Raw genomic sequence first — 144,179 nt, forward strand, 5'->3', positions numbered from 1 at the left:
TCATTATCTAACATTAAAATTAGGATGATTTTCTCAATACCATGAGATTACTGTGCTTCTGTCAACCTCTCATTCAACCTCAGCTAGAAATAAACACACTATAGCCAGAAATTATGATCACATGTATTCAGGCACATGAATAAATTAGAAAGCATCACAGAGCTCTACCCCTTAGAGTTTAGCTTATATAAAATAATATGAGGGGCGCCTGGGTGGCGCAGTTGGTTAAGCGTCCGACTTCAGCCAGGTCACGATCTCGCGGTCCGTGAGTTCGAGCCCCGCGTCAGGCTGTGGGCTGATGGCTCAGAGCCTGGAGCCTGTTTCCGATTCTGTGTCTCCCTCTCTCTCTGCCCATCCCCCGTTCATGCTCTGTCTCTCTCTGTCCCAAAAATAAATAAACGTTGAAAAAAAAATTTTTTTTAATAATATGAGTAATTAATAAAAATTATAGTATTAGATAATATTTACACTACATATCAGACAATGTGCTAAATGCTTTATATAGATTATTTCATGTATCTCTGAAAATAACCCTACGAAATAAATGCTGTTCTACACTAAGAGTTATTATGTAAATTTCCATCTAGGTATTGGGGGAGAGTATGACGCTCTCGCTGGTGTTATAAAACAATGGACAATTAGGATTTAAAAAATATATAAAAACCATTTACTTGAAATCCTATGTGATATGAGGACTGCAGCTTCTAAGGTTCAGAGTTAGTCCAAATTAATATTTGTTCAAATATAATATTCAAGCATGAGGAACTCATGGCCTCTGGTGGCACATGATACGATGTCAGATTGGTGTTGATTTCCTAAATTAATTATCTGGAGTGGGAGTGACATTTAGTCAAAAAACAAAACAAAACGAGAGAGAGAGAGAGAGAGAGAGAGAGAGAGAGAGAGAAACAGAAAAAAGAGGCAAAAGAAATATATATATATGTATATATATATATATATGTGTGTGTGTGTATGTATATATATATGAAAAATCACATTGAAAAGAAATTCTATCTCTATTTCCAGAAGAGTGATTTAAAGCCAATAAATGGATGTAGCTGTAGTTGTAGAGTCAATTCTTTAATGTCATAAAATAAAATAGGTCCTAAATTCTGGTCATAGAATCATGGGAGGATGGAAGAAAGGAAAAAAGGAAGAGAGGGAGGGAAGAAGGAAGGGAGAAAGGGAGAAAAGAAAGAAGGATGTGTGTGATGGAGCTTCTGCAATGACTCAATTCATTTAGATGTTGGGGGTCTATTTACCCGTTTTGTAAGGTAGAGATTTCTGTGGGATCCGTATGAAACGAAGGAATTTGTAGCATCTCTTAGAAATTAAGTATCTTAATATGTATTTACTCTAATGCTACTAAAAGCCTGGAGAATATTTTGTAGTCAAAGAAATTGTTTATTTTCCCCTCCAAATATCTAGGTAAGAAAAGCTCAAGGAAATTTTGTTAACAATAAGTACTAACATTTTAAGTAGTTAACATTTTAGTAACAGTAAGTACTAACATTCTTGTTTAGTTGGTGCGATGGAAGAAATTCTATACTTAAGTGAACTTTGAGAATAAGTAATATACAGTCAAGATTATATGTCACTTTCGTTGAATATTTCAGGATATATGTAAACACTAGATACTTAGTCTTTGACTTAGTTGCTGTTATTGTTATTGTCGTTTTAATGTTTTTCTGATGACTACATTGTCAGTTGAGTTGGGTATTGCTGTACTAATATTGTTTTCTAAGATAACTGACGAATAAAGCATAAACGTTGAGAGTTTACACTCTAAGAATGGATGTGTCCCAAGGTTAGATCAGAGAGAAACACTCTTATCAATTAAGAGCAAGACTGGGGAAGCCATTCAAAGGAGAAGTTTGTACAGAGGACAGGATTCATTTTCCAGACCAAATGCCAGATTGTTGTTCCAGTTTCAGGTAAAAATGTTGAAATGGTCAAAGAGCCCCTACTGTCTTGAAAAATTAACTATTTAAAAGTCCTATTATGATAGTCTAAATATTTTATGAAATTTTACTAACCTTAGGATGAAATATAGCTAGACGTTAGCCTCAGGCATATATAACTTTATAGGAAAAATGCAGAGTGCCAGCAATATCTTTGCAAGCTCATGCACATTCCTATTTATATGCATGCTTTAGAGTTCACAGAGAAGGAAAGCAATTTACCAAAACCCTGAGGTCACTCATAGGACACAATTTCCTCTTCCATGAGAGATTCTATATATAGATGAAAATATGAGCCAAGTAAGACGGTGGGAGGGTGGGGGTGGGGTGGGGTGGGGAGGGCTTTTTATTGTCTTGATTTTCCAATGTGTCAATAAAGAGGACTTGAATTTTGGGAAATAATTTTCTTAAAAAAGTAAAATCATTATTGCATCTTCCTCTTTGGAGGCGAACTTTGTATTTTTCACATTTCAGAATCTAAAGGTGTTGAGTTATTTTTCCTCCCAGCAGCCCTGCTGATAACAGCAGAAAAACAATGTGCTTAAAAGTCAAAATTTATACTCGCATCTTAGAAGGCCAAGATAGTAATAAGTTATGCAATATTCCCAAGATTGGACAGCCTTTCGAGTAAAAACGTCACCTAAAGTTCTGGATTTTGTCTTGTAATTCTCTTTTATGTATTTTGGGGTTGATTGATGGCTAAACACATAAAATGCTTTCGTATGTCATGGAAATTCTATAATCTGATCATAAGAGTGTTCGAGAAGGCAAAGAAAAAAAATACATGAAAAGGATAATGATCGTTCATCTTTGGACATAGAGGTCTATGTTTGCTTGTTAATGTAACACAAAATGTATGTATCAAATAGAGAAAAGCAGGTGGGAGAGGTGAGTTAATGCATCCAACAGCTGAGAATTGCCAAGGCATTTCTGAGATCATGTACTAACTCTCCCTGATAATGTGAGTTATAAATTACTCCCTGCACACCAAGTGGTCTCCTGCCATTAATTGTGTGGATTAATGATGCCCAAGAGAACTTTATGAGATGAGAAAGCGCTCGATTACTATGCTGTCCAATTTGCTAGGCCCTAGCCTCACATGGCTATCAGGACTAGAAATATGTTTTGTGTGACCGAGGAATTGAATTTTTCATCTTATCTAACTTTACTCACTTGGAGCTTTAATGTAAATAGACATATGTGGCTGTTGGCTCCCATTTTGTACAGCCCAGATTGGGCCACCAGACTGTTTCCTATAAATAAAAACATTGACATCAGAACCTCAGGGATTTTCCCCTTGAAAAACTCTCCCCCTGGTCAACCAAGGCTCCTTGGCAATTGCAGCATTTGTTTTCAGCAACCCAGGTAACCGTTGGTATCCCCACCTAGCAAGAGGATCATGAATTAGATACAAAAAGGGTAGTATTATTTTAAGCTATAGTGTAGGTCAATAGTTATCGTTGATCTGCAAGCCTTAAAAACATCCCAATATGTGATTCACTATTAAAATGAACAAATGGAAACTCTCCCTGTGTTCCAAGTACCAAGCACATATTTTGCAAGCTCACTTTTGTAATTATCTGCTCATAATTTGGAGAGTAAAATCAATTCTATTCAACCTACATTATTAGGGGGCTTATAGGATGCAAGGCTATGTGCTGATCATATGCAAAAGTGGAGTACAGAGTCCGTCCTCAAGGAATTTACAGTCTGTGTGGCCTAGCAGTCAAAGCAAAAATGTGAAGAGGCCAGTGGCCGAAAAAAGCAATAGCATCCTTATAAATGTGAAGGAATAGTTTCAGAAGAATGTCTGAGGCTAGTGCAGGAACAAATACAAAATCTTGATTGCCCAGAGCCAAGAGAAAATAGTAGAGTGAGGTTTTTAGAAGTCACACGTGCTGTATCTGACATCTGACTTTATTGTAATTTGATAATTTGAATTAAAAGTCAAATTATTTATGAGTGATTCAGAAAATAGTGTGTATATCCATGTGCTAAAGGTGTTCTATTCCCTAAGTCACATATTGGACAGATATTTGTTGGCATTAACAGGTACAGAAAAATGGCCAGATTCTGGTGTTAACACTAAACAGGCTCATTCAGGTAGTTACCCTCCTAATGCCACGTATGGAAGGCGCTATATGGCTACCATCAAGAATAAGCTAAAATATGGCGGTGCAGGGGTGCCTGGGTGGCGCAGTCGGTTAAGCGTCCGACTTCAGCCAGGTCACGATCTCGCGGTCCGTGAGTTCGAGCCCCGGGTCAGGCTCTGGGCTGATGGCTCAGAGCCTGGAGCCTGTTTCCGATTCTGTGTCTCCCTCTCTCTCTGCCCCTCCCCCGTTCATGCTCTGTCTCTCTCTGTCCCAAAAATAAGTAAACGTTGAAAAAAAAAATTTTTAAATATGGAGGTGCAGTCCTAGTTTATCAGCTGTACCTACCAAGTCTTTCTGGATGAGAAAGCTAGAGAGGGTGCAAGTTAAAATGTAGGAACTTAGCAACAATATTAATCCTACAGTATCTATTATTTACTGAATAATACTCTGCTGTCTAGTACTGTGCTAAAAATAAAAATATTCATAGTTTCAGTCAATCCTGAAGACAATTTTTTGAGGTCTATCTCTATCACAATCATGTCCAGTTTAGCGTTCATTAACTTGCCCTACTTAACATGGGCAAGTGCTTCCTTTTAAATGACAAAGTCTTTGGATCCCAAAACTTGTATTCTCAATTGAAATGTTATTGTTTCTCATACAAGGAAGGCATTAAGTTGAATCATATGAAATTGTCAAATGGGTGTTAACCTAAAAATAATGGGTTGGAGCGCCTGGGTGGCTCAGTCGGTTAAGCATCCGACTTTGGCTCGGGTCATGATCTCACGGTTTGTGAGTTCAAGCCCCGTGTCGGGCTCTGTGCTGACAGCTCAGAGCCTGGAGCCTGCTTCGGATTCTGTGTCTCCCTCTCTCTCTCTACCCCTCTTCAACTCGTGCTCAGTCTCTCTCTCTCTCTCTCTCTCTCTCTCTCTCTCTCTCTCAAAAGTAAATAAACATTAAAAAATAAAAATAAAAATAATGGAAATTTCATATGGTTTAAACTAATTAACAGCAGTCTCTCGGAGGACTAAGTGATGCCTTGAAAGGTTATCTGCACTCTAAGATAATTTATTATGGGTATCTCTGAGTTATTTAGCCCGTCTTACTTCCAGAATGAAATTTTCTTGGATGATAAAAATCTCAGGCTAGCCCAAGCAGGTTCTCACCTGGGATGAGATACTCTTAATTCAGCCAGGAACTCTTGGCATACTGGAAGGGTGTGGTCTCCTGGCTCAAATGGTAGTGGTGCTATTGTCCTATTATCAGGAATTTATTCTGGTTGATTTATCTTTTGTTGGTTTATTTCATTGTAATGTGAATGCATCCTAACTGTGGAACATGTGTCTCTACGACATTTTCAATGGACACTTCTGATGTGTAGTTATGGAGTAAAACTCTTGGCCGCCAAAAAAAAAAAAAAAGAAAAAGAAAAACGAAAAAAAAGAAAAAAAAAAAAAAGAAGAGAAAAGAAAAGAAAAGAAAAGAAAAAGAAAAAAAAAGGATTTTAGTTATTAGTAAGTTAACAAGTAAACAAGAGATTTCCAGGGGATAGATGGTGAGATTATTTTTCTTTTCTTCTTTGACTGCTTTGGTTTTGATAAGGCTGCTGATGAAATTAAATAATTTACTCCTTTATTTACCAAGGGGATGAGAGAGTCAGAAGGGCTGCCATATTGGTCACCCTGTTTCCACAAAGCTACAGTCTTATGGAAAAAATTACACTGAGAACGAAGTCAGAAGCTCTGGGTCACGCTGCTGTGTAGCTTATGGTAAAGCACTCAATTTTGGTGAAACTGAATCTCCTCAAAATTAAAACTCACAATATTAAAATTAAAATAGTAGTTACACGTCAGTACAGTTATGAGTCTCAATGCAAATGTATAATGAAGGCATTTGTAAATTCAGAGTACAATGTGATTACATTTGAGATCTTAACTGATGTCCATTCAGTATGTATAAGAAAATAGCATGTGTTCAATTTCTTTTTAGAATATACCATGCCGTGTTTTATTAAAGATTCAAGTGTGTTCCATTTTATCTTGAATTTACCCATTTTAAACTTGAATTGATCTGCTCGGGAAAGATATTAAAGAATATAAACTACTTAAGGTATGTTCCTAAATGTATGTTAATTTTATTAAGAAAAACAAAAACAAATCTTAATAGTAGGTACTTGTCTAACTTCCATGTTCTCATCTTCTGACCTGTTTGTGACTGAAATTCAATCTGTAATAGTCTGTGCATAAACCTTTCAGGAATACCATAGTTTCACACTTATGTTAGAAATGCCAGAGACTTCCAGGGTGCCTGGGTGGCTCAGTCCGTTGAGTTTCGGACTTGGGCTCAGGTCATGATCTCACGGTCAGTCCGTGGGTTCAAACCTCGGGTCCGGCTCTGTGCTGACAGCTGGGAGCGTGGAGCCTGCTTCAGATTCTGTGTCTCTCTCTCTCTCTGACCCTCCCCTGTTCATGCTCTGTCTCTCTCTGTCTCAAAGATAAATAAATGCTAAAAAAAGAAAAAAAAATTAAAAAAAAAAAAAAGAAATGCCAGAGAGTTCCTTCTCATGATACATTTCTTTAGAAATTATTTGTTGCATTATTTGTTGGTGTGGCTTAGAGAAATATGCTTTGAACTTTATTTTGTGTCACCCGAATTTCTGAGTAATATGCTGATGAAGAATGAGTAACAGCTCAATGCAGACTTTCAGTTCTGGCTGTAAATTAAATCAGTCTCTTGTACCTCAGTAAAGGACACCTCAAAATGTCTCCACCTTTTCTTATAATTATCTGAACAATCTACACATTCATAGACAACACACTTCAATAGGAAATTTCTTGTCTATTTCCAATCTCTCTTGTAAAAGAATGAGTCTATTTGGTTGTAGAAAGTCTGAGTCATCAAGAACATTAATTAGAATGCAAATTAATTGTAAGAACTACTGAATTGCAACCATCTTATTTTATATTAACATAGTTCACATTTAAAAGCTTATTCCTTCCAGAAGGTTGTCTTCATAGTACAAGCTTGTGTCATAGTTATTTATGTTATTTATTATTATTATTATTAGTTATTTATGTTTGCCTGTTTTCTCAAAAAGATCTGAAAGCCTTTGAAAATAGAGTGTATGTCTCAATTTAGAGCTTCAAATAGTGTGGGTTTAAATGAGATTGCTTAGAATTGATATTTCTGATTAAGAATTATGAACTAATCTCCCAACAGTTGGGATAATTATCTTTAAGTAAGTGGGCTTTCATTCAATTAAATATTTCCTTTTGCTATTAACAACAAAGGATAAAAAGTAATCTACTGAGAAAATATGTACTAATATTGGGAGAAGATGAACACATATACTGATATCTATATAATACTGTATTATATTATTTGCCAAGTAATGCTTCTTCCTCTGTTCTATAAAAATGACAGTTTAATTATGCTAAGTTGAAATAAAGAAGAGAGTAATGTTATCTGCAACTCTTAATTTCTATCTTCCGTCAATCCTTTAGACTTTCTTTGTCAATCTACTGTTCTCAGAGTATGGTCCTGGAACCCCTGTGGCTCTTTCAGTAGATCTAGGAGGACAAAACTGTGAGGGTTTTTCATAACGCTAAGATACAAAATAATAATAATAATGAAATTAATATTAAGACGATTTCTCTTTTCATCACTCTTATCCTTTTACAAGTGGATAGTGTTTTCCAGAGGTTATATGGCATGTGGTGATGAAATCACTTATAGCTGATAATGGCATGTATTATTTGACTATTTTTGTGTTTTAAAATTATCAAGAGGGTAAGGGGGCCTTTGGCAAAAAAGGTGTAAAAGCCTGCTGCTGTAGAAGAGAGTTCAACCCCCTGAAAAGTACTATAATAGGAGATTCGTAGAACTATGTTACTTGACATTTCCTTTTCCTTCCTACTTTTGAAGATGTAGGATCCTAGTCTTCTGAAATCATAGAAGGTATTTGCAAGAATGATGGTTTCATCTTTTTTTCTTCTTGGGGCAGCTATAACTGAGGGTGGCCAGATGATTTTAATTAAAACAGTAGACATGCTTGGTAAAAATTTGTCTCCCCAAAGCGAAATGCGTGTGCCAAGGGAAAATTATTTTCCTTATATTCAGCACACATTATAAGATTTTTAATTTCAACAGCTCATCTTTTGTTTCCAAAGAGATGAAAAACAAACCTTTCACCTTGCCAGCCCTCAACCAACAAAGTTGCATCATTTACCCCAGTCAATATTCTTTTAACCATAGATATGTCATACAGAATTGAAATAAAGTATTGAAACATTTGAAAAACAAATCTGGAGGGGCAGTTTATTTTCCACTATTTAAAATATGTTCCTTCAAGAGAAGAGAACATCATGTCCAAAGCACTGGCTCCCTCATGGTGAAAAATTGGAGGGCTCACTTTTTTTTTTCCATGGTGAAAATATCCAGATCTGAATTACTTCATCAAAGAAGTGCATCCCTTGCCGTTAGCCAAATTTGAGTGTTCCAAGTTTCATATCATGAATTTTTAACACACAAATCACTTCTTAAGAATATCTGAGCACTCCTGAGTACACTTTCAATCATTCTGAGTTATATCTATTGACTAATAAACAGGCATCATTTCTCTCTCCAAATTGGTTCCATTTTCCTTGATAATAATTTCACCAACCCAACCTACTTTTATGACTAAAGGTCAGAACCTAATTTCTCTTTATTCTATTGCTGTCAGTCTGCTTTCATTAAACATTTCATAAGTTCTCAGTCTCAGAAGTACCCTGAAGATATGCAATTAATGAGTATCTGTTAAAGGATATTGCTTCTTGAATTCTATTATTAATTCAACCAAATGGATGATGGTTGGCGTTATTACTGCCCTTCCCAGATTCCCTTTCCTGGCCTGGCCCCTGTGAGTGCTGGGAGTGGTTTGCAGTACACCTTGACTCCTTCAGAGAATTGCATTTTGGTGTTGTTCCCTGGCAGGTTACAATTGCCTTTACAAAAGGCCAATAGTGATATGATGGTAGAAAACCCCTGCTCCCTTGAAAAATTCATTGTGATTTACTAAAGTCCCACAGAAAATCAAGAATGGCTTACAAACAAGGCCAACTCACTCAGTTGGCCAGCTCACTGAGCACTTCTGCATAAAATTACAACATCAACAATGATATAATCAATTAATCAGCAGATGATTTCTTGAGCCCACATTGTGTGTCAGATAGCGTTAGGTGTTGGGGTAATAGTATGACAGAAAAAATCCCTGCCCTTGTGGTACCTAAATTCTAATGGATAAAATAGACAGAAACACAGAGGCACATCACACAAATGAAACAAATATTCATTGTGATGTGACAGGAAGGAACCTTAGAAAGGACCCACTTAATAATAGAAGGGGATTTGCTTTACAGGGGGTAGGCAGCAGTGACCTTACTGATAAGATGTCCTCCGAAAAAAAGGAAGGCAAAACTAAAAGTTAGCATAAAGCACCATTCAGTGTAGAGGGAAAACCAAAAAAGTGCCTGCAGTCCTGAGACAGAGCAAATCTGGCTGAAGCTGGTGGCTATCAGGTTAATGATGGACGAATACTTCTGGTCCAAGCTCTGAACAAACACATGCAGCGATTGTATCTTAGTGATGAGACTCTGAGAAAGAAGAAAGAAAGAAAGAAAGAAAGAAAGAAAGAAAGAAAGAAAGAAAGAAAGAAAGAGGAAGGAAGGAAGGAAAGAAGGAAGGAAGGAAGGAGGGAAGGAAGGAAGGAAGGAAGGAAGAAAGAAATGTGCTCAACCTGGCACAGACCACAGACCCACAGACCAGATTTCCTGGGACAAGAACAAACCGAAATCCACAGAAGAGAATCTTGACCAAACGTGTAAACTGTTCCCTTTACCAAACCCTATGGCATTACAGTAAGAAACAATAGCTACATGAAAAAATTCTTTAGCCTTTATATATGTGTTGATCTACCTATCTTGAGTTGGTTTCGTTATTTGCTTGTTTTTTTAATAGAATAGGGGGTCAATCTTTCTCAGATGTGCTTAGTCACGGTCATAAACTCCCCTTTGATGGGCACCTGGGTGGCTCTGTTGGTTGAGCATCTGACTTCGCCTCAAGTCACAATCTTGTTTTTCCTGAGTTCAAGCCCCACAAAGGGCTTGCTATTGTGAGCTCAGTGCTAACTTCTGATCCTCTGTCCCACTCTCTCTCTGCCCCTCCCCCCACCTCCACCCCCGTTCATGTTCTCATTCTCAATCTCTCTCTCTCTCCCTCTAAAAAAAAAAAAAAAAGCTCTCCTTTGATTTCCAAAGTTAAGAAATACATGCCCCTATGCAAAGAAATTGTATGAGGGCATGAAGGAACTAAACAAGTCTTACCAAATATCTACATTTCCATTTTTCATGCCTATAGGGGGCAAAACCAGGTGGTAGAATTTACTCCTTACAGGGTTTTCCCTGAAGCTTAATTCAGCCTTGGAGTATTAATTTTATTCACACACCTTTGGAACCACTGGCATTCATTTGCCATGTGTCAGTACAAAGGGCAGTCCCATGAACTGACAGAAGCTAACTGGACAGAAGTTAAACAAGCAGAAGTTAACTGGTATGCATATGGCTTTTTCTAAACTTCCCTAACAAAGAATCAAACTGATCAGTGATGCCTACAGTATGAACACAGAATATATTCAATAAATTTACTTTTTATGAAACATAATATAGAGTTGAGAAGCATACTAGGGAATTTCAACATAACTTCCAGATGGAGAAAGTATATTCAAATTCAGTCTTTAATGAATTCAGTCTCTAATTCTAATTGATATATCTAAAGTACCTCCATATAGTACCTTTGTTTGTATCTGTCATATTTGTGTGTGTGTGTGTGTGTGTGTGTGACAATAGTTAACAAGTGTTAGAAAGAAACCACAGGCCCAAGCCAAAATGGCATCATTGAAGGGAAGTCACCAAACCCAGGCTTAATACCTAATTTAATGGCGGTTTCAACTTGCCCCAGAAAGGTAGTCTTAACCAGTCAGTCAGGAAGTTTCTTATCAGCATTAGTGAGGTAATCTGTCCCAAGGGCCTTCTCCATTCCCCAAAGGAAGATGAGGTAATCTTCATAATGAGACCCCCTGCCCTTCCCAGTAAGGGAAGATGATCACGCCTTAAGCAATTCTTTCTTTTGCTCTTAACTCTCTTACTCCACCCTCCTTCCTATATAACCTACAAAACCTTCTATTTTTTAACCTCTGGAGCTCTCCTCTGCTTTTAAGATGAGATACTGCCTGATTCATAAATTGTTTAACAAAGCCAACTAGATCTTCATATTTGCTCAGTTGAGTTTTGTTTTTAACACAAGTGTCTACTTTTAACTGAAAATGCATAAGATAATATTTTCCTTACATTTTGTTCTCACACACTGATATTGAATACCTTGAAAATATTAATGCACCTTGCATTGGCATTATATTCAGTATTTTGAGTGAATTGATGATTTGTGTTTATTGATGGATTCATTAACCCCTCTCATTCTAAAAAAAAAAAAAAGAAAGAAAAGAAAAAAGAAAAAGTAAAGAAAGAAAGAAAAAATGAATTAAAGCAGTTTTCATGTACATTTTCCATTCTATGGCACTGTTTTCAGATAGGGCTTATTAGAGTCAAAAGATGAATCAGTGCTATTTATGTTGCTAACTTAGAATATTACTCAATGGTTATCCTGCTATTCTTTCTCACCTTCAAATTTAAAGAAATCCCAAAGGCAAAAATGACTGTTGAACAGCTCATGGCGTGCGAGTCTATGGAAACAATAGTTAATTTAGTCATTTATTCCATTTCGATTGTTGAGATACCAAAACAAACAGCAACAAAAAACTTAAAGTACCATAAAGTAACCTATTATACTAGCAACTTTACACTTCATGAATGTCAGAATATGGAGGAAGAAAGAAAAATAACTTAAATTAATTGAAGTGTTATCTCATATTCTAATCATCATATCTTCAGTGTTAGGGAACTTGGAAAGATTTTTATTTATACCAACTCACTCTTACTTACTCTGTTAATATTTTATTCTTAACTCCTGGTATTACTGAAGTTACATATGCATTAATCATAACTTTCTAAAGAATTATCCTGAAAAATTTTTTTTAATTTTTTTTTTATTTTTTTTTTCAACGTTTTTATTTATTTTGGGACAGAGAGAGACAGAGCATGAACAGGGGAGGGGCAGAGAGAGGGAGACACTGAATCAGAAACAGGCTCCAGGCTCCGAGCCATCAGCCCAGAGCCTGACGCGGGGCTCGAACTCACGGACCGCGAGATCGTGACCTGGCTGAAGTCCGACGCTTAACCGACTGCGCCACCCAGGCACCCCAATCCTGAAAATCTTTTAATTGACATAATTTTTAGACTTGAAGTTTATTTGACTGCTAATTTGCTGTAAATCTATAAATATCTTCAGTTACTCATAATACATCTTAAATTCTTACTGCTGTTATGTTTTTTATCCGTAGAGACACTAAAATACTGTAATTATCTGGATTGTTTGACCATGAGTTTCCATTCACTTATTAATCTACTGTGTATCAACGGGGAATCTGTACTTTCAAGCAGGAGAGAATGACTGATAAGACCTAGGGGGTACTTCCTTGGGAATAGTTACTTAAGCTCTGCATGTGGGAATACAGAACAAAAGAACACTGAAAACTGTAAGAGTAGGCTCTAGATTTAAAAATGGGACAAAGACTTTAATAGACATCTCACCAAAGAAGATATGTAAGCAAGTAAGCATATGAAAAGAGGCTCCACATCATATGTCATCGGGGAATTATAAATTAAAGCAACAGTAAGGTCCTACTATACGTCCGTTAGAAGAGCCAAAATCCTGATCACTGACATGACACCAAACGCTGGAGAGAATGTAGAGCAACAGGAACTTTTGTTCATGGCAGGTGGGAATGCAAAATGGAATAGCCACTCCGGAGACTGGCAGTTTTGTGTAAAACTAAAAATATTCTCACCACATGATCCAATTGCACCTGCTTGATGTTTACCCAAAGAAGTTGAACACATATGTCCATACGAGCCTGCACGTATGGATGTTTATAGAAACTTTATTCAAAATTTCCCAAACTCAGCAACAACCAACATGTCCTTCAGCAGGTGAATGGATAAACCGTATATATCCAGAAAATGAATTATTCAGACACACACGCACACACACATACACACACACACGAACTATGAAGCCATGAAAAGACATGGAAGAAACTTAAATGCATATTACTAGTTGAAATAAGCCACTCTGAGAAGGCTGCATCCTATAAGATGACAACTATAGGACTTCCTGCAAGAGGCAAAACTGTGGAGACAGTAAAATTATCAGCTAGGGGGATGAATAAGCAGAGTGCAGAGGAGTTTTAGGATGGTAAATAGGTTTTATTTTGATATATAGTAATGGATCCATGTCCTTATGTATTTGCAAAACCCATAAAATTTACAACACCGAGAGCAAACCCTAATGTAAACTGTACTTTGAAAGGTTGTGATGTGTCAGTGTAGGATGCTCGAGTTTGACAAATGTACCATTCTGGAGGGAGAGGCTGATGGCGGGGGAGTTTGTGCATGTGTGGTGGCAGGGAGTACATGGGACACCTCTACAGCTTCTTCTCAATTTTGCTGTTAACATAAAATTACTGTTAAAAAAAAAAAAGTCTTTTCTTAATTTTTTATTTTATTGTTTTAAATTTTTTTACAAATCCTTTTTTAAATGTTTATTTATTTATTTATTTTTTGAGAGAGAGACAGAGAGAGACAGAGAGCAAGCAGGGAAGGGGCAGAGAGAGAGGGAGACACAGAATCCGAAGCGGGCTCCAGGCTCTGCCAGCACAGAGCCCGATGCGGGGCTCGAACTCACAGACCGTGAGATCATAACCTGAGCTGTAGTCAGCCGCCCGACCGACTCAGCCACCCAGGCGCCCCAGTCTTTTTTTTTTTTTCTTAATAGACTCTTAAAAAAGAAGAGTCGACGGTAACAGAGAACGTGGTTGTCAACGAACACTCCAATTGCCCAGTGTCATTTTATAGTCCCCTTGAACGGAGTTATGGGACTGTTGCTGGCCAGTGAAATGTGAGTAAGAGTGACGTGTACCACATTGCGATGAAAATTTATACATGATTCTCTGTTTTCTTTCTTACTCCACTGAGGTTAGAGCAAGGCTGTATACTGAAGATGGTATAGTTATAAGATGATGAGATACACGATAGAAGTTACAGTGACGCCACGTGTTCAAGATGGTGGAGACTCCATCTCGCAGGACCTTATGTATTATGTAGCCTGAGTGACCTCTAACCCTCCCAGTAAACGTGGCACGAGTGAAACATCAACTTCCCCGGGGCCTGGGTGGCTCAGTCGGTTAAGCTTCCAACTTTGGCTCAGGTCATGATCTCATAGTTCGTGGGTTCCAGCCCCGCGTCGAGCTCTGTGCTGACAGCTCAGAGCCTGGAACCTGTTTCGGATTCTGTGTCTCCTCTCTCTCTGCCCCTCCCCCGCTCAAGCTCTCTCTGTCTCAGAAATAAATAAACATTTTTAAAAAATAAAAAACAAAACAAAACATCAACTTCTGCTTGATTAAGCCATTAATAGATGAAGAACTGTTTGTTACAAATACAGCTATTATCTCAGTTCTTTGAGATATGATTCAGTTTCATGGGTGATTATATAGGACGGCATGAAGTTGAACAAAAATCAAAATGGCTGCACTAATGCTTCAGCAAAACTGGATTTTAAAAGAAACGTTTTCTTCTCTTCTGCAAACCTCTCCTCCACCCTTCTTTGCCTTTTGTTTCAGGAACCGGTACCACCCTGAAAAGGACTAATGAGCCTGGCAGCACATACATAATTCCTGTGGAAACCAGCTAAATCCTGCATTTCCCTATAAAACGCCCCAGCCCCTTCCTCCAGGAAGCCTTGCAGTATTTTGAAGGTCATAACCTGCTGGCGCGTCCTTTGCCCGGCAAAGCAGTAAAGCTATTGTTCCTTCTTATCCCAAACTCCTGGCTTCGCTTGATATTTTGACTCCAAAGCACAGAGTTTGGTTTTTGACAATGTATAAATGTATATATTTAAAAATTATGAATTTATTTACTTATAATATGTAATATTTTGTCTATATAAATAGATAAAAAAAACATTAGGATTTACGAAAAGATATTCCTTCGTATTGATTTCAACTTCTAAAGAGCTTGACCATGTTAAATCAATTAGTAACATTTGAAGGACTCCATCTTCTGTCGTTCAGTGACGCTAAAGGCCTATTGGATTTATACAAATATTCTTCGTTTACATCAACACCACTAGCTTGAGACCTATCATTTAATGACGGGTCTTAGGAGAGAAATAGGCTTTCCCAGTAGCTGATCATATTTCAGTAGGAAATATTTAACCCATGGGATGTCTCAATTTTAAAATGCCCAATTTTAGTTTGAAGTGCCATTACTCACTAAAGTGGTTTTGGTTCCAAAGGGATATTTAATTAATTCCTTATTGAATGAAATGAAATGAAATAAAAATGCCAAACCTACCACCTGTCATCCTATCATTTTCATTTTATTCCTTAGAAATCTTGTTTAGTGAATTTTTTAGTGGAAGTTTTTTAGACTACACTAACATTTTTTAGTGTTGCATACACTTGAAGTTCCTTTGGTTAACATTCGGTCCGTCACATGTCCAGCTGGTATCTCAGCAGGAATTGTGAAAAATTTGCTATAATATAGGTCAAAATGTGTGGGCTAGACGGGAATAATAAACGCTGACGATATTTATAGAGCATGGGAAAGAGCTGCAAATACCAATGTCGACAAATTACAGAGTTGCCCCGGCTGATTCTTTAAGACAATGTAGCAGGCAATAGGCAATTCAGAGACAGGAAGAGACACAGCTTGGCTCAGGCAACATTTAAGGGAACCAAAAGCCGTAGGAAAAACAAAACATGTTTCTGTGAGAGAGAGAAAGAGTTTTTGCAACGAATTGGCTGATCTAATTGTGGGGGCTGGCGAGGCAAGTCTAACAGTTAGAAATCTGTAAGGCTGATCACCAGGAAAAGCAGGCTGAAACTCCCTGGGGCAAGTCTGTAAACTACTATCCACAGGCAGAATGTTTTCTGTCTCAAGAAAACCTCAGCTCTGCTCTTAGGGCCTTTCAAGTGATTGAGTCAGGCCTCCCTAAATTATCTAAACCAATCTGTCTTATTTAAAGCCAACTAATTATGGGGGTGCCTGGGTGGCTCAGTCCATTAAGCATCTGATTCTTGATGTTCAGGTCTCGGCTTAGGTCATGAGCCCATGGTTCCTGAAATGGAGCCCCACATCCTTCTCGGCCCTGACAGCACAGAGCTTGCTTGGGATTCTCTTTCTCCCTCTCTTTATGCCCCTCCCCCGCTTGCATGCTCTTTCTCTCTCTCAAAATAAATAAAAACTTAAAAAAAAAAGCCAACTAATTATGGACTTGAATCATATCTACAAAAAACCTTCCCAGAAACACCTTGATTAGTGTTTGATTGAATAACTGGCGACTGTAGCCTAGTTATACTGACCCATAAAAAAAGATCAGAATGCCCTGTTGAGGAAACCACATCCCACACAGAGGGGATCCACTGACCCACAGGGTACAACCCGGCCACATCGCACCAGGAAGGAGCAGACAAAGAGAAGAGTTGATACACCACTGGGGGGTAATGCAGTCCAAATACCAAAAAGAGATACAGTTGTTGCAACACAGGAGGGAAGAAAGATTACCTTTTGAACCCAAAGCATTCACCAGGGTATTTCTTGGTGCTTTTATTCCCAGCGCTGAATGTGACAATCAGAGCTGAGCAAATGCAAAGCAACTAAGGACTAAGAAGAACTTACACAGCCAACTCTTCAATGTTAAGGCTTTAGAACAGATTGTGACTGGTCTCTTCCTGGAAGCCTCCGGGATGGATTTGACTCAACGTAGCTTATTAGGTGGGTCAGAGTTGAAAATGGATGGATCTTGTAGGACACTTGTGTTTTACTATAGAGGCCTCTTGATTTGCAATGCTAAGAGTCTCTTTGTTTCTTTCCCAGGCTTCTCTGACAGGGTGAGGAGAATCTTCCCCGCACAGGTGCTTAAGCAAACCTAGATATTTGGGAGAGTTATCATCTCTTGGAGCTACTTTTTTTAAGGCTTTTTAGTGTTTATTTATTTTTGAGAGAGACAGAATGGGGGGGGGGTGCGCGGAAGAGAGACGGAGATAAAGAATCCAAAGCAGGCTCCAGGCTCTGAGCTGTCAGCACAGAGCAGGACATGGGGTTCGAACTCACGAACGGTGAGATCATGACCTGAGTCAAAGTTGGTTGCGTAACAACTGAGCCACCCAGGCACACCATCTTGGAGCTGTTCTTGACCAAAGAGGGATATAAACTGGTGGACAAAAGCTCCTCTTTTCTTTCACTCATGAAACAATTTGAACTTGTCAATGGATGGAATCCCATTTGCCTAAAATTATGATCAACTTTTATCTCATCTCCTATCTTACCTTTCCTCATCTTCCACCCCTGTCCTTTGGGATTTGGGCATAAAACAGGGAAGCAGGAAATGAGGTTAAACAATCTGACCACGTGCTAAACACTGATATGTTTTCTGTGGGAGAAACATTTTCATTGACTAAGGTACCATTTCTCTAGGAATGAAAGGCAAACATCTCATGAAAGACTTTTGTTTTTGATAGACTGTTTTTCAACTAGTTTACATGGGAGGGTCTACATTTGAACAATTTACCACAATTCACAAACAGTTAAGCACCGTTTATGTATTCTAAATCTTATTTGTAGGTAAAGATGGGACTACCTACTTTCTGGAATCAGGATCTGACGGGTTAGACATCTCACACAAGTTTGGCAACATTACAGCATGGAGATTTAATGAAACTTACCTCCATTTGCATGCACACAAATCACTACTCAAAACAAAACCTTTTTTTTTTTTTTGTCAGTCACTAGACATAATTTTTTTTTTTGCCTAAACAGAATATACTTAAAATCACAGCACAATCTTATAATAAGTTCTGTTGCTTTGAAGTCTGTTACCTAACAAAAAGCTTATTTTCCCTCTGTTTCAGAGAACAGCATTTTACTGCCAATGAGGAAAAAAAGAAAAGTTCAGGTATAATACAGCATTTTCTAAGATCACATTACTTCAGTATTTCTCAAAAATGTTATTTTTTCTGAAAAGTGAAAATTAGTTCAATATATTTGCTTTGACGTGTTCTGAAACTGCTTTGAAACCTATGCTATTTCAAGCATTTTCTAGAATAATGCCCAGTCATCTTCTTTTAGGATAATGCCTAGTCCATTTGGGACAGTTCATTTACCTACAAATGCTGCCTTGAAATTTTCTTCATCCATGGTATTATAAAGACAACTCAGGATATCTTGCACTTTTCTGAAGGACAAAAAACGTGAGGAGATTTCAGGTCATGTACTTTTATTGCTTCTTTTTCATCCGTCTGCCTCTCTCTTAGAAATTGGAGGCAAAGGCAGCCTGTAGAAAAAGGGGAAGCAGGCTGTAAGAACCATGAAATGGGGAAAAAAAAGATAGTGAACAATGAAATAATATTTTATAGGCTCTCTAATTTGGGAATTGTGTTCTTTTCTTGCAATTCATCCAACTGGATAAGATTTCTTTTAATGAGTCTAAACCCTGACATCTAGACCAGGGGTAAGCAGATAATTGTAGGATCTTCCTATTTCAGTAGAGGAAGGAAACTACTCAGCCAGATGGACGTCAATTGGGCCGGAATTCTTTCTGAAAAACTGCTCACCTCAAGTGGGAAGGAAAATGCAGCGGTTGCTAAGCTACTGATAGGCTTTGCCCTTCCGCCCCTTAATGGACAGTCACTGGGTCAAGGGACAAATGATGACGTTAAAGCTGGCTTTTCCTTGCTCATTGAATAGTAGCATAGGAAGTGGCTAAGGGTTTCCTCTAAATCAGCTATTACCCCTTGCTATTCCCTGACCTTCCCTCCTGGGGTGAAGGGTGGGGACACAGACAATTCCTAGGGTGACAGGAGCCTGGAGATACAAAGGTAAATTTACTCACTGCCAAATTTGCCAACATTAACGAGCTATTAGGATCAAAATTATATGAAAATCGTGATTCTTTTTTTTTTTTCAATTGTTAAAAGAGTTTGTAGTAAAAAAGGAGGGCTCATGCTTATCTGTGTAATTATTCCCAATGGCAAAGGATTATGAAGGTTTATCCTTGAGCTTTTGCTCAAATTTGAAACACCATCTCCCTTGGGATTAGAGTAACAAAGGTCAGCCTTAGAAATTAGCAGGCAGGCACTACCCCAAGGCACACGATAGGTAGCCTCCTAGGGTCAATTTCAATGCATGTGTTCTATATTGCTTATCTCTGGCACATCCCTATTCAATAGCATGTTACAGTGCTTAAACTAATGAAGGCATTGCCATCAAAGTTCTAGATTTTACCCTCACGGTTATTAGCCCTCAGGTTTTACTCTCAGGCTTCTGCAGCTGAGAAGTAGGAGACAGGTAAGAAGTCTTTTATGATTTGTGAGCACCTCCTGTGCGTATGCATAGTGCCAGGTGCCGGGCATACAGTGGGAGACAAAGGAGGCATATAACTGTTGCTAAAAGTGTTTGCAGTCACACAAAGATCGAAAGTGGACTCAGATGATTACCTCCGTGCTGATGCTATAATTGGGATTATATGGAATGAGATTGGGGGAAAGGTCATTTATTAAGGTACAGAAGGCATTGATTGCTGAGAAGGCTTGGAGCGTTACAACGGTAGGGGTGGAAACAGTGTTTCTACTTATTGTTTTTGTGACAGAACTGTCACTGACTAATTGTTTGCAATGGTGGAGACACTGTTATGGTGCCGCAGCTTTCTGTTTTGGAAAAATCACTTAAATGGTCATTATAATGCCATTTGCCACAAGACAAATATCTTTTTAAGTTCCCAAGAATGGGTGACGAGACGTTTTAAAGGACCAGACTTGATGCAGATTGATTAGTTTCCTATACTTTTTAGGCAGACTTTAAATGTTTCTGTTTAGGAATTTTCGAAGTTGTCTAAGTCTCGAGGAGTCATCTGGGACCAAACAGAGGGAGTTTCCTCTACTTTGTAATGTATAGCGATTGAAGCTTCTGAACATGAGTGGAGTAGTTCTGACCTAGACCAGGTAGAAGGGAAAACCAGTAAACCCACAGTGTCATCACACACACACACACACACACACACACACACACACACACGAAAGAATGAGAAAGAAACAGTGTTTTACTTCCAGTACCAATATATGAGTCAGAGTCAAATAGTTTGTTTTGGGCAGCAAATAGTGCTGATTTTAAAATCTCTCCTGACCCAGTCATTCTAGAACTGTGGGGTATATTTTGAGTGTACTATAGAGCAAAACAGAAACACCATTACTGATAAATTTAGTGATAATAGCTTTGTTTCCCATTTCTTTTGCTTCTAGGGGAAAGTGCATAGTTGCCTCTGGTTATACCCATCCCAACCATTCCCCACTCTTGTAATGCATCACATCATATCATGGGAAAATGTATACTAAGCACCTAGTACATACACACACACACACACACACACACACACACACACACACACATGCAAACACACCACTGTACCACAGATAACAGTGACAGATTCATTTTTTGTCCTTATATTGTAATAATAGAGTCAACAGTGGCCCACAGCTACTAATTATGTGATAAAAAGTCAATCATTGTTAAATGTTCTGAAGAACATTTCTGAAGAAATACAAATCAGGAGGGGTATAAGGAGTGATGCGGCTATAAGTTAGGTTGATGGTCAGAAAGGTCTCTATGAGGAAGGGACATCTGAATAGAAAGCTGAATGAATAAAGCGGGGGCTGCTATAAGAATGTGTCAAGGAATCTTACACCAGGGAAAGGCATATTTAAGAAGCATGCAGTAATCCCACTAGAGTATAGTGAGCAGGGGCATGGTAGGTAGAAATGAGAACAGAGGGTGAGCCAGGGGTTATAGGCTTTGGAGAACTTTGTAAATGAATATGAGTGTTTTGGATTTTCTTCCTAATATTATGGGAGGCCAATGAAGGGTTCTATCCCTAAAGGTGGGATGATCTGGTTTGTATTTTAGGAGAACTCACTACTTTGTGGAGAATAAGTTCTAGAAGGACAAGAATTGAAGCTGAAACAAGAATCCCAATTGGAGGTCTATATCAGCGTCTTAGGTGACAAAGGATCTTAGTTCAGACTGGGATAATAACAGTGGAGACAGATAGCAGTGGTTGGATTCTGAACCTCTTCTGAAGACTGAGATCACAGGATTTTTGATAGAGTGCAGGCAAGGAGTACAAAAAGAGAAGAAAGTCAAGGTTAACTTCAAGTGTTTTGACATGACTAACTGGAAGTCAGTAGTGCCCTTTGCTGTGGTATAGAACTGTGATGGTTAACTTTATGCATCAATCTGACTGGGCATAGGTTACCCAGACATTTTAACCAACAATTATTCTGAGAGTGTATGTGAGGGTGTTTCTGAATGACATTAACATTTGAATTAGTAGACTACATAAAAAATATTTTTTTCCTCTAATCTGGGTAAATCTCAACCAATCAGCTTAAAGACCTGAGTAGAACAAACTGGCTCAATAAGAGAGAACTTCTGGGGTACCTGGGTGGCTCAGTCAGTAGAGCGTCTGACTTTTGGTTTTGGCTCAGGTCATAATCTCATGGTTTCATGGGTTCGAGCCCTGCTTCAGATTCCATGTTGCTGGTGTGGAGCCTGCTTGGGATTCTCTGTCTTTCCTCTCTCTCTCTCTGCCACTCCTCCACTCGTGCTGTCTCTGTCTCTCTCAAAATAAATAAATAAACTTAATTTATTTTTTTTTTAAGAAAAGAGAGAGAGAGAGAACTTCTCCTGCCTGTTTGGGCTGGTACGTCAGTCTTCTTCTGCCTTTGGAACTCTAACTGAAAAATTGGCTCATCTTGGGTCTTAACTCGCCATCTTAAGACTTTACATCATCTTTTGGGATGAACACTGGGTGTTGTATGGAAACCCATTTGACAATAAACTTCATATATTGAAAAAAAATACTTTACATCATCAATTTACACCACCAGCTCCCTTGGTTCTCAGGCCTTCCAACTCAGACTAGAACTACACTATTGGCTGACTTGGGTCTGTAGCTTGCCACCTATAAGCCTTAGAACCTCTAGCCAGCATAATCATATGAGATAATTCCTATAAGATCTATCCATCTATCTATCTATCACCTATCTGTCTATCTATCTATCTATCTATCTATCTATCTATATAATCTATCTATCAATCATCTATCTATCTTATTGTTATCTTTCTCTAAAGAATCCAGATTAATACAGAAACCCTGGGAAAAAAACAAGATTTTGTTTGTTTTTCTTCTGAGCTTTCTCTTTGGTGGTGTGCCAAGAATGAAGAATTTTATTTGAGACAAAGATTAAAATGATTATTACATACCCAAACAGAATTATATCGAGGGCATGGGCCCTAATCATCTACAGATTATGGGAGAGAAGGCAGGTGGAAAAATACATGTGGAATTTATCAATGTAAAGACTCTTAAAGAATGAGAACTTGGTGATTTCTTCCGAAACGTGCTTAACTCTGTCCAAATTTACTGATTGGAAAAGCAAGAGAAGGATTAAGAATTGACCATGGAATTTGGTAGCTTTGATCTCACTCATGACCATGAACATAATAGTTAAAGAAAGCTAGATGCCAAAACCTACATGGAACAAGGTCAAAAGAGAAGAGGAGAGAAAGGGAAGACAGGAAATGTGCATTTTGTTATTTTTGCTGAGAAGTTACACTATCAAGGACGGGGACAGAAGTGGGGTGGTAGGGGAGACAAATGGGACACGAGGTAGCTTTTTCATTTAAATTTACTATTTAAAGAAGATCGAAAATATTGTAGCATGTTTGTCTGCTAATTGAATGATAAGAGAAAATTGCTGGCTGAGGAGAGATGAGAAAAAAATGCAAGCACAAATTATGAATGTAAAGCCAGATGGCAGGGAATCCCATGCATTTTTAGAAGAGGGATCTCAAGAAAGAGGAAAGGAAGTAGGCCTACTGAAACAAGTAAAGCTGAGGCACACTGAGAAAGCTAGGGGCCGGAGTTGTCTTTCGCTGAAGCTGTTACTTCTATTATACCTGCTTTAGTTTGTGATACAGAAGTTGTTGGATTTTCAGTTTTGCTAGGCTGCAGGTCACTGGTCTCTTAGTTCATTTTTGCCTCAGGTTGTAGGTAGAGAATATCTTCCGTATCCGAACCATATTTCCTGTTACTTCTGTCTATAGTGTACTCGAGCTTGTGTTCATCTGTCCATGGGACTTTGTGGAAAATGGCCAAAGGCATCTAAAACACAGCGATATTTTCAATATTTACTTATCAGCGCTCCTAACGTTACTGGTTGGTGGACATCTGCACTGCCTCCCAAGGACGGGGAACCACAGTGCCATCGATTTTTTAAATCAACTGTTCACCGATTTTATAGGACCGTTTTCTCTGGCATAGCAAGGCCAACGGCCTACAGCATCCGCATGCCCCTTGCCTTTCATTTAAGCCATTACTGTAGTGACCACAATCTGGGGTAATGCAGGTTCCCAAGTGGCTCTTGAACCCCTGCCTTTGATGTATCAGGAAGCGTGCTATAAAAATCAGGCCAAGGGGCATACTTTCCAACGTTCACTTCATATGTAGCCATGGAGATTGAAGAATACAAAGAAAACTCTCTATAACCAGTACTAGTTTTCTAGGGCTGCTGTCACAAAGTCTGACAAACTGGGTGAACTTAAAATAACAAATTTATTGCCTACAGTTCTGAAGTCTCGAAGTCTGAAATCAAGGTGTTGGCAAGGCCGTGTTCCCTCTGAAACCCATAAAAGAATTTTTCCTCACTTCTCTTTTAGCTTCTGGTGGCTTGGTAGCAATCTTGGCCATTCCTTTGCTCACAAGCGCATCACTCCAATCCTCTGTCTCCATAGGACATGCTCCTTTTGTATGCGTCTGCGTCTCTTTCTTTTCCTCTGGTGTTCCTTATCAAGGACACCAGTCTGTTGGACTCTGGGCCCACTCTACCCCAGCATGACCTCATCTGCAATGATTCTATTTCAAAAGAATCATATAAGTGGGAGTTATAACTTCAATATGTATAGTCTGGGGGGAAAACAATTCAATCCATAACAGAACATAACCTCGGCTTGCCCAAGTCTGCAGCCAGGTCAGAAGTGGCCTCGATTTGTGCCCAGCTGCACTGGATGGTTACTGTGGCTCAGTGTAAACACCCATGTTTGGACTCTACCCTTTTCTCAACAAGAAGTTCATTTTGGTGATCCAGGTCTGACTTCCTCTTTGTTATTGGTTTTGTGTCACAAGAGGGGACTTGGAAATAACTTGTATTTTAGGTTTCAGGCTACTGGCCATGAACAACCAATCTAATCCTGATTCCACTTGACATCTCTGTGAAGTGCTAGAATTCACTCTGGTTGAGTGGTTCCATAGAACTTGTGAGTGGCCTCCCAGGGAGGATGAAGTACATGTTTTGTAATTGAAAGGAAGGGTATAATGAGCTTATGGGGTAGCCAAAAAAAAAGGTGGAAGATGGCAGGCAAAGTCACCCCCAATCGATGTTCTCATTTCTCTGATGATGATACACTCTACTCTTAACTTGGCCTTGGATGACACACAGTAAAGGCCAAAATTTCCTGAGTTCCCTTACAGCTAAGTTACGGGCAGTTGAATATAAGCAGAATTGATGTGTGTAATTTTAGTACCATATCCACCATTTCCTTTTTTCCTACTTAGCCCATGCTGTTGCTTGGAACGTCGGCTTGATCTTGAGCTGTGTTGGATTATACATGGCAAGAGCATCACCATGTAGTTTAAGCAAGGAAGCAAACAAACAGAAAATAATACATCCAGGAGGGATGTACCTCCAGGACACCACGATAGAGGCATGAGATATAGCACAGAACTGCTAGATTTCTAAGTTTTAGCAGGAACTCTGTGCATCAATCACAGAATGAAAATTAAATAAGAACAAGGCTCGAATGGGCTTAGCACACATTTAAATCTCTTGTCCCTGACACAACAGTAGCTAGTACCGATTCTTTGGAATCAATAAACATCTTTAGAGTCCTTAGACTTTTTGAGGCCAAGGAAAAAATTAGCCTGTTTCTTGAGATTAGCAGGGTTGAAGTTGTAATGTATTTTAAATATTAGAAACTATTACTTAATTGTGTATAGGAATTTGGTAAAACAAGGCCAAACAATGACATCATTTGTATCGAGACTCTGTACCTAATTTTGGAGGTAAAGTTATAGTTGCTTTTTAGGGTGTAAAAAAAAAACAGTCAATATTAGGTTCCTGATTGATTTAAAACAAGAAAATACTTCTAAGTATTATTAATTGTGCTCGTGGAGAGCAATGGACAGCCAAAATCAACCAAGAAAATTGGAGAAAAGGTGATAATAGGACTATGGACAAGTTAAGTCTAGGATGTCCTTAAGAGACATGGAAGAGAAATAACTGGAAACAATGTGGGTGTTAAGAAGGTTATATAGCAGCAAAGCATGAGAGAGGAGGTGTAACTTCTGAGGGCCACCTTACATAAGAGGGTCAGAGGCTCTCCAGTCGTGGATATGCTCTATGGAAATGTCATTTAGAGCTATTACAGTCAGACTTAGACTAGGTAAAGAGAAAAATAAAAAGCTTTCTTAAGATACTTATGTGATCAATTTGATTTCATCTATTGACCTTAGCTCATCAGAGGCCACTGCTTTGAGAGGAAGTGGTACAGGATGGGCCATAATTACCATCACTCCATTAGTCTCATTTCATACGACGTATTCTGTAAGGGAACCCAGGTGCATTTATATCACTATTAAATGATGTATCTGATGCAGAGATAGGATTTTAAGTCTTATCTGTAAGGCACATTCATTTTAAGTGAATTATACATTTCTTTGTTGAACTCTTCTTTTAAACCTCAAGGTGGATTTCTAATGGTCACCTGGAAAATGACAGAGAAAGACTCAGAGCTGTCGTGGGTCTGTGTTGTCTGCCTTTCAGAAGATAGAGCCAGAGTTCAGATTCTAGTGAGACCTATGTGTTTTTCTCTAGGCATTTCAGTGGCAGTTGATTTATTGAATCTGTATCATTATAATAAAACATTTTTAGATCTACATTTGTATTCCATTTCAGCTGAAAACATCTACTACTTCTGTTTTTTTTTCTTTTTTAATTACCAAGTGACTACATTTACCAATTTGATAATTGTGCAACGGCACACATGAGATGTTTACGATGGTTCAGGAACTATGCTTTAGAACTGTAATCAACAATACAATAGAATTATTCAAATGACTGTATTAAGCAGATGATATCACTAGTCCATTATACACATGACAAAATTACATAGCAGAGAGCTGAGATTTACCTAGCTTAAATCCATCAACACAATCCTGTGTTCAGTTTTAAAGTTTAGTAAAAGCAGAAACATTTCTCAACCAACCAAGAGACATGTAACTTGCAAAAAAATTTCACCTGCACAGTTTAAGCATCGGACTGAGGATTATGGACAAAGATTAAATAACATGTAAGTTCCATAGCTCATTATTAGAATTATAGGTCATTTCAGGTACTTCAAATTTATTCAGCTTTACACTGAAGCGTTTGTTTACAAATAATATTTCTCATGTTTGAAATTCTAAAATGTGGCAAATATAGGACCTATGTTACTTTACTTGAACTCGTGGTTGCCTTTGGAAGATAGACTAGAATAAAGATATTCTTGCCCCAAAGTCTAAAAAAAATTATTCTGAGAAGATTCTAACTAAAAAGAAAATCATCAAATACCACCAGCACCTCCCGAAAAAGGGCTAGAAATCCTGTCACTATTTAAAGGCATCTACATTCACAGAATATTGTCATTTATTTATTCAACCAAACTTTAATTCAACCAACTTCTATTGAATACCCACTAAGCACTTGGTTCAGTGCTAGACCGTAGAATTATACTGTAATTATAAATTTTTATGAATAACATAAGAAAAATTGTGATACTCAAAGGCATATTGATACAATGCAGTGAATGGCATTAGCTTAGAAGACCTAGGAAATACTCTAAATATACCCTGACAATCATGTTTCCCATCTCTCTCTCTCCCTGAATACTTAAGAAGGTGCATATGCAAGAATAGTAGCAAATGAGACAATGTTAATTGCGTCATGAAGAATGTGCCATGTAAAACTGTTCTAGAAATCAGATTGCAGCATATGACTTAGGCCCAAGAGCACAGTAGTGCCTCTTTCCTTCCCTGTTTAGAGTCATAATGCTACCATTTGCAATCTCCCAAGAATGTAGTGTGGAGCTTGGAAGTGAGGTAAAAGGAGATGGCTCTCTCCAGAGGTAGGTGCTTGCTTAGACCCCAACCATGTGTCCCGGGGTCTGAACACAGCATCAGAATCTCTACCCCGGAGAAGGAGGGCTGGGAAAGCAAAGAGGAGAGGAGAAGGTGTCTCCAGGCTGAGAGTGTTCTTCTAACACCCTGTGAGAGCCAATGGAAAGGAAAACCTGAGGTAGCCCGGCTGGAAGGGAGGGTGCAGGTGACAGCTGGTAGAAGTTATAGGAAGAAGTGACTGATATAAATTGAGTTTTTGAGGTAAAAGTAAGCTATAAAAAGCACTTATGAGTTGAGAGAAGGCAAGTGGAAGGCAAAGGGGGAATTAATTCTCCCTGAAAAGTATGTGTTCTCAAGGTAAAACAGAAGAGGTACTGGGACAGACAATAAACAATTTTATACTGTAGCTAGTGAGTTTTCTGCATCTGGTAGTTTTGCACTACAAATTTAAGAATTTAAGAACATGAATTTGAGAACATGAGTAGCGTGAGTCAAATTACTTTTATTATATTCCATTTTATATCTGCATGAGTATTTATTCCAAAACCATTTCTCCATATGAAATTATTTTTAAAGTAATTTCAATTTATAATAAAGAAATTGCTTCCAGAACTTTATTAGTATCAACCAAAGATGCCATTTTCTACCTTGATTTTTCAACTATCCAGCGTGATGATGAAATTATTTACATTAGAAATTCCAAATGAGTTCGGCTAGGTCACATTTCAAATACACTTTTGTAAAAAAAAGAATGTATATCATCATGGAAAATACTCAAACACATTTCTTTCCTTTGCTCCTTTCCACTTTTCTTTTTTTTTTTTCCCCTGCTTTTACCCATTCATCTTTCAAACCAGTATTTCTGAACATCTACGTAAATCAAATTGGGAAGCCCTTGCAACAGACAAAAATCCCCGACCTCGGCATTTACAGAGCTATGAAAGGTACAGGAAATTAGGAGTTAAACAAACAAACCAGGTCAGTATGGAATGTGATGAGAAATACGGAGGCGATAAAAGAAGGAAACAGGATAGCAGGTGCCTGGGGGAAGAAGGGCACTGTGGGAAACTGGACCAGACAAGCTGCCATAGTAGATGATATTTAAATTGAGACAAAGGGAATATAAAGAACGTAATCATGCAGACTTCCAGGGAAAGAAAGTCCCAGGTGGAGGGAACAGCAGTTGCACAGGTCCTAAGGCAGAGGTGTTAGCGCATTAGAGTTAAACAAATAAACAGGAAACCTGGTAAGGCTGAGGTCCTGGATCAAGGGAGGATAGGGAGAAAGTGATTCACAGAAGTGGGGAAATGCACCGTCGTGCTGGTTCTGGAAACCATGCTAAGGAGTGTGGGATTTCTGCAAAACGTGATCGGGTGTCACTGCAATGTTCTGAACTTTAGAGGTATGTGATATGAAATACATTTTCACAACAATATTCCACCTGCTGCGCTGGCAGAGGGGAAGGAATCAAATCGTGCAAGGCATTTTGGAACACGTCGCGGGATCCAGGTCTAGCGTGCTGTTCACTCTGACTGTGGCGAGAACAGAGAAAGTGGTGAGACTTGCCCAAGTCTGAGATATTTCGAAGGCGGTTCAAATGGAATATGCTGATGGTTCAGATGTGTGGAGTTAGGGACAGATGGAATATAATTTTGTGGCTTACACTAGTAAATAGTGTAGGTTTTCACTGAGATGGGAAAGAATGAGAGTCAGCAGGTTTGGGAAGGGAAAGAAAGTGTTGTCTTTTAAGCATGTTAAGTTTAAAATATGAGACAGACATATAAGCGCACCTCTAAAATATACAGATGAATATATGACTTCGGGAGTTGTTAGACTGACGTTGGAAACTTGGTAATCTTAAAGCCATGAAACTATAGAATTAGCTAGGGGGGGCTTTTATTTATCTTTTATTGTTTAAGTTTATTTATTTATTTTTGAGAGACAGAATGAACAGGGGAAGGACAGAGAGGGAGGGAGAGAGAGAGGAAGAGAGACAGAAGGAGAGACAGAATCCTAAGCAGACTCCTCACTGTCAGTGCAGAGCCCGAAGCAGGGCTTGATCTCATTGTGACCTGAGCCAAAATCAAGAGTCTGATGTTTAACCGACTGAGCCACCCAGGCACCCGGGGAAGAACTTTTAAAGAGAAAATACAAATAGCCTGGTTCTGTGCTCTATGGCTTTCCATCTTTCAAGGCTCGGAAAAGGGAGAAGAATCTTGCAAAGGAACTTGGGAAAGAAAAGCAAGTGAGGTAGATGGAAAAGCAGCAGGCTGAGATTTTTTGAAAGCCAAAGGCAAGAAGTTTTCAAGAAGTGATGCGTGATGACAAATACTCTTGAGAAGTGGAACGCAACGAGGAATAGGAGCTTTGGGTTTGACAGAATTAAAGTTTTTGACAATAACGTTTCCAGCGGCAGAGTAGAAATGAAATCTTACGGGAACCTCACAGAAAATGGAAGAGGGGGCAGTTAAATATTGCTGATTTCTTTTGGAGATTTTTGCTATAATGATGGGCAGAAAAATGGGGTTGTAGCTGGAGAGAAATCAAGGGACCAAGAGAATGTCCATTTTGTTTGTTCCTTGTATGTTTTTTTTTGGGGGGGGGCAGGAGGGTTCTTGTTTCTTTTCTTGGTTTCTTATTTTTATTCTTGTTTCTTTTCTTGGTTTCTTATTTTTATTTATTTTTAAGTTTTTTTTAACGTTTATTTATTTTTGAGACAGAGAGAGACAGAGCATGAACGGGGGAGGGGCAGAAAGAGAGGGAGACACAGAATCGGAAGCAGGCTCCAGGCTCTGAGCCGTCAGCCCAGAGCCCGACGCGGGGCTTGAACTCGTGGACCGCGAGATCGTGACCTGAGCTGAAGTTGGACGCTCAACCGACTGAGCCACCCAGGCACCTCTTATTTTTAAGTTTTTTATTTTGAGAAAGAGATGGGGGGAGGGGAGAGAGAGAGAGAGAGAGAGAGAGAGAGAGAGAATGAATCCCAAGCAGGCTCCAAGCTGTCTGCGCAGAGCCCAAGACGTGTCTCAAACTCAGGAACTGTGAGATCATGACCTGAACCAAAGTCAAGAGTCAGATACTTAACCAACTGAGACACCCAGGCACCCTGATTGTTTTTATTTTTAATATGGGTGAAAGTGAGAACTGTCTGTACGGTGCTAGAAAGAAATCGTTTGATGTAAGAAAGAACTTGACATTGCTGGGGAAGGGACGAGATCATTGCAAGAGTAAAGTTCTTGAGTAGGTAAAGGGAAGGAGACAAGAGAACAAGGGGAGGGGGAAGTTGGCCAGAGATTGGAACAGGAAAGTCTCTTATATTTAGAAGGAGGAAAGGCAACGATCGTGGGAACAGAAGTGTACAGGTAATCAAAGTTGGCAGCCTGGTTCTCAAAGATGTGGACAGAGAAACCATAGCTGCTCCCCAGAGGAAAAGAATGAAGGAGAGGTAGAGATGGAAAGAGTAGTTTGCGGATTCCCTGCTGCCATGGTTGCTGATTCTGGTCTCTTCCTGAGCCCCAGCTGCACCCAGGTCCCTGGGTGGCACCCCAGTCTTTCATGCCATGTTCCCTTTTGTGGTGAAGCAAGCTATAGGGAATGTCTGTTGCTTGCAAAAAAAAAAAAAAAAAAAGTCGTAATGGATACAAATGGAAACTGCACTCTCTATTCTGTGGATCTGATTCTTGGGAATCCAAGTTCTTCACCTTGCTGCAAGACCCCCGGGATGGGCCTCCAAGCGACCCCGCAAAGGGGGGCACACACAACTGTATTTCTAAGTTTCCTTCTTTAGAGTGGTTACTTGACATTATTTCCTATAACTTGTCCAGCACTGATTTATTTTAGAGTACAAGCGTTAAAATCATGTGAGTTGGTGTTGCATACAAGCCAATTCTCTTTAAGGCTGTATTTTATTTCATTTGACTTGCCTCCATTTTTTTAGAAGTGCATACTGACCTAATTATAGAAATATGACTAGTGGTGGCGATGGCAATTCAGCAAGCCTATAGTTCTTAAGACTGTTCAGTGATCCTAAGAATTTCCTTTCATTTCTAATCACACCAGTGAGATTTTCTTGGCCTTGAATCTGTGAGAACTGGGTAAAATTTGGGCCACCGTAATGTCAGCTCAATACATTTTTGTAAATCGTTAAGTTCCTTGAAATCCTTCCACGTGAGAGCAAAGAGGCTCTGTTTGGCACAAACAATGCAACGTGAATGAATATGGAGGAAGTTTGTGATACACGCACGAAACTAAATGGATTTTTTTTTTTTTCCTCTTTAAGAGGAAAGAACAGTAAAATCAGGTAATGTGACTGCTAGCTGATTTACTGGTGGAAAGCTGCTTTGAGTCAGTCTGCTCTGGTGTATCTGTCCTTGCTTTGTGTTCCTGGCCAGTTTTCACTGAGAAAGGGACACTGTTTACTTTGTCCACATACTTGCTTCCCCAGAGAACAGTCTCCAATTCGACTAACTGGCAGGCCTTAAAAAAAAGTGCTTTGGGGCTAGAATCCTGATGACAAAGGAAATCTCAACTCCTATCTGGACCCTAAATACACAGCCATGAGGTTAGCACTGGTGACTATTTTTGGCAAGTAATTTGTTATATCTGCCTGGAAAAATGATGGATGTGGAAAGTAAGGGGAAATGAAAGGTCATGTGTAACAAGTTTAAAAAATAGGATTTTTCCCCCCCTCTCCCAAGGGTTCTGGGAGAGGATCAAAGATCTCCTTTTGGAGGTAGGCCACATGATGCGATTCAACTTAAGGCTTGGAGAGCGCACCTGACCTTACCTTTGAGAACGTGGTTTGTATTCGAATCCAAATCCTCATATTAACCAATATTGGTCCCATTTCTAATTCTAAGGGTTTCTTCAGTTTACAGTCTGTTCATTGAAACCTTCTTCGGAAGAATGGCGATGAGTAAGGAATTGATTGAAAGATCATAAATGTCAGCTCAAATTAATAGGTTTTATTAAGATATCTTATTATTGTACTAATAAATGTGTTTTATCACCTGTATTTTCTGACCATGGCAAAATTAACCTAAGCCAAGTTGTCTATTCACCGTCTTTGGGCAAATAATCTGGAACTCCAGCAATCAGAGACAGGGGCTTTTTTCCTCTACCACCATAATGCCAATACCAGGTTATAGGTTGCGGTGAGCAGCTTGGGCCACATCATATTGAAATATTTTAAAGAAAATTATAACACGGATACCACAACACTGACAAACCGTAGGCTCTCAATGGATATTCGTCGAATGAATAAATGGAAAGAAACACAAATTGGTAGAAGGCATAAACGTCCTGTACAGAACTCCCTAATGATTCTTAAAATAATACATTTAAGGGGCGCCTAGGTGGCTCAGTCGGTTGAGGGTCCGACTTCGGCTCAGGTCACGATCTCGCGGTCTGTGGGTTCGAGCCCCGCGTCGGGCTCTGGGCTGATGGCTCAGAGCCTGGAGCCTGTTTCCGATTCTGTGTCTCCCTCTCTCTCTGCCCCTCCCCCGTTCGTGCTCTGTCTCTCTCTGTCTCAAAAATAAATAAAAAACGTTAAAAAAAAATAATAATACATTTAAGGGCAAATAGAATCTGCCTTTATTTGTGGGATTTGGTACATATAACTCAATTCTATGGTGTACACACATATTATCTGCAGTTTCCTTATAAAGGTATTATGACGTACAAAATAGTGAGTGGAAAAAGAATAAATAAAGATGGCTCTGTGATAAGAAATTTAAATGTGACTATATTATATACAACATCCTTATGTGTAATAAGTATACATATAATACTGTATAATATAATAAACTGCAACATAATATATAATAAATTATAATATAATAAGCTCTAAAAATATGTATATGTACATGTATACATACATATACTTATTTTGTTTGGGATTAATATTAACTTCATACGTAATGACCAAAGGCAATTATGGCTAGTTCCCTGAGTTACAAATAAATAAATGAAAAGAGGAAATAAAATGAAAGAATGGACATTTTGGAAAACCCAGCGAGTGATTTGGAAGATTAAATTTCAGGTATACCTCACAACACAAAGTCATAATACAAAGATAAAGAAACGAATATCATAAGTAAATGATAAGAACAGGAAATTTCTAACAGCCTTCATGTGGAAATAGTTGGAGATTCAGGGAAAGCAAAATAAACAAAGGAATAAAAATTAATAATCAAATATACAACTTATGAAGAATTTCCTGAATGGAATGAAGACAGACCTGGGATTTTAGAACCAAAGAACTCATGGGGCCAGAAACAAGGAAGGAAAAAGACGAGCATTTTTAGGTAGCCTAGTAACGTTTTTGATCTCCGGGGATTAAGAAGGTATTTTCAGGTTTTGGGGCAGTTTACTTAACAGCTTATTTCATAAGGAAAATTAGATTTTACAAAAGGTTCTTGTTCCACCAAAGTACAAGCTAACATTCAGTGTCGGAACATCTGCAGTGTTTCAACAGACCACGGCTGCAATCCCCAAATTGTTCACAGATAAATACAACAGAAACAAGTAATTGCTGAGCATATTATTTGCAAAGGTAACCAAAGAACATTAGAGCACCTTAAAGATTTTAAAATCAAGAAATATGCGGTGTAGAAGCAGCAGTCATTGGTTGTATGTATGTATAAGTAAATATATATGAATAATAAAGTGATTATAAATTACAAAACAAGTAAGAACATTCTTAGTACTTAAACACGAGAATGGGAGGAAGGAATAGTTATAGCTTAATCATCACCTACAAATAAAATCCTGAGTTAGTTTAGCAATTATTGAGAATGATTATTGAGATTGACGAAAGACAAAGGGATAGAAAATTATGGTTTATCTTATAATACTGGTGGAGAAATAATAAATATGACTTAAGAATGTAAAAACTGGTGAATATGCATCCCAAGTGACTGCTGGAAGGGGTGGAACTTAAAAGTTTTATTGGGGCACCTGGTTGATTGAGCATCCAACTCTTGATTTCCACTCAAGTCACCATCCCAGGGTCTTGACCAGACCCGTGCTGGGCTGAGCATGGAGCCTGCTTGAGATTCTCTTCCTCTCTCTCTCTCTCTCTCTCTCTCTCTCTCTCTCTCTCATTCTGCACCTCTGCCCTTTTGCCCCTCTCCCCTGCTCGCATGTGTGGTCTCTCTCTCACTCTAAAATGAAATAATATAAATAAAATAAAAGTCTCAACATCAGTGACAAAGGACAAAAGAGACATAAAAATATCCTGGGACATCAAAATATGAAAAGAATAATTCAGGAAACATTTTCAGCCTTAATGTGAATGTGTTGGAGTCTACCGTTCTAAGAAATCTCAAATTGGGCTTTAAAAACTCCACTTAAGGGGGGCCTGGGCGGCTCAGTTGGTTAAGCATCCAACTCTTGATTTCGGCTCAGGTCATGATCTCACATGATTTCAAGCCCCGAGTTGGGCTCTGTGCTGGCAGTGCAGAGCCTGCTTAGGAATCTCCCTCTCTCCTCTCTCTCTCTGCCCCCTCCCTTGTTCACACTTTCTCTCTCAAAAGAAACAAATAAAAAGCTTTAAAAAAAAAATGCACTTAGAAAATCTCTAAGAAAGAGAATAGAAGAATATTAAAGCAACTGACATTTGAAGACAGCCATAGTTTTAAAACGCAAATGTAAATGCAAAAGTAAGAGGCAGAGCAACATTATATATCTAAGAAAATAGAAGTTAGGCCAAAAGCTTTACATGAAACTATTATGATATGTAGAAACCAGATAGAAGAAATAATGAGTATAAGAAACAAAGAGTTGGGGCGCCTGGGTGGCTCAGTCGGTTGAGTGTCCGACTTCAGCTCAGGTCTTGATCTCGTGGTTTGTGAGTTCGAGCCCCACGTCAGGCTCTGTGCTGACGGCTCAGAGCCTGGAACCTCCTTTGGATTCTGTGTCTCCCTCTCTCTCCGCCCCTCCTCTGCTCCCATGCTGTCTTTCACTCTCAAAAATAAATAAAGATTAAAAAATAATTAAAAAAAACAAAGAGTTGGACAGCACAGTTTAGAAATATCTCAAACAAACGTAAAGTTTAAGAAGTGAGAGTTTTAGAAGTTCTATCTCATGAATTCAGGATGGTGACAGAATTGCGACAGTCCTCTTTGATATCAATAGTTGAATTTGATATTGTCTGAGTATAATATAGTCAAACTAAAAGGTGACAGCAAAGTATGGGAGTCAAAATGATCGAGATAAATAGGACTCATGGAGGATTGATGGATGGATGAATAGATACATGGATGGGTGGACAGATGGATAGTTAAACAGATAGTTACTCCATTTGTTTTGAAAACAACACAGTCTTCCGATAACGCATGGGTTAAAGATAAAATCACTACTAAAACACTATCACCAAAAAAAATGATTTAGAAATGAATATATTACATCACAAAAACTATATACTATGTCCCAGATAGTTTATTAAGATAAAATTAGTCTTCAGTATATTTATAAGAAGCAAACAAAATGAAAAATAATTAGACATACACCTTCTACATGAGAAACGTGTGGAAACAAAAAGTCCTAACATTTTTATAAAGGTATAGATAGAAATGGCTATAAACAGGGTGGGAGGGAGGGGAGGGTGGGTGATGGGTATCAAGGAGGGCACCTTTTGGGATGAGCACTGGGTGTTGTATGGAAACCAATTTGACAATAAACTTCATATATTGAAAAAAAACTCATAAAAAAAAAGAAATGGTTATAAACATTTATGTGCAGTCTACCACGTTTCAACAGGCGTCATTTCATTAGAATGAATAAGTGATCTTTGCCAACATTTGTTTTAAAATGTTTTTAACGGTAACCTGAATGTAATGTCACATGGCCATGCTAAACACACACAGTTTTCCAATGACCTATGAAATAAAGGTAGTATATTTACTTTCTGGTGCATTGTTGTCATATATTTTAATATCCTATAATCTGGCATAATATTTAAGTGAGAAAAAAAAAAACCGTGTTAGGATCCACTACGGATCTTAAAATCTCTCCATTTACTGTTGCCAAGCTTTTTAAAGATAAATTTTCCTAATTCAATGAGCCTCTCTTGATGCTGTTGGAAGAAAGAGGAGATAAACTCAAGAACCATATGGAGCCCGCCGTCCACCAGATGCTTCACCAAAGCTGTGTCCACATAGTTCCTTTATGGCAACGTAAACACCACATTCTCGGCAGAGGCTGGGATATATTTAATCGGGTAAACGTTGAGAGTCCTAGTCTAACAAGGTGTGCAGCTGGCTTTCAGAGAATTTCCACACATCGTATTAGATTCATAGGAGTGAGTTATAATGACTCAAATAGGTTTCTCTTTCACCTATAAGCAATGTTAGAAGAGAACCAGTAATTCCCCCTGTATTAATGGAGTTCCTTCCCCCCCCCCCCTTTTTTTCTTGGTTATTGTGTTTTGTTTGTTTTCTATTTTTGCTTTTCTCCAGGGGCACCTCAGTCTTCCCAGCATATCTTAGGAAGCACATGAGAATGGAACGGCTTTTAGCAGGGGAAGTAATCTGGTCAATAATCAATGCCATGCTTTAATTCAAAGCACTTTCCTGATGTTTTCCACCACAGCTCAGTGAAAGTTCCATTTGGGAATCCTTTCTGTGTAAACTGGGTGTGCTTTTTCGGTGCCAGGGATGACAAGGTTTAAATTAATGCGCCCAGCTGTTTCCCACATGCTGGGCTTCCAGAGGGCAGTGTCCAGCTTCCTTCCCCTGCTGAGCCTCCCCTGCATTCTTATCTCCACCCCCTCACCCCACTCCCACCAGGACAGGCCCTGGCTTGGCTTCGGTGACCTGGGGGAACTGCCACGAAGCAGGTTTTGATAAGAGACAGGATGTGCGATGGTTCCTATCTAACAAAATGAAATTCCAAATGTCCCATCCTCTCCCGCACACCAGGCATAGCGCTAAATGCAAGTGTGTGACTAGCTCATCAATTTCACAATGACCTGTTTAGGGAAATACACCAACAAGCGATGCGCAAGACCGGAAAACGATGAAGAGAATCCTCACGATCCAATTACCAGTCACGTTAGTGAACAACTGGTAGAGGAAAGAAATTTGAAGTCAGTTGTTTTTGTTTTTTTTTTTTTTTTTTGGAACTAATGTCTTACCTTCTGCTTCTCAACACCATGTCTCAGAAGACAGACAGATGAAAGATAGATAGATAGATAGATAGATAATAGAGAAAGAGAGATTCGGGTAATGCGTTAGGTTGAATAATTGCTCCCCTCCCCCCACCAAATTCATGCCTGAATCTCTAAAACCTGTGAGTAGCTTATGGTACATGGTATAAAGTGGTTTTGTGGATGTAATTTAAGGATACAGGTGTTAAAATACAGAAATTGTCCTGGATTATTTTAATAGGCCCAATCTTATCATACACGCCCTTAAGAACAGAGAATTTTAGGGGCGCCTGGGTGCCTCAGCGGGTTAAGCATCTGGTTCTTGATTATGACTCAGGTCATGACCTTGGGATGGTGGGTTTGAGCCCCACGTCAGGCTCTGCACTGGCAGTGTGGAACCTGCTCGGGATTCTTTCTCTCCCTGTCTCTCTCTGCCCCTCTCCTGCTCTCACTTTCTCTCTCTCTCTCAAAATAAATAGGTAAACTTAAAAAAAAAACAAAAAAGAATTTTCTCTGGCTGGTGTCAGAGAGACGTGGTGAAAGAGGAAGACAGCAAGGGAAGTCAGAGAGCTTCCAAATGGAAAAAGGATTTAACTTCAACATGTCTTCGCTGGTTTTGAGATATAGGGGGTCACAAACGGGAACTGGAAAGGGGACTCTTGGAGACATGGCCAGTCCCCAGCTGACAGAATACAAGGAAAGGTGAACCTCAGACCGAAATTCAGCCCACAATCTAAATTAACTTAGAAGTGGATTCTTTCCCATGGCCTCAGATAAGGAATCGAGATAGCCCAACACCTTGGTTTAGTCTGGAGATTGCACCTTGATAATGATGCAGAATTGTAGTAGGTAATTGACCTTTGCCCCCCTCTCCCCAAACAGACACACTTACATTCTAAACCTAAATCTTAAAATGAAAAAATGTCAGATATCACAAGGTTCTGTGTGCTTCCCGTTTCCTCTTCACTCGTGGCATCCACGTTATAATAATCCTTTGGCTAGAAGGGTGGAATTTCAGTAAAAGAAGAAATTCATAAAATTTCTCGGCCCTTACTTTTTAAGAGTTTTTTTTTTCTAAGCAGAAACAAAAAAATGCAAATAAATAACTCGACAGTGACTTTGAAAATCCCGACACACGGCATCATTCCACCTGAAAGCATCAAACAGAGTATCGTGATGTGAAATTATCTACGTGCATTTTGACCTCTCTTGCCCTGATTAGAGATCTTCCTCTAATCTAGGTACATCTAGGAACAGATCACACGCAAGGAGAATTCCATCAGGGACATCAAAGTTCTGGAAATGTGCAATGGAAAGTAAAACATCTTTGAATTGTTTCATTTAGAGGCTCTGATAACTAAATGTTTCCAGCCGCCACATCAGTGTGGAGATGAGCGAGTGAGGCGGAGACATACTAGCCGGGGGTATTGTGGGGCTGTTAGTTGGGGGAGTTAGTTCACTGTCCCAACATTACATGAGACGTGAATCAGACTCAAAACATGTGCCAAGCTGTCCCTGTAGCTCAGAGCTCATCAGCTGACCACGGCTGGAATTTGTAGGCTGGTGGAAAGCAGGGAAGACAGAGCAGGCTCTGGACCGTTTTCTAGCTGGGAGGAGGCCTGCGATTGGCAAGGGTAAGTGCATAGCACACGCTTTGCTACTGAGGGTCCAGATCCAGCTTTCTTGCCATCACTCTGCCAAACCAGGCGAGAGAAGCATAAAAAGCACTACTAAGAATAATTAAGGCCACGGAGGACAGATTTTATAAGGAGAGATTAAAGGGATTTTACATGTATGACTTGGCTACGCAAACACAAAAGGAGACCATGAAAACCGTCGATAAATATTTGAGAGGCTAAATTATTGGGAGAGGAATGAAAGTTTAAGCAATAAACAAAACATGAGAATAGGGCACCGTACCCCCGACAGAAGTTAAGATACATAAATATAAAAAAGCTAAGTCATTCCAAAGTTAAAATTAGCACAGAAAGTTACCCAGAGTGTTAGCACGTTATTCTCCTATGAAGGAAAGGGTGTCATCGGACTCTTCTAACTCTTAGTGTCTCTGACATAGTCCAAAGATGTAAACACAATGCCCACTTGGAGACAGACAGACTCTCTGAGTATGCCTATGGATACACTCAGCCTATGCATGCCAGAATGCATTTTGAGGTAAAACTGATTCATTGTGTCCATAGACACTCAGAAAACACTCGCTTGGTATTTCCAGACAAGCTGAAAGCTGACCCTGTCAATTGGCCTCAACATCTTTAACAAGCTACTGCTGAGAAAGAGATCACGTATCCCTCAAAAGGCTGTGCTTCAATTCCAATTGGAGGGCGAAGCAAATTATTTCCCTCCTTCTCATCTTGCTCCAACGCAAAGGTCCTCCTCCTTGAGGAGGGGCAGAGGGTCTGCTGAGGTAAAAATGGTTTTCCTGAATTTCTAAACTTTCCTCAGCGTGTAAGAGAATAGATATAGTAAGGCCGGACAGCCAGACCCAACAGTGGGTCCCCACCACAAAGCAAACGAGTTTTCACCTTTTCCCCTTCCTCCCCCAGAGTATGATTCCATGGGTTATGTCATAAACCACTAAGGAACACGGTTGGTGTTTTCTTGGGTAATCTTGTTCTCAAGAACTTGCAAATTGGTTCTCAAATTGACATGCCACGCATTATTTAAAATCCAAGGAAAAATTATTCGACTTCCAAGTAAAAATAGGAGATATAAAAGAAATGGACTTTAAGGATGTGAATGTTTGCCTGGGAATCCATAACAACGTTCGACCCTTGGCAACTCTGATGGTCTTGATTGCTTTGAGATCCTAAAGTGGACACTTTATTCTTTGTAGTAAATACCCCACTTGTGCAACAGGCATCTTCCAAGGGGACTCTGAGTTACAAGGCCAGCACCTAAGAATGTTCTGTTAAATTTAGAGAAGTGTTAACCCAGTGACCCACTGCTGTTCTGACCAAGAGAAGAACATTCAATCATTAAAACACGGGCAACTCCAAGCAGTGAAAACATGGGTGTGAGTGAGCCGTTCATACAGCACTGACCTAACACTTCAAAATGGTAAATGAATTGTTTTAATCAGTAAAGAAAATTTTGCTAAATGGAAAATCAACCTAATAACCTTCCAAGTTAGATTGTCTTTGTTTGATAAAGTTGTTGCAAACCTATAGCCTTTTCTTTGAGGTTTTTTTCTTCTGACTCTCATTTGTGAGGGGAACCTAAAAGCCACCCCTTTTCAGAGAAGTAAAAGATATTTCCTTTTAGAAGAAGCTCCAACATAGTAATGACGGATTATTATGTTCCCAGGTTACTTACATCTGCAAGAGATGACCTCATACTTCATAAGTTAAGATCCATATTCTTTACAATAACCTTCCCTAAAAGTTGTTTTTTATCATGAAACTGCCACCGGAAAATGAATATACTACACTTTATTTATTTAAAGGTGTGACGGCACAAGTCCTCATGACCTGCAATCTTGTGTACTAAACTTACCCTGTATTTTTTTCACCCCATCTAATTCTTCATCTACATAGTTTATCCTGTCATTACACATGGTTTGTTTATAAATCACTCCAAGTTCTTTCCAAAGCCAGTTAATTTTTTTTTTTTTGACACCAGAGGTATAGACCGTGATATGGTCAGAATTTCAGTATTATGTCAAAATATTCTTACCCTGAGACAGAAAAGAATGGGGCACATTGCAAAATCTCCAGTTGCTCTGAAATGTGAGCTTTACGATTGTACTGCTCCACAAAGTTATTAATCTCCTTAAAGGCAGAAGCTGTCTCCTTTTTACCCCCTTATCATACCTGGCCCAAGAGTCGGTCAATTGCTTCATTTCTAAAAGATTTGAAAGTTATCACATAATTCCTGAAATAAACCTTTTTTGCACTTTTCAGTTACGTTTTCGGTTGTATTTCAAAAATATTAAATTGAAAAGAAAAGAAAGGTGCCCCCCCCCACAACATTGTTCAAGCCTTTCTTAACAGCTTTTCCTTCCTGTTACTTGACTTTCATCTTGTTACTGTTGCTCATTTTTTTGTGTGTTTTGTCTTTCACAGCATAAATATGCTACCGCCTGTCTTAAATACCCGTTCTCCACTGCCCTGAGAGAATTCTGAGTATGTTCCATGTTTAGGCATGTGAGCTGTCACAATTACCATAGATTAGCACCCAAGAAACACGCAACCAAGCTACAGCTCTTGAAATAAAAATTAAAATTCTAATATTGGAATGCATTTCTTTTTTTTTTTAATTTTTTTTCAACGTTTTTATTTATTTTTGGGGACAGAGAGAGACCGAGCATGAACGTGGGAGGGGCAGAGAGAGAGGGAGACACAGAATCCGAAGCAGGCTCCAGGCTCTGAGCTGTCAGCACAGAGCCCAATGTGGGGCTCGAACTCACAAACCGTGAGTTCATGACCTGAGCCGAAATCGATTGCTCAACTGACTGAGCCACCCAGGCACCCCACAAGATCCCAAGTTTAAGAAAACATCCATGCACCCTCATCTCCTGGGATGCAGGAGATAGATAGATGCAAATATGAGCCATGCGATGGCCAGACATGCTATTCCACGCTTTGCAGTGTGGATCCTCATTGGATAACACAGTGCTCATCTAGGCAACTCTGGGTCACACGGCCAATACATACGAATGTTCCGTTAGAGTAGACATTACATTTTTGCACCTCTTGTGTACGACCTTGCTCTGTTTTTGTTATAACAGTTTATTTTTAACCATCTGATTCCAGTTACATCAAATACCCACCATGCCACTAACAAACCCAAAATCTGTGCCCCTGCTCATGCTATTTGTCCCCTCAGAAGGTCCACATATGTACCCTACTTTAAACTTTCTTGACAACTAATGTGACCACCAATACATTTCCACCCCAGAAAAATTGCTTTACCACTGATGATCCCTTAGCATATTAAGAAAAAAAAAAAAACCTGCAAAGAACAAAGACAACGCAAATATTCCCTGGGTATCCACTGTTTAGAGAAAGCAAAATATCAATACTTTGGTCTCTCTTCTTCATATTATTAAAAATGATAAGTTACTGAGGTTCTTTATATTTTTCTCCCTTGCTCTATTCATATGTGTGTATATCTCCATAAACAATAGAAAGTAATGTTTTCTAATATCATTGTGATAGTATTTTCACAATGGCCATGATTTTCTATTTACATATCCACGACTTCAAGAGATTCTAAAGACTGTGAAATCAGGTCCCACTTTTTAATAATCTTTCATGCCCAGACCCTAGCATATTGCATATTCAATGTTCTATTCTCTTATAATCAAAAAGAGAAATGAACGCAAGCATGCATGCGTGGGAATGTACTCACTCCTTGTGTTCTTTCCAGAAACAAATTGGACTAACCAGCCAAAAAGCTAGATAGAATTTATCAAATAGTCACAACAACCTATGAATAATATATTAAACAGAATAATCTTACCAGGATATAATGCAATCTTAACATTTTGATTAAAACTTATTTTACTCTAAAATTCACAGGCTTTATGTGCTTTCCTTTTGAGAAGCGAAATAGATATACTTTCTAGCAGGATACTCAACTTATTATATCTTCATCATAATAAAAAGTCAATATATTTTAACTTCCCCTACAATCATTTTGATGTGTTTAGAATCATCATATACCTCCCTAAAGAAATATTCTCCCCCAAAATCCATATTGGTATCTTGGATCAGGTTTGTTACAGGTAGTGTGTAAGAGGAGGATTCATGTGCCAGAAATTTACTTCGAAAGCGATCCCAAGGGAGACTTGAAGGGAACAGAGGAAACAGTACAGGGGGATGGAAGAAGCCCCAGCAAGTGTGTATCTTCAGGTAAATCCCCCGTCTCCACCTGATCATGCAGAGGTGCTCTGGGGCATGAAATATGCCTCAGGTTTGTCCGATGCAAGAAAGTGGACTTTTGCCTTCTCAGCGACTAGCCCTTGATGACCTACGGATCATCTGAGAGGGAAGTAAATTCCCAGGCACCTCTAAGTCACTGTTCCTGTGGATAGAGGGCTCCACAGACCAAGAACTATCTTCTGAGGACGGTTGTGAGCATCAACCATTAGAAGCAAAACGTAGGAAAGAGCCTTTGGGCAAACATAAGAGGAATCAGGGAATCAGTGGGGAGCACCAGTCGTGTTTGCTACAATAGTAACTTGCAATTAGTATCGGATTTATTAGTTTTACCAGATATGCTAAATAAGAAACGGGTTAAATAAATAAAAACGTACATTCTTCAAGTGAGTGCAATGCAAGTGTTGGAATGATACTGAGAAATTACTTGTATTGACATGGAAATCTTCATGATATAGTATTATTAAAAAGCAGGTGACAAAGCAATATGTGCGATTCAATTACACTGAATTGATTCAATGAACTGACAGGGTAAATAGATCAATAGTGGGATGATTTGTGCTTCTCTTTATTTTGTTGTTTTATTTCTGATCCTTTGTTATGCAAGGTGTATGAGTTTTACAATATTTTTTACCATTTGATTCTGAAATCCAACAATTTATATCATGATTTATTTTTTTTTAATTTTTTTTTCAACGTTTATTTATTTTTGGGACAGAGAGAGACAGAGCATGAACGGGGGAGGGGCAGAGAGAGAGGGAGACACAGAATCGGAAACAGGCTCCAGGCTCTGAGCCATCAGCCCAGAGCCTGATGCGGGGCTTGAACTCACGGACCGCGAGATCGTGACCTGGCTGAAGTCGGACGCTTAACCGACTGCGCCCCCCAGGCACCCCGTATATCATGATTTATAAAGAGATGAGATGGACAGGATTTGTAGAGGAGATTAAATCTCTAAAGGCAGACAACACAGAAGAAGGTATTCCAGGCACGGTGAATTTTTTTTTAAACGTTTATTTTAGTTTTGAGAGAGAGAGAGATAGAGCATGGGGGGGGGGGGTTGCAGAGAGAGAGGGAGACACAGAATTTGAAGCAGGCTCCAGGCTCTGACCTGTAAGCCCAGAGCCCAACATGGGGCTCAAACTCATGAACCGTGAGCTCATGACCTGAGCTGAAGTTAGACACTTGACTGACTGAGCCTCCCAGGCACCCCCAGGCATGGTGAATTCTAAGAAGTTGTGACATAAATTAGGTTTCCCATGCATTTTTAGTAAATACATTGACATCAGGCAGATACAATTAAGGTCATCAGCTTAATCGATCAGTTAAAAGCTTACAGGCTAAATATAAATTCTTTCTCTATAGGAAAGGTTCTAGTTCCAGAGATAGAGTTTATCAAGTCCCTAGTGCAACAGTGTGTCATTATTTCTGTTCAAGAATTTATGACAGTGTTTCAGTTTTAAAGAGGGATAGATGTTCTTGGAAAATACCAGTTGAGGGTTGGGGAAAGGATTTGAATACAGACCTATTCCTACGAAAGAGGCAAATACATAGTGGAGAGAACTGTTGTTCTGGAGGAACCAGGGTCATATCTAAGAGCACCAGGACCTTTTGGCATGAATTAGACTTGAAACAATACCGCCATGCTTTCTAGTAGCACTGGGACAAATGATTCCAGATTTTTCCCGTTGAATGAACACGGTATGTTAGGACTGCTTCTATTACAAATAATAGAGAAGTCAATGCAAATCACCTTAAAAAAAACAAAGAAAACAAAAACAAAAGGCAGAATTTATCAGGATAACTGGATAAAGAGAACATGAAGGCTTTCAAGGTTCGATTTCAATCTATATGTTGGCTCTATAATGGACACCTTTTTCTGTTTTCTCTGTGTTCCTGTAGGCTTTTTATTCCTAGGGACAAGCTACATGATCCAGAAATGCACCCTATCTTTTTAGGATCCCATAGCAGAATGGATAATTTTCTTTCCCCAACAGTTTTCTAAAGTCTAGCACATGAGTGTCATTGCATTGTGTTGGGTACCTTGTCCTTCCCAACAACCACTGTTACCAAGGAGGTGCAAAGTTCTGATGTCAGAGTTAGGGTCACATTATGTCAAGTGGATGCACTGTGGAGTGACTGCATCCAAAACCTGTGGCTGGGGGACGTGCAGGAATGGTCAGCGCTGGAGGAAAATCAGAATTCTGCATCCATAAGGGCAAATGAAATCGGATGAACACTCACTTTATAAATATCCTTCCTCTCTCAGGAAAAAAAAAAATTGGAACAGTGAATGGAATGACACTAAAATTCCTAGTGAGGAACATCAAAGAGTCAAGTTGAAGAGGCAAAAAAAAAAAAAAAAAAAAAAAAAAAAAGCAATAAAGCATTGTTGACAATAGTTTCTGTTATTTATAAATTTTAGAAATGATGTTAACTATTTTGGGATTAGGATGACAAATATATTCTTTATTGTTTGTTTTTTGTTTGTTTGCTATCAGTTTCCTGGGGCATGATTCATTTAGGATCCTTCTGTTAATAAATTTAAAGCAAAGTTTCCTTTATCAAACTTAACAATCTTCATTTCAAACATCTTCACTTAATTTAGGAAGTACTATTCTTGAGCTTACCAATTGTAAAGAATAGATTAAGCATACTTAGCATAAGTCCATTTTTAAATAAATTGGGATTTCTAACAATGCTATTTTATCAACATTATATTTTTAAAAATACACACACGTTGTTCCTCCATATTTTGTTTTCATTGTGATAAATGTGCTCTTCAATGCCCATCACCTGGCTTACCCATCCCCCCACTCACCTCCCCTCTCATAGCCATCAGTTTGTTCTCTATAGTTAAGAGTCTGTTTCATGTTTAGTCTCTCTCTCTGTCTCTTTCCTTTGCTCATTAGTTTTTTCTTAAATTCCACATATGAGTGAAATCATATGGTATTGTCTGTCTCTGATTGATTTATTTCACTTAGCATTAGACTCTCTAGCTTCATCCATGTTGTTGCAAACCACAAAAGACCCCAAGTAGCCAAAGCAATCTTGAAAAAAAAAAAACAAAACTGGAGGTATCACAATTCCAGACTTCAAGGTATATTACAAAGCTGTAGAAAACAAAACAGTATGGCACTGGCACAAAAATAAAAACATAGATCAATGGAACAGAATAAAAAGCCCTGAAATAACCCACAATTATATGGTCAATTAATCAACAAAGGAGGAAAAAATATCCAATAGGAAAAAGACAGTCTCTTGAACAAATGGTGTTGGGAAAATTGGACAGCAATATGCAACAGAATGAAACTGGACCACTTTCTTACACTACACATAAAAATAAACTCCAGGGACGCCTGGGTGGCTCAGTCGGTTAAGCGGCCGACTTCAGCTCAGGTCATGATCTCACGGTCCGTGAGTTCAAGCCCCGCATCAGGCTCTGTGCTGACAGCTCAGAGCCTAGAGCCTGTTTCAGATTCTGTGTCTCCCTCTCTCTGACCCTCCCCTGTTCATGCTCTGTCTCTCCCTGTCTCAAAAATAAATAAAACGTTAAAAAAATTAAAAAAAAATAATAAACTCCAAATGAATTAAAGACCTCAATGTGAGACCTGAAAATATAAAAATACTATAAATATTATACACAGGCCGTAATTCTGTGACATTGGCCATAGCGACATTTTTCTGGAGGTCTCCTGAGGCAAAAGAAATAAAGGCCAAAATAAACTATTGGGACGACATCAAAATCAAAAGCTTCTGCACAGAAAAGAAAACAGTCAGCAAAACTAAAAGGCAATCTATTGAATGGGAGAAAATATTTGCAAATGACATATCTGATAAAGCATTGGTTTCTAGAATATATAAAGAATGGATAAAACTCAACAGCCAAAAACCAAATAATAATCCGATTAAAGTATGGGCAGATAGGGAACTTGGGTGGCTCAGTTAAGCATCTGACTATTTTGGCTCAGGTCATGATCTCAATGCTTTTGAATCCCAGCCCCACATCAGGCTCCAGGCTGACAGTGTGGAGCCTGCCTGAGATTCTCTCTCTCTCCTTCTCTCACTTTCTCAAAATAAATAAATAAACTTAAAAAAAAAATATGGGCAGAAGACATGAACAGACATTTCCCCAAGACGTAGAGGTGGCCACCAGATACGTGAAAAGACGTTCAACGTCACTCATCATCAGGGATATGCAAGTCAAAGCTACAATGAGCTATCACTTCACCCCTGTAAGAACGGCTAAAATGAAAACACAAGAAACCTGCATATGTTTCACATTATACTTAGTTGCACTGCTACAGAGACTTAATGTTTAAATTTTAAAATAAGCTATTGCCATGCAATTTACGGTAATTTAGCATGCATATTGAATTTAAATGTGAACTCTACTTTTAATGTCATGTTTAATGTCATGACAAAAACAGGTCATGACTGACACCTTCTCCAGACCCAGGTAGAGTTTATATCAATAGAAAAGTGGGGTCAGATGAGTTGCTAGTGAGCAGCATTGAATGCAAATGTGTGTAAGTTTACATAATCACCCCTTGCCTTCATCTCTAATCATTTTTTTAGTGGATTAATTGTCAACCGTGGCACTTTCACACCAAACTAAGAAAAGGGAATGCAGTTGCTCACTGACTAAAGAAAGATACCTGAGAAAAACATAACTTATTTTACTGTATACAGTGATAAAATATGCCTAACCATGCATTTAATTATTTGGCTTACATAGGCCATCCTATTAACCTAGAGGATATTTCAATTATGTGGGCAACCAACCTGTTTAGAGCTAGATGTAGGTCCAGTACTTGGGTGCTGGAAGTTGTATAATGCAATGCCAGCACGTTCTTCCATGAAAATTGCTATTTTTTAGGTGTTATAAACTCAATGTAAGGCAAAATATCTAATAAATCATAAATGAATAGAAATGCAGTATCCAGAAGATCACAATGATAAAAATGGATGCTTGGATATTGGTGGTGGAGAGGATTAGGTCATTTACCTATTTAATTCTGTCTAATAGGGTAAGCCTGGGCAGTTAAAATGTGCAGAAAATGTATCAACTGAACAGTGGTAAAAGCAACTGAGAAACCATAGCTTAAAAAATAACAAGTCTGGGGCGCCTGGGTGGCGCAGTCGGTTGAGCGTCCGACTTCAGCCAGGTCACGATCTTGCGGTCCGTGAGTTCGAGCCCCGCGTCGGGCTCTGGGCTGATGGCTCAGAGCCTGGAGCCAGCTTCCGATTCTGTGTCTCCCTCTCTCTCTGCCCCTCCCCCGTTCATGCTCTGTCTCTCTCTGTCCCCAAAATAAATAAACATTGAAAAAAAAAATTTAAAAAAAAAAAATAAAAAAAAAAAAATAAATAAAAAAAAAAAAAAAAATAACAAGTCTATGCGGTGCTTGGGTGGCTCTGTCGGTTAAGCGTCTCACTCTTGATTTCGGCCCAGGCCATGCATCAGGCTTCACACTGTCAGTTTGGAACCTGCTTGGGATTCTCTCTCTCCCTCTCTCTTTCTCTGCCCCTCCTATGTGCTCTTTCTCTCTCTCTCCTTCCCTCTCTCTCTCTCAAAATAAATAAACTTTAAAAAAATAAGTTTACTTGACCATCTTTAAATAACCTCTACCAACTAATAGGAGGAGGCAGAGACTACTTTCGGGGAAGCTCAAAATCACAACTGAGACGCACAGATGAGAAAAAGAGAAAGGCAGATAATAACGTAAGAACTTTCTAACAATGATACCAATTCAACATTGGAACAGGCTGATTTGGAAGTTAATGGACTTTCCAAAACAGGAAGGAATGGACAAAGAAATGTGTATTTATTAAACAACTATTGTGCTGGTCTCTAGAATCAGAATGTTGTATATATTGCCTCCTCCTATCCCCACACACCCATGAAGTGGCTAATATTACCCTCATTTAGATGAGAAAAACAGACTCAGGGTGATGTTCCAGACCCCAGAGCTGGAGAGACGTACAGCCAACCTGTAATCCCAAACTATTTGACTCCAAAAACTATAACAAGTAGAGATGGGATGAGCAGCTGTTAAAAACATCATAAAGGAGATTATTGCCACAGTTGATGACAAGTAGATTAGATTCTCATTGAAAGTCTTTTTGAACTCTGAAATAGTATGACTTTGTTAGGGAAGAAGTTTAAGTTTCATTGTAGGCTAACACACAAACTTTTTGAAAGCCTACCTTTAAGCACCCCCACCCCAGGGCTGGTTAATAATATTCCTGGTGTTATATATAGAATATATACCAAATATAATATCACCAGTATTATATATATTTTATATAAAATATAATACCACCAGTATTATAGAATACCTTGTGAGATATATCTATATAAATAGATACAGAGATAAATCTATAGATCTATCTAGGTATAAGTACAGGCATACATATATCTCCCCGGGCCTACTCGGTCTAACGTGGACACAAGGGCTAGGATAGAGGTTAGCATTTTTCGAAGGAGATTTTCCTACAACTGGAAAAGTCAACTGAGCTTTAGTTTCCTGGCCTCATGGTTTATAGCTTTGACATCTTCCTGTGTAATGACCCCTCAGCTGAAAAAAGGGTTGATATCAATAGGCCATTCTTTGGACATGGACAAGAGAACATAATATTCACCCACACTAATTAGAGATACACCACTCAGCCTTCTACTGGTTCCTGGCAAGTCTCCACGCAAGCTGCCCATGGCACTGATAAAAAGTGGTTGTTCTGTTCTTTTCAGTCTCATTTAAAGATGGAAACTTCCCATATTTAAGCATAAAGTCATATCATAGATGGTGTTTAAAAAAATAATGGACTGTTGCATAAGCATATGGAAAATTGTTTTCCCTACAAGCCATTGAAACCAAACCATTTTTGGTATTTAGGTTGTGAAAGTCAGTGAAGTATTTTTCTGTCAAAGGGTTTGATTGAAATTAAAATGTGCTTTGGATAATGTGTTGGGCAGGGTTAACTTCCTGACAAGGCAGTGGAGTCTCAAAGTGAACGTATGCATAGGGATGGCTGAATGAGCAAAGAAGGGGACATTAAGAGACTTAAGTAGAGAGTGTGGTAAATGTTTTAAAAATAGTTACATCAATTGTTCAAAATTTTTAAACAGACACTGAGTTTTACTTTTCTTCCTGTAATATTTTCTCACCTTAAGCAACACGGAGTTAGAAATGTGGAGAAACAAAAAGAAGAATTAGAGAACGAACAAATAATGCTATTTTCTCATCTGGTGGAAAGGCAGGGGAAAAAGTCAGAAATGGGAAGAAGGAGCCTCAGGAACACAGAAATGAAAAAAAAGAAGGGAAGTCAGGATGACTAATTGGAAGGGGAATGGTATTCACAACCTTTCCCTGCTACTATTCTGATTTGAGCCCTCCTTAATGCATAAAATATGATAACCTACTCTCTAAATTAGTCTGTTAACATTTATCTCAATTTGTGATGTAATCTTTTATTTTTCAGCTGCATCTGCAGTGGTTACAGTCAAGAGAGTCTCAGGCTTCTAATAGTTGTTCATGTTTCCCTTCTCAATAAAGATATTAGAAATGGCTATGCATGTTTATCTACCTCGATCTCTCAGGCATGCACTTCTCCACCCCCCCCCCCCTTTCTCTGTTAAAGGCAGAACCTCAGTTTTCCTTTGCAGGGAATAACCCTGTCCTTGGCTAAGTCAGAACATCTGGATCTTGATCTCATGGTCCTTGGAAGATAAGCAAAAAATAAAATTGTTCTGAATTCCCATTGTCTTCTCTAATAAGCTTTTTGTAAGAGAATAATCGTCTCCTGGGGAAATGGAAAAAATGATAGAAATAATCACATTCAACCCTGGACCAAATCTTTAATTAGGAACCATCTGAGAAAGGGGAGCAAGACTGCAAACCGTGCGGGGACCCTGACATTCGTGCATGAACTTCAGGAGTGACAGGAAGGGTCAGTCACAGAGAGATTGAAACTTTTGGCACTCGGGAAAATATTTCTTCTGGCAAATTCACAAGTTTTAGTCAAATCACTGAAACAAGTCTATTTGGAGAACATGAAATGCTAGACTATAAAATTCTAACAGACTCACTTTACATGCAAACAAGAAAACATCTGCTTAGCAGAAGTAACCACAATGCATCCTGAAGTCTAGAAAGCATGGCTACATGAAGTGGGGATTTTTCCATTTAGAAGAAAAATAGCAAAACACTGTAGTAACTAAATAAGGCAAATGTCTAAGTTAACCGAGCTGATGGAAACCAAATACATTTAACACTCTTCTCTTACAGTAGCAAGCCCAGTGACATTTTGGAAAAGAAGCTACCTGATGCAAAATGACAAAGGATATGTGCTTACTGCTGTTCTTTCCCCTCATTTCCACATTCCTTCCTTTCAAATAATCTATTCAGACCGCACTGCAGTGAGAAGTAATAGATTTTATATTTGTGGGTAGACATCTACTTCGTACGTGTTACTTCCACTTTCTAATGTTCTTTTGGGAAATTGAGAACTAAGTAGGATCACTGTAAAAGCAATACAAAAAATCTCCTTTATCTTCTGCCCCAGATTTCCCAACTTTTAAGATTTTACCATCTTTCCTATACCACCGAAACCCTCCCATCCTCCCTCATTCTCTCTCTCTCTCTCCCCCCTCTCTCTCTCCCCCCCCCAACCCCCCATTGGAACAGAATATACAATCAGTGTTGCCAGAAGAATAGAATCTTTAGAATGAATTTCCTTTGTATGCGTGTGTGTGATTTTTTAATGTTTGTTTATTTTTAAGAGCGAGTGTGAGTGGGGGAGGGGCAGAGAGAGAGGGTGACACAGAATCCGAAGCAGGCCCCAGGCTCTGAGCTGTCAGCACAGAGACCGACTCGGGGCTCGAACTCACGGACTGTGAGATCCTGACCTGAGCCGAAGTCAGACGCTTAACTGACTGAGCCACCCAGGAGCCCCTAGAATGAATATTCTTTAAATTTTTTTTTCAACGTTTTTTTATTTATTTTGGGACAGAGAGAGACAGAGCATGAACGGGGGAGGGGCAGAGAGAGAGGGAGACACAGAATCGGAAACAGGCTCCAGGCTCCGAGCCATCAGCCCAGAGCCTGACGCGGGGCTCGAACTCACGGACCGCAAGATCATGACCTGGCTGAAGTCGGACGCTTAACCGACTGCGCCACCCAGGCGCCCCTAGAATGAATATTCTTAATTGGCTCTGAACTTTCCTGGGTTTGGTTCTCCAATCTGGTTAGATTTTGAAACATTAATGATTTTGTTTCCAATGATGAAAGGGGGACTTGAGTGCATGGCATGTAGTGACAAGTGTTTACTCAAAATATCATTTGGACACACCTGTAATCAAGTACCTATAGAAGTCATGGCTCTAGGTAACAAAATAATAATTGTTGCCTTAGAAAGTTCGGTCAAAATTAGTAGCATACGAGGGTTAGGTGCGATATTATTAGTTTGCTAGGGTCGTGATGACAAGGTATAAAACCCTGATGCCAAAGGAATTCCATCTGTTCTGTATGATCACCACCCCCCACCATCCCCCCCCCAAGGGGGCAGAAACTCCCCAGGACATAAAATTAGAATCAGTGGGTCCAAGTTACAAGGTCGATGTTTGAGCCAAAATAATGAGAAACAGTTTTAACACTCAGAACAATCCAAAGATAAATAAGCGATCTTAAAACAGAATGAGTTTTCTTATTGGAAGTCTCCACGTGCTGGCTGAGCCCCTTGAGCAGCGGCGGAGCACAGCATTAAGGCAGCACATTCAAGCACCAGATTGTTGGTAAACCTATGAAACCTTGAGAATCCCCACTACTGTCTGTAACTGCTAGTTAGTAGGACAGAGGTTTTAGATTTTGCATCTAAATTACCTAGAACACCTAGAAAATAATAGGTGCGTAAGACTTACATTAAGATTCACCTTTGGGGGGGGGGCACCTGGGTGGCTCAGTGGATTGGGCCTCCCACTTCGGCTCAGGTCATGATCTCACGGTCCGTGAGTGCGAGCCCCGCGTCCGGCTCCGTGCTGACAGCTCAGAGCCCGGAGTCTGCCTCGGATGCTGCGTCTCCCTCTCTCTCTGCCCCTCCCCCCACCAGCGCTCTCTATCTCTGTCTCTCTCTCTTAAAAGAAATAAACATTAAACAATGAAAATAAAGGTTAATATTTTCAACATATAACAGAGTGTGACAGACCAGAGCTCATATGATTACACAGTGAGTGTAATATACCAGGAAGCATTCTCTAGGCGTTGTTTCCTCGTTTGCGCATGCATACAGGCAAGGAAAAGGAAAAGACTCAAAATTAAATCTCTCTCGATTATGCTAAGTTGCTTTTACCATAAACATTATTGCATGCATAGGTCACCTACCATCGGCATATTGTTGAGTAGCAAACTGGCCCACGCTTAGTGGCTGAAACCAACCTCAGTGTATTGTTTCACACTTACGTATGGGTTCGCTAAACCATTCTACTGGTGTTAGCCGAGCTCAGCAGCCTTCACGTGAGGTTCCTCAAGTATCTGTGGTCAGGTAGTGAGTTGGCTGCCAAGTGGCTATGTAGGATAGTAGGGGCCAGTAAGCTCCGTCCACATTTCATCCTCTGGAGAGCCTGCCTTTTTCTTTTTCTCACGTCTTAGCAAGGGTTTCAAGTGACCAGTCGGAGACACGCAAGTCTTCCTGAGGCCTAGGCTCGGAACGGGCATACCAGTGCTCCCAACCTCTTCTAAGGTGACTTTGCTGTGGGCCCGAGCGAGTCACGAGGCCAGAACAGTCAATAGTCTTTACCTGTGGGAGAAGAAACAACGTTGCCAAGGACATGTATACCAAGAGAACGGAAAACTAGGAAAACTGTCACAATGGATCTATCACACCATAAAAGTCTATATTTTGGCAGTCCCTATGTTATCTATGGCAAGAGCTAGACCCATATGAGCTATTATGAAAACAAAAAGTACAAAAGGTTAATTTTAGAATGATTTTTGTGTGTATTATTTTATTGTCAAAAGGTTATGCTTTGGCTATATTTGCAAACTCAGTAGCAGAACTATGTTAGTTTCCAGTTGCTGTGTAACAAACTACCATAAGCTTCGCAGATTAGACAACACATGGATTTCTTTCATAATTTCTGGGAAGGACCTTTCTGGCCTTCCTGGGAGCAGAGGGCTTAACTGGGTCCTCTGCTCAGGGTCCCATGAGACTAAGGTCAAGGTGTCACCTGAGCCTAGGGTCTCATCTGAAGTCTGGGATATCTTTCCAAACTCATGCAGTGTTGGCAAAGTTTATTTCCCTGAGGTTTTACCACTCAGTTTCTTTAAGACCCTCAAGAGAGAGGGTCTTTAGTTACATATGCAAAACCCCTCTGTTTTAGTCATGTAACATAACTTAATCATGGTGATGATATCCATTCTACTCATAGGTCACAATGAAATGGAGGAGATACAATATGTATATTGTACTTGCGTAGGGACCATCTTAGAATTCTGCATACCACAGAAACAATTCTAAAATACCTTAAAAATATCCATCACATTTTTACCGATAGGATGATTCCTGCCTATATGGTATAGAACAAAGTCCCCCAGGTCTTCCTTAAAAATAATCTTTTCACAGAGTTTTCTAACATCAATGGGCTCTAAGGCCTGATGGCTACTGAAATTAGTTTCTTTGCTCAGTAAAAATCACTGAAGCTCTGAGCCTAAACTTGAACCCATTTTCCTTATATTAAATGTCTTAGAGATTTGCTAAGACTATATAATTTTCATACCTAATAGAATAACATAGCGAAAATTAATATATCTATATTTAGGCCACCACTGTTAACAAACAGAAAAGACATTCAGTCTTTTGAAAGAGACTTCTACATAAAAAAGATGCATGCCAATCAAAGCGGGCAGGGGAGTAAGAGCTAAAGATGAAGAAGTCTGTCCAGTTGAGCTCTAATAATCAGGAAGACATGGGACCATTCATTTCTCGTGAATTCTAGTTTAAAAGAGAAAGTTCCAGAAGCAGAGCTTTTTTTTTTTTTCAGCTACAGGTAAAGTCAAAAGAGGTACCACGAGTTTGGCACACATTACCTGGGCCAAAAACGTGAAACGAGGTCTAGGCTGACTCTAAGTCATGTGAGAACAAACTCTGGTCCATCCTACTGGAGAACTGAAGACATTCTCTCACAGGAATGTATGAGACTTTAAGGTCTGACAGAAGACTTACATGTATTTCTGTGTATGTATATGTATTTGCATATTTATGTGTATGCATGTTTGTGTATTTATGTGTGCTTGCGTTTATATGTATTTGACTGTGCATGCATGTTTGTATGTTTATGTTTTTTTCATATTCTATTTTTTTAATTTTTTAAAGGTTTACTTTTGAGAAAGAGAGAGAGAGAGAGAAAGACAAAGCGTCACTGGGGGAGGGGAAGAGACAGAGGGAGACACAGAATCTGAGACAGGTTCCAGGCTCTGAGCTGTCAGCACAGAGCCTGACACGGGGCTGGAATCCATGAACCGCAAGGTCATGACCTGAGCTGATGTCTGACGCTTAACCAACTGAGCCATGCAGACACCCCTTAAGATTCTATTTTTTAAGGAATCTCCACACCCAACGTGGGGCTCAAACTCACAACCCTGAGATCAAGAGTCACATGCTCCACTGACTGAACCAGCCATTTGCCCCTGTATGTTTATGTTTAGTTGTATGTTTGTGTTTATTTGCATATCTATATGTGCGTGCGTGCGTGTGTGTGTGTGTGTGTGTGTGGTGTATTCATGTGTGTTTGTTTTTGTTTTTAACCTACAAGTATAATACTCTGGTCCTCAGTACTCATTTTGATAAAACCACACAGAAGTGGCTATCATTGTTGAGGTTTCTCTCAAACTATCGACACATCAAATACAACAAAAAATCAGCACAAATACGTAGAGGGGAAAAAACATCAGAAATTGAATATTGAAAGCCCCAAAGTACAGGAAAATACACATTTCCTTAAATTCAAGGATTGGTTTGTTTGTCTGTTTATTTTAATGTGGTTTTCCCCATTCGCAAGGATCCCAAAGGCCCCTGTGGCAGGACACTTTGCTGCTAAGGGATTTGAGATCTTGAGAGGTTGAAGCTGGAAAACAGAGAGCTCTCTGTTGTACACAAACCTATTTCTTTGGTTTATAAAGCCGTTTAAGAAAATTGCATTCAATTTTTCTTTTTTAAAGTTGATTTATTTATTCTGAGAAAGAGATAGAAAGTGTGCAAACGCATGCTAGCAGAGAGGGGCAGAGAGAGCGAGAGAGAGAATCCAAAGCAGGTTCCATGCAATCAGCACCGAGCCCGATTCAGGGCTTGATCTCACAGCCATGAGATCATGACCTGAGCCAAAATCAAGAGTCCTACGCTTAACTGACTGAGCCACGCAGGTGTCCCACACACTACATACTAAATGCAAAGCATATAAACATTATTTTACGCCTCTTATATGGGCAATAATTAATATCCTACCTTTGACTTAAGTTCACCTTTCTTTCCTTCTGTAGTTAAAATGAGATGCTTGTGAAAGCTGATCTGTTGTAGAGAGTGTGCACGAATGTATGCTAAGAAGCCCTTCTTTCTCTTTAGAGGTTGATCTTTCATGTCAGTATTTAGTGTCTTTCTGGTTATGACTTAGGCTTTTGGTTCCATAAGGGACATAAGGTCATTTGAAAACTGAAGGCAAGAAAACAGTTTCCTGTTACCATATTTAACCCCTTTGGTCGCTCATAGGGAAGTAGGTATTTGTCAACACTTTCTTGGCTAATTTCAGGGATCCATGGTCTTAACTTTCATTCTAAGATACCCGTGTGGGACCTGGCCCTGTCCCTCCCTTTTGCAGATGTCTTAGCTGCCTGCCTGGGAAAGGATTCTGAGCACAAGGGCGCCCTTTCTCTCTCCGTGGCTGCTTTGGCAAAACCTTTTCTCCTGTTGTTTTGACTCCCCTTCCCCTCCCCACTTCCTATGTCCGTCCATCTTTTTCTAATTATCCTCAACCGGAATGACTCAAAATCCACATACACTCAAAATGAAATTCTTGTGGTTGGGGACAAGGAATTCAGAAGTAAACGTGCATGTACGAAAATGTCATGTAAGGGTAACTTGAGGGTGGAGAGGTGTCACTGGACTAAAACATGCCTGATAACACAGCCAGCCCAGCAAACATGGAAGGAAGGCATTTTAATTCACTTAGCACCTCCAAACTTGCTTGTGAATTACTACGTCACTTTGCCCTATGATTGTTTACCCTTTATAAGATCCCTCCCGCCCGTCAGCACACATGAATTAATTGCCCACCTCTCAGCTCTGCCCTCATTCTTCACGGATCTCCGTGTAGGTTTCTCTGTGGTTTTGCATTGGCTTAAGTGTGTATATTCACCGAAGTGTCCCCCCAGTGTGAAACTCACACTTCTTCCTGTCTGGTTTCTCCCCGGTTAAATGTTATATACTTAACTGCCCTGTGTTTATTTTTTTAAGTAAAATCTGTAAACAAATCCTTGTGGCATTGCTAATTCTGACTACTCTTCACTCAGATAACTTCTGTCTTTGCATCATGTGTGTTTGGTATATGTGCATAGGTGTGTGTTGGGGGGGACAGGGGGTAACTATGTGTGTAAATTCTTTTATGAAAAGAATAGAATTGACTGGTGGTATTTTCAAGTAAAAGAATATACCACTGGAGAAGCTCATAAGGGCCTGTGAGAATTCTTGACCTTCCTCAAATGATGGGTAATTATAATAATAATAAATACCTTTGCTTCTTATGCAGATGTTTAGGGGCAATAGTTATTTTTCAGAGGTGACAAACTAGAAGAGGTACGTTTGCCTCTAAGCTTCTGAATACTCTGTTCCTACGACATTGCCATTTTTCTAGCATTTTTGTGTACAATATAAGCATGGCTTTGGACGTTAACCTCCCCGTCAACTTTCAACCAGGCTACTCTTCTTCCCATAGTGTGAATACCATTGGTATTTGTGTTGGCAATGACCCAGGCAGGGTGTGTGCATGTTTGTGTAGGCCAACCACATGTGGGTGGGACAATAAAAACAAAACCTCAGCATAGCATACCTTGAGACAAAGGTGGATGAAGAGAGATAATGTGTGGTATAAATTAAAAATGACCTCAGATGGAAATTTTGTGGGTATTATAAAAACACAAAAACAATCTATCTGTCAGCAGAAAGTTTACTGTCATGGTGAGCCCCTCATTCTTCACATCTTAAACTGATGCCTCCCTGTTATTCTGGAACACAACTCCCATTGGCGACATTCCTTATTTTCTTTGGGACCGTGGGCATCATAAAGAGAATGGTATTAATCATGTTTATCTTTGCCAATTTTTTACCTTGGTCAGCCTTTTAGGGATTAAGAGCATCAATCTGCTGAATATTTGCGATTAGTTCCTCAACATTTCAGGTTAATCAAAAAAAAAAATTAGAAGGGAGTTATACACAATGCCTTTGTTAGTATAAACCATGCATTTTTAATCTCTATGTTAGGAGCAGCGAGGTAGATAAAAAAAACTCCTGCAGAAGGCAGTGTGGAACAGTGAGAAAGAAGAATCCTAGGGGACCACGCAGTTCTGCTCTGCAAGCCTGTTTCTGGCACTTAGAGCCGGGTGAACTGGGCCAATTACTTAAACAGTCCAGATCTCAATTTTTTAACTATAAAATCATGTAATAAGAGCTATCTTAAAGAGTGGTTATAAGTACCAGGGCTAACATAATCCTTTGGTCATTGTAAGTCTAAATGCATGATAGATGATTATTGTTCTTAGTATTATTTATTTTATGGAAAAATCCATATAATCAATTTATTGATTCTATGAAAAGCACCATAGAACATGTATGAATAGAATTACATCTGTAATTGTATCCATAAATCATCTGTAATCTCTTAAACAGGCATAGTAATACCATGTCCATTTCAGTAGAAAGTCATCATTTTCCACATGAGTTCTTTGGGCTTTTTTGGCTCTCACCCTAATTGAGCAGCGGAGAGGCTTTCAAGCTGCCTTTCCTGAAGTCATGGCTCTTCCTTAGCAGGCTTTCCAGCTTACTGTCCCCAGATTAGCCAGACTTTAGGAATTTTCTTAATGCATATCTTGTCTTAGTAGATTTGACCATGACCTTTGATCATGACCTTCATGAAAGTCTGTCCTCTCTCAATCCCTGAGACAACCACTTTTACACTTTACTGCATTCCATCAAATTTATGTCTTTGTCTATAGGATGATGTTATGAGCATTAAATATAAAACTCTCAATCACAACTCAGAATAATAGCTCAATAATGGACTTGCATTACAGTTATATTAGCAGCAGCCTTATCATCATCCTAGATTTCTTTGTTAGCTGTTCTCCTTCCTGGCCTCTAGTATCAATGGCTTCCCCATTATCAGTTCTTGGTCTTTTAGTCTTTGTTCACTAGTTTTTGTTAAGAAAATCACCCACTCGCTTGACTGCCTTACATTAATGATATTCAGATGTAACTCTCTAGCCCAATCACTTGCGAAAGCTTCGGTGTTATATTTCCATTTGCTTCCATGATCTTTACTCGAATGGAATATCCTGTCATCATCACCAGCTGAGCATGCTGGTGACCTAGATTCTCCCCCACCTTGTGCTGTTTGCTTTCTTCACCTTCCCTCCCCGACCTGGCCCTCTTCACTTCACCCCTCTCATTTCTCTATCAAGAGACACGAGTCCTTGTTTTTCTTAAATTTGTCCATCTTCTTTGCTTTGGTCATTCTTTACTTTCAAACATTCAGTGCTTTACCATTCAATCAATTCAATTGCCGTTAATTGCCTTTTAGTGGAACTTTGGTCTTCTGTTACACCCAACGCTAATTCTAAAGGATACATTGCTATGACAATGGTTTTGAATGTCCTTTTATTTTGCTCATTTATTCCAGAGCCTACGAAGATACCTTAATGCCATCTATATCACATTAAAGTTTATTGATAGTTTTTAAAAAATTTTTTTTTCAACATTTATTTATTTTTGGGACAGAGAGAGACAGAGCATGAATGGGGGAGGGGCAGAGAGAGAGGGAGACACAGAATCGGAAACAGGCTCCAGGCTCTGAGCCGTCAGCCCAGAGCCCGACGCGGGGCTCGAACTCACAGACCGCGAGATCGTGACCTGGCTGAAGTCGGACGCTCAACCGACTGCACCACCCAGGCGCCCCTATGGATAGTTTTTTATGTCACTAATGTCTGAAAATTTTATCTATCCCAACTCTTTTTTTTCTTTAAACTACTCTGTATAAAGATTTCGTTTCAATGAGTATGGGCCATCCTGAGCCACCTAAAAAACCCATGGTGGTTGACTATTAATTCTAGACCACTAGCTCATGCTTTGATTTTCTATTTGACAATTTTTCTACATATTCTCTTGACCTACTTTTTGTGGTTCATGCAAGACTCAGCTTAATTTTCATTGCCTGGTACAGCTTTTCCTTGATGATCTGCCTATTTTTACCTCTCTGTTTTCTGATTATCATACCTTTTTATGTACTACATATGTTCTCTTTACGCTCTCTATTATAGCTTCCTGTAGGCCAAGTTTTTATATGACCTTTATAAGATGTACTTTGTATTCCCCCCAATATTATCAGTTATCCTTCTTTCTTTGTAATTTCTACTGCCAATACTAGAGTTCAGGTCCTTTTAGCTTTTTCCAGGAACCATTACCTCTGGTCTCCTTGTACTTTACTTTAGCTTTAGAAACAGAAATTGTACAGTAACATTCAGGATGGATCAGAGGGAAAACAGACACCCTGTCATTGTTAAAATCTGTCAATAACAACAGTGTCATTTGTAGGGACCTCTTACCTGTTCGGTAAAGATCTCCTTTGGTTGTGAAACCCAGATCTTTATTTAGTGTCCTCCAAGAGCTTAAAACAACCTTCCCAACATACTCAAGTCTGAGGATTCCATTCTTCAAAAATCATCTGTGGGCAGGATCTTCTAGATTTTTTTCTTTAATCCTTTGATATTCTCTACTTATGGGATTTGGTCTTTCATGTTTCCTTAGTTACACTTGTTTAGGTACTCAAGTTCTTAATTCAGGATTAACACAATTGCCTCATAAGAGTGCTTTGGTTTCCTGTAATATCTCACCCCAGTTCTTCCTGAATGGAACTGAAGTAATGATTGTCCCAAAGTACATCGTTTAGATTGTCTTCAAGCCTTTCCACCCTGCCTGGCTTCACAGCTGCTTGGCAGTCTGCTCTTTTGCTTCCTTGTAGGTCATGAACAACTCAGAGGCATGCATCATCCCTCTATCTCCGAAGGCAGAGATGTCTTGTTCAAATGACAGAAACTGAATATTTTCATACCGATGAATTATGCAAGCTTTTAAGTGTAGTGTTCAGCCAAAATTCTATTGTTTCATAACTGGAAAACGTATGATAGATCAACCTATCATTCACAGTTACAATGAAACCATCTTTTTACAGGTGACTTCAGTGTCAGGCACTGTATTAAGAGCACCATGATAAACATGACTGATTGCCTACTGTTGAAGAACTCAATATATAGTGAAGGAGACAAAGAGTACCATATGATGGTGTCGGAGTACATAAAAGGATAGATGCCAAAAAAAAGGGGCAGAGAAAAGACAATAGACAAGAGAGAAGGGGACAGGTACAATATTGCTTTAAGATGAATGGGACCTTAAAAGATGAGTTCGCCTCCACAACTATTATATATTAGGAAGGATGATCCCATAATATTTTTTTTAAATCTCCCAAATTCCAATTTCGTATTCTCTTTTTGCTAATCCCAATTTCTCTGCTATGCTTTGGTGCTTGTCTCCCATGTACAATTTGAAGATAAAATACTAACTTCTCTCACGTCAATTAGATTTGCTTTTTTGAACATACGAGAAGCTTTCATTTTCATATTCCACTGGCAAGTTCCTTCGTCAGCTTCTGAAATTGAAAGAATATATAATTATAAGCTTACTTTGTGGCCGCAATGGTGAGGATGGGCGTTTTTCAAGTTAAAAACAAAATCATCTTCCTGGACACAAGGGAAGCCTAGAATTCAATCTCTAAATTATAGGCTGTCTACAAATTCCTGTGCTTGTTTGTTCATCTTTCAGCTAACACCTTTCATGTATGGCATTTTTTCTCTGAATAGGAAGAAAATAGAGTAGGTGTGTGAACCCACTAAATGGAACTGAAGCTCTAAAAATTGCATTTTTTTTTCTGGATCAGGACCACCAAAATATCCTAGATGCTCATATGAGATCCTAGTTCCCTTCTAGAATGGGTAAGTAGATAGTAAAGTGAAGTTTTGAGAGATGGTTTTAAGAAGCCAGCCAGCCTGGATTTGTATCCCAACTCTGCCTCTTGCCAGTTATGTGATTCTATGCAAAACCCTTGACCTCTATGTCCCACCAGATAGTTTGCCTAATAGACTTTTGAAATTAAATAGATTAATGACACTACATTCTAGCTCATAGTAATCATTTAATACATTTAAACCATTTTTATTGGGGTGCCGGGGTGGCTCAGTCAGTTGAGTGTCCGACTTCGGCTCAGGTCATGATCTCGCAGTTTGTGAGTTCGAGCCCCACATCGGGCTCTGGGCTGACAGCTCAGAGCCTGGAGCCTGCTTCTGATCCTGTTGTCTCCCTCTCTCTCTGCCCCTCCCCTGCTCTCTCTCTCTCTCTCAAATAAACGTACAAAAATAAAAAATTAAAATAAACCATTTTTATTGTATTCCTCTTTCAAGTTACTGTTTACTAGACTTCTTATCCAGATTTTTGTCATTCAATAAATAGATAAATGAAGCTGTAATTACTTTTTTTTCTTCTTTCTTCCTGAGAATTAACTGGCACATTTAGAGCAATGACGAAATAAAGATTACATTTCTCTGAGCAAAATCCATTTTTTCTTACCTTTCAGATACCATCTTATGTTCTCTTTCCTTTTATTCCATAAGTAAAATATCAACTTGTACTTAAAATCTATTAACTTCCATATATTAGTACCTATGATTTATACATTTACACATATCTGTATCTTTATCTCGCCTTGTTAGTCCCTCCTGCTGAACTGAATGAATTGCCTGAATGGGCGGAGTCGGTCTTTTCTGCCTGGTTCATGTAGATCATAATAAACTTTGACGGAATAAATTTAGAAGCAGAAAGTAAGTCATACCTAGTCTTGCAGAGCAAAGGACATGTGGTGGTTCTGCAAAGCAGAAACCCTCTGTCACAGACCAGATAATTGACCAAAGGGCGGAAACAAGTTCAGGCTCTCATTTCCCTTGGAGGGCTCAAAAAATATATTTTTTTAAAGTACTGAATTTCTGCTGTCATATGAACTTAGGCATACGTGAAAAATTTACATTTGATTTGGAGCAGTATAACTTGGGAACACATAAAAAGGCTATTTAACTTTTGTTTCGTGTTACTGCAATTCATCGGGGAAAAAAAAAATACCTGTCTTGTTTCTCCAAGAAAAATGTTTTCATCAAGAGAGGTTTAACAAAAATGCCGGAGGATGGCAGGATTTTCGCGTAATGTGCCAATTCCACGTGCTTTGGAAGCTCAGATGTTTAGAGCGGGGTGAGGATGTTACGCCACAGCTCATAAAATGAAAGGACTAACGGGAAATCTCACTTGTGCATCTGAAGCAAGTCAACTGTTTACACTCACATGTTTTAATTCATAAGTCATAACCCAGCATCACAGAACTCTGTGCGTTGCGGATCGTTTCAGTGGATAAAATGCAAAACATCTTCCCTCATAGACCTTAGTCAGCATTAAAAACAAAGCATGATGTGCAATTTTTCTGTTAGAAATCTAATACAATCACTCCATAGTTGAACTTCATTTCCACAATAACGAGATACTTGCCATTCCTAGAATGGATAGCAAAGTCATCCAGCATATCTATCCCTAATATGATATTAAGAGAAAGATGGTTACGTGCACAGAAAGAATAAACCTGAAAGATTAGACATCGACGTGTGAATAATACTTCGCCCTAGAGAACGAGATCATGAGATTTTACCTTAGTTTATACAGTCCCACATTTCTTAAGTGTTTTTAACTTGAACCTATGCTACTTTAGAAATTGGGGTAATGGAAGAAACAATACTATTCCTTTTTAAGAGTATTTTATTTCTCATATCATCGTGGGCTGTGTGTACCTAGCAGTATAAGTTTAACATTTCAGAGTACTTAGTATCCATGTAAACCATGAAAATAAATCGATTTATTAACAAGTAACTTTCAGTTAAGCTAGATATGCTCAAAGACAAAAGCCTCTGATTAAACGTAAACACATTTTTTATCAGTCTATAAGAATGGATAACAAATGAACTGTTGAATAGTCTTTCAAGGAAACTCAGACATTTTCAATCAAAATTCCCTAGGTTTTGCTTCAATCCCTTTTTATTAGGCTCTTAAAATTCTACATAAACTCTTAACACTGTTTGCACATCAAATATTAATTCAGCTATTATCTCAGCTCTTACTACAACGCCGTGAAACAAAAAGACTTGTAGTCATTTCTTGCCCACATGTTAGCAAGCAAGTTTGACAAGCTCGCCCACTCTTTGCTTTCTTTGCTTTGAGACTAGAGGGACATTTTTGTTGTTGTTGTTGTTGTTGTTGTTGTTGTTGTTTTGGTTTGGCTTTCTTTTTAATGAACCTAACAAGTGTTGTTGGAAGCTCCCAAAAGCGTGAAGGAGTAGGATGCTTTTTAAGACCTAGGGCAGGGGCGCCTGGGTGGTGCAGTCGGTTAAGCGTCCGACTTCAGCCAGGTCACGATCTCGCGGTCCGTGAGTTCGAGCCCCGCGTCGGGCTCTGGGCTGATGGCTCAGAGCCTGGAGCCTGTTTCCGATTCTGTGTCTCCCTCTCTCTCTGCCCCTCCCCTGTTCATGCTCTGTCTCTCTCTGTCCCAAAAATAAATAAACGTTGAAAAAAAAAATTTTTTAAAAAAGACCTAGGGCAGAATTGACTCACTGGTACTGCCTGTAGTGAGGAACTGTATCCCTCCTGTGGGGGCGTAATTAGAGGTAGGGAGCAAATTTTGGTATATAATGATTGAATCTACTGCAGCTGTGTCCACCACCATGCTAGGTGTGAGCGCTGTAAACAACACGGTGCCACGTGATAAGCGTCACAGATTAGAGATATACCCAAAATGGAAAAAGAGTTGAAGATGTCATTCTTTTGGAGAAGGTGGAAAAATCTTTATGGAAGCCGTAAGAGAAGCCATAAGCCCAGTTCTAATAATGAGAACGAGGTCTGTCAAAAAAGTAGGCGTTCGCAAGGGGAACAGAGAGGTGAGAGCATTACAGGCGGAGGGCACAGCATATACAAAAGAGCCACAGAAGACATGACTTGATTAACAAAACATGTGCAGCATATGGATTGAAAATAGATCGCAAGGGGATAAGTAGCAGGATTGAGGCCTAGAGATCACTGTAAAAGATCTGGACTATAATGCTACAACATTTGGAACTTATTTTGTGGGTTACGAGAGGTGTAAGAGCTATGTTTATACTGCGTGCCAGTCTATCGCAAAACATAGTGGCTTAAAACAACTAACAGTGGGCAGCATGACAAACCCATAAAAATTTTAGTGGCTTGAAACAGCACCATTTTTTAGTTAATGATTCTACGGGTCAGCAATAGGGACTGGGCTCAGGGAGGTGGTTCTAATCTCAGTTGGGCTCACTCCTGTGATGTGGCTGGAGCACTACTGGGTAAATAGGAGGCTGGTTTGATTACGGGCTCATTGCAATCCTGTCCTTCAATGGACCCCAGGTCTGTTTACACGGGGGAAGACAGAAAGGTCTCAGGAGAGCGAGTGGGATTATGTAAGGCCTCAAGAGGCCGAGATTTGGAAGCTAGACCCAACCCCTTTTTGTTTTATTCTATTGGACCAAGCAAGTCACAAGGCCAAAACGGGGCAAGTAGACCCCGATTCTTGATGGTTAAGAACTTCAAAGTCAAACTGTGCACAGAATAGAAATGAAGAGGAATGAAAGATTGTATTCATTTTTGCAACTTATCAAAAGGAACTTTTTTGAATGATTTTGCGTGTACAGAGGTTACAAACGGAGTGGTGGATTTCTATCAAAGAATATCCTGAATATTCTTTTAGGTGAAGAAAATCCTTACACAAGAGAACACAAAGAGTATAGGAACTGAAAATATGAGAGTGTTTCTAGGGGAAGTTGTGAGATAATAAGATGTTCTTCTGGAGGGACTTTGGAACCCTGGCACACCAAGGCAACCTACTCTCTCTTCTTCCACTAGCCAAGCAGAAAGCACTCCCAGTTAAAAACAAACAAACAAAAACCAAACAAAACATCAAGTGTCACACGTCAACTGTATCGCCAGATGAAGATTAATTTCAATTATAAAGGATGTGGTTTATATATACCGTGGAATACTACTTGGCAATGAGAAAGAATGAGATCCTGCCATTTAGAACACCGTGGATGGAACTGGAGGGTATTACGCTAAGTGACATACATCAGTCAGAGAAAGATAATAGGATTTCACTCATTGGAATTTGAGAAACATAACAGAAGACCCTGGGGGAAGGGAAAGGGGGAAAAAAATAATAGTTTCAAACAGAGAGGGAGGCAAACCATAAGAGACTTGTAAATACGGAGACCAAACTGAGGGTTGATGGCGGTGGAGACCCAGGGGGTGAGGGGAAATGGGTGATGGGCAGCGAGGAGGGAGGGCGCTTGTTGGGATGAGCACTGGTGTTGCATGTAAGCCATGAATCACGGGAATCTACCCCCGAAGCCAAGAGCGCTTATACACTGTATGTTAGCTAACTTGACAATAAATTATATTTTAAAAAATTAAATTAAATTTTAAAAAATCCTTGTAAATATTAAAAAGGGTGCCCAGTATTTATATATGAGCCATATCTGGTATATTGGGATAGCAGCGTAGCTTGGGGGCAATATATTGGACTACAGCTGGTAGGAGAATGATCCGGGTTTTGAGACACTAATAGGAGTGTGAATCCAGTTTTGAGACCTTTCGCTGCCTACTGTGGTTTTCTAAAAATGGAGGGAAAAGTCTGAAGGAGGAAGGAAGATCTCAAAATGAGTCAGGGAGGACAGGTTACAGCAGGCCGGGACTGAATGTTAAGGGGTTGCTGATAAGGGATAAAAGAGAAGGGGACGGAGCCTAAAGGGCATAGACACTTTGGACCCTGGCATGGCTGCCTTCTCTTCTGACATCTTTTTAAATTACAGGGTTGTTTTTTCTTTCAATGAAGCTTTTAAGGGATTCATCCCATTTCCTGCTGTAGTCTTCGTTCTCATCTTTCTCTTAAGTATACCTGTTTCTATACTTTTATGCAACGGGGCGCCTGGGTGCCTCAGTCGGTTGAGCGACGGACGCCGGCTCAGGTCATGATCTCACGGTTCGTCAGTTCGAGCCCCGCGTCGGGCTCTGTGCTGACAGCTCGGAGCCTGGAGCCCGCTTCCAATTCTGTATCTCCCTCGCTCTCTGCCCCTCCCCTACTCATGCTCTGTCTCTCTCTGTCTCAGAAAGAAGTAAACATTTAAAAAAAATTAAAAAATAAAACCACCGTGTGTTGGGAAAGAGCATCGTGGCATTACTCCTCTCAACATAGCACCATATACCGAACGCTGAAACTATTGCTTGTAAGTCAAGCTCAGCAGCAATCATCCACCCCATCCCATGCATCTATTGACACGTATGAATACATAGAAAGGGGAAAGAGCCCCCTGAGAGAGAAGAGAACAGTAAAACGCAGATATTTTTATATGTATGGAGGTTCCAATGTATCAAAACTCGTTTTAAGAAAAGAAGTAGCCTTACTGAAGCTATGTTACCGACAACGACTGGAACGGAGAGTCTTCTGGACCCAATCTTTTGACGGGAACCCTGGTTCTGGACACAGACCGGAACCCACATATGTAATTCATTTGGGGTTAACAATGTTGCATGTTTCAGAACCAGTGTGCCTTAACCATGGGCGTTTTGAAAACAATAGTAATGATTGGGGGGCGGATTTTTGTAAAGGCCTACATGCAATGGATACAGGAGGAATTGTTAGTGAACCAGAGATATTAACGCAGTGTTTGGAATACAGAGAGTCATTGATGTGTTTGGAGCGAACAGGTGAAGCAGAGGAAAAAGGCATGTGGACCGTGAATGAGAACATAATGCAGGGTGGTAGGTCTCTTTCTTCTGTGTGGATTTTCAAAGAGATTCTAAACCCCCAGCTATAATGTCTTGTCTATACAGAGACACTTTGGAGGGTATTCGTGCACAAGAGGCACAAGCGAGGGCTTCCCTGAGCAATAGGGACCGGTGGTGATACTACTCAGAGAGAGCTCCCTAGCGGAGTCAAAAGCGTGCTGTGTACTGTAATCAGACAGTTGCTGGCTAAAGTCCCTGAGAGGAGTTGGGAATCCGGCCTCCTTACTCTCCTGGCCCTAAGGGGAGAGGTCATCGCAAACTTTGTTCCAGCCAAAGTTTTGATGCCTATCATTTTCTCATCCACTGGAGGATTTGCCTGAGACATTCTTCCTTGTTCTCCAATCGAGTAGAAGCAGGTATGAATTGAAGAAATATGGAATCCTCAGCAAACAACAAGTGTGTTCAGGCCAATATGTAGATAAAGAACCATGTGGGGAAGTGAATTCCTGCTGAAGAAATATGAGGAGATTCAGGGCACCTGGGTGGCTCAGTCGGTTAAGTGTCCGACTTCGGCTCAGGCTTCAGCATCTCGCGGTTTGTGAGTTCGAGCCCCGTCGGGCTGTGTGCTGACAGCTCAGGGCCTAGAGCCTGCTTCAGATTCTTTGTCTCCCCCTCTCTCTGCCCCTCTCATGCTCATGCTCTGTCTCTCGCTGTCTCAATAATAAATAAATGTTAAAAAAAATTAAAATTAAAAGAAATATAAGGAGGATCCAAGTTGTTGCACTTGGGGGTATGAATCAAAATATCACTTCATTTCTCTTATAAACTGGCAAGGGCTGGACATTCCCATTCCCATTCATCAGGAGTTCTTTCATTGGGTTTCTAGGGACTGGGTAGAGTGTGGGTATAGTAAGCCCAGAGAGGTAATATCCCTTGGCAGGCTGGTGGGAAAGAAGAAAGGATACCTCTCTCAAGTATAAGGTATATTTCTACAACTAGCGTCCTGAATTTTGAGGTTAGGTTATGAATAATGTAAAGCCTTCATTAACACAATTGCACTTGATTGTTTTACAAATATCCAAGAGAGATTCGCCGGCTCAGAGAAAGCACTGTTATTGGTGGTGGAGTGGATGGGGGCAAGACATGACATTGAATTTGAGGCAGGTGGCTTCTGCCGGAGGAAAGAGCCATAGCAGAGACCGGGTGAGTGCTCCCAGCAAGGTGTTGGCACTGTTACCGATGTATACACAAGAAACGTGTAAGGGAAAGCAACATAGTCTACACAACAAGTTTATGTAGGGCAAGCCTTGTCCCCAGCCTGTCCCTGAAGTTCCATGGCGGGGGGTGGGGGGGAGACTGATCATTTCCAATGGAACTAGTCTAGGCCCTAGTCCTCCATTAAGGAAGATGGCGTATGAGAAAGACCCTCCCCACCACCTGCGACTTCATCCTGCTCTTAGGACGGGTGAGAAACCGAATCGAGCAGGCAAGTTAAGGCGGACAAGCAAGTTTGTGTTTCCAGTTGTGATCACATCCTGGGGCAGAGCTAGGCTTCCTCTGCTTCAGTTGGACCCTCCACTCCCCCCAACGGTGGAGCTCCGTTTTCAGAAGGTTTTCCTTTCCCTTCCTTCCTCTCCTTTCCCTTCGCTAGATGGCATGTTGGCTGTGTGCAGTCAAGCCTGAACTTTCGCCTTCGATACTAATGAATAGATGGGTGGGAAAATAAATGTCAGTGATCATAACAAGCTTAGTTCACACGCCTGAGCTGCTCAATTTCGACTTGTGCGAACTTAGAAAAAGTATTATTATCCAGAATACTGCGGGAATGAGGAAGAGAATCTGCTGAGACACATGTTCTCACACAGAAAATACTGAACACACCTGGACCTTCCCATCTTGTGCTCAGACCTTCCATCCTCTTCCCAAGAGCTGGGTCAGGGATTTAGCTTTTCCTCCTCCACTTTTTATTGTTTTAAGACCTACCTCTCACCTTTTAGGCAAACATTTGCACATCCTGCTGAATCCAGACACGCCTTCGGGGATAATAACTGGAAATCATGTTTATTTTGTGTCATCAGCTTTGGTGTCTGATACATCAGCTTATTACATTTTAGAACAGCAAAAAGTAAATGCGGTGGGCACTCGTGGGCACATGTGAATTTTTAAATAAAACATTAGATTGACTCATTCTGGGTCATGAGTGTTTTCATAGTCACATGTATAACTGGTGAATTCGACTACACAATTGTTCGATTACAGAGTCATCTTATTAAAGGGAATTTTAGCCAAACAAGGTAGAGGACGAATGGTTACTGAATGTGCCCAACAGTACTAGCTTCCAAGTTTAATTCTTCATTTGAAACCAGTTGAATTTACCCCATTTTTCTTAAGTTCAGAAAAAGTACCTCATAGTTACGAAGAGACAGAAAATTGGTTTGAACTCAGAGATCTACAGTAAGCTCTGATGGCACTATAATATATTGACATCAATATGCCCCAAAGATTCAAGCACATAATTTGCCATTAATTTATATTTTGTGACTCACACAGATTTTAGAAATCATCCAAAAAAGATGCAATAATAAAAAAGCAAGATCCAAGCCTTCCTAACTATAGCTAGGTGAAAATGTTAGTTTCAGACTTAAAGCAACTTTTACGTGATGTTTCTCCATCAGGACACAATCTATAAAAATACTATGTCTCATAGAAGGTTGAATAAACTATGCCTTTTTCTGTTATATTATTCATAGAGCTATGTAGATGCGAAACTCCGTATTTCCCACATCTCTTGAAGGCTGTGGAAAGTTAGCACATGTTCATAAAACAATTCTCACGGTCAGTTGCTTTTCTCAAATTTTTTTTTTCATTCTCCAGTGGAGAAAAAAAAAGGAAAAACATCACTTATCTTAATTAAGACACAAGTCAGAAGAAAAACATGTTTGCAGAAAAGGACACAAATTAGGCCTAGATTTCAGAGAGCGGTGCCTCAGGGGTTTTGGACTTAGTGTACCTTCACATTTCAATTATAATGAGGAGATTGAGCTATCGAAGCCAATAGAGCTGGTGGTGCCCTAAGAATTCAGGAGGTGAATGGCACTCCACTCAGCAGGTTTGAAATGTCATCAATGTTGGTAGAGAACATTTAAAGAATGTTCATATTCTTTAAATATATCCAGGGGCACCTGGGTGGCTCAGTCAGTTGAGCGTCCGACTTCAGCTCAGGTCACGATCTCACGGTCCGTGAGTTCGAGCCCTGCGTCGGGCTCTGGGCTGATGGCTCAGAGCCTGGAGCCTGCTTCCGATTCTGTGTCTCCCTCTCTCTCTGCCCCTCCCCCGTTCATGCTCTGTCTCTCTCTGTCTCAAAAATAAATAAATTTTTAAAAAAAAATTTAAATATATCCAGTAATTCTGTTAGTCTTGTACAGCTCTGAAAGTCTTCTTGACCTAAAGGAAGTGTGTTTTCACACCACGTTTATTTACAATAAGAAACACTACAAAGGAAAAGACTATTTATTAATGGTGATTATGCCTTGCTTTGTAAGAGAGGAGAAAGGTAAATGCACACGAATGCAATAAAACTAAAAACCAATTGTATAGTCAAATCCCTGTGTATTTTTCCTGCCATGAGGATCTCCTTACTCACTATCTCTATCAACACACAAACACACACACACACACACACCCCTTTGAGTTTAGAATTGACAAACCTTCCAAAAGTCAGCTCTCGAGTCCTACAAACATTTACTCCTATGAATTTACATTAAACTTGAGAGTGAAATAGTACCAGTTCAGAGGTCAGTTATACTTGAGCTGATGCCAGGAAGGAACTAGTAATACCTCCTTTAAGAGACCATCATAGGGGAAAGGAGTGATTAGAAATCAGAAAGTTTGAATATTTCTCTGTGTTTCACATTCCTTATCTCCCAAGTATCGTGATATTGATGTAAGTATTAAATAACACACTGCATGTAATAAACCCTTTGTACGCTTGTGCAGGATTGTTCTCCAATGGATCCTACTGCACATTTATTGTCTCTCAAAGTGAGGCTATGCATTTCATATAACCCAACGGAGTATATAGCTTTACTGAAGTCTTCCAGATTCTGAATGTTGTACCAACCCCTTTTTGTCCCTTACTTTTCTTTTTTTTCTTTTTTTCTTTTTTTAAAAAAATTTTAATGTTTTTATTTATTTTTGAGACAGAGAGAGACAGAGCATGAGCAGGGAAGGGGCAGAGAGAGAGGGAGACACAGAATCCAAAGCAGGCTCCAGGCTCTGAGCTGTCAGCACAGAGCCTGACGCGGGGCTCGAACTCACAGCCTGTGAGATCATGACCTGAGCTGAAGATGGATGCTTAACTGAGCCACCCTGGAAAGTAACCCAGGTGGCCACCCAGCCACCTCTGTCCCTTACTTTTCACTAGATTATAGGAGCAAATTGATATCACTGCTATATTGAATTTTTATGTTCTCTCTCTTTGCATTATAATTGCATCACCTCTTAGTAATGCCTATGCCCCTGCCTGTAAACTAACCAAGTGAGAGATGTAAACAAACCCTCCCTATTCATTTTCTTTTTTACATATAAACCAATATGTTAAATGGAAGTTTCAGCTGAAGTACCATTTATGGAAGAAGGCCGAGAAGCATGTCAGTTCTGATTTCCTACGCTATAACTGAGTTTTCAATGAAAATATCTGAAAACTAATTATACAGTACTTAGCCCTCTTACCCTGAAACCTCTTACTCTGATTAAAAATAATAAAGGATCAGAAGAGTGTAAGGGTTGAGAGAGTGGAGATTCTGTGAGAAGATTGCTGTGCTGGGGCTCTCACTACACCTTCCTACAGAGGCAGTGGGTGGAGGGGCCATGATTGAGGCATTGTCTGGAGCCCAGCAACAGGGGCTCCAATAGGCACACTCAGAAAGCTTCACATGCATTCCCTCCAGTGGGAGACCCCACTTTAGGATGAAGCATGCCTACAGAAGACAAAACCTTCTTGGCAGCTGAGTGGAGAGCGGCAGCTGGAAAGCAACTGTACTTCCAAGGGGAACGGGCAGGTCAGAGTTCATGAATCCCAGGGACGGAGTGTGATACATGCGGAAGGAAAATTAGTATGGGGTCATTCAAAACGACATCTACCCGAGAAGACAGTCTTGTATGGCCAGAAGAAGACAATGGTAAGTGGCTCCTGAAGGCAAAAGCTAGAGAGAATTATAGTAGCCAGGCAACAGAAAGGTATCACTTACATCATGGAAACTACATTCCAAGGAAACCAACAAGTTGCCTTCGAGGAACCCAGAAAGACCCTGCAAGACAGACCACAGCTTTAAATATTTGCTGGGCATAGGCTGCATGAAGCCTGCATGTAATAATACCAGTCAAGGAAGAACTTTCTTCGCTTCCTTCTTCCTCCTCCTTCCCTTCATACCAACCTGAGATTAGAAATAGCATCTAGCAGTGGGGTTCAAATTGACTGATGAAGAGAGAGAAGACAGCCACGATTCATTTTTCTGATAGCCAGAAGCCCTCCCCACCGCCCTCCGTCCCCCCCACCCCGGGACTGGCCCTAGCTGGCAGAGGAATGGGAAGGCAAATTGTCTTGAATAAAGGTGAAAATACCAATTAATAGGGGCACCTGCCTGGCTCAGTCAGTAGAGCATCCAACTTTTGATTTCAGGGTCGGGAGTTCGAGCCCCATGTTGGGCATGGATCCTACTTTTTAAAAAAAGGCAGTTAATATATGTGATTTGACACCTTAATTTACTGAACACATGAGACTAAGTTTACAACTTAAAGTGACCAAAGGATTTTATGCTGTATTATCCGAAAGTGTCTGGAAATTCATGGGCTCTTCATCAAGCTTTCATCCAGTGGTAGAGGATAATTTTCCCCTTCTGTTAGGTTTAAAAGGATAGTGGGAGACAAAAATAAACAAGCTATTACATCTAAGGAGTTCTAATACATATTACTTATGTAATCTCCATCAGGATATTAAAAAAAAATCAATGATTTAAAAAAAAAGCCTCCCAAATGCTAACTAAATAGAAAGATAGACGGTCTCCTGGATGGCTCAGTCAGTTAAGTGTCCGACTTCGGCTCAGGTCATGATCTCACAGTCCGTGAGTTCGAGCCCCATGTCGGGCTCTGTGCTGATGACTCAGAACCTGGAGCCTGCTTCAGATTCTGTGTCTCCCTCTCTCTCTGACCCTCCCCTGTTCATGCTCTCTCTCTCTCTCTCTCAAAAATAAACGTTAAAAAATTTTTAAAAATATATAGATGACAGATAGATGATAAATAGATAGGTAGAGTATAAATATACAATACACACATATGACTAGCACAGGGGTACCTCAACATTGAAGGCAGTGTATATGTAATGTACAAAGCTTATTTTTATTTTTCTATTAGCAGGGTCTCTTTGTCCCATGGATCTACATATGCCCAATCCTTTGAATAACTACATTTTTTAGAGTGTCACTTGATCTACCTCATTACAATAAAGAGTATTTTTGGAGTTCATCAAAACCTCCAATCTATTAATATTCCATTTCTTTTTTTCCCCCGGTTTTCCCATTCCCACTGATTTTGTTGGTACCTGAACCTGGACCTAATCATCAATCATTTTACATATATTCTACCCACGGATCTAATTTCTGTCCATCTTATCCAGAGCCACACCTGCCCTGTTAAGCTCTCAGACCCCGATCATTTTCACCATTTGTTTCCTATTTATCAATTCCCTTGAGGCTGAACACTGCTTGGGAATATTTCATCAGCTTGCTGATTGGCATCATTTCAGGCTATTATTCAACCTCAGCTGCTCCCTCAATATTTCTTGGCAAGTTGTTTGTGCAAAACCTTAATCATATTCTTTGTCAAACATTGAAAAGCCTACTAACATCAAACCACCCTCTCATTTGAATAGCTTGTCTACTTTTACTTAACTGGGGAAAAAAGTAGAGGCCTTCAGTTATGAATATTCCCTCACCAAGCTCATATCTTCACCCATCCTTTATTTTTCTTGTCATTCTTCTCTTTATTGCTTTCTGACATCAACTTTCTTTGTAAGATATATAATTTTTGAGGGTTTATTTTTTCCCCTCACTCTCATTGCCATTACTTTCTTTCTTTAAATCAGTGCTTTTCAATTAGGGGCAGGGGAAACAATTGCGCCCCCCTCCACAGGAGATATTTACCAAAGTATAGAGACATTTTTGATTGCCATGGCTAGAGAGGTGTGCTATTGGCAACTGGTATGGAGGGGTTGGGACGCCCTACAACACACAAGTGTCAGGTCCAAGAAGTCAACAGTGCTGATGTTGAGGAACCCTGCCCTAAGGATGCAGAGTCCATAAAGACATTTAATAAGCAAACACATAAATAGACAGAGACAGATAGGTGGCTCTCCTTGATAACATTTCCTGTACAATGCTACCCCAATTCTTTTTTTTTTTCATTTCCAGATGTGTTGAAAAATCACAATATCCAGTATATATCATTTCAATTTGTACGTAATATTTCTAATTATAACCTTTCAAAAATTTACCCAATATGGCTCCCAAAATCCATGTTGTCTAACTACCGGTTGATGATATTTGACATTGTTGAATGGCTCTCTCTGCTTGCAACTCTCAGCTTAATTTCTCATTGTACAGTGGAAAAGGCATGGGCTTTGAAACTGAGACATACTCTTTAATTCTGGGTCTAAACCTTACTGCCTGGGTAACTATTTAATCTCACCAAACCTCATGTTCCACACCTTACTCCCTTTGGATTCAGATCACATGCTATTTATTTTTATTTCTTTCTTCCTCCTCCCAGTTCCTAACACTTCACTTGGCTGATATTGAGGGTTCTGTAAGGTGAAGAAATTACTGATTACACCTCTGGGTATGAATTCTATATTCCTATCCCCATACTTTCTTTTGTCCTCTTTGACCTGCAATTTCAAACCATGTCCAAGGTGCTCTAAAAGGTCACTTTGCTCCACTCTCCCTCAGTGTATCCGTTTCCTTGGTCAATTTCATAGTATAACACATCATTGCCCCTACCTTGACTTTTATCAACCATTGCAAAATAACTGAACAAGTAGCATGTGGCAAAATGGTTGAGACTTATTTTGAGCAACTCCAGAAGACAGAACTAAAACCAGAATGTCAATGGAAGAAAGAAATTACCCATAATGAAGCTCTTCCAAATGAAAATGGGTAGTAGATTTGAGTCAGTGATCATTCTGTTACTGGAAATACTGAGCAAAGGCTCAGTGTTAACCTGTCAGTTTAGTAGGCTGGATTGAATGACCGGAAGGAATCATGATATAACGCCAAGAGCAATGGACTCAAAAGAATACAACATGGTTTAGGATGCATTTGCCTTATTAGCTATATTCACCTTGGTCAAGTTACTTGACATCTCTAAGCGTCAGTTTCTCATCTATTAAATCTTACACAATTGATGTCAGATTTTGAATTACTGTATAGAGAAATATCTTGTCAAATATAAAGCGTTATATTTTTAAGTTGTTATGACTTTAAGGATTTATTTCCACATTTGAGTTCACCGTTTCAGTGGTAACAGTTATATATTTATAGAAGTAATAATAGATGAAAACAGATATTTGTTTACATACATGTATATGTATACATTTCCGTTCCTGTATTTCAATGAAAGAAATATGGAGCACGGAAAAGTAGTTATTTTCTATCAAAAGAATAATACTAGTAATGAAAATGGCAAAAGTTTATTTTTTATTACTATGGCACACTACATAAATGTCACTTAATCATGAAGAAGTCTCTCCTAGATTCTCATGCTCAATCTCAATCTCAGTCTCAACATTCTCACTGTTCTGGAGAAATTGCTTTTGAATTTCAGTTTCTTTAGATATTTGTAACTTCTACTGTCTCATATTTTTAATTATTCATTACATTATTACTTAAACTTATTTATTTACAAATACGTAATAAACTTTAAATATTGTTCTCAAAAAAATTAGAATGGCAAAGAGCAGACAAGAATAGTCAAGCAAGCACCTTAACAGAAAATCATTTTTCACACTGTAACAATATTCTAAATTGCAAAAAACAGTGAGAAATGAAGAGTTTTCTCCTGCTTGCTGTTCTTTCCCACTCTGCCTTCCTGGTCTTCTTTACCAAACTGCAGGATCATTTGGCACTGCTCTAGCATAATCTGTTGAGAAAAACAAGAACACGGCTTCTATCTCAAGCTTGAGTTTTCCAGGATCCGCTGTTGCCACATCCTTTCTTGTCTGAGTTAATCACAAGGGTGGGGACACAGGCTATTCCCGACTTCAACAATTATTCCTTCTGCCTCACACCCACGGGACGTTTATAGATAAAGTGATGGTCTGCAGCTCCTTGAATGTGCCTCTACGACCAACCTTGGAAGAAGATGACACGGCACAGAGCACGTAGAATCGTTTGTTCTCTGTGGTGCTTTCAAAAGCTAAATATGCGTTGGATTTTCATAACCTGTTGAAAAAAAGCATCATGGTTTAGCTTTCATTTTGAAAACTAAGCAGGAAACAAGGAAAAGGGTTTTCCTCAAACCGAAAATGTGAGTTATTGTTGTGGCAGTCCAAAACAATCCAAAATAGTTCATGCATCACAATCGTTACGAGAAAGGTGTTTCAAGTTTTTTCTCAGCCCCCCTCCCCTGCAAAAAATTTGTTGTCATTGTCAAAAACACAGATTAGTAAATCAATTACCCACAAGTTTGGTGATATTTGTATGTATTTCTCTTACGGTTTCTATGGGTTGCCTTGAAAATGCCTTTTGTAAGCATCTGAAATTATAAACGTAGGGTGGATTGAGCCAGCCTCTAAGCTTGAGCAGATTTCCAAAATCAATTTGCAATGTGTCTTGCTCTAGGGAATTGAACTCGGATTGCAAAATCTGTCCATCTTTGGTTGTCCTCCTCTTTTAATACTTTTCTGCATTGCCTCCCCTTTAGACATGGTTCTGCTTACAGAAGGTATTCCTAACCCCTTGCTTATTTGGTTGATCTTTCCAAATATATATGTTAGCAATTTTTTTTTAACTTTAGGTTCCCATGAAAGCTTCCAGTGACTGAAAACAACGGGTGAATAAAAACGCAGTTGTGGGTTATTTTGCATATAGGTTAGACAAAACAAAATTTTTGCCAATAAATTGTTCTCTCGATTTTCATTTTGTTCCTAAGCTAAAAAACATCTAATGTTTAGGCTTCCTTCATCAACCCAGCTCATGTTTGTATCCTCGATGCAAACTAACCACGCTGTGATTAAAATTTTGATTAAATGGACCGTACAAGTTTTCATCACAAGAAAAAACATTTTTGGGGGAAAAAATGTATATTCACAGTAAAAGTTGTTTGAAAACAAGAAGTAGAAAGCCATGTGTTGAAACTTACATGGACACAGAAGGAAATGACAATAAGAGAAAATGACTCAGACCGACAAAACTTAATCACGCCAACGTTAATTTTATTTAGAACACGAAAGAAGCTGATAAAGCTACTCTTTAGAGTAAAGACCAGAAGTTTTTGCCTCTTTGCCTTCATTTGACTGCCCAGTACCCTCAGCACCTCCATGCTGCCATTCCAGTCCTGCTAGTTTGGCTACTCTGTTTTTGTTTTTGTTTTTGTTTTAGCCATTTCTTTGTATGTGTGTTTTTAAGGTTTATTTTATGTTTTATCTTGAGGGAGAGAGAGACAGAATCCCAAGCAGGCTCCACACTGTCAGTTCAGAGCTCAACATGGCGCTCGAACTCATGAACCGTGAGCTCATGGCCTGACCCAAAACAAATAGCCAGTCGCTTAACCGACAGAGACACCCATGGGCCCCTATGTTGGCTATTTTGGAATAAAGTGAGAAATCTGGGAATATAAATTAATGTTTGCCAATGATTCATCTTTTGATTTTAGGCAATCTAACCTCCACTTGTAAATCTACAATCTGTACAATTTAAGAGTAAATGAGTACACTGGATTTAAGAGATAATCTGTCATGCTAAGAAAATTTAATTTGTACTAAAAATATGGAAAAACAAAACAAAACCCTTATTTGAGGGATCCTGCCGCCTACATAGGAAATGCAAACTTTAAGTATCCCTGCATTCACCTTTAATTGAATAGTAAATCTATTCACAGGACCTTGTAAATCAGAAGGTATATATTCCCTCCAAAAATGCTGAGACAACTTCCTACCCATAACTCACACCTTTTAATTGACTGTTAGAAAATTCCACTGAAAAATGGTATTCAGTGAAGTCATACAACCCTCTTCAAATAATGTTTCCAATCTTTGTATCTCATGCCTACAACTGACTTTCTTACGTTAATGAAACTAGTTTTAAATATAGTGGAAAATCGCTACCTTTACTTTTTTACACTTATGGCGTGGTTTTCAGATCTGGAAATATGCATTTCCTCCAAGAAAGTTAGTTACACAGCCTTTTCTGAAATTACTCTCCCGTCTGAGCTAAGTGTCCCTCATGTGGCTTGTCATAGAAACCCCCGGTAAGTTCTAATATAGCACTTACCTTCTGTATTCTAGTATTTTTAAACTTTCATATCTGCACAATTATATCCTAAGCTACTGGAGGAAAGGGTCTATATTAGTCAAGGTTCAACCAGAGGACCAGAAGTAATAGATGTTATATATTAACAGATTTATCAAAGTAAATTAATTACAGACATTAATCACACTCACAAAATATCTTCAAAGCAACCCCTAGATTAGTGTTTCATTAAGTAACTGGGTACTATAGCCTTGCCACGCTGACAAAATATTGACTATCTGTTTTTTTCACCCAACTCTTATAATAATAAAAAAGAAAAAGTAAATATTCTGAAGAACAGAAACTTAGAACACCCCTATGCCCCTCACCTAGATTTGAAATGCGTTAAAATTGGACAAATCTTCTCTATATGGGTAGATGAGCGTACGTTGTCAAAATTGTTTCAAAATATATCGGAAACCTCATTACACTAGATCTCTAAGACTTTCAACATGCATCTCCTAAGAATGGCATTCTTCCACATGACCACAGTGCGTTACCCCCCTACCAAACAAATCAACAACAATCTTGTAAAATTATCTAATAATCAGTTCAGAATCAAAAATTTACCATCCTTCCATAATAACGAAGGAAGGAAGGACAAAATAAGGAACGGAGAAATTAAGAAAGCAAGAAACAAAGAGGGAATCTTAAGGTTTCCTCCCAAGATTTAAGGTCAGCTAAAGGATGCATGTGTCTAAAACATCCCCTGTGTTATACTCTCTGAGAATTCAAGTTCAATGTTGGGTAAGCTCCTTTCTCTGTCAATGCCAATTTGAAAGGATGTGAATATTTGTATTATGATTATTATTGCTAATGTTATATGCAAACTGGAATTTACGTTTAATTCATGATTATATTCATTCCTGATTTTAAAAACACCGAATGACTGTCGAGTTGCTTAACAGGATTCGAAATTAGTGTTAAACAGTCCTTATGATGAAAGAGGTTAGGCAAATTTAGGGTAAAGAGAAATGCAAAGATGGAATAGAAGAGATCAGGACAAACAGCACATTTCTCTATTCACTGGGCTGTTACAGCCCCTTTTCTCATTTAACCGTACTATTCACAAATCCTCGCCATTTTTCCTGCCGTGCTTAGGAATCACTTGGTTTAAAAGTCCTCCAACTGGGGGCGCCTGGGTGGAGCAGTCGGTTAAGCGTCCGACTTCAGCCAGGTCAGGATCTCGCAGTCCGTGAGTTCGAGCCCAGTGTCAGGCTCTGGGCTGATGGCTCAGAGCCTGGAGCCTGTTTCCGATTCTGTGTCTCCCTCTCTCTCTGCCCCTCCCCCATTCATGCTCTGTCTCTCTCTGTCCCAAAAATAAATAAACAAACGTTGAAAAAAAAATTAAAAAAAAAATCCTCCAACTGGATGTACCAGCATTTTGAGGAGGTATTTTTCTTCGGGATTCCTTTAAAGATAACAACTTTATGCGTGACAACATTCCATTTTTCTTTCATCCATTTAAATCCTCAAGATGTTTGCCCATGTCCCCAGGATATAAATCCAGTTTCAAACAGGATTTGAGCAAGGATTACCTCAAAGAACACTTTCTGAAACATTTAAAAATGGTAATTGATGACTTGGGTATTTGTTTAGCTAGGTTGGTTCTTCAGCTGCGGAGAACATTCCGTTCCTAGGAGGTAGTTGCGCTATATAGCAAGTGCTTAAGAAAATAGGGTGAAGAAATAAACACTCTGAAAATTAACCTCGTCTGACATCAAATCAACCTTGGATAAATTGGATTGTGTTTCCGTCCTTCATAATTTCATGAGTCGGTAGAGTTTGTTAGAAGCGCACATTCACATTGAGGCAAAAGAGGCCCCCCTTAGCTCCCGTCTAGCCTTTCCATAATAAATCGAAGACCTGAAACATGGCCATTAGTGACATCACTATTGCGGCAAGGCCTGTCCAAGAGCAATAAACGCCATTATATCTGCACCCCCCAAATTACAGTGCCTCACAGCCTGCACTGGGCTGGGTTTATTGAGTCGTTTTGTCAGAACATAAGGAAAGAAAGCTTAAGGACTAGACATGTAGGCAAGAAAAGGCAAAGACAGACTTCCTTGATGGAACAGATTGATAAAACAGCTGCTTCAACTTAAATATGTTATCCACCATTTTAATAACCAGTACTCTACTTAACGGGCTTAATATGGATCCCAAAGTTTCTGAATTCAGGTCCTCAGCTAATATTAAAGAAATCGCATTGGCTTTGATAAATTTTGACACATATTTCTCCATTCTTTTGCCACTTCATATGCCCTTTGATCTTCAAAGGGAACTCTAACTCAATCTTTCCAATATAAAAATGTCCCACCTATCGGTTGGAATTCTTCTTAGTTTGGAAATACAGTAAAACCTTGGTTTGCCAGCATAATTTGTTCCCGAAATATGCTTGTAATCCAAAGCACTTGTATATCAAAGAGAATTTGCAAAACCATTGTCGCAGTTGTGATCATGTGATGTTCTGAGTCACCTCCTACTCGCATTGCAAGACATCCCTCATGTATCAAATTAAAATTTACTAGGAATGTTTGCTCATCTTGTGGAACACTCACAGAACAAGTTACTTGCAATCCAAAGTTTCACTGTAAAGTCCCCCAAGGGTTTGATGTCTCCACAAAATAGCTACATGTTTTATTACATGAAATGTTTTAGTTGTAGTATAATCCACTGATTGGTTGTTTTCACACACCAATTAATAACAATAAGTTCAGGCACGTGCCGTATGGTAACTCCCCAACCCTGTTGGTCAACAAATAGTTCCCCACTCCTTTTTGTTTGTGTGTTTTCAGGAGAAGTGTGTGTTGTGTGTATGCACAGTTGTTCTTATTGTTGCTGTTCTGTGTGTGTGTGTGTTTGTTTTGTTTTGTTTTACTTTGGAAGCTGAGTGTTCTAAGCCTGAAAAACAATGTTTTATTTACCTATACATAATGGAACCGTAGCAGCATTCTTGCACAGAGGGTCGTGACGACGAGGCTTTTTAATTGCCAAGAAGCAACTTTCTTCGTGTCAGCACTGCTCAGTTGGGCTCATAGCCCAAGAACTGAGCACCAAACGTCACGTGGCATAGTTTTTTGAATACATTTTCCATTTCTTTGTCTCCCATATATGGTAACACACACAAACATGTAGTCTGATTAAGTGGTCTCAGTTTACAAGGTCACGAGGGATGCTGTCACATAGGTGCATAGCCAGATCACCTTGAAGATTTTTTTGTTTTATTTTGTTTTTCCTTCTCTCTCTCTCTCTCTCTCTCTCTCTCTCCTTAGGGAAGGGACCCTACCACAGAACAATTCGATATAAGTTATATTTTGTGCTGGGTCACCAGAAAAAGAACATGTGAGCATATTTTGAAACCATATCTGGGTGTTTCTTTTTATATTGAGAAAAAAATGTACGCTCAGCGAACGCTGTCATGAAAAATAAATAAATTAAAAGTTGGTGCCACGCACCATCTTACAAATTCCTTTGCTTTTGCCACGCATGACCGAGAAGAGATTTCTTCGTCATGAAAACACAAATACATAAAGGTGCAGGCAGAAAAATAAGAACAAACATCCAATAAAAAATACTAAAAAGCTCATAATTTGGATGTACACATGTAGACTCGCATGAGATAAGTATCCAGTAAATCACTAGGGTTACAAGTGTCAGTGAAAGGTGACAAAACTGCAGCAGTAGTAATATTATCTCTAAAAGTATTTCTGCTAACGCTCTAAATGCTGCTGTGCTCCCTTGCCCTGTTCTCCATTCTCTGGGTCTAGTCTCATGCCTTTCAAGGCAATCTACCAATGAGACCCACATTAATTACCACCTGCTCTCTTGTCTGAACTTCAGAAGGCTACGTCACCTATTTACGTGACATTTGGACTTAATTCTTAACAAACAGATCGACTTGAAAGCAGCAAGTCCTCATCAGTTCACCCCTGACGTGACTAATGGTCTCACCATCTGCACAGTAGTTTACCCAAAATCTTAGCAATCATCTTCCGGTCCCCCTTTTCCTTCATTCTCCCTATTTATCTCCAGGCAAATCTCCAGGCACTTTTACTAAATATATGCTCGCTCTCTGCTGTCATTGCAGTACCAAAGTCCGAGGCCCCATACCACGTTCACGGACAACCGCCATTGACCCTTACCAGACTTCCTGCTTAAAAAATCCGTTGGCCCAGAAGCAAACAGCAGGAACTTCCAAAAATTCAAATTCAAATTTATGATATTCTCTTGCCTAAAACTTTCCCATAGTTTTCTATTTCACTTATAATACAGTTTATGTCTTTTACAATGGCCAAAGTCTTACAGGATCTGGCCTCTGCCTAATTCTTGACCACACGCTATACCAATTATACTTTGCTCACTACAGTGCATTAGCTTTCTACTTTTGGAAGCTGACCAGGTTGGCTTCTACGTAAGGGCTTTGCACTAGTTGTATTCTCTCCTGATCCCCAGATCATTGGTTCCATCTTGACATTAAATTTTAACATAAATAAGACTCCCTCATTATAACCTGCTTTATTCACAGTTTGAAGAAGCCCCAATGATTACTTTTGTTTAAAATTTTTTTAAATGTTTATCCATTTTTGAGAGAGAGAGCATGAGTTGGGGAGGGGCAGACAGAGAGGGAGACAGAGGATCAGAAGCCTGCTCTGTGCTGACAGATTGAGCCCGATGCAGGCTCAAACTCAGGAACCGTGAGATCATGACCTGAGCTGAAGTCAGAAGCTTCACCAACTAAGCCACCTTGGCCCCTCCCAGTGATTACTTTTAAATTTTGTTGCTCTCCCATATTGCCTATCACTACTTAAAAATATTTTGTTTAGTTTTTGTAGCCCTATGAATGGAATAGCATACTGCCTTTGTTTGGTTTTTGGGGTTTTTTTTTGTTTTTTTGGGTTTTTTTTTTTTGCTCATCTAATGTGTTTAGTAATCCATGAATGTCAGATATGGAAAGTATTTCAAAAATCTAAGCCTCAGTTTCTCATACGCAAAAGATGAGGAAAACTACCTTTAACCATCTCACTGGATTAATATGTGAATCAAGTCAGGTGATAAAGATGAAAACTTTAAACAGGAAAAAATGGTATACAATGAAAAATAGTATTGTCATTAGTGATGAGCCTGGATAAAATCACAATTCGTAAGAAGTTTTCCCATAAGAATATTTTATGGTAAACTCTGAACTGAAGAGCTCTATGTACCCATCCTTTAATATTTATTCAAACTGCTACATATATTGCCACATGAAATAGGGTCTGTTGATCCTGGGAGTAACAAAAACTAAGCCAATGCTTAGTATCACCACTCAAATGAAAACCCTTAAAGATATTGGGTTGGTTAAAGATATCCCATAATGTATGATAACCCTATAAAATAAGATATTCAAGAGCTGGCTTCCCTGTGCTTTCTTCCTCAGACATGTCTTCACAGTCACCCATGACATTGATATGAAATACTCAGTTCCAGTAGACAGCACATGGAGACATTACTGTCTTTAAACCCCATCGTCTCCGTCTACATAAGTGCACAAAAACAACAAACACAGACAATAGTAAAGCTATTGTGTCAGCAGCAGAAGACTGTAGGGTACTGATTTACAAAATGAGATCTAGACCGTTAAACTGTCACCTTTTTCAGATGTTTCCTATTCTAGCACAGATTGAAAATTTTAGGACAGTCAAGATTTGTTCTTAACATTGATCTTCACAAATTGGGATTCCAAGAGTGTTAAACACCTGCAATTTAACAGATAAATCTATAGACCATGAAGATGACAATGCAAAAAAAAAAAAAAAAAAGATCTGCTCTTACTATAAGAGTAGTGAAATGTATTAAATATGTTGAAACTAAGACGCAAACCGTACAAATAGTTGCTGATCGCCATATTCAGCCTTGTGGCCATAGATGGCCTCAGACATATTCTACCTAATGACATCTGTTTACCTGAAACATATGTCAATCCCCCCCCCTTCAATACGCACATTATTTTGCAAACACGTTAGGTCTCTTTTGGTTTCGAGTATCATATGTAATGTACTTAGAAGTGATGTACCAAAATCTTTCCTGCTGTGTTCATTTTAGTTTCCAAAATTACACCAAGGTGACGCTGAATTTTTAACTTCCTGTAAGTCTTTTTTTTTCTCCATCACACACATCACTTTCATATAAAGTTAGTAACAAAAAAAAAAAAAGTTGGTGCCACAATACAGCTGAGCCGAGCCCTCAGTATGTGACAAGTATAAATCAGCAGGGACACAAGGCAGAGCAGCATTGAAGGACATAGCCCGTGCTGACCTTGAATCTCCTTGATTATATTTCCAATGCCAGTCCAAAAGAATTGAAAATCCTACAGTTGTGCCCGTGTTTATTTTGGTGGTCAGTAATCAAATAGAATTAACAAAGAAGATGAAAAGAAGGGTTTTTTTCTATATATATACTATTTATTGGCAAGATTGTTCAGATTTGCAAGAATTAATTACATATTTTTCAACAGGATTGATTTTTTTAATTTTGTTTTGGTTGTGACAAGTGGCAGATAAACCCCCAAACCCTAACTATTAGTAAAGGGTTTATTTAGGAAGCAAAAAATTTAGAGATTGAACAAGCTGTGGAATATATAGGGGAAAAAATAAATAAATAAAAGCCCAGTGGAAAACTTAACTCTCTATTACTCAACTAGTCCCCTCCTGGTATTCCTATCCCTAGCCATGTTTTCAAAATGCCTCCCACTATGTTTCATCCAGCTTTTGAGAATACATTGCCTGGTGGCTTGTTCTGTCCAAGAACACAGCAGTTGTAACGCTGCATCAATTTCAAATTGAGGTGTCAAGGGGCCTTGTACAGAGTTCTGCTCTCTCTTGGAACTCCTCCTCTGCCATGTGAGAAGCCTAGAGTACCCTGCTAGACATTAAGAGACTCGGTAGCGGGCAACTTTGTCGTCCTAACCATCGTAGACCAGCCTACAGTCAACCCTCTGAGCACATGATGCAGCCCAGTCAAGACTAGCAGAGAGGTTTCCCCAACTTATAGCTAAATTCCGATTCATAAGTACAGCGAAGATCAGATCTTTCCAATTGACTCAAGATTCGTGAGCAACAATCCGTGTTTCACATGAGTTTCCTTTGTTCAAGCTTATTACGTCAATAGATAACTGCTTCGTAAGAAAATACCTCTGAGAGTTGTGAATTATGACTACTCTATAGTCTTCCGGCTCTTGTGGGATGCAGACCCAGAACTAAGATGGGATATGCTTCTGAGAATCAATTTAAGTTGAATCTAGAGACCCGATTCCTATAGCCACAGAGCTAACTGAGGATCAGTAGTGTCTAACGCAAAGTCAGAACTCAAATATCTGTTATGCATATTAACTAATAGGTTTCTATGCAAGGGCCAAATAATCTAAAGCGTATTTAAAAAGCTGAAATTAGCCAAATTCCTATCTACTTTAAGGAAAGGGACATGACTAGTCTTTGCATTTGCCAAATGAGAGGCCTGGTAACAAAAATAGTCATTTTTTTAAGACCACAGAATGGGATCACAAGGCCCTAAGAGACAAGGGAAGCCAAAAGTCTTGGGGCATAGATGAGCTCTAAGCCAAGGAGAGCAAACAGCTGGAAGTGGTTATACGAAGAATAAGAATTTCAAAAGTAGGTGGAGAGAACCGAAGGCAAGGGAGGATGCAGGGCAAGAAGCAAGGAGGCAAGATTCATGGGTGTCATTTTCAAATATCATCTTATACTGACAGCTCTCCTTTGGGGCCCAACAAGTATGCTCTCTGTGTCAATTCTTGGTTTCAGTAGGGATCAAGAGGCACAGCAGTGTGGTATTTGACTCTGTGGTGTGGTTCAACTCTTTCCCCCTTCTATTTTTGTAACCACAGAGCCCGACGCGGGGCTCGAACCCTTGAGCTGAGAGATCACGACCTGAGCCGAAATCGGACACTTAACTGACTGAGCCTCCCGGGCGCCCCTGGCTGAGGCTTCTGCTGCAGGTGTGTTGCTGGTCCACTCTGCCTAATCCCATTCCATCCACCTCCTTCTGGGTTTCGTTCTTGAGAGCATGCCACAGTAAACCAAGTGTGCATGAATCTCCATCCCCACGTTGACTTCCTAGGACATAAGAAAGACAACCTTCGGTGCCAAGAATGGACTTAGAGAACAGAGTTTAAATGGGAATTTTATAGCTGTGTCATTGGCCACACGGCTGGTAGGCGGAGCATAGGTGGCCCCTGGGAGGCAAGGGTGGTGTCACTGCTGATCTTTCTTCGGTGGCAGGAATGAATGCACTGGTGAGTGCAAGATCTAAGACATCTGAGAAATCATGGGAGGCAAGAATTACAGGGATCCTGGAATCAGCTGGCTTTGGGTCTCAACATTTTAGAAAAACTACAATGAAAGGCTGAGGATGATTGATCACCAAATGCAGGCTCAGTGTGGAAGTCAGAGGGCATCCCAGAAGCACATAAAAAGATCCTCAGCTCCAAGGGCCACCTGGGTGGCTCAGCTGGTTGAGCGTCTGACTTCTGCTCGGGTCATGATCTTGCATTCTGTGGGTTCGAGCCCCACATCGGGCTCTGTGCTGACAGCTCAGAGCCTGGAGCCTGCTTCAGATTCTGTGTCTCCCTCTCTCTCGGGCCCTTCCCTTCTTGAACTCTTTCTCTCTCTCTCTCAAAAATAAATAAACATTAAAGAAAATTTTAAAAAATGTCATCTCCTACTGCCATAAAGACAGAAAAAGCAGAGCATCAGACCCACAACTTGATTATAAAAATATAATATAAGCAGAGCTCTAGTATAGGTTGAATTCTCAAGATCCGCAAGTCTGTGAAGCTTTATCAGGGTCTTTCCTGAAGAAAAGTGAAATTCTGCAACTTGACATAGGGAGACATGGGCAAGACCTTGGAAATCTTGAATCTCCAGATTGATTAGTCTGAGGGCCTGTAGAAAGGCCACACTCTTCCCAGTGAAAGTCTAGCTAAACCCCTTGCAATGGGATCAGAGCCATATTAATTTACACTTTGTCTATGGCCATTTTCATTTTACAACAACAGAGTTGAGTAGTTGAGGGAGAAGTGGTGTGGCCCTCCAATCTTAAAATATTAGCTACCTGACACTTTAAGAAAAAGCCAACCCCTGTTCTAGAAGATTTTGACTGTTATTTATTACATCCTACCTGCCCCCCACCCCGTCCCCCGCCATGTGATGAAGGATAACAAAGTCTAGGCCCAGTAGTGGCTCACAATAGATCCACCGGCAAATGAACTCACTCAAGGGTAATTTCTTTGGTCTCAAAGTGTATAACTGAAGTGGTCATGTTGATAGTTGGCAAAATCCTACAATATTATTTTTCCTCTAGGATAAACTCTAGCATAGTTAGGACACTCAAGTGGAAGGCTTTGAAACTGCCCTACAATACCTGTCTGGCCAAGAGACTGAATAAAAAACAATATTACATCTTAGGAAGATCAGCAAATGTTGCCTTTTTTTTTTTTTTTTTTTTTTTTGCAATATATCCATCTCATCAAATTGTCCTCTATAAAATCTGGAAACATCCTTGAAACCTCGTATTGTGAATTCAAAGGTCACCATTGCAGTTGCTCTGCTGGATATAGTTTCTTGGCCAGAGCAAATTCACATGGTCTCAGATATATTGTACCCATGAAGTACAATGAATGTGTTCTTTGGATTCTTATAAAGAAGTAGGAGCACCTGGGTGGCTCAGTTGTTTGAGTGTCTGACTTCAACTCAGGTCATGATCTCACAGCTTGTGGGTTCCAGCCCTGCACCAGGCTCTGTGCTGACAGCTCATAGCCTGGAGCCTGCTTTGGATTCTGTCTCCTTCTCTGCCCCTCCCCTGCTCAAACTCTGTCTCTCATTCTCTCTCTCAAAAATAAACAAACATTAAACAAAATTAAAAGAAGTAGAATAATATATAATATGTTCATATGGGAAGGGCTGCAATATATATTTACAGTTCTTCTTTTAGGGCTCAGTTTATAACCCCAGGCTGTCTCATAATTGAATCTGAAAGTGCTTAAAACTGTCAGCACCTTCCACAAAATATCGCATTTATCCACTATACTGGTGACATCATATGAGTAAGATTAGATAAGCAAGAAGTAGCAAGATCATTGAAAGCCTTGATAAGTTTCATGTACTCCAGACAGTGGAAAATATAAGCTACAATGATAAAGGATCTCACCATGTCAGTGATCTGACTATATTAGGATATAACCAGCAAAATAATGTATTTATTACTGCATTTTTAATCTCCCGCAATTAAGAAGAAATTACAGTGCCTGGTAAGCCTCCTTAGGCATTGAAAGTAACATATCCCTCACCTAGGAAAATAATTCCAATCCATTTACTGAGTGACATGCTTCCAGCCTTCAACGGGGCCCAAAAAAGGAAATGGATCACCATCAGATCCAGGTTGAGACGAAAGCGGTTCTGACACGTGAGTCATATGTAGCAGAATTACACATTAGACGACTCTTTAGTGAGAAGTTCTGTGACACGCTCTAGTCTCAGAATTACAAGAGGAAAACCCTGGCTACTGGATCAAAACCACATCATCTGAATCTGCAGACTCAACAAGCAGCTCCCAGTATGTAACTGGACTGTGGCAGAGACCAAACACCTGACCGTGGGACATTGAGGAACCATGTGACCACAGTGACCTATCTTATGTTGTCTCTAATATAGTCATAAAACCACAAGATCAAGAAGGCAAGGAAGCAGCGCATTTTAAGAAGGAAGCAATAGGTTTGGAATCAGTCTCAGAAGGCAAAAATAAGCTACACAGTAGGTGGCCCAGACTGCCAAGTCCTGTGTCATTCTTTATCATTGACCCATCAGCTCTCCTGTAGCCCATACTTAGGCCCATAGAAGAGACCCCTTATAGACCATCTGACAGAAGGAAAAAGCGCTTGCTTTCCCGAGTGCTCAGCTTAAGTAGGTTCAAGCTTAAAATCAACTATTGTTTGATAACAACCCCACTCAGAGATTGCCCAGAAAAACAGTGGCAATTGTAAATTTACCCAATACTCAGATCTTTTGATGGTGTACCTTGTCATCTATTTTTTATGGAAATAGAAATTATATATATATATATATATATATATATATATATATATACAGACATGTAGGCAATAGCTAATGGCTTGTTTGGTTTGACAGAAGACTTGGGGAAAAAGATTGGAAAATCTGGGACAAAGTGTTTGGGAGCAGAGACATGAGGATAAACACAGTCCTTTGTATGACATTTTAATACCCATCAGAGAGCATTCACCAGAAAAAGAGGCATTAATGTAGATTTCATAGTAGCCCATTGGGGCGCCTGGGGGGCTCAGTCAGTTAAGCGTCCAACTTCGGCTCAGATAATGATATGGCTCCTGGGTTTGAGCCCCACCTCAGGCTCTGTTGCTAACAGCTCAGAGCCTGGAGCCTGCTTCAGATTCTGTGTCTCCCCTTCTCTCAAAATATAAATAAACATTAAAAAAATTAAATAGTAGCCTATTGACATAGGCCAATATCTCTGCTCAGCCGTCTCTTTGGCACAGAATAGACGGGAACATAATTGCTATAGTGGCAAAGACAGAGTGATGCATGGGATCAACAGCATGGAATCCCACTTAATAAGACTTATCTACCACTCTAGTCAAATGTCCAAATCTTTTAGCTACAGAGAAAAACTATGAATCCTTGGGATGATACTATACTTTGTGGTAACTAGCCAGGCATTAATTTGCAAGCTGCTACCCTTGGACTTCTTTGAATTTGGAAGGGACAAGATTCATCCTGCTAACAATTGACATATATTCTAGGCATTAGCTTCCCTTTCCTGACTGTAGGACCCCAGCCAGACACACTAGGAAAAGGCTAACAAAATATTTGTCCTATCAACACAGGATTCTGCATGGAACCCTACTGTACAAAGAAAGAGGTGCATTTTGCACAAAGGATAAGGATGTGGAAATACAACCTTGGAATTAATTTTTGTTGTTGTTGTTGAATATATTTTGTTGGAAATGGTATTTAAAGTCAAGGGTTTGTTTAGTTTGGTTTTCTCCCCCTTTATGCACCTTCAGGATTTTGATTATTACTCTTCTGTACTAGTCTGTACAGGTCAGTAGAGACCACCTGTTTATCCGTGTACTGTTACACACGGTAGGAACAAAATTCTATCTTGCTGGGGTCACTATACGCTAGAGCCTATAAATGCAAAAATTCCAAAAAAAAAAAAAACACAAATAAAATCGGGACATGGAGATTCTTTTGTATTTGTATTTGTGTATTTGTATATCTGTGTCTGTCTATCTGGGATATTAACATAAGTTTTGAAACTGAGGAAAAATTTCCCAATACATCTTAGGTGACATTGCTTTACAATTTTGTCTGTCCAGTTATTTTAGAAGCTAAAATCTCTTCAGAGATTATGAAATCTTAGGTTGTGCGAGTCCTAAAAATTCTACTGTTACCATAATGTCTTCTTACTAAGCAATTCCAGTAGATTTGGCTCAAGACAAGAGTTCGAGTTCTTCAAATGTACATACATCGATACACAGCCTTTAATAAAGTGGTGACATTACCGTTAAAGTCATTTACTATTGCAATATAGAAAAAAGTATATTGACTGGCTAAAAACTTAGTCTGATATAAAGCATGAGCTAGACAGTAGCAGAATAAAATGAGAGGAATATTTATGAGGAAATAAGAAACCCACGTCATTTATTAGGCCTGTATACTAAATTTATCTTTACAGATAGACTTCTTGTAATGTGTGAAGCAAAATAATGTTTAGCAGTACTGCTTGAAAAATATTTCCAATTATGAAAATAATGATTTCCTTCTTAAAAATAGAACACATACATGCAAACATACATAGCCACACATACCACTTCAAAAATAGACTCTAAGAGGGCGCCTGGGTGGCGCAGTCGGTTAAGCGTCCGACTTCAGCCAGGTCACGATCTCACGGTCCGTGAGTTCGAGCCCCGCATGAGGCTCTGGGCTGATGGCTCAGAGCCTGGAGCCTGTTTCCGATTCTGTGTCTCCCTCTCTCTCTGCCCCTCCCCCATTCATGCTCTGTCTCTCTCTGTCCCAAAAAATAAATAAACGTTGAAAAAAAAATTTTTTTTAAAAAATAGACTCTAAGAATGAAAATTTCCAGGATCTGTTTTTTATGATTATTGTCTAGAAATCATCAATAAGAAACAGAAAAAAAGTTTCCTTTCCTTTCCAAAGTATTGATGTGATAACATGCTATATGAACCAGTTCTAATTTTAATTATTTCAATGGCTTCTTAAAATGTATTAGTGGTCTTTTGAGTATTACCTTGAATAGATATCATTAGTCAATTTCATTAGTTGTCACATTTTAAGGAAAAAATATTTCTCAAGAGTGCAATTTGTGCAAATCAACCAAAGTTTTTTCAGCTATCAAGTATTTACCTCCTATTCAGTAGACAAATAGTGAATTTGGAAATAGTTTTATTCTAAATGAGGTTTTAACAAATCAACTCAATGTAACTTTCATGTTAACTTTACTCCTGGGTTTTAATTTAAACTGTTATATTTGGGGGATATAAAATCTGAAATGTTGTAGACTAAGTTAACATGACTTCTCAGATGGTATGGCAAAAATTGTACATCTGTATGTAAAAATTGAACCACACCTTGTGCCATTTATTGAAAATTATAAAACATCTACCAGGAAGCTTCTTAAAACACACACACACACACACACACAACCTTGGGTTAGGCCTAGATTTGGCATTCAGCAAAATGAATTCTAAAAGGAAAATTAAATATATAGGCTTCCGCCAAAATGAAAAGCAAAATAAAAAGTTAAGAACTTCTGCTCTTTGAAAGACACTGCTAGGAAAATCAAAGGACAAGCCACAGACTGGGAGAAAGTATTTCAAAACAACAATGTGATAAAGAATTGGCCTCCAGAATTTATGAAAACTTTCATGATTAATAATTACGAAACACTCTAAAAATGGACAAAATATTAGAAAAGATCCTTTGTCATCAACGTCACACATTTATCAGTACTTGGTATCAGTATTTATTAGGGAAGCGTGGTTAAAACCACAATGAAGGATCACTAAATACGCATCCACATGACTTTAAGGTCAAACTACCAGTATCAAGTTATGGCAAAGGATACAGACCAGTTAGAACTTTCATACCATGCTGGTAGTAATGTAAAATGATACAGCTACTTTGGGAAATAGTTTGGTAGTTTCTTGTAAAGTTAAACATCCATTCACCACACAACCCAGAAATGCCCCTTCTAGGTAGATCTGAAAGAGAAATGAAAACCTAGGTTTGTGTAAATACTTACACACAGAGGTTTAACCGTTTTATAACCACCCAAAACTAAATCCAAATGCCCATCGGCTGGGAAAAGGTATGCAAAGGATGGTTTACAACAGAATACCAGAAACAGTGGAGCAGCACCGATGAATTGCAAACCTATCATGCTAATTGAAATAAACTACGAACGGCTCCCTACGGCATGAGTCCATTTATACGAAATTCTGGAAAAGGCAAAACTATGTGGACAGAAAACGGTTGTTAAGGTTGGTAATGGAGAAAAGATTGACCACAAAGTGGCATGATAGAATTTTTGGGGGTGGTGGAACAGTTCTCTCGACTATGGTGATTTTGTGACTGCGTGTGTTTGTCAGAATTCATACAACTGTATCACTTAAAAGAGTGAATTTGACTGTAAGTAAATTACATTTCAACAAACCTAACTTAAAAAAAATAATAATCCAGGGGCGCCTGGGTGGCGCAGTCAGTTGAGCGCCCGACTTCAGCCGGGTCACGATCTCGTGGTCAGTGAGTTCGAGTCCCAAGTCAGGCTCTGGGCTGATGGCTCAGAGCCTGGAGCCTGTTTCTCTGTCTCCCTCTCTCTCTGCCCCTCCCCCATTCATGCTCTGTCTCTCTCTGTCCCAAAAAATAAACAAAAAGCGTTGAAAAAAAAAATTAAAAAAAAAAAAAATCCAGTAACCCAAGCAGAACTTAGAACAGTTTCTGGCACATAGTAAGCACATAAGAAATTTGACCTCCTCTAGTTACTATTATCATTATCATTGAAATGATGAAAACATTTTTTGGTAAATGAGTAACTACAGTTTGTATAATATAGGAAAAGAGTGATGGAATTTCATCCAATATTTAAATGGTCAGATAAATGATTCTATAAGAGCACAAACTAACTACCAAATCTGCATTTAGAGGTAAAAAGTCAAGCATTATACACTTTCACTTTTGCAGCATTCTACCTAAATTTCTAAAACAGATTAAAAGCACTTGTGTCTACAATATTTATTGACCACTTACTATGCATCAATCCTTTGGTATGCATTGGAGATCTACTGGTTAAAAAAAAATCGCTAATAACTCTTACCCTTATGTAATCCAGTGTTTTTGCATAATAAAATCATGTACTAATGGTAAAGTCAAAAATATTTAGAAGGGCAACAGGGTGGCTCAGTCGGTGAAGCATCTGACTTCAGCACAGGTCATGATCTTGTGGTTCGTGGGTTCAAGCCCCACGTCGGGCTCTGTGCTGACAGCTCAGAGCCTGGAGCCTGCTTCCCAGTCTGTGTCTCCCTCTCTCTCTGACCCCTCCCCCACTCACACTCCACCCCCTTCAAAAATAAAAATAAATGTTAAAAAAATTTTAAGAAAATATTTAGAAAAAATATGAAAGCTACACTAAATACCAAATAGAAATAGATGTGTATCATCTTCAAAGAAAAATGTTTCTGTTCTACATGGTTGGTGGAAGTCAAGTCAAATAGAGCACTTGAGGATGAATTATACATGCAACACTGTTACATACAGTTAAAGTTGGGGGAAAATGATAAAAAAGCTAAACAGGGAGTTTAATGTAAAATTATATTTGAATGAAGGGTGTTCCAGGTACTATTGCTACATAACAAATCATTTCAAGCCTAGTTGTGCTACACACACACACACACACACACACACACTATTTTACTAGTGTCATAGACTCAGAGGTTCAGGGTGGCTTGTCTCAGCTCCACTATATGTAAGGCTGCACCTGGGAACTTTCTAAGCGGAGGCTAGAATCATCTTGAGGTATCTTTACTCAGACCTCAAGTGGCCTGTTGGCTGGACACCTACAAGTGCCCTCTTCATGTCTAATTCATGTTAAGTCTCCTTTGGACTTCTTCCCAGCATTGTAACTGAGAGCAAATATCCCAAGAGAACAAAGTGAAAATGCAGAGTATCTTTATAATCAAACCTTGGAAATTTCATGGCATCATTTCAGCCATATTCCATTGGTCGAAGAAGTCACAGAGGTCTATACAGTTGCAATTTGGAGAGTGCACAAGGCACATAACCACCACATCACTGCATACAAGGAAAGGAATATCAAGGCCCCATTGAGAAGGATGGGCCATTTGGGAAAATGCTATCTGCCATTTTCAAAAGGTACAAGTGTTTACCATCAAATTATATAAATATTGATATAAATAGCAATTGGTGGTGCCCATTTGAAAATACAGTAACTGGGGGGGGGGGGTGTGGGTGACTCATTCGGTTAAGCATCCGACTCTTGATTTTGGCTCAGGTCATGATCTCACAGTCATGAGATCGAGTCCTGCATTGGGCTCTATGCTAAGTGGAGCTTTCTTGAGATTCTCTCACTCTCTGACCCTCCCCTGCTTATTCTCTCTCTCTCTCTCTCAAAATAAACAAACATTCAAAATAAGAAAAAGAAAATACAATAATTGACAACAGAGTTAAGTGAATAACACATTTGCCTATGAACATTTAGATCCCCAGTGCAAGCAGGAACCTCATAACTTTTTCCACTCTAAAGAAAAGTGTTCTCTTAATATTCAGGTCATTACAAGCAAACCTCATTATTTATAGCTGGCTAGTAATGTACTATTTAGAATATATTTATTCATAACATTTATTGAATGTTTATCATGTGCTAAGTATTACCTACAAATAGTAAAGCATCATGTTTTCCATAAAAAACTATGTTAAATACTCTGTCAGTTTTTAGCATTTAAAAAATTTTTATTGTATAGATAAAATATTTTCTCAGCTCACAAAATGTTAGTTAGATGTTTGCCAATTTGGTTACTATTAAGAAAAACCAACTAGACTAACCTGCCTTTTGGGGAATGGGCTGAGATGAGGAATTTAATGCATTTCTAACTGTTATTGTCTCCCTGACAACATAGTTCTAGGGGTTGAATTTGAAGTCACAGAAAAATCAGTTTACAGTGACTAACAAATAAAACCCTCCCCAAACTGAGGAAGTTAAAACCTTGCACAAGAGTATTCTGTATTGGGCCACCTGGGTGGCTCAGTCGGTTAAGCGTCTGACTCTTGATTTCAGCTCAGGCCATGATCTCACGGTTCATGAGTTCAAGCCCCACACTGGGCTCTGCACTGATAGAGTGGAGTCTGCTTGGGATTCTCTCTCCTCCCCCTCCCTCCCTCTCTCTCTCTCTCAAAATAAGTAAATAAACATTAAAAAAAGAGTATTCTATATCTCCAGGCACAATATACCCCAATATGTACACAGCACATTATTCAGCAACAACAGAGGAACACCAAATGTCTTTTTGCCAGTATCTTTTCTTGAGGTTGTTATGTACCCCTTCCCTTCTCTCTTGGAAGACCTAGTTGTTTGGCGAAGAATGGTAACTACTCACTAAATCTGTTTTATATTCCAGAATGGTAGAAGAGGAAGGGGTGGGAATAGTTCTGGTTGATAGAATGTGTGCAAAAATAATATACATACATATATATATATACATACATATATATACATATATGTATGACACATATATATATATATATGTATGACATTTGACATTAAAGCACCTTACTCTCTCATTTGACTTCTGGGTTCAGGGAATCACCAGAGGCCCCCAAGATTTCTGAGGACTTGGAAACACTTGTCAACAGTGAAAGGTACTAGATAGAAGGACCCTTGACTCCTGAATCACCACTGGGAAGAACCCTACTGTACGTTAAATATCTACATTGAACTTGGTGGGGTGAATATAAATTTTACTCTGCTGAGATGTAGGCAATTATATTTTACAGTAATTAGCCTCCTCTGATCAATATAACTGGTATAGTAGGGGCACCTGAGTGGCTTAGTCAGCTAAGCGTCAGACCCTTGAATTCATCTCAGACCATGATCCCAGAGTCCCAGGATGGAGCCCCATGTTGAGCTCCGTGCTGAGCATGGAGACTGCTTAAGATTCTCCCTCCCTCTCTCTCCTTCTCTTTGCCCTTCCTCCTCCCCCTTGTGTGCGTGCTCTCTCCCTCTCTCTCAAATAAAAAAAAATAAACAAAAAAAATATATAACTGGTATTGTGGGACAGAAGGTAAGGGTTGACAAGATTGCTTATCTGTAGACTCTGTGCAAACAGCTGAAGAAAAAATATCACTAATCATATGTGGAGGAAAGAGGTCAAGACTTTTAAAAACAATAAAAAACAATAAAATACGGTATTGTGGTAGACTAGATTTGTGCCATGCAACATCCTGTCAGCCCCACCAACTTATCCACTCACCCTTTCTCAGACTTAGGCCCTTGGGTATGTCATGCTGGATAGGCATAATGATAATTCACGACTTCCCCAATCCAGACTACTGTCACTACTTTACCAACACTAGAAAATTGAGCAACCTTCAAGCTCTGTGTTGGCCACGACAGAAAGACTGTGCTTCCTTCATGCAACCAGAGCAGACCCAAGGGCTCTCTGGGTGTTCTGACTGCCCAGAGAAGCCAAATTGGACAGCCTGGATATATAGGCGAGTCAATACTTCACAGGGCACGGGTTGAACAATGACAAACGAGATACTGCATTCTCTTTTAACAAGATCCAAGAAATGCAAATATGAAAAACAGTTTGCCCAGAGCAGGCAAATGTTTCCTTACAGAACCACCACATTTTCTTGCATATAAATAGGTTGATTTGGACAAATGACAATAACATAGAAGATCAATTTCGCAGTGAATAACAAGGCCAATTTTCTTATGAGTAAGCACTATGGAGCTGGAAATAATGTAAATAGTTTCAAGGTGAATTGGGCAGGTGCCATTTTATACTTTTGGTAAATATTTGGATTTTGTGCTTTTAAATCACCATGACAACTTTGAATTCACATTTTGGCTTAATTCTGGAAGGTGTTGAAAACAAATTGTGGCTCAGGAACATTGTAATTATTGAGAAGCTGTTGTGTGTTAGGCAAGTAAATGGAACATTACTTTTGTCCAATACAGAATTTTTTAAAGCATTCTAGCTTACTCAAAGCACAGCTGAATGATGATCAGTGTGGTCATGTATGTGTTTGTGTATCTTCAACCCAAACAGAACTTTGGCTGATAAATATTCACACAAAAATATGCCCTAAACTTCCAAAAACATGATCTATTTAGATGTCTGCTTTTATTACAAGACTCATCAAAAGCACTTAAATTTGGAGACGGCTACTTTTTCTTTTTTTACATCTTAAAATTATATGAAATATCAAGTAAATAGTTTAAAATCAATGAGATTGGTAAAATCAGTTTAAGAAGATTAATATATAAAGCTGAAGATAAATCCCTCAAAGGAAGTATTATGGGAGATATTTTAAGATTTCATTCATTCATTCTTCAACATTTTTTTTACTTTGTAGTATCCAATTTTTTTCAGAAAAATATGTAAGGAGATCACACACAGAACACTTTGAGAACAGCATATAATAATTCTGAAATATATAGTTCTGACTTGCGAAATGATGTTCATCCATGTAACAAACTTTTATGGGAATAGGAGCATTTGAGGATAAAGAATATCAGATTGCTGCACAGCCATAAATTATAAATTCCAGTTTGACAGATTCAGCATAAAAGGAGGAAAATGCAAACTCAAAAGTTTAAAATGCAAATATGTTGCCCCAAACCATTAAAAAAATCAGTTTACATGATCCTTTCAAAGCTGTTTTTCAAAAAGATTGTTAAGTAGACAGTATTGCTTACCCTTTGAAGCTACTTCTCTAAAAGAGGTTGTCCTTCTATTTACTTTGAAAATAAAACTACAAATACGAGGTTTATTTCACATTAGAATTGTCCCATGTTTACACTGGTTCTACCTCATGAGTAATTCTAAACGTTTCTGTATAAAGCTGTTGCTGTAGGGGAATCTCTTGCTGACTGGTAATCACACCATTGTGGAAGAATTCCTCTCTGAGAACTGTATCAGTGGGATTTAGTAAGCAAGTCAGGAAGACAGCAAGGGCTCAAAGGATTTGGAAGTTTTCTGGCCATGAGATAATCAGCGAGGTTCTCTGAGCTGCTGGGTATGATATCATTTTGGAAATATGTGCGCTGTGCTTGTTATTGAGTAATTTTATAATCTGATTTGGGGACAGATCATCACATACTGCTTTCACTTATTGTTGCAGGATTTAGTCATAGAAGCTTTGTTCTTTACACTGCTGCATGCTTAGCAGGTGTGTGTGTTTGCTGAGGGGGAGAGTAAGTTATAGAGAAGACACAAAGGGACCCGCCGTCTCATAGAGAGGATGACACATCAGCCCAGTCACAAGGGCACTGGAGGAAGTTGGAAGAGCATTGATATCAGCCCAGGCTCACTCGTCTCTTCTCCCTCTATACCTTTGCCTCTTCCTCTCGTAGTTCAAAATCCTATCACTAGGCCAGGATGGGGTGAGAAGTTTCAGACACATACATCCCATTTTAACTACATCTTTCTGTCTTTCAAGTCTCTATGTCCATCTTTGCCCACTGGAACTCCTTCTCAGCCTTCCTTGAACTTAAATTCCATGGACTCTTTCTTCTTTCTTCACCCAGCTGTTCCTTTTCGTTTTACATCCTACCGAGCTTAGATCCCATGATCCAATCTTTCAATTGCTTTTGTAGCAGTTCTCCATCTCTGTGAATTCTTCCATTCCAGCAAGTCTGGAAAAACCCCAATATTAACTGCGCTTCTTGTACCTATAAAGCTAAACATTGCATATCGACACCAGTGTCCAGTTCCCTTCTCCAGTCTTGACAGAGTTCAGACAGGCTGACAATACTACACGTTCTTTTGCTTTGTAGTCAAGAACCCCCTCAAGTGTATCTTGTGATCCAGATTAACATTCTCCCCAGAATCTCATTTCTCCTTCTGATTCTCATTCATTCTATGTCGACCACATCTATGTAATCCAGACATATAGGCGTCACCCATGACTACACTGTCTTTCCCACTTGATAATTGCAATTAATTATGAGGCTGAGTCGATTCTGATAGACCTACCACCTACGTTTCAACCACTCCATGTTACCTCCGGGTCAAGCCACCCAGAGCCTTTGTGTAGATCATTGGAACAGACTCTTAACTCACCTCCCTGCATCCAATCTTGCTTCTTTCTGATGCATCCTGTACATGCAAGCATGTATAGGATGCATGAGTGAGATCAAAATTGCAAATTTGATCATGATTTTCTTTTGCTTAAAATCCTTCGCTGGCTTCCCATTCTGTTTGGAAAGATGTCAGATCCCATTAGGACTTACAGGTGCTCTACCATTTGGCCAGGCATACTTATCCAGTGTCATTTACTACTCCCTTTCCCTTTTGTAATCTACATCTGGAAATACCATATTTCTTATATTTTTATTTGGTTTCTTGGACAACGCCTTACTGCCTCGCTTCTAGAATTTTCCTTTAGTTTTCTGTTTGGCGAGAAAGGGAAATCCCTATTCTCTTTCACTAAATTCTATTTACTTTTCAGATTTATGAAGGCTTTCTGGAAGCACATGGGCCTCTTGTTATACCAGACATCCTTGATTCTAAGTTTTTGCTTGAATAGCCACACTCTCCATAGATTACGGTTCTATGAAGGCAGAGAACCCATCTATTTTGACCTCTGTTTTCCAGCATCCATCTAGCACTCCTAGAAAACATGGTAAAGGAATCAATGGTGAAGAAATTCTTATGAGAAATGTCTGTTGGCATGGCTAAAAAAAATCGTAATAATTTTAACAGTAAAATAAAAGGATTAGAACCTACAGACAAAATTAAAACAAAAATTAAAAGTAGTATTTATAGTGAAGCACCAGTGTTTTTCATCTATTGTAAAAGAACCAAAAATTAATTTCTAGACAAACCTAAATGAAGACTCATCAGAATTTAGGGGCTCATCGTCCCCCACCTTCATCAGGAGCTCTCCACAAGTCCACTTCCCATTCCATCGAATCCCATTCTTTCCCAATCAATGCCCCCACTTTAACCCTAGATACCCGGCAAGGCTGGGGAGCTCAACTTGTGTTCAGCCAATCACAGGATGAGGTCGCACTTGATTTGCAGCACTTTGGGCCCTACAGCGACAGGAGATAAAGGTCTCTCCTTCGGGGCACACATGGAAGCTCTTAGGTCATTTATACAGAACCTCAGCTAGGAATTCAAGTCTCTGAGTTCATGTTTCTTTTTCACCACTTTGTCCAGCCATATGAGGAGCAACCAACCAATGTCCTATTCCTTAGTTTTCACAAAATGTTTGCAAGTATCATATACAGACAACTTCGCTCCTTGCTATTTATGAGAAGTTGATTAGGAGTATCCCTGCAGACATTTCTCTTGTATTAACTGTTCATATCATGTACTATAAGTGCTGTCTTTATTACTAGAAACTGAACCATTAACATCTTTAGATTTAATCAGATTAGAGAGACCATTCCAGAAACACCAGAACCAACTTGAAAAAACTCATCCTTCATATTCTGCTCCTCTAAAGTCACTCTTAGTACCAAAATCTGTATTAGTCAGGCTTCCCCAGAGAAACAGAACAAACAGGATGTGTATAGATCTATAGAAGGAGTTTTGTTATGAGAGACTGGCTGACATGATTATGGAGGCCAAGAAGCCTCACAGTCTGCCACCAGCAAGGAGGCAGCCCAGGGAAGCTGGTGGTGGTGTTCTAGCCATCCCTAAGGCGTGAGAGCCAGGGGAGCCAATGTATAAGTCCCAGCCCAAGTCCTAAGGTCTAAGACTAAAAGGGCTGATGTCCAAGGGCAGGAAAGGATGGATATTCCAGCTCAACCAGAGAGGTCCAGTTTACCCTCTTCCTGCCTTTTTTTGTTTTTTCCCTATTCAGGTCCTCACTGGATCAAGTGATGCCCACCCACAGTGGTGGGGGCTACCTTTTAACCCAGTCCACAGATTCAAATGCTGATCTCCTTCAGAAGCATCCTCACAGACGTACCCATATGTAATGTTTTATTAGCCATCTGGGCATCCTTTAGCACAGTCATGTCGACACACAAAACCCATCACAGCTTCCATTAAATTTCGTGGTGATAACCTTTGGCAAGTATGAAATACTAACATTAAAATCTACTTCAATAGGGGGCGCCTGGGTGGCTCAGTCGGTTAAGCGTCTGACTTTGGCTCAGGTCATGATCTCGCGGTCCGTGAGTTCGAGCCCCACGTCGGGCTCTGAGCTGATGGCTCAGAGCCTGGAGCCTGCTTCCGATTCTGTGTCTCTCTCTCTCTCTGCCCCTCCCCCGTTCATGCTCTGTCTCTCTCTGTCTCAAAAATAAATAAAAAACATTAAAAACAATAAAAAAAATTTAAATCTACTTCAATGGTAAGATACTAAATTCATAAAATCCATGAACACCAGTCGTTACAAAGCCTCCTAAGTTTGATTTTTGCCTTCCAATTACATCTGCCGTTGAAAAACTTCTTTCCTTCCTAACATACTTAGAGGTGTTAATATCATCAAATAGGTATAAAGTATCCAAGCAGTCTTACGGCAAAACATCTTTAAGAAGTTAGAGCCAAACTTGTTTCTTATCTTACAGAAATATTAAGAGTTTTTTTTTTCAGTAATTTAAATGTTTTCAACAGAATATTCCCTCTCCCCAGCATCATGCTTCTTCAAGCAGTAATGTGAGTTCATGGTCAGCTTCCATATTAACACTGGATAAAGAAAATCATCTCAAATTCAATGCATTAGCCATTACTTTATTTGCAAATGTGAGCATGCTATGAAGCCCTCTATTCAAGCTGACATTTTATGCAGAGCGATACTTGTTTTGATCAACAAAGTAGCATGTTGATTTGCATTTTGGTGTCAGCTCCACATCTGACTATTTCAGAAAGTTTTCTGCCATAAATGTTGGGCTATCAGTACATGCTCCCACACAAAGCTTAATTTCCAAACGACATCGGCTAACCATTTATGGTTTTACGCAGTTCAGATCTAGTTATTTTAAATGAACAATGAAGGAAAAAAATCCATCGATCAACATTATGTTGAAAAAAATATATGCTGGAAGAATTACTGTGTTCACGGTATCCATGCATTAGCCTACTTGCAACTAAAAACACTCTGTTGGCTTTAATTATTCCGTGAGTTGGTCTTCCATATTATCACCCACTTCCGGAATACATGGGATCATTGTAAAGTGGTATTTGACCTCATACCACAGATTCTGCCAAGCAAATTTTTAAAAAAAATTTTTTTAATGTTTATTTCTTTTTGAGACAGAGGGAGACAGAGCGTGAGTGGGGGAGGGGTAGAGAGAGGGGGAGACACAGAACAGGAAGCAGGCTCCAGGCTCTGAGCAGTCAGCACAGAGCCCAATGTGGGGCTCGAACCCACGAACCGTGAGATCATGACCTGAGCCAAAGTCGGACTAACCGACTGAGCCACCCAGGCGCCCTGCAAATTTTTTTTTTCAAGCAAATATCTTTAATACTATATTTCACTAGTGTGTCAGCAATTGGGTGTTTTATTTAGTCTCAGCAACCCGGCGTGCTGTTTTACAAGAAGCCCACATAGCACCAATATTTACATGTGCAATGTTGAACATCTGTTTCTGTCAGCTTTTTAACTCAATAGTCTTTTTACAAAGAACTCTTCTGGTTTTAAACGTATTTATTTATGTTTTATGTAAATACCAGTGACGTTTTGATGGTTTCATCCCCTAATTATCCAATATATCTCCACAAAAAATACACAGTGGTGTTAGCACATTACCATCAATTATGGTTCAAAACCTGATCTCCATATACGAGGACTTATACTTCTGAGTAAAAGGAGTATGAGCTCTTGGTTTTCAGCTCTTGAGAAAACCATCTTCCATCACTATTTGCCCAACACCGACTGCAGCATTCACAAAAGGTAAATCTTGGGGCGCCTGGGTAGCGCAGTCGGTTAAGCGTCCGACTTCAGCCGGGTCACGATCTCGCGGTCCCTGAGTTCGAGCCCCGCGTCAGGCTCTGGGCTGATGGCTCAGAGCCTGCAGCCTGCTTCCGATTCTGTGTCTCCCTCTCTCTCTGCCCCTCCCCCGTTCATGCTCTGTCTCTCTCTGTCTCAAAAATAAACATTAAAAAAAAAATTAAAAAAAAAACAAAAAACAAAAAGTAAATCTTCTCTTAAGCCCAAACAAATGACTTGTTTCTGCCTATGTAAATTAGGAATAAAAATAAATATTGCCAATTGTATTTCCTTATATGTAGTAATGTGACACTATAACTTGAAAAACAGGTGTCACTGAAAGCATAAATAATTCTAAAAATAAATTATAAAGACATAAAAGCTTACATTTTGTCAAAATTTTACATCCATTTGGGTTACAGTGGGCAAATTAACCTTAAAATGTCATATGTTACAGGGGCACTTGCGTGGCTCAGTCGGTTACAAGAAGGCCAGAGTGGCCAAAGGTTGGGAGAGAGCAAAAGGCCTAAGAAGGGAGCCAGGTGAGGGAGGAAAGCCCAGAGCCTGCAGGATGCTCTATATTGTGATAATGACTCTAAATTTTTCCAAGATGCTAGTCAAAAGGCCAAGATTAAGTTGTGGGCCTGATGTAATCGCATTTTTTTTTTTAACGTTTTATTTATTTTTGAGACAGAGAGAGACAGAGCACGAACAGGGGAGGGTCAGAGAGAGAGGGAGACCCAGAATCTGAAACAGGCTCCAGGCTCTGAGCTGTCACCACAGAGCCCGACGCGGGGCTCGAACTCACAGACTGTGAAATCATCACCTGAGCTGAAGTCGGACTCTTAACGGACTGAGCCACCCAGGCGCCCCTGATGTAATCGCATTTGTACCACACAGGCCAGATTGGAAATAACTGTTGGAAGGAGCATGGGATCCGGTGTTAGTATGAGTGCAGAAGGTCAAGGTGAGACAGAGACCAAAGATATGGCCTCTTTACTTTTGACAATTTGCTGTGTTTGTGTTTCCAGTTGTGATTGTAGCATATTGTAGGAACTTGATAAATATCTTTCAATGAATTAACAAATGGATTTATTTTGTATGCTGTACAAAAAGTATAACTTTTGTTATAAATATAAATATATTTAGTATAGAATACGAAGTACATCAATAATTCATAGTGTTCCTAAGAAAGGACAAAAGTAACTATGCTAAATAAAATTATAAAACAAAGTGTTGAGAGTTATGACCATCCGCAAGTCACTTTTAAGAATCACTGGTAACACCTGGGGCACCTGGGTGGCTCTGTCGGTTAAGCTTCCGACTTTGGCTCAGGTCATTTGGCACAGGTCATGATCTCACGGTTCGTGGGTTCAAGCCCCACATCAGGCTCACTTCTGTCAGCCTGTCACTGAAGAGTCTGGAGCCCACTTCAGATTCTGTGTCTCCTTCTCTCTGCCCCTCCCCTGCTCGCACTCTGTCTCTGTCTCTGTCTCTCTCTCTCTCGAAAATAAATATATGTAAAAAAAAAAAAAAAAGAAGAAGAAGAAATCACTAGTAATACGATAGCATTGTTGTTAATACTGTAAAGGCTGAGTCAACTTTTCTTAGATATTTATAGGATGACTTTGTAGATAAAATATAAGAGTAACTATTTATTCTAGATTGTTTTATTGCAGACAGTTATTCATTCTTCCTTGCCTGTAAGGAAATTATTCATTGCTGCTCATTGCCCTGGAGTTCAAGGGGCTCCTTATGGAAAGACAATATATTCCCTGCTATGTTGACACGGAACCTGGCCATGTGATGTGCTTCAGCCAATGGAATATGAACGGACATGGTTCATATTGGAGAAGAATCTTTAAAGATGTGCTAATAAATTTTGCCAATCGCTTGTTTCTGTTTTCTGTCTGGGTCCTGGAATGGAAATATATGGATAAGGGCTGTAGTTGATCTCAGTCTTTGTGTAGCTTAAACAAGAAATAAATGTTGCTTTATCGTTGCAGCCACTGAGATTTTATGGTGGCTTGTTCCCTGAGCAAATCTGTTAAAACAATCTATACTGTTACAATCTGGCTAAATGAATTGTGGAAAAGACCTCATCCTTCATTTACTCATTGCTGAGTTTTCAGTGTTTGGACAGTACTAACATACAGTTTAGAACTTAATAGACAGTTTTCAATAAATTAAGAGTATGGTGAAATGAGTGAATTAAATAAGGGGATAGTCATCTTTGTTACAGAGCACATTTTGAAAGGCAAAATAAGAAGAAACAGAAAAAGAGGTTACGTATAGAATGGGGTCACATTGAACGAAGGCAGAAAGAGCAAATCAATCACCTTTTATGCAGGTTGAAGAAGTGAACACATGCAGATTTTTCCTGAACTCACTCCAATTTGTCTTCTCCCTCTGCTGGTTTCCCAAATGTCCTCTCAATGCAAATATTTAAGGTTTCATCTTTCTCCACATTTCATCAGGTTTCCAAAATGTTGAACAACCACATTTTTTGAAACACCTTCTCCCTTCCAAAATGCCACACTCTGGTGGTTTTCTAGTCACTTCTCTGACTTCTTGGGCGTTAAGTGTTGACATTACTTACTCACGGCTTTGTCCTAAGCCTTCTTTCTTCACGCCCCACGCTTCCTAGATGATTTCATCCATAATCACAGCCTCAGTCACTACCTACTCAAGGGTAACCAACACAAGCACATCTCTAATATTTACCTTGACATTGAGCTTCAGCCCTGGTTGGCCAATTCTGCCCGACACCTGCAACTAGATCTCTCTGAGACAGGGAGCCAAGCCAATGGTACTGAATGCTTCTGGGAGGTTTCTAAGATGAGAACTAAAACATGTCCATTGAATCTCTGTCTCTAGCATTAGCGATAGTATTTTGGTAAAATGATAGAAGGTAAATCCAAATAGTAAGAAGATGAATTAACCAGTGATGAGGAAATTGGGAGAGCGAATATGGACAACCTTTGTGAAATTTGTTATGGAACAAAGAGGTAGGTCATCAGTTTCAGGCTAAAACGAATACGTTTACACTGAGGTGCACTTCACATTTGTGTGATTGGTAGCAGAGAATAAAAGCTGCAATGTATCTTTTGTTAAAAATACGTCTTACGTTAGATGAATAATAGCTATAATATTGTCACGCATTTTAGATATTTTCTTCCCTAATTTGACACTGAATGCAAGATCTTGCCAATTTTTAAGAGTTAATGTTTTATAGATAGTCTATTATTTATGGGTTGAAGTTACTGACTGAATTTCTATAAGCCAATTGGACATGACACTAAGACCTCCCTAAATTTTAAAAACATAATTAAAATATGAGGTCTAGAGCAGCAGGGTATATTCCATATATCTCTTTTCACCTGGAAATATACATCTAAATGGACATACTTGAGATTGTTGCTGGGAGTGATAGTTAATGTTATGTGTCAGCTTGGCTAAACTATGGTACCCAGATGTTTGGTTAAATATGTTTAGATATTGCCCTGGAGGGTAATTTTTAGAGATGATTAACATTTATATCAATAAACTTTTAGAAAAGTAGATTACTTTCCATAACATGGGTGGGTCTCATTCATTCCCCCGAAGGCCTTAACAGAAAAGACAAAGGTTCCCTAAGGGGCTGTAATATCAACTCTTCCCTGGACCTCCAGCCTTTGGGCTTGCCTTGCAGAGTTTGGACTTGCCAGCCACCACAATTATGCAAGTCAATTCCTTAATATTCAAGAAATATTCTTATTTATAAGTAAGATTAATTGTATAATTATATTAAAATATTGTTATGTATTTAAGATACATATACACATACATATCTTATATATTTAACATTTTAACTCTCTGAAGAACCCTCATTAATACACTAGGATTCTCTTGATTTTCAGATAGAAACGAGAAGCAATTTGTAAAGATTTAACAGGACTTATAAACCATAGGTGATGTCCAAAAAAAAATTTTTTTAACCTGGGTGGCAGTTACATGGATATTTACTTTATTAATATTCTTTAAAATATACTTTCTATATCTTTTCTCTGCAGCGTTAATGTATTTTACTATTGAAAACAATATTAAATTGGCAATTGGAATTTCCAGGTAAGTATCTAGTATACAATATATATATGTCAATATCTATTTCATTTATATGATGGTACCAATTCTAGGTCTTCCCTGTAACACAGATGAGGCCTTAAAGAACCTCAGATATGACATTTTGGTCACGTATCTTCTATTTTTAAAGCCAGTAGGCCTTTTTACAGATAATCTTTAGGACATAATGATATAGGACATAAAAATAGCTTGACTTTAAAAACTCTTCGACGGGGGTGCCTGGGTGGCTCAGTCACTTGAGTGTCCGACTTCGGCTCAGGTCATGATCTCACAGTTCACGGGTTCAAGCCCTGTGTCGGGCTCTGTGCTGACAGCTCAGAGCCTGGAGCCTGCTTCATATTCTGTATCTCCCTCTGTTTCTGCTCCTCCCCCGCTAGCACTCCTCTCTCTCTCTCTCTCAAAAATAAATAAACGTTAAAAAAAAAAAAGAACTCTTCAATGTCTAAGTTGTGACTGAATAGCTTTCTATTATGTTTTCTTTATCCTTTTCAGTCAAGGTTTACTTAATTCTGCTTATCAATTCCCCAAAGCTTGTTTGGAGATAGATAGTAAGATGTTTTAGTTGAATAAACTCTATGAACTAAAGCTTGCTTTTTTAGCTTCCACATACTGGTGTCTTAAGCTCCGAAAAGTTCAGAAACATTGTAGTTAACTAGGAAAGTCATTTGGCATGCTTGTCATTCCTCTAGTCACACAAAGTAAGCAGGTCCCTCCCACAGAGGGCAGGCAAACTATAATGCAAACACACAGGGTTGGGCTGACACCCTAGTATAACTCTCTCCATCATTCTCCATCAACTGCCCAGGATTGTTGAAGGAAAAGAGAAAAGTGTTATCAGTGGGAACTGGCTTCCATTCTTATTCTTTGTTAATCGCTTTTGCAAATGAATGAGAAATCCAACTAATGAAAGTTCCACTCATTGAGTTTCCACCAAAAACATGGAAAGCTTGAGAATTTTTCTCATCTTCTGGAAGTGTCTGATTTAGACTTCTCATCTGTAGCCCAAGTGATTTTTCCGTTACACTGCTTCTATTGCAAATATGGTGATCCATTTGATTGGATTTGCTTGTTAACTATCAGTGACTTTCATTTGCAGCAGAAAATTTGTCCCATCCAACTCTGACTTTTAGAATGTCAAGAATGTACTAAAATCAGGGGCGCCTGGGTGGCTCAGTCCGTTGAGTGTCCGGCTTCAGCTCAGGTCATGATCTCACGGTTTGTGAGTTCAAGCCCCGCGTCGGGCTCTGTGCTGACAGCTCAGAGCCTGGAGCCTGTTTCAGATTCTGTCTCCCTCTCTCTCTGCCCTGACCCTGCTTGTGCAATGTCTCTAAAATAAATAAACATTAAGAAAAAAGAAAAAAAATCAGAATAGCAACACTTCACTACTACAAATATGCATGTGTATCTGTAATGATTATGCTCTATTAGTGGACAAACTATGTTTTGCGAAAAAATATATTTCCACTAAGTAGTCACTTACATTGACTACTTTCTGTGCAATTCAAAATTAGTCACACAGATGAAATTGCTGAACATTTGGTTTCTTTCTCTATGCAAGATTTAAGAACTGAGGCTGTCTGACGCTCAAAACATAACATTCAGGACTTTATTTGTTACGTTAAACAGTCTAATATACGTGTGGTTTTGAATTCATTAAAGTGAATTTCCTTTAGACACTTTGGGTTTGCCTTCTGTGAGATCCATTTATGAATCGGGCTGTTTGACCAATGACTAGACATCAAGGAATGAATGAGGGAACTGTTTTTATTTGCTTCAGTGAAAATTTAGCCACATCCTTTGTAAGGGGTTGACTTGTTTTCCATTTCTAAACCCCTGTCACTCCACACTGATCTTAGAGAAACATTTATGTAATGGCAACGTGTAAGTATTTCATTAAAAAGTAGCATACTCGTCCCTATTCTTTTCAACTCAACTTTATTCTATAAATTTTTGGATGTTTATCTTTTTCCCCAGAATCCTGTATCATAAGATATAGAGGTCTATACACAAAATCAATTCAACCAATTGGAATAAGGTAACTTCTTTTTAACTCCAGTATAATGGACAAACAACATTATGTTAGAATCACGTACACAACGTAATAATTCAATATTTGCATACATTGTTAAATGATCACCACAATAAGTCTAGTTAACATGCATCACCATACATACATAGTTAACCAAAAAAAAATTGTGATGAGAATTTTTAGGATCTATTCTCATAATATTATATTGCGTATTTGAAAGTTACTAACTATAGTCACCAAGCTGTATATTATATTCCCATGACTTAATTTATACCTGGATATTTGGAAGGAAGTAACTTTAAAATCTAAGCTTACAGCATATTTGACTGCCTTCAGACAAATTTAAATGACATTGCTGCATTTATGGCCTCATTCCAAAAATAGATGTTGTTCCAATACCTATAACAGTCGCATGAGACAAAATTGATACAATGGAAGCTTTCATTTTATTTCAGTTTTCATCTTAGTAGAATAAGTAGCAGAATGAAATAACATCCAAAGTCTATTTCCAGGTGTAATTATTATAAACGTTTTTCTCAAATTTGCAGAAACTGAAGAATGTTTTAAGCCCTCTGGAACAAATCATTATGATTCCAAATGGCTAGTCCTGACTATGCTAAAATCATTATAACCTGTGACACCATGTGAAGGACAAGAAAAATAATCAGAGCCTCTTAGCAAAATGTGTTTCTGATATCATTGAACTGATGGCCACTTGTCTATAAATGAGGACTTGCTGTAAACAGTTTATACCAAAATGATTGGACGCTTAATCTACTTGACTATATAATTAACACATTTAAAATAGTTATAAATAAAACATACTAAATATTATAAATATTTAATTTTTTTAATGTTTATTTTAGAAAGAAAGAGAGACAGAGCATGAGCAGGGGAGGGGAAGAGAGAGAGGAGACACAGAATCCTAAACGGGCTTCAGGCTCTGAGCTGTCGGCACAGAGCCCTACACGGGACTGGAACCCACAAACCGCAAGATCATGACCTGAGCTGAAATTGGTCACTTAACCGACTGAGCCACCCAGGTGCCCCTATAAATATTTAATATCAAATATTCTGTAGCAAATGTGGAAGTTTGGATTACTGTTTCTTTGAGTTACTTGCTTTGATAAAGACAATTACAAACTTCCACGAGAACAGAGATCTCTTAAATATTAACTAGTTGCATATTTTTCAAATAAAATGTTGAAAGCCTACACTGTGGATTAATATACATCTGCCATTGAAAGTAATGAGCAACAGGCCAGGCAGCCCAGGTGATGCAAGGATGCTAAACTTGTAGTGTTGTTTGGAGCTGGTGGGTTGGTGCTGAGCTTGGTGGGGTTTTGGAGTGGTGGTGGGGGTTCGGAGCTGATGGCCAAGAAAGAATTCTTGAATATGTCTTTCGTGCAAAAAGGTGATTTTCATAAAGCACGGGACAGCACCCCTGGGCAGAAAGAGCTACAGTGGCGTTGAGAAGGGCGACATAAAGTTACACGCTATGGAGTTGAGGGAGATAAAGCTTGAAGTGTCTTAAAGGGATTTTCAGATGCTAAAGAAGATCCACAGATTACTGGAGGTTTAGCTATGGTCAGTTTAAGGTTGTTTTTCCGTCTAGCAAAGCCTTACCATGAAGACAGTAGGGCGATCCTGGAGATGAGGCTACAGTTAAGATTGTCCTTTTCTTGTAATTTTACTAAGATATTTGTAAACTGATGGAGACTCCATTTAACCATTTGTTTTCTTTCCCTTTCCTCTATCCTTGGCAGCCAGGAGTGCCTGAGGAATATCACACATATCCCACCTGGGGGGTGCTGGGTTAGGGGAGTGGAGGGCAGGGGATGGTGTGGGGGGCTGATGCAGCTGGTCAGCTTGCCTTATGCTCCCTCGTCAAGCTGGTCAGTTGATTTTTTAATATGTTACAAACAGGATAATAAAAATCTAATTTGACATTCAAGGTTAGATAGGTAATGCCTGACCTTGACACTAAATAAATACATACATACAAACATACTAAAATATGACTTAGTATAGTTCAACACCAATTATGTGTCCTAACAGTGACATTAGTTTCTTCAATGAAACCCAAGCAATTCTGAAACTATGCATTCTTTTATTTTTCAGCTAATTTTGTTAAAAATACTATTTTACGTTATTGACTATTTTTCTCACCATTTTCTTGAATTGGTAAATGTACGTGTTATAGTCTTTTGATTTTCTAGGAGATTGTCAAATCTAACTTTCTACAAGTTAGAATTCATGCTATTTGTGTAATTCCTTGGACATAGACGCATCTGTTCATGAATGTACATAGGAAATAAACCATGTGTAAAAAGAAATACTATATGATGGGGTTTTGGGGTGATGGGGGGTTCTGAGCCGACGAACAAGAAAGAATTCTTGAAGTGGCTTTGATATAAAAAGGTGGTTTTATTAAAGCATAGGGACAGGACCCATGGGCAGAAAGAGCTGCACTGGGGTTGTGAAGGGTGACTGATTATATACGTTCAGGTTGGGAGGGGGTTAGGGACAGCATAAATCCCTAAGGAATTTTGGAAGCAAGGTTTCCAGAACCTTGAGGGGCTAGCTGTTAGGAAAACATCATTTATTGCTGTTAACTAAAACCTCAGTCATGAGACCCTTCAGAGTTTTATCAGGGGCCATAAACTTGGAGTATAATTGCCAACATATACTTGGGGGTTGAAGATAAAAATTCCTTTGCAAACCTCCTTATGCGTTTGAAGACACTCACAGGATCCCACAGGGTCGGGATAATGTTAAGCCAAGGTTCCCTTTGCCCTAAGCAAAGTGTCATCGTCCAAGCAGCTGAACTCCTAGAGGGAGATCACTCTGCCTGTTTCAATGACTTGTCCAAGAGCTATAGGCAGTAAGGGAATTTAGTTTTTCATTTGCCTTTGTTTCCCACATCACCATGGCAAGCACCTAAACCCCTTTACATCTTGATGAGGGTGATATTAGGGCTCCAGGAAACGGAGTCTATAGGTTTCTGGAGACGAGGCTCTGGATAAGATTGCCTTCTTGCGGTTTACAAAGTTATCTGTAAACTGAAGGAGGCTCCTGTCCTGCATGACTGTGATCTCTATCAGCCAATCATTTGTTTTCTTTCCTTTCCCCTATTTTTGGGAAGCCAGTGGTGTCTGAGGAATATCACACAAAGTCTACCTTGTAGAGGGGGTGCTGTTAGCCTGTACTTTGCCCTCAGCTTGCCCCATGTTCCTCAACACTGTATATTAAGAAAAAGACTTAAACTCAAATAAGTGAAGATTTTCAATTAATTAATAGAGGCTGACAATAGTCCTGTTAATCTCTTACGAAAGCAGGTATTAAATCTCTCAAAAGTGGGGCGCCTGAGTGGCTCAGTGCGTTAAGTGTCCAATTTTTTATCTCAGTTCTGGTCCTGATCTCAGGGTTGCGAGTTCAACCTCTGTCGGGCTCTGTGCTGGGAGTGAAGCCTCCTTAGAAAAAAAGAGAAAGAGAGAGAGAGAGAGGGAGAGAGAGAGAGAGAAATCTCCCAAAAGTTTTAATTATAAGGCTAAATTAATGATTGAAATTTAATTCTCCATATTATTACATAAATAAGATTATTCATGACATAATAGAACTGTTTTTCTTCGTAACTCTTTCATATTTATCCAACAACACCGGTGAAAAGTTTGAGACTTTTTAAATAGAAATTATAGTTTCATTTTAGTTAGACAGTATGTACATAAAGTTAATTCAACTTAATGTTGGTAATATCTCCTTGAAGAGCAATGTTTGATGCATTCCTGTGAGGTTTTCCCATTATTGCTAAAGCATAGCCTCATCTTTATTTACAGAAATTGTAAAAAAAAAAAAAAAAAAAAAAAAAAAAAAAGAGTACACATAAGTAAAATAGTATTTATAAGTATAATAAAAATTTAAACACAATATTTGAAGTCAGCCCTCTGGGATTACAGCCACACACAGCATTTGTTAGCTCCGTGGCCTTGCAATAGGCATTCCCTACCCAGACTCAAGTTCATCATCTGCATATGGCGGGTGTGATAGAACCTACTTTGGAGTCATTATGCGGATTGTCATGTTAATGTCTGTTACCACACAGGGGGCAGTCATCATTGTAGTCTACAAAGGTACACATAGCAACTTGCTGTCCACAAGGTGGAATCCTTTCCTCCCCCACAGAAGGTCTAAATCCTCATTTAAAGACTTTCCATATGATTAAGTTAGAGGCCCCAAGGGTAACCGCTCTAATTTTAAACCAGTTGATGATGGACTTTAATTAATCTCTAAAATCACTCAAAGCAGTACCAAGATTAGTGGTGTTTGTTTGTTTGTTTAATGTTTACTTATGTTTGAAATAGAGCGCTGCGGCCGGGAGAGGGACAAAGAGTGAGGGAGACACTGAATCCAGAGCAGGCTCCAGGCTCTGAGCTGTCAGCACAGAGCCCGACACGGGGCTTGAACTCATGACCAGGAGATCATGCCCTGAGCTGAAGTTGGACACCTAACCTCCTGAACCACGCAGGTGCCCCCAAGATTAGTGTTTGATTGAATAACTGGCAGGAGCTGTGCTTATATGACCAAATGGCTGCTGCCTATTTCCAACCAACCCTCCACCGCCTGTATGAGATCGTCTCTCCTGGCCCATGCTGTAGGAGCAGACGACACTGGAGCATTCTTGGAAATACAGTATAGCCTAATCAAGTTGCTAAGTCATAAGACATCATAGGGAGAAGGAAGAGAAGCTTAGACACCAATTACACAGTATCAATATAATCAATCAAGATAAGAGGTTATGGTGGCAGAGTGAGAAAGTATTAGAAGATAGAGAAGGGTCGGGATGGGCTGAAACAGGAAATGTGACTCTTGAAGGTCTCAAGGCCTACATGGTTGTGTAGACCAGGAACATTAGCATGTAGGGAAGGTAGGGATCTTGCCATGAGCGTAGAGAATTCCGGAGCCCCTCTTTCTATTGGATACTTGGAGGCTGGACCAAGGATACTCCTTATATTTTCAGGTTTCTCATAGCAGGAAGCCTCTTGGGGCCTCCATAGCCTCTCTCCAACGAGACTTTGACCTTCACCTTTTAGCATTACTTCCGGGTTTCCAGTGCATTTAGGGTAATTAGCACAATGCCTTGTACATAGTTAGTTTTCAATAAATACCTGTTACCATGACTCCCTTAAAGTTATCAAATGGTTATACTTAGGCTCTCCTTTCTAAGTAAGCTATTACTGGTTCACTTTCCACAGGAAGAGTCCTATTTTTGTTTCTCTTTAAATTGGAACACTAAGCCTTTAAGTTGTTGAGGAGCTAGAGTGTATTAAGGTCATAGTTTCAGAGCCAGTAAAATTTAGTTTGAATCACAAGGCCATAATCTTTCCTAGCTGGGCATTCTGGATGATTTACTTACTCTCTTTGTACATTTCAATATCTGTCACAGGGTTCTTTTGAGGTAAGTGAGAATATCATTTCCAATCCTTTGGCTCATTGTAGACTTCCAGCTAAGGTTGCCTTTTTTTCCCCCTGAAATCGGGTGAGGGGAGACACTGGAGGCTCAGTTCCTACTCTTCTTTGGTAGGACTGAAGAAGTGGCTTAGTGCAGCAGAGATTTTCAGCAGAAAAAAGACTGATTCCCGCTCTTGAAGTTCCTCTAACAGACACCTTCCTCATCCAGGAAGCTAAGCTTTGGCACACGTTCTACGGAGGTTCCCTGTCCCCCAGTCCTTATGGATGAAGAGACTTATGGAGTCAAGCTACCTTCCAGTCTTTCTGTTGTTTGGTCCAGTTGAGAACACGTGAGACATTGTCAGCCTTCAGATTGTTTGCTCCTTGGTACGTCTCTGTTCAGATGGTTTTACAAGATAAGTTCATTTTGACACTGAACTATATGACTCTAGTACTAGCTGTGTGTGGTCTTCTTGTGTCTTTGTACAACATAATACGTGATTTGCTTCCATGTATTTGCAGATAATTAGCTAATGCATAGAGGATCTTTAGCTTAAAATTTTCAAAACACATATGTTTATTTTATGTAAGGAGATGAGTAAATAAAGCCTCCCTGTAAAAGCACTAGGTTTTTAAAGGAGCTTTATGTTCCCAGCAAAACTGAGGGTGAAGTACAGAGAATTCCCATATACCTCTGTTTCTGCACAGGCACAGCCTCCCCAGTTACCAACATCCCACAACACTGTGGCATATTTGTTCCAACTGAACATACGTTGACACATTGTCACCACCCAAAATCCATAGTTCAGAGTTCATTCTTCCTCTTGTGCATTCTATGGGTTTAGGCAATTGTATAATGGCATATATCCACCACTGCAGTATCATACAGAATAGTTCCACCACCCTAACAATCCCTTGTGCTCTCCCTGTTCATCTCTCCCTCCTCTTAAACAGTTGGCCACCCTGATCTTTTTACTGTCTCCATAGTTAGCTTTCTCGGAATGTCGTACAGTAGGAATCATAAAATCTATCGCCTTTTCAGGTTGTTTTTGTTGTGGTTTTTTTTTTCCACTAAGTGATATGCATTTAAGTTTCTTCCATGTCTTTTCATGGCTTGATAGCTCCTTTCTTTTTAGTGCTGAATAATATTCTGTTCTTTGGATGGACCACAGTTTACTTAATCCATTCACGTATTGAAGGACATTTGGTTGCTTTCAAGCTTTGGCGGTTATGAATTGAGCTGCCATACACATTTGTGTTCAGGTTTTTTGTGCGGACAGGAGTTTTCAACTCATTCAGGCAAATAACAAAGAGTACAATTTTTGGATCACCAGTTATCTTTCATTGTCGATCCAGTAAAGATTTAGTATTCTCTTAATTATCTTGCACACAGAACATTCGCTTGGCTAATACACTCATTGGGGTGATTACCTGAGTCTTCTAATAAATAGTGACTTCTTATCAAATGAGAAATGTAACATGTCACAGGATTTTGCATACAACATTTCACTTTGATTGTAATTGACCATTTATAAAAAACTAATGAAAGTGACATTTCGTATATGGTAGTGTGGTTGGAAGGGAAATCAAAACATGCACAACCAATTATCTCATGCTACTAGTTTCTATACACTTAGATGTATATGAAAGTTCAGTAGTATGATTTCTCTTTTAAAAACGGACAAACTTAAGAGTCAGAGAAGTGGAATAATTTGGCCAGTGGAAACACTGTGATTCCAACTGTCTGACTCCAGGTCTGTGCTCTATCCGGGACACTAACAGTTGTGAGGGGAGGAGATTTCTGGCTTTCTTGGTTTATCTCCATCCTTTCTTCCCCCATAAAGAGCTTTTAAACTACCATGTCCATGAGTCTCTCCCATCTGTGGTTTTTCTCTGTGGAAGTTCAGGGTAGGGCTGCAAATGATTTCGTAATACACAATTCCAGAATCTAAACCACATGGCTGTATTCTACGTTTCCACAGACATGCTATCTCCACGGTATGATTACATACACACGTGAGTAGTTGTTAGAGCGATATCCTTGCCTTCCACAAGGAAAGCCGTAACAGAACATGAGTAGTTATTTAGAAATCATATGTGACACCCATCTACATTCTTTGATTATAATATCAAACTATAATTTTAAAAACATAGGTTTCATAGGAATTAAAAAAAAAACTCTTTCAAATGCAAAGTGTATTTATAATAAAAATCATACCAATGTTTTTGCACAAACTGAATACATACAATGTTTAAGAATGTTCCTTTAGGGGCGCCTGGGTGGCGCGGTCGGTTAAGCGTCCGACTTCAGCCAGGTCACGATCTCACGGTCCGTGAGTTCGAGCCCCACGTCGGGCTCTGGGCTGATGGCTCAGAGCCTGGAGCCTGTTTCCGATTCTGTGTCTCCCTCTCTCTCTGCCCCTCCCCCGTTCATGCTCTGTCTCTCTCTGTCCCCAAAAAAATAAATAAACGTTGAAAAAAAAATTTTTTTAAGAACGATCCTTTAGCAACACCCTACAACCTGTATTTTCCTAAATGCTCAAAGTTTCTCTACTGAGGTAGTAGCTTAATTTGCTTCTTTAGGAAAGACAAATGCTGCTATATTCTTTTTATGATTTACTTCAGTGTTCAAATTTAGAGCTCCTTGAGTAAATACTCTCTAATGTCAGAAATATTTGTTAAAATTCTCTCAATCTTAGCTAAGCAAAAGAAAAGCTCTTTTAAGAAAAAAGTAAAAAGCAGTTTTAATACCCACAAGAGTAGTTAGGCAAAGGAAGAGGGCTCCCTAGAAAGACCCAACCCACAGTATGACTCACTCGTCAATGAAGCTTAACTGACCTCATTGCAAAGGAGAAACGATAACCCAGATCCGGCCATATCCACGATGAATGCAAGTGAAAAAGTAAGGATTCTTCCAACAACATGATATGTATTTATAGTTTTCTCTCTCTCTCTCCCTCTCTCTCTCTCCCTCTCTAAATAGCCTGTTTAATACCAGAGACAAGTCTTGGATATGGGAATAGATGTTCTTACTCCATGAAGAGAGAAAAATCAACTTTTCTCTGAAATATTTTCACGAAACCATGGAATATTACACTTCTAGGTCAAACATGATGGAACGAAGAATTTATCCAATAGTTATTATAACAAAGACACCATACATCAAACTCTATTGCTTACTTAAAAATATTGTTTTTTCTAAAGACATCAACAGAATAGTTATGGATTTGAGTAAACCTGGAAGTATTTTGCCCTTGGGCAGATTTGTTTGCAAAAATATTTACATGTTTAGATAATGAATCAGGGATAGACACATGAACACTGAACAAAATTTTTGCCTACTTAATAGTAAATTTTTCTTGACAATTTAATATATTACCTCTAATGACACATTAGTAATAATTATTAATACATTAAATATATATCACTATCCTAATATAATGTACTTGATTAATATGCCATTCAACATTACAGTGAAAATAAGTATTTGGAAGTGAAATATTTAATCAAAAAGTAATTCTATGAGTTCAGCATTATTTTCTTGTGTGGGTGTATATACATTTATAAAAAGATCTTGTATTTTAAGTGGTCAAAAAATGAATGGTAATTTGATGATTTAATTGTAACAGGTTCCAAAACATATGGATTACATTTCCCAGTTCCATTACAATTCCACTGGGTTTTTAAATAATGAGAAAAACCTCTTTAAAAATAAAAAAGACCCAAAACATGTGAAAAATAACTTGAGCATTTCAACATACTCCATATTCAACAAAATTTGCCCTTCCCAAGTGGATAATTGACCTAAATCATAAAATTTCTGTTCAAGTACATATTTTTTTTTGTCAGTGTGTTAAACATCATCTATTAGGCACAACAGACCAAGTAATTTTTCCCCCATATTTTCTTATTTCACATAACTGAATACTTAGTTGAAGGAAGACACTCAGAAATGTAGAAAGCAGACCTCAAACTCAGCCAATTAAAGTTGTTTGCTTGGTTTTGTTTGTCTTTAAATATCTGCTAAAAGGAAGAACTAACCAGATAACAATTAATGCATATATTTTACCCTCTAAGTTTTGTGCCCCCATTTAGTCACATAAACTGTAACTATTTTTGTGAAGTACGATCATGAAGAATTTAAATGTTAAATTCATGCTTTTTGAACATATCAACCTCAAAAACTTGCTAATTTTTACTTGATTTGCAAGGGTAATCACTAGATTCGAATTAGAACTCTAATCATTGGTTGCCAAATAATATTCTTAACAGTTAAAGAAGAGTGACAAAACTGCCCAAGTTGAAAACATGTCAAGATTCCTTTAATAACATGCTGAAAATCGAGTTATTGGTCATAACTTTGAAGAAAGTGTGTTTATTTTACTTTGACATTGAGAGATGAGCAACTCCCCTTTATCTCCACAACATTTCATCAGAGATAACTGTTGGCTAGACACAGAATTAGCCAGCTTGCTGCAGTTTGCTTTCTTAACGCTTAAACTGGTTATCTTATCAAATTCCATGGAATCTTTGGGATACACTCCTTTTTCAATTTCCAGATGAATTTCTTGTCATCTTTGATTTATGATCTTTCATGCCCCCTTGTCAGTAAATAGCTTTAAGCCCTGTCAGTGTTCTGAATTTGAGGGTTTATTTCCTTTGCACTCTTATGCTGTCACTCTAGTTGCCAATCTCATCATTTGATAACCTAGATTATCTCCTTAGAGCATACCTCAAGTGCCCTGATTTACCCCCATTCTAGCCATTGTCCAAGATGTTTCTCATCCTCCTGAAGTCTCAGGTCTTAACCCTCGCAAATGATTCATATCTAACCAACTATTTTATTTTTAATTTTTTTATGTTTTATTTTATGTTTGAGAGGAAGAGAGAGAGAGCATGAGCAGGGGAGGGGCAGAGAGACGGAGACAGAATCCCAAGCAGGCTCCAGGCTCCGAGCTGGCAGCACAGAGCCTGGTGCGGGGCTCGAACTCATGGGCAGCGAGATCCTGATCTGAGCCAAAGTCAAGACACTCAACCGACTTAGCCACTTGGGTGCCCCAATATCTAGCCATCTTTTAAGACCAAGCTTCTATCACTTATCACAACCCAAGCATAACAGTAGGGATTAAGAGAAGCAGGAGAGAAATACTGCCATTTCACTTATTTTGGAATACCCAAAATCATTTTTTGCTTTTGTTCTATGATCCTTTAAATTTTATCATCATTCTGACTATCATGACAATGTATTTAGGATTTAACATTCAAGTTTAGTTTGGGTATTTTTACAACCTCTGCTGTACAATTTGACATAGGCTTCGGCCATTTAGGATTTACGTCATTAGCATAAAAATAGACGTATATGAAATAGTCCTTATATACAGTAGGCCAAAATAAGTTAAACAGACCACAATAATTGTTGGCACAATCCAACAAAGTTAGAGCTTTGGCTGGCCGAGATCCGTGCCAAGCTGTAGCCACCTGAGACATACTTTGCTTTTATTCTGCCTATATTATGGTATCTTTTTTTTTTTTCAACGTTTATTTATTTTTGGGACAGAGAGAGACACAGCATGAACGGGGGTGGGGCAGAGAGAGAGGGAGACACAGAATCGGAAACAGGCTCCAGGCTCTGAGCCATCAGCCCAGAGCCCGTCGCGGGGCTCGAACTCACGGACCGCGAGATCGTGACCTGGCTGAAGTCGGACGCTTAACCGACTGCGCCACCCAGGCGCCCCTATTCTGCCTATATTATGGTATCTTAAATCAAAGGTTTATCAACGCTATCAGTGGAAAGAATACTAATTAAGGATGTAATTTATGTCATCTTAATCTAAAGCACAAAGCTTAAATACAAAACCTCTAGATTTCTACATTTGAGAAAACCTGAAGTGCTTTTGGGATGATCACCTAAAGCTTTCACAGCTATCTATGTTCAATGTATTCTCTACCATCCTTCTAGAACTTAGGACCCAGAACTCTGAGATCCAGTGATGTATTGTCGGGAATACTAACTGCTGGTATGTATGTCCTTGAGCAATACCCTCAAACTTGTTCTACAACTCCAAAACTTCTTTGAATACAACTCCAAAACTTCATTTCAAATTGGAAAACTATTCCAAATTGTTTATAAAAATTCTGCTCAATTTTTTTTTCTTAAGCAGAAGCACTAGTCAGTATGACAATGACCATTAGGAGGTACAAGGCAAGGCTGACGTTCTATTTAACAACATCAGGAAAGGACTTGCAATATCACCTTTCATCTGTCAAATAGGTTTATTGTTTTAAACAACATCTGTGCAGGAATCACTAACAGACAATGAGAGGTTGAATTATTTGGACAGTTAAGTTTCTTCTAATCCTAAGATTTTCTGATTATTCCAAAATGTGTTTAAAATCTATAGCAATAGTGTCACCTGGGTGGTTCAGTTGGCTCAGCGTCCGGGTCTTGGTTTCGGCTCAGGTCATGATCTCACGGTTAGTGAGTTCGAGACCTACATCAGGCTCCATGCTGACAGTGCAGAGCCTGTCTGGGATCTCTCTCCCCCTCTCTCTCTACCCCTCCTCTGCACTGTCTCTCAAAATAAATTAACCGCCCCCCCCCAAAAAAAAACTATAGAACCATAGGGGCACCTGGGTGGTTCAGTCAGTTAAGCATCCAACTTTGGTTCCGGTTATTTTCTAACAGTTCGTGAGTTCAAGCCCCAGGTCCGCCTCTGTACTGACAGCTCAGAACCTGGAGCCTGCTTTGGATTCTGTCTCCCTCTTTTTCTGCCTGTCCCTTACTCCTGTTCTGTCTCTTTAAGATAAATAAACATTAAAAAAAAAAAACATAGCAACACAAAAGGACCAAACACACACACATACACAAACATCCCACACATACCACATAAAACTAAAAAGCAGACATATTCGTCATCTACCTGCTATCTCAACTACAGTCGAAACAGGGTTCTTTCCAGAACCCAAACAAACAAACAATTGCTAGAATTTTTGGAAACAAATTCAGAATGCAAATGAAAACATCAAAAACAAGAATGTCAATAAAAAGATCAGGATGTTCTTCAGAATACAATACCTGAAAATAGGCTCCGCATTATTGCACACACACATGCACATGTTCTCAGGCCAGACAGCCTCAAGAACCCTGTGCAGTGTGTGCAGTTTTCCCTGAACTGAAGTTTTGTCACTTCTGATTATATCCTGGTATACAGAATGAAAGGTACAACTGGGGTCCATTGACGGAGCTGAGAGACGGGTGTCAGCTAAGATGTATCATCACCAAACTCATCTGATACAGAAAGATGCCAAAAGATGGCTGGTTAGCAGAAAAGAAAGTGGTACGACTTCTTTCCTGCCCCTTTCTGATTAACAAAAAGATGTCAGATGTGCAGTATTTGGGGAGCATTCATTATGAGTTAATTAGAACATGTTGAGTGGGAATGAAGAGTGAATAACTCAAAGGGATTTATAGTCACAGCTTGGAGCCTAGCAGCGAATGCTAAAGTTCAGCAACACCAATCCAAAGGAAACTGTAGCCGGAGGAATATAAGTTTCATTGTCATGAAATAAGATAGTTTCAAGTGCAAATGATTATTAACTAATATTGCCTCTTGTTCTGAAAGCTGTCAGAGCTTTGCTATGCGGCACTGAAACAGCTGAGAATGTTCTGTCCAGAAACCACTGGGAGAAACCTTCTAGCTGGGTTGAAGTACAAACACTAGATGCTTGCTAAGGATGTAAGAGCCATATGTTTGTTTCTGGGTCACACACAAAAAAATGAACACCATTTTTTTTTTTTAGTCTAAGGTATTTGTTTCTTTGATTAATTAAACACTTATTAAGTGCTTGCAAACGGATAGGCACTATGACTTCTTAGCAATTGACAAGTAACACCAATCTTGCTGTCATGGAGATTGCAATCTAGAAGACACTGATTGATCATTTAACATTCTCTACAAAAAAAAATGTCAAAACAAATAAAATAAAAGACTACCTTCAGGGATCAGGTCTATAGCTTGTTACTAAAGAAGTTTCTCGGTACATGTTCAGGACTGGAAACCACAAAGAGGAAGTGCAGGGTCCTTTCTAGAATGTAAAGCTCATTCTGGGTATTGCTTCTGCAGCTGCCCTTTGCTATTGATGGTCTTTCTCCCCTCGAACAAGAGGGAAGGGAAACTATTTGAGCGGGGAATAAAAGTCAAAAACAAACAAACAAAAAAACAAAAACAAAAAACAATGAAAAGACTTAAAAAAAAGCTCTGTTGGTTAGGATAAGCTAACTGCTGTAAAAATAGATCTAAAGATGTAGGGGCTCAACTTAATGAAAGTTCGTATCTCATTCGTATTTCATTCTTGGGCAAGCCGTTTGGGATAAGGGACCTGTTTTCATCCATGCTGCCATTTTGGCCCTAGACACCTTTATTATTTTTTTTTCAATGTTTATTTATTTTGGGACAGAGAGAGACAGAGCATGAACGGGGGAGGGGCAGAGAGAGAGGGAGACACAGAATCGGAAACAGGCTCCAGGCTCTGAGCCATCAGCCCAGAGCCTGACGCGGGGCTCGAACTCACGGACCGCGAGATCGTGACCTGGCTGAAGTTGGACGCTTAACCGACTGTGCCACCCAGGCGCCCCGACACCTTTCATTCTGCTGTTCTAGCATCCCATAGGGCCTGTCATCAACAGCCATCAAGCAGAAGGTGTCAGACCATGAGGAAGGCACACCCACTTCTGAAAAGCCTTGGTCCCAAAGTGGCACAGGCCACCTTTCCTTTCATTCAATTGACTGATGACTGGTACCAATACAATGACCAAAATAATCACCACGCATAGTAATGAGGGGGTGGTGTGGAAGTAGCAAATGTAATCATTGATTTGGCGACTCCCTTCCAGCCACAACTTCATAGTGTGAATAAAAAGACAAAGTTTTGGTGAACGGTTAGACTTCTCTACAGTGACAGCAAAACAGAAAACGTCACTTACTAAGCAAACTTGTCACCTCTGGACCTTTCACTAGTCCTAAGGCATTAATAAAAATGTTATTATAAAAAGTTTAAATATATTTGATATACAAAAATATTGTGAAGTGTTTCAGAGAGCAATTTTCTTTTCTGGGCAGGTTTAAGCTTATCATAAAGAATATTTCCTTTGGTGAATATCTGGGTTGACAATTTGGATAATATGGCACAAGAACAGACACTCAGATCAATGGAACAGAATAGAAGACTCAGAAATGGACACACAAAGGTATGGCCAACTAATCTTTGAAAAAGCAGGAAAGAATATACAATGGAATAAAGACAGTTTCTTCAGCAAGTGGTGCTGGGAAAACTGGACAGCGATATGCAGAAGAATGAACCTGGACCACTTTCTTACACCATACACAAAAAGAAACAAAACGGATGAAAGACCTCAATGTAAGACAGGAAGTCATCAAAATCCTCGAGGCGAAAACAGGCAAAAACCTCTTTGATCTTGCTCTCAGCAACTTCTTACTCAACACATCTCCAGAGGCAAGAAAAACAAAAGCAAAAATGAACGACTAGGACCTCATCAAAATAAAAAGCTTCTGCACAGCAAAGGGAACAATCAGCAAAACTAAAAGGCAACCAACAGAATGGGAGAAGACGCTTGCAAATGACATATCAGACACAGGGTTAGTGTCCAAAATCTATAAAGAACTGATCAAACTCAACACCCAAAAGACAAATAATCCAGTGAAGAAATGGGCAAAAGACATGACTAGACACTTCTCCAAAGAAGACATCCAGATGGCTAGCTGACACATGAAAAAATGCTCACCATCACTCACCATCAGGGAAACACAAATCAAAACCATAATGAGATAGCACCTTACACCTGTCAGAATGGCCAACATTAACAACTCAGGCAACAACAGATGTTGGCGAGGATGCAGAGAAAGAGGATCTCTTTTGCACTGATGGTGGGAATGCAAACTGGTGCAGCCACACTGGAAAACAGTGTGGAGGTTCCTCAAAAAATTAAAAATAGAACTACCCTATGACCCAGCAATGGCACTACTAGGTTTATCCAAAGGATATAGGTATGCTGTTTCAAAGGGGCACATGCACCCCAATGTCTACAGCAGACTATCGACAATAGCCAAAGTATAGAAAGAGCCCAAATGTCTATCAACAGATGAATGGATAAAGAGGATGTGGTGTATATATACAATGGAGTATTACTTGGCCATCAAAAAGAATGACATCTTGCCAGTTGCAACTACGTGGATGGAACTGGAGGGTACTATGCTAAGTGAAATTAGTCAGAGAAAGACAATTATCATAAGACTTCACTCATATGAGGGCATTAAGAGACAAAATAGATGAACATAAGGGAAGGGAAACAAAAATAATATAAAAACAGGGAGGGGGACAAAACATGAGTCTCTTAAATACAGAGAGCAAACAGAGGGTTACTGGAGGGTTGTGGGAGGGGGGATGGGCTAAATGGGGAAGGGGCATTAAGGAATATACTCCTGAAATCATTGTTGCACTATATGCTAACTAATTTGGATGTAGATTACAAAAAATAAAATTTAAAAAAATCAGATAATAGTGGCCTTCCTCAAACAAGGATCTGACACAAGAATGACTGGTTATTCAAGAAATGAATTTTGAAACTACATTGTATTGTACTAACATGAGCAGAAATCTAACAATTATAAAAATTTGTCATATCAAACCCAATCTCTATTCTCATTTCAGAATTTCCTATTTTGGGGGTGCCTGGCTGGCTCAGTCAGTTAAGAATCCAACTTTGGCTTAGGTCATGGCCTCACAGTTCATGGCCTCACAGTTCATGGGAGCACTTCGGGCTCCATGCTGACAATGTGGAGCCTGCTTAGGACTCTCTCCCTCTCTCTCTGCCCCTCCCCAACTCACACTTTCTCTCTCAAAATAAATAGATAAACTTAAAGAAGAATTTCTGGGGTGGCTGCCTGGGTGGCTTAGTAAGTGAAGCATCTGACTTTTGGTTTCAGCTCAGGTCATGATCTCGCAGTTTGTGGGATGGCGTCCCTCATCAATTCTGTTCTGACGGTGTAGAGCCTGCTTGGGGTCCTCTCTTTCCCTCTGTCTCTGCTCCTCCATTGCTCTCTCTTTCTCTCACTCTCTCTCTCAAAATAAATAAACTTTATTAAAAAAAATTTCCTGTTTTGTTGAGGAGAAGATTATGTTTATAATCAAAAGTATTTGATCTTAGATGCCTCTAGCTTACCAATGTCATATCATATTGTAAGCAGATGATGTTATATTTAATTGTGAGATGAAGTACGGAGAACAGTTTGGGAGACCAGGTTACAGAGGGTAAATAAGACATCTAAAATAGATCACATCCTCCTTGCTCCAAGTTCCCTCCAACCTGTAGTAAATGCACCTCTTTGTCATTTCTCTTCTCTTTTAATCTTGTATATCTGTTTAAAACCCTCATCTTCATAAATATAGCTAGCCAAACTCTCGTGGATGAATTAGAAGTCTAAATGGAAATAAGGTATAGGCAAGTAATAAAATAAACAAAATTTCTATTTTGGTAGACTCTGTGGTCATTCCATTTCGTATGTGCTGACATATTTTCTTTATCTGAGGGAGAAATATCCCGGGACTGAACATTTAAAAAGTAAAAATCATGATGAGTTGACCATTTTTCCCTGTCCTCTCCCCAGTCACTTCTTTTTCAACTTCTTTTTAATGTTTATTTATTTTTGAAAGAGAGACAGACACAGTGTGAGCAGGGTGGGAACAGAGAGGCACATACAGAATCTGCAGCAGGCTCCAAGCTCTGAGCTCTGAGCTGTCCGCACAGAGCCTGACGCAAGGCTCAAACTTCTGAGCCATGAGACCATGACCCAAGCCAAAGTCGAATGCTTAACCGACTGAGCCACCCAGGTGCCCCATCCAGCCAGTTCTTTCTATCCAGAGGCTTGGCATAATCCTATGATCCCATAATCTTATCCTGGACAATGAGACCTGAGTAGAAGTCGGCCATGGGTTTCTAGAACAAGTACTTTCTTGATAAAGAGACAGTACAGCTAGAAAAAGCCAAGAGTTGTCCACTTTTTTTCTACCTTCTTGCTTTGAACTTGTATTATTTTCTCCCCATGCATCTACCTCTGTGTCCAAATTTCTCCTTTTTATAAGGATACCAGTCATATTGTATTAGTCCTTAATCTCTAAAAACCCTATCTTTAAAAGGTCACATTTGGAGGTACTTAGAGTTAAGACTCTCATGGATTTTTTGGTGGAGGCAGGGGGAGGAACACAATTCAACCCAAGAAAGAACTCAAGTATGATGTTGAGTTAGAGTAACCATCTTGTAACAGCGAGGCAACCAGTATGAGAACGAAGTCCAATAACGCAAGACATGCATGGCAGACAGAAAGTCAGAGTAAGAGTCACTGATGGCCCTAGAGAACACTGGCCTACCCCTACCTAACTCAGAATAACAATTTCTCTAAAATATATTTCCACACTAAAATATATATATATATATACCAAGGACTTTCTTCATTTAAACATTGACTACTTCAGAAATTCTTGAAAGATTTAGAAGCACCTAAGATTAGTATGGCCAAAGGCATAGTTTACCTTATATTTAATACATTTAATTATACTAATCTGAAAATGGATGTCTTCTTATATTTTAATCTAATGATTTACATTTTCACCTTAATTACAAAAATGCTTGATAAAAGTGATTATTTTTAGGCATTTGTAAATTTTATTTTGATTGCTGAAGAATTTGTATAGAACATATCCATAAAGGGGCACCGGTTTGGCTCAGTTGATTAAGCATCCGACTCTTGGTTTTGGCTCAGATCATGATCTCACGACTGTGGGATTGAGACCTGTATTCTGATCATGTGCTGGGTGTGGACACTGCTTGGGGTTTTCTCTCTCCTTCTTTCTCTGCCCCTCCACCACACTTCCTCTCCCTCTCAAAATAAATAAACTCAAAAATAAATAAATAAATAAATAAAAAGACTATATCTAGACAGTAATAGATTTCTAATTTCTTCATTTTCAAATGAACCAAAATACTTTGTTTCTATAAAAATTGACTCTGGAAATATTGTGTCATCAGTTTGTAAAGAATTCAATTAAAGACTTATTGAATTATGGCCCTCTGAATGCTCTCACTTCTATTTCTATTTTTTTCTAAGCCCTACTCCTTGAAGATCTTATTTTTCTATATATCAGTATTTAACACCATCCACATAACCATAATAGGCAAGACAATATCATTGTCCAGTAATGGAGTAAAATAGTTCCAATTCTATAGCATGTTATTATTTTCATGCTGTTATTTATGATGTCTGTGATGCCTGTATTGAAACCACTAGTGTTAATGCTCTGTGTTAAATTCCCCATGGTATAAACTCATTCCATTTCATCAGTCTTAAAACAGAACACTTGCTATCTAATTGAATCATGTTTGCATTTCCAGCTGTGTGTAGGCAGCTAGCCACATTCTTTTCTATTCATATAAACAGACTATTACAATTATGTAAACAGTGTAACTTTTAAATGCTCATTATGTTCCATTAGATCTATTTACTAGACTCACTAATCTCGAGACATCAAAATTGGAAAGAAAGGATATTAGATTAGGGTAGAAGTCTAAGACTGGCCAACAATGCATATGCCTAGTTTTACATAAGAAGGAGGGAGCAGAAATCACTTTTTTAGTAAGGAAAACCTGAGGAAGTGTGGCAACGGAAGTTAACATTTAAAGATGAGCCATTTCTATGGGAATCATAGTCTGACAGATCAAGTAGAAATTGATGTAAACTAGGGTAAATTGTTGACGTAAAGACTCATGATGAATTTCTGTGAATGTATCAGCTGTCAAACTTCTGAGTTTAAACAATATTTAAACAAAGTAGTGACGTGACATTTATAATGTATACTTTGGGAAGAAATAGAAAATTATTCCCCATCATATTTCTCTTTGGCTTAAAAGAGGACAGTACTTTTTTACTCTTCTCACTCGGCCAAATTTGGGATTGATATAAAAATAATAGAGTTTGTCTGGGGGAGGAGAAATAGTCTAATGAATGGAACCAAGGCGGAAGTGCTTTAGAGAAAATAGATGGTTTTATTAGCTTTTTGGTGACAGCTATTATTAATGTGTGCTCCAATTCTTGATGCTGAAATAATACTGTAGAATAAATCCTTTCTAAATCAAATAATGAATTGATGCTATGTATATCTCAATGCATTCAAATCGTTTGAAATCATACATTTACAGTACAAAAATAATTCTAATGACAAAGTCTTTCAATAATTATATAATCATGCTATGGTATGGTTGGAAAGAATCTTACATACCAGGTGAAGCACCTTCCCTCTCAACTCAGAAATCTCCTATGTTTCCTCCAATATGAAACCAGGTTGACTCCTCCAAATATTCCAGGAAAGAATCTTACACTCCAGGAAAGAATATTGCATACAAGCACCTTCCCTCTCAACTCAGGAATTTCCTATGTTTCCTCCAAGATGAAATCAGGGAGGCTCCTTCGAATAGTCCAGTGAGGAAAGATTTCAGTCCAATTTCAGGGCTACGGGATCCATTTCTGAACAAATATGTGATACGAATTTGCTTAATTAAATATGCTTTTCCTTAATTATCATTATATTTCCCTTGTTCCATCTTCCACTAGTTTACAGAACAAATTCAATCTGTCTTAAAAGTACTATACACTAACCCAATGCCTTTATTCTCAATTTGACTTTACGTCCATGGAGGGCAGGGACACTGTTGACAAGACTCTATAGTATTATCATAACCACATAACTACATACCATCATGGCATGTGGGACCAGTGAGCACTTGAAATGCAACTGTTTCAAAGTGAGATGCGCTGTAGGCATAAAATACACAACACAAAGGAATTTTTATAGTGATTACATCTTTAAATCAAAATTTCTTGGAAGTATTGGGTAAACAAATTAAATTTACTTGTTTCTTTTTACTTTAATGTGGCATTTAGAAAAGGTGACTTTGCATATTATATTTTAATTGGATAATCCCCCTCTGGAAGAATTATTGATAACACTTCATATGGAGAAATAGTCATGATCTGCATTCATAATTCTTATTGGCTTACCATCATACTGTTAAGAAATATCAGTGTTTTCCATTAGATGTTAACTCAAAGGAGGTCTTTCCTCTGATAATCTAGTCACTTATCAGCAGTGCTAAAATCTGTTCTAATCTATTTGCGAGACTGAGCTTTTCAATTTTCTCACTAATTTTAAGCGGTCTTTAATTAAACAATAGAAGCACTTCTTTAAGGCTTTTTCCTGCTTCATTCAGCTTTTGTAATCCTCTCAATCTGTTTTTCTGAATCATATTTATGGCTTTGTTATCTGATAAGTGTTTTGTTTTGTTTTGTTTTGTTTTGTTTTGTTTTCATATAAAATACATGGTTTCAAGCCTAGGTCTTAATTTCATCATGTGAGTGTCATAAATATCATTTACTAGGACACGATTGTTAGGAAACAAAATATTAAAACAATGAAAGAAAATACGTGTTTCCCATTTAATAGTTGCCATTTCAAGAACTATGTTTCAGGTCAACGTTAAATCTGTTACTAATGTAAGGGCAACATGATGGCAGGACAGTACTATTTTCCCAATAATCCATTAGGGTTCCATTAAATGGGATTTCAAATGATCTCACTGTGTCAGTGACTTTAGAAACAAGTAGAAACTCTTAAGCACGTTTAATATTTAATTTCCCATTATCTTTTTAAAAGAAATGTATTCTCCGTTCATACCTCTGTTTTCTGGCTCACACATTAAGCAAGAATAATGAAGTGCTGCTTCCAAACTGAATTCTTTTAGAAGTTCAGCAATAGAACAAGACTTTCCTTTCAGAAAATCAATCTTCAAGAATAAGCATTGCCCTAAGACTCGAATTGGTCACGCACTTACTGCCTGGGACAGAATTGCACTCTGGGCTACTTCGTGGAGTTCTAACTCAACATAAACTATTAGATAAATACATTCAGAAAAAAAATCTAAAAACACATTGTGAACATGTACCAAGGCCATATTTATTCTAGCAGGTAGACAGAATTGTTAATATGTCCCCCTTTAATACTGAGCACTTGATAAATTGAGATCAAGGAAAAAGTCTTCTTCCGATGACATTTTAGGACATATGTTTAGCATGCAACATTAGCAAAAGTTGAGACCTATCAGATGCTTGAAAATAAAGTCTGTGTAAAATTGGTGTTAATAGGGATGGTCCCATTAAATCAGATTCCTTTCTTTTTTCACCTCTCCTTACTATTCCCCAAAGTTTTGTGTATTTATTATTGGGTGGCCTAGTTATCTCTCATTCCCATTACTCTTTTCCTTTATTTGAATTTTCAAAAGATTTAACTTTTGATAAGTCAAGGCTACCCTATACTTGTCTCCACATTTACTTTATTTATGGATGTTCATGACCACACATGTAGAGGTTTACGTACTTTTATTTCTGGGATGCTGTTTCCTAGAAATCAATACATAATTTCCTATAACTTGGCTCTAGGAAATATTGAGGCTGTACTCTATTACAGCAGCTGAAAACAAGATGGTGTCTGAAAACATTGCTAGAAACCATGTAATCAAAAATTGTGGTTATATATTTATACGCACACACACACACACACACACACACACACACAGCCATGAAATTCCCTGGCAACCACTTTTCTACCAAGCGTGAATGGTACAGATTTTGGTGTGGATAAGGTTAAGCATATATGGAGTGGCTTTCATAAACAGATGCATTTTCAAGTTTGAAAAGCTTAACAGTAGTAGACAAAAATGTTTTATCCATTCCTGGAGGACGTTTCTTTCTGGTCTTCCTGAGAGTAAAAAGTAGGGAAGTTCAACTTTAAATATATAACCCTTATATGATGGTATTGACTTCAGTAGGGGAAGCAACTCCTTTAAAATATTTTATTTGTATTGTTCTCAAGATACTACTTTCCAGAAGTATACTTACCTATGTCTTAGATCTTTCTCTAGCATGTCAATATACAGTTCTTGATCAAACTTTCTCACATTATGTGTGAAAGACAAAAATAATTTAATTTTGAATAAAATAATAATAATAAAATGAATAAATTCACTTTCAACAAGCTATTGCATTATTCCAATGTTGTTGTGTCATGTTTAGAGAGTTCAAATGTAACATAGTGTTTCTAAACTTCTCCGCATAAATTTGATGTTTGACTTTCTAGGACCCCATTATTTTATATTTGCTTTCTACACCATTATTTTCTGATTGCAAGTGAAGAGAAAGAAACAACAACAACACTGTAATAGAAGTTTTGTTTCTAACTATAAATACAAAATAGAAGTGTCTACTTTTGCTCCCAAAATCCAAATGACAAGGATTTGGGAAAACTGGAGCCTCATCCTAAAGAAAGTAGGTCAGGGGCGCCTGGGTGGCGCAGTCGGTTAAGCGTCCGACTTCAGCCAGGTCACGCTCTTGCGGTCCGTGAGTTCGAGCCCCGCGTCGGGCTCTGGTCTGATGGGTCAGAGCCTGGAGCCTGTTTCCGATTCTGTGTCTCCCTCTCTCTCTGCCCCTCCCCCGTTCATGCTCTGTCTCTCTCTGTCCCAAAAATAAATAAAAACGTTGAAAAAAAAATTAAAAAAAAAAAAAAAAGAAAGTAGGTCAGTTGCTTGAAAGAATGTTATTGGCCCCTGAGTATTTGACATCACTGTTTGATGTTTCTTTCAATAAAGACAAGTTAATAGCATGGAATGTTGTCCTCTAACTTTTATTTCATGGGCTTTGGGCATACATTTACAAGCCATTGTGTAAGCATTGTTAGATATATTTAATCAAAGATGGTTCCTTTAATAGAAAACACTTTGGTTTATGTTTTCCCTGAATTTCAATTTCTCCGAGGACTTACACTGCCCACCCTCCCCCCGCCCCCACTGGTAGACTGTGTCCTTTTCTAATGTGTAAGGTCATTGGGCATTGGTCATTGGGCATTGGTCATTGGGCATTGGGCATATTCAGGTCATTGGGCATGGCCTTTTTTTTTTTTTTGAATTAAATGAAATTTCCAGTAGCTACTGTAGCTAATAAAGTTTTCCCAACTACTAAGAAAGAAATAAAAAGGTAAATCCAGGGGGTCTTTATCATCAGAATGCTCTCTCTCCAAAAACAAGGTACAGATAGATGAATAATTCTAGGCTCCATTAGGAAACCTACCTATCTACGTGGGACACATAAAATACTCTGTTTTCATTTTTAAGGAATTCTCTCGGGATCCAGTTTATAATTATGCTCAAGGTTAGGGGGAATAATGACATCAAATCCCAACTTGTATATTTCACAAAAATTGGAATTTATATTAGCAGAGAAAAACAGGATTCATTTTGGTTAGCTCACTGAGTGCCAAGCTTAGGGCTAATAAGCAACATTTGCTAAATCGAATTAATAGTGAGTGAAACTGTTTCATGTGATACCTTGAAAAACGTCTTTTTTTTTTCCTTTGTGAAATTAGTCTTATTTCCACTACAACCTCACAATCTATTTTACATTCTTCTAACAAAGAACACTAGGATATAGTTTTTTTCAATCAGGAATACACATACACACATTAAAGATGACAGCCTATACTGGGTCTGACACATGGTATAGACTATGCCCCCCCCAATTCATATGTTGAAACCTACTCCCTAATATGATGCTATTTAAACATGGCAACTCTGGATTGATGAGGTCATGAGGGCAGAGCTTTCACAAATGGGATTGTTGCCCTTATAAAATAGATCCCAGAGAGCTCCCTCATCTGCCTGCATCATGGGAGGACACAGTAAAAAAGAAAAGGCGCTGTTTGTGAACCAGGAAGTGGGTCCTGACTGGACACAGAATCTGCCAGTGCCTTGAACTTGGACCTTCCAGAACTGTGAGAAATAAATGTGTCTTGTTTATAAGCCACGTGATTTACGGTAGTTTGTTAACAGTGGCTGGAGTGGATTAAGGCACACAATATTGGCCTAATACTTTTGCATGAACACCAGGATCTTATTGCTAATAGAAAGCAAACCCTCAAACCAAAGTCAATTGTGGTTGGCTAGTTCATTGAAGTCAGAGTATTGGAAAAGATCTTAACAGCACAAGTATTTCAATTTTGGATTCATCTTGCTTTCACTTCTCCTTTCCGAAGCATGGTTTTATCAAGTAAATATATTTTCTACGATGCACGTGCATTATGTTTGTAAAAAAAAATCTTTTTTCAGCCAGGATAAATGTTGATTGTATTTACCAAGCATTACCCAGAGAGGCAACAGTTGACGTGGCAACACAATTACTTCACGTCCTCTGAGAAATAATTAGGGAAGAATAAATAAATGGGATTTTAGAGCTATTACTAATTATTTCCTAATGCACTTCATTAATTTAACATGTTGACATGATTGAGCTGAAGGATGTATTACACTGAAAATCTGTTATTCAACTTGAATAAAATCAGTCCTATATTTTCCCATTTTGTGTTTTTCCTTGGATCTAAGGTTTGTAGTTTGCCTTGTACTTACATGCGTTCTTGGTCAAATTCCTTTTTATGAACCTATTCCTCTAATCTGTCTTCCAACCAATCCAGCCACCCATCCATGATTTCCTCATTCCTTCATTTATTCATTTGCTGAGCTGTTCAGGCAACTAATGTTCATTGAATGTTTAATGTGTGCTATACTGTGTATAGCAGTATTATCAGCTACTTGAGATGAGACTTCTTCCTAAAATCAGTCATCTTACTCTTCTGGAAAACTTGATTGACCATTATTTTAAGCAACATACAAATCTTTGATGACTAATTATAAGTGGCAAACCCTAGATTTGTTCAGGGCGTATCTCTTTTTTTTTTTAAGTTGATTTATTTATTTGAGAGAGAGAGAGAGAGATTGCAAGTAGGGGAGGGGCAGAGAGAGAGAGAGATTGCAAGTAGGGGAGGGGCAGAGAGAGAGAGAGAGAGAGAGAGAGAGAGAGAGAGAATCTCTAGCAGGCTCCACTCTATCAGCATGGAGTCCGATGTGGGACTCAATCTCACGAACCATGAGATCATGACCTGAATCAAAGTCAAGGGTCAGAAACTCAATAGACTGGGCCACCCAGGCACCCCGAGTACAGGGCATATCTATACAACATCCAGTCAATCAGGATCCTTAAACTACTATTGGACATGCTTTACCACAGCTGCAAAACTCCATTAAATATTTTACCCATCTTTTCCCATTTACTAATACTTGTTTCACTTGTTTGGTTTCTTATTCTGTTAGGAGCTGTTCTCAATTTCTAAGATGTTGGAGGGAGATCCTGCAAGAGGAGGAGCTTATCCTTTACCAACCACTCCTCTTCCCAAACAAAGACTCCTCTGCAGTAGTTCAGATTTTCTATGTAATTTATCTTTGGTCAAAGCCATGTTTTCACTGCTAAGACACATTTGTACATTAGCAACTTCTTTACCTATTTGTTGATTCTTGACAAACAAATTACAATGTGATTGACAAAAATCACAGTGGCACAATTAAACTAGAAACATTAAAATTTTTTTTTAATGTTTATTTATTTTTTTAGAGAGATAGAGCGCAAGCAGGGGAGGGGCAGAGAGAGAGGGGGAGACACAGAATCCAAAGCAGGCTCCAGGCTCTGAGCTGTCAGCACAGAGCCCAACGCAGGGCTCCAACTCACAGACCGCGAGATCGTGACCTGAGCCGAAGTCGGACGCTTAACCGACTGAGCCACCCAGGTCAGGTGCCCCATAAACTGGAAATATTTTATGGGCAAACAGCTTATTAAAACGATTAATGCAGCACACGTGTCAATACAGCATGCTCCCTAATAGAAGTAGGCCCAAACCTTACTCCAATCTCCTAGGCTCACTAATCAAAAATATGTTAAACTTTTGATTAGTTCACCTCCCTATAATGAGAATTCTGATAGTAGAAACCACTCTTTCATCGTGATTCCCTCGCCTCTGACTTCACTGCGCAAAGACTGGCTACTTTGGTTATAAGTTAACCTGTTGGTTAAGTGCAATAAATACTGTTTGGATATGTTCGGTATGCATCCTGATTAATTTCTACTTCAGTTCTCCAGCCTCTGCCTCCCAGGATTGAAATCCTCCAAAGCAGCCTCTTGTGTATGTTTTAACTTCTTGGTCTGTGAACGCTTCGCAAGTTGCTAAATCAAAACTTATATTCTTGGGGCGCCTGGGTGGCTCAGTCGGTTAGGCGGCCGACTTCAGCTCAGGTCATGATCTCAGGTCCGTGAGTTCGAGCCCCACGTTGGGCTCTGTGCTGACAGCTCAGAGCCTGGAGCCTGTTTCGGATTCTGAGTCTCCCTCTCTCTGACCCTCCCCCATTCATGCTCTGTCTCTCTCCGTCTCAAAAATAAATAAACGTTAAAAAAAAATTTAAAAAAAAAAACATATTCTTCTGACTTCTATAGCAGGTGAATCTCTCAGGGACCAGCTCAAACATAGTAGCTTTGACTTTTTTAACTCCTGTTTCTCGTCAACTGACACTAGGTAAAATGATAAAGTTCTGTTTTACTCGACTGATCCTTTCTTTCCGTACCCACTACTTCCTTAACCTTGCGTGATTTTAGAATTGTAGTTAGATGCACATGTTCTGGAGCTTGACTCGTTGGATTTGCACCTATGGTTGTCTCTTAACTCTGTTTATAATCTTAGCCTAATCTCTTAACTTCTCTGCACCTGTGTCTATGCTTGTAAATGTTATTACATGTGAGTTATTTAAACCAACGTACAGAATATAACTCAAAAACTAACTAATTATAGCAGCATCTTACCAGAGTTCAGTCTTTTTGTTCATTATCCATTTTGAATCCAACATATTTTTCCAAATCCCATTTCTAGAACATTTCCCCAATTATGTAATTTTTCTCTTACCAAATGTTCACAATTTTTACATTGGCAACTGATAGGACGAAAAACTCTTTCATCTGATTTTTCCAAGGACTAGCCATCCCTATCTTTCTAACTCTGCTGGGGTCTAGGACCCATGGCAGATGTGTGAAAATAAATACTTGTCTAATTGAATTAATATGTTCATATCTTTCTCTCTATGCTTTTTAGAATAATATGAAACACACATTAGTCTAGGTCTATGCTTTTAGATTACAGTCAACAAAAATGCATTTCTGGATGTAAATTTCAAATATTTTAGGACAAAATATCAATGAATAAAGAATTCAAGAGACCACAATGATAAGGTAAAATTGATATAGCTATTTGTAGTTTTCACTGTAATTTGGTATGTTGAAGATAATTATGTTTGTGGAACTCATAATAGTTGTGGTAACAAGTTAGTGGTCAAAGCTCAACAAGTTAAACAGCTTAGTAACCAGAAGATTACCTTCTCAGATCCCATTATAGTAAATGGGAGCATCTGATAGACTTTTGCATCACCATGAATGGTTCCATCAAACTTTGTGGTGGTTTTGGTAATATGAACAAATACATGCACACAAAGTCTCTAAAAATCATAGGAATAATCTATGAGTGATTATAGGTCATGCATTAATTCTTAAAAATTTTAATAGTTTATGACAACTCCAAAATTTCACATCAAAATTAACTAGACATTTTTAATATTTTAATGTATTAATACGACATTCATTTAAATGCTGAAGCATTTAGGATTAAAGCGTACTGATGTCTACACTTAGCAATGCATCAAAAATATAAGATTGTTTGATAGATATAAAAAAAAGAATGGATACACAAATAACGGATAAAACAAGTATAATAAAAATGTTAATGGTAGAATCTATTGTCACATGTGAGATCACTACAAATTTCTTTCAACTTGTTTTTCTCTATATTTGAACGTTTTCATAATAAAATGTTAGAAAAAGCAGTAATTCTCATGTTATCTACAGGGAACATTAATGATTGTAATTTGGTTGTTTGAAAGAGAAAATCCTTCATCTACGTGAGAATCTATGAGGCACAAAAACTCTAGGAAAAGTTGGGTTTATGTGACATTTATCCGAATGTCACTATGATTTTAAAGTCTTCATTACCAACAAGAACAATCATGAGAGTTCAGTCTATGGATTCTTGGACCAGGACTGTGTATCTACCTATAGAGCAGCCAATCTGTAGCCTGATTAGAAATCTTGATGTGGATAGAAGAGAGGAGATGACACTCAGTCTATGTCTAGTGAACTTCCCTGGAAATTACAACAAAATAGCAGGACAAAAATGGGTTAACATGGAGGGAGATTTGGGGGTAAAGAAAAAGCCAAGGGCACTTCATGGTCAGCTCTTCCATGTAGAGCTGACGGTTTCAACATGGAAGGCACAATCATTTGAACAAATACGTGAAAATGTACTATACGTGACTATAAGTATTACTACAAGTCGTGCTCAGAAAATTGCAGATTTTAGGAGAGTAGAACAGAGAGCCTCAAATTAGGTTATGTCTCAAGAAAGGTCTCAATGTGAAAATAATTTACCCCTGGACTCTGCTCGTGGGCAATTCTAGGCATTGATTCCTCAATGCCAGCTCATCTGGGCAAGAGCGATGGACAACTCCAGTCCTCTTCCCACGCCTGCCCCCGCCCCCACCCCCATCACTAACCTGTATATTTTCTTACCGTACAACACAGGAAATTTTAGGCAACAATACCAAACCTCAAAGTTACATAAATGTGTGCTATACAAGAGACTTAAGGAGCAACTAGACAAATGGCAGCTCAAATTGTTTTTCAAATGGAATCAAGATTTTTCAACCCTTTCTGCACCACAAGTTTCGCTTAAGTTCCCGTGTCTACACAATATGAAATAATAAGAACGTTGAGAAAGCAGTGTTAATCAAAACCAAGGAGCGGGGCTGAAGAATCTTTCTGCTGACAAAGGTTTTAAAGGGTTCCAACTATCTCACTACCTAAATGATACAATTTTGAGGGCTTGAAATGTTTTCTTTTGAGGAGTGGACATTCATGACAAATACTGAGATTGAGACACGTGTATTTGCATAGCGTGCTCAAAGAACATTCCTAAAACCGCATTCATCTGAACACAATGTAATACATGCTTTACAAACGACTTTTTACAGACACATTTAGTTCGTGTTCCACCCTTTGGGGAGTTAACTGAGAAAGTGTTCCTGTAACACTCTCAAATGTTTGGGATGCATTTTTTAGAAATTAATATCTTATTGGCATATGTGTTATATGACCTCATATGCTTTTTTGCCTAAAACTTGATGAAATTTCAGGGGAAAAGAAAGAAGAGGAAAGAGCAGCCTATCAGCTATGTTATATCAAACTGCTTTGTGTTAGGAATCTGAGCAAGCAGAACTTACACAGCATATGTCTTCATAGTGAATTACCTGCCATAGGAACACAATACTTGTGGGATTCAAACAAATTTGGAGGGGATGAGGGAGGATTGATGGATAAAAACCAATGTTTTTGTCATATCGCAAACACTGAGTAAAAGTCAGAACCAAAAAGACAAAGAGGAGAAGGGTTTCTTGGTCTCTCCCTGTCAGTGAAATCGATGCCTTCCAACTTTTTTTTTTCTTTTTTTTCCTGACAGCAAATATTTTCACACTGTGCATTGCAGAGCCAGAGTAGAAGATAAGTAACTCTTTATATCTGCAAATTCCTAAAATATGGACCAAGTCCAGTCCTTTTTTTGTGAGGCTTTTGTTGTCATGAAAGGATTTCAACTTGCAGCAAAAGTCATTTTTGTCGATTCCCTTTTCTCGCTTCTTCAGGAATGTGCCCAGTTTGGGGACATCTTGCAAGATCACATATGTGTATTGATAGACGCATTTTGCTTTAGATTTGACATACGTTGATAGCTTGCTCCCTCGGCATCAAATAAAAATAAAAACAGATTTCAATCTCAACTTTAGTACAGTTGGCCAAAAAAAAACTGAAAAACAACTGACTTTAATTAAGCACAAAGGCAATGATTGGGAGACATCTTGGACATGGAGTTTGAACAAATCCAACAATTCTGTGATTCTCAGCTCATGTGAACAATTGCGATTACAATGATCATTTGATGGCTGTAAACTCAGGGACATGAATGATTCAACTTACTCTCTCCAAACATGCGGTCTCTGGAACCAAGTGTAACAAATGCAGTGGTTGGGATTTTAGCACTCTCCGATGGGTGGTTGATTTTTAGCACCTTGATTTTAGCAAAAAAAAAAAAAATTTTGATTTTTCACATTCTCTCAAGTTTTAGAACAAATCAGGAACTTGGACTCTCACGGGGGGGAAAAGAAAAATCAAAGAGAATCAAGACTACAGAAAAGAATAAAAGCTGATGGGGCTCTTCTCCTTTATAGTTTACAAAGTATTTTTACAAGCGGTATCTCCATTTGGGAGTAGGATTAATAATTCATATTGTTTACTAATCCAGATACTAAATAGGATAGTTGTTACATCTCCCAAGGGAGACACTGAGTGTGCTCCCAGATCGTGTTCTTCACCAACATTTGGTGAATTCATCTGTTAGTAATTCCTATGGCAGAATGGAGAAAAGGGTCTCCAAATGATACCAGTATTGTGATTTTTGCTATATTGTGTTCCAACTCTGGGAGGAAAGTGGGCTACGAATTAGGTTCGCCAAGTCTTTATGTCCTAAAGTAAGTTTATGTAGATTCTTTGTCCCCACATGTAGTCAGGAAACAAAGAGGAAGAGGCAGAGAGAGAGGTGGTAATGGCCTTTGACACTGCTTAGCCACTGAAGTCTCTGACATGCAATGAGATCACACATATTATGAAGAGTCCTGTGACCCCTCTTAGGACCCCTGCCCAGGGCAGTGGTGAGTTTTAACAGACTCGTAGGGCTTGTGAAAGTTGCTTGTTAATCATTGAAGAATTTTTCAAGTCAGGTGGTAGCTTTACACAGGCCATGGTTGGAGTGTTTACACTAGAGAAATTGTCAAAGTCTACAAATCAGGGTATTTCCTTTTTCAGAAATCCAGATCCCTGATGGGGTTGGCAGTCACTGGTTAAGAACTCTACATAATCAATCAGCAATTGGTTAGAAGGGACATATTTCATATAGATCACAGAATATTCATTTAAAATCAATTTGTTTCATGAAAATATGTTCAACATCATTCATCATCAGGGAAATATAACTGAAAAGTATAATGAAATATCACTTCATACCTGTCGGAGTCGCTAAAATTAACAACTCAAGAAACAACAAATATTGGCGAGGATGTGGAGAAAGGGGAACCTTCTTATGCTGTTGGTGGGAATGCAAATTGGTTCAGGCACTCTAGAAAACAGTATGGAGTTTCCTCAAAAAGTTAAAAATAGAACTACTCCATGATTCAACAGTTGCATCGCTAAGTATTTACAAAAGGATACAAAAATACTGATTCAAAGAGGCACATGCACCCTGATGTTTATAGCAGCATTATCAACAATAGCCAAATTATAGAAAGAGCCCAATTGACCATCAACTGATGAATGGATAAAGAAGATGTGGGGGCGCTTGGGTGGCTCGGTCAGTTAAGCATCCAACTTTGGCTCAGGTCATGATGTCATGATTCATGAGTTAGAACTCCGCGTCAGGCTCTGCGCTGACAGCTCAGAGCCTGGAGCCTGCTTCAGATTCTGTGTCTCCCTTTCTCTTTCCTGCTCCTGCTCTCCTCTCTCTCAAAGAATAAATAGTTATTTTTTTAATAAAAAAAAAAGATGTAGTATGTATTGGAGCATCTGGGTGACTCAGTCAGTTAAGCATCCACTCTTGATTTCAGTTCAGATCATGATCTCACAGTTTTCGAGATTGAGCCCCACATTGGGGTCTGCACCTGCTTGGGATTCACTCTCTTCCCTTCCTCTGCTCATGCAAGCGTGCTTGCTTTCTTTCTCTCTCTCTCTGTCAAAAATAAATAAATTAAAAAAAAAGATGCAATAGATAGATAGATAGATAGATAGAAAATATTACTCAGCCATCAAAAAGAATGAAATCTTGACATTTACAAT

The 144,179-nt window shown here is 39.0% G+C and overlaps 1 pseudogene; it reads left to right on the forward strand.

Moving 5' to 3' along the window:
• The first annotated feature begins 125,135 nt into the window (after positions 1–125,135).
• Positions 125,136–125,338, forward strand: LOC122492564 (annotated as a pseudogene).
• The last annotated feature ends 18,841 nt before the right edge of the window (positions 125,339–144,179 follow it).

This window comes from Prionailurus bengalensis, chromosome C2, assembly GCF_016509475.1.
Source record: "Prionailurus bengalensis isolate Pbe53 chromosome C2, Fcat_Pben_1.1_paternal_pri, whole genome shotgun sequence".
Classification (NCBI taxonomy): Eukaryota; Metazoa; Chordata; class Mammalia; order Carnivora; family Felidae; genus Prionailurus; species Prionailurus bengalensis.